This window comes from Adiantum capillus-veneris, chromosome 12, assembly GCF_014529385.1.
Source record: "Adiantum capillus-veneris isolate H3 chromosome 12, ASM1452938v2, whole genome shotgun sequence".
Lineage (NCBI taxonomy): Eukaryota > Viridiplantae > Streptophyta > Polypodiopsida > Polypodiales > Pteridaceae > Adiantum > Adiantum capillus-veneris.
Genome location: NC_140942.1, coordinates 53,162,456 through 53,306,634, shown reverse-complemented (window position 1 = coordinate 53,306,634; position 144,179 = coordinate 53,162,456).

Below are 144,179 nucleotides of genomic sequence, written 5' to 3'. Positions count from 1 at the left end.
CAACCATGCATGCACGTTGCGTACATGGTTATGTATATTCTCGTGAGGAGGCGTCGTTAGTACAAACTGGTCCAAGGCCAAGAAGCTCTAGGCCATTTTCTAAGCATGCAAACATGGGCTTCTCTCCAAATCAATCATGCATTTGGACAAATTCTCACAATAATTCCCACATTGTGACTTACCTCAACATCATGAGCTTCTATGAGGGAGGCACTACATACCTAGCTAGGTATGCGGTGCCTCTCGAGCAGAAGCTCATGATGTTATGCATCGTATTAAAAACACTGAATAAGACTCCATTTTCCTACATTAGAAAATTTCTAAATCTTCTTGTGCTAGATGTTGACATGGGTTGAGTCAAGATCAAGTGGCTAGTGAAGGGTTATTGAGAAATAAGAGAAGGGTTATTTCAATTTTGATGAAAAGAGAGGGTTTCTCTCAGTTCTTCAGGAGATTCATTTCCAGAAAGTGGTCTCTTGGAATGCAATGCCATTGATATTGCAATTGTTGGCATGCTTGGTGATCCCAAGGAGACACTGCACGCCAAGAAATAGGAGTTAACATTTTCTCCCTTTCAAACCTATGGACAAAGGAACTGCACTTCCATACTCGCCCTTGCTTACAAAAACCATAACAATCCTGAGACAATTCCACAAGCTTTGATTCTGGTTCTCAATGTTAAGATGAATAAAACAGCTGACCAACTTGATATTGCTAAGGAGACTCGCAGACGGTTGGGTATGGGCACCGCATGTACCCTTCATTGTTCTTATTAGGATAGACTGAGGAGGAAAGTATCACCTCTCTTCCCATAGATTAGCTCATTGAAAAGGCAGATGGAGTTGCAAGAGTTTTTCCAAAGCACAAGTATCAAATAGTCAATGCACTCTAAGACATGACTACATTGAATACATACATAAATCTCTTCTATCCAGCAGAGCCCTCTTTCACAAGAAGTTTTAAACAGATTCTCACAATAATTCCCACATTATGACTTACCTCAACATCATGAGCTTCTGCGAGGGAGGCACGGCATACCTAGCTAGGTAAGGTTGGGGGTAGGGGACCGCCAGCCCGGTGGGAGGGCCGGTGGTCCCTTGCCCCCAATCGTACCTAGCTAGGTATGCGGTGCCTCCCGAGCAGAAGCTCATAATGTTATGCATTGTATGAAAAACACTGAAAAAGGCTCCCTTTTCCTACATGAGAAAATTCCCAAATCGTCTTGTGTTTACTTCCACTCTCACAACTCTCTCCTCTCTTTGGCCAAAGTAGATTGTGTCATTGCATCTCTCTCAAGTGAACTATATGGATTTCTAACAATTTTCACAAGTGACATATCGATGAAGGTGACACTTCAGTGGAGTACCTTGTCATTTGCCCGCTTAAGAAGGTTGGTTTATGATTCATTGAGCTCAATTTCAAGCTCATCTTTAGTACCTACAAGAGTGTAGATCCATGTACATCATAATTTGGGTAATCCCTCATATCCAAGATCCCTGTCCATAGCTTTCTATCCCTCAGGATCCAAAGAGCTTCTTTTCATTGGTAGAAGATATTTCCATGCCTTTTGGCCCACATCCCTCATGGAAAGGTTAATTTCTTCCCGGTCATGGAAACAACCTTAACCCATACCTCTTCATCTCTCTTCACAAAAGCTTTTGCATTAGCAATCACATGTGTCACAATTTGAGACACTTGCACAATCACTTCCATTCTATCATAAAGACACAAAGCAACCATGATGCGTAACACGTTAAGCCCTACCTTGATAAACATTAAACAACTCAACTTCTTGTGGTTGATGCCCATTTGACAAGCTAGGGTAGCTTCTAGCATCTCGATCCCTCTTGCTCCGGTCTCTACGTTCATCATCATCATCATTGTCAGCATATCCATCCCTGCAATCATCATCCCTTTGGTTGCAATTATTCGAAAAACTGTGGAGAAGAAGCTCGTGAAAAACTGTGTGTATGACTTGACAAAAGTCCTCTCGCCACACCTCATGATTAATTGACACCCCCTCTGTCAGGTGGGATCAATCGTCCCTATTAATTGGGGACGGCAAGATTGGTTTTGCACCATCCGATGGTGGATTAATCCCCAAGTGATCACAATTAAAGTGAACCCCAAGTAAACTCAATGTGAGCCTCAAGTGACAACCAAGTGATCCCCCTGTAAACCCCAATCTAAATGTGATCTCCTTGTGAACCTACCTATTCCAAAGTGATCAATGTGTGACCCCAACCATCCCAAAATGACCTCCAAGTGAACACCATGTGAACCCCACCTCGTCATTTTTGCTATATCATTTTATGTTTTGACCTCCATTTCAAGTGACGTGTGATAGCTTAATGGGAGAGCCATAGTCTCTGGTGTGGTAGGTGGTGGGTTCAAGTCACGCGGGCTCACCGCAATTAGAACCCTTTTATTTTTGAAAATAAACGGACGGTCCACATCTTCCCAAGATCGTGGACCGTCAATCCCACCTGACAAGGGGGGTGTCAAATAGTCATGAGGCTCATCGCATGCGATGAAAACAATCCTAGGGTTAAAGGGCCAATTAAAAACCGGGTCCTAGGGGGTACCCCTGGCTCCCTAACTTTAAGCAAGTAAAGATTCAACTTTGGGACACAACAAGCCCATTGGTGAGGCGGTTAGTTGCATGCAACTTGAAATTGTGGCCGTCAAATCCTTATTCAAGCCGTGTTGGTTGCAATGTCCCAATTTACTCCGTTGGTGTGGCCTCCCATTCACGGTCACTTTTGTTACACATAGATTTTTGACTGTTGTCCCGTGTCACTGTTGAAGCTCTATTCGCGGAGTGATTTTTAGGGGAGGTGGGCGGTGTCGCACTCTTTGGATCATGACCATCTGGTCCAAAAATGGTGCATTGTGTTGGCGACAATTTGCCACCCACCCTAGGTGGCCCACTACCAAGTGTTTTACCCTATTGGAAAGTAAAGAAAAGATAGAAGTAAGCCCATCTCCCCCCAAAACTTCCAAAATTTTGGGGGGAGATGGGTCATTCAATGTATTTTCGGCTTGCATATAGTCATAGAGGGCTTCCACACGAGAGGGGGTCAGCTGTAATCAATTAGCTCCCTGTTGTTGTAAGCTGCAGTTGGAATTACCCCCTCTCTTTAAAAAGTTGATGCAAGCACACGCGAGCTGTTTTAAGAGAGAGAGAGAGAGAGAGAGAGAGAGAGAGAGAAGAGAGTTTTTCACTATGACAAAAAAGAAGGAAAACAAGTGATAAAATCACAAGGCCTGCCAGGCACGATAAAAATTTCTTTTTGACATCCAATTTTTCAAGCCCCCTTTCATATGCTTTGTGTAATGCAATCAACTTACATAATTGGCCATATATAACGTTAACTTAAAGATATAAATACAAGAAATGACAAGCAATTTTGAGATTGTTTTGATAGGCAAAATAGCCCTTGACAAAAAAAGTAGGCGTCAATTTTAGGCCTTGATCTGAGGGTAGATCCCACTTTAAAATCACTACATCTCTAAGCTTAAAAAAAAAAACGTAAGCGTGCACATAGAATTGAATTAAAAGAGCACCCTTAAGCTCTACACCCTAAGCTTTAGATCCCTATGCTCTACACCCCACTTTAAAAACTCTAAATTTTTAAGCTCTAGAGCCCTTTTTACAAATTTAAAACTGTAGATCCTTAAGTTGTAAATCCCACTTTAAAAGCTTTAAAGTTCTAAATCCTAAGACTTTCGCGTCTCGGGGTGACCCTTCCCCTACTTGTGGATCCATGTAACATTTTCACTTTCCTTAATTCAAAGTTTTACCTTCTAATAAAAAAACAAGTGACAAAATCACTAGGCCTGCCCATTAGAAGAATGCAATGAAATTGAAAGGTTGAAAATTAATTAGTACATGTCAAAAATGGGATTTCATTAAATAAGAGAGTTACAATAGTTCTCTATGTACACCATGGGGTGGGTAGGGATGGAAGATCATCTGTTCCTCCCGCCCGCGCCCCCCCCCCCGAGGGGGGGTTGGTGGGGGATGACAAGGGGGTTGAGGACTGTTGTAGGTGGTGTTTATTTCGGGGGGAGTATGTATATTGAGGAGTGATCAGACCAGAAGCAAAATCTTGTCCCGCTCACGAAGTTTGTTCTTGAGTTCTTCACCCAAATATGGTCAAGGGTTGAATTGTAGATAGTTGTGGTTTCTTGAATTGTTTGGATATAGTTGTTTTCGTGGAGAAAGGTATGTAGTTTTTTGTGTTGGCTATTGCCATGGTCAATGTGGACGTTGAAGTATCCTATGATAATGCTCATAATGTTTCTATCAATGGTCTCCATGAGGTTTCTCAATTGTGAAAGCAGTGATTGTATTGATGCCTTAGGTGATTTGTAGACATTCACTATATGGATTATGTTGTTGATGGGTAGGGAGAAGAATGCTTGTATTATCTCAATGCCTGGTGATGAAAAGAAAGATTCATTGTGCACCTTGATGGAAGTTTTGTGATACATTGATAAACCATATCCATTGTGATGATGTATGTGTTGAAAGTTTGGTTCAAGGAAGTTTCTTTCATTTTTTTGTTTTGTTTCTTGCAAGCATAGAATTGTTGATGAGGTGAAGTTGAGATCATTTTTTATGTAGTTGATGTTTTTTTGGATGGAGACGACATTCAATGATTGAATTATGTAATGGGTATCTTCTATTAGACTCAATTGTACAGTTGAGTTCTCCCATCTTGCAGTCGTTAGGAGACGGTCAAGCTCCTTGAGCACTGCAAGGTCGGTTCGAATGTGTGTATTCAATATCGGGCTCAAAATGTGCAGGTTGGCAGGGTCCTTGATACGCGACAATGCGGTGTAGACCAAACCGTGGGCTCGTATGCTAGTAGGGTTGAAAGCCAGGGAAGTCATGGTTAGACCTTGTGATCTATGGATTGTGCGTGCATTGGCAGGTTGAATTGGTAGCTGCTTCCTAGAGACTATGTTGAGCTGATTTCTTCCTACTTGGAACTCTTTTGTTGTCTCGAATATGGGTGTCCAATGTGGCTCAAAGTGATGTTTGTTTCCAATTTTTCTATCAAAGAAATCTATCCATGCAACATGGGAATGTTCGATGGTCTCTATCGCTTTGAGTATTCCATCAACTCCATTCACAAGGCCATCGGAGATGTCGATATTCCCAGAGCACATTTCAACTATCATCCCTGGCTTTAGTTCGAGAACCCCAACAAGTCCTACAGTTAGTTGTGAGTTGTTTGGAATGAGAAGGTTCCTTGAGGTGGACTTGTGTGGTTTGTCACGTGCCGTAATGACATATGCACTTGTACGACGTAGCATGCCAAAAACCTTTTGGTTGTGATGGTCCTTTAATGTGTTGGTGAAGAAAAGATGGGGAGTCTCCACGATGTGGAAGCCCTTGTTTATGTGTGTAGAGTTGATCAGGCACAAGTCTTGCTCAGTTTGTTTCGCAACCCTCACTCGGTTCAAGATCTCTATGAATGTTGTGTCCGATTGGCGCATGGGTATTTGAAGCTCACAACACCTTATGTGAGAATTCCAAAATGAAGGGGCTAGAATATCAAGTGTGTTTTTAGGGTCGTTAAATATCCAACGATCACGCACAGGGCTTGCTTGGCAAAGGTCTCCGCAAAAAATTACATCTAGCCCTCCAAATGGTTGAGTGTGATTATGCTTGAGTGCTCGAAGCCGTGTATCTATTACATGAAGCAATCTATTGCCGATCAAGGAAGCCTCATAAAAAACAAACAGTTTGAGATTTATGTACATTTAGGATAGATTGCTCAAGGTCTCATTTGAGAGAGCAATGTTGTCATTGAGCATCAATGGAAGCCGCAAGGCTGAGTGAATGGTGGTGCCGCCAAAATTATAAGCTGCTTTGCCTGTGTAAGCCATCAGGAGTGTTGTCGAGAGGTTAATGTCGCTTGCAATCAATGTGTTGTAGTGTCGCACTGTAATGGAATTTGCCTATTCAATTTGAGAGTAGCGGAATTTAATGAGAGTACTTTCAAGAAATGATTTTGTGAGCATAGCGGGTAGACATAATTGAAGATAGCAACATAATTATAGCAATTAGTTAACTTGGCATGGACAATACTTTTGCAAGAGAGAGAATTTAGAGAACATGACAACAGTTGAGGACCGGATTTATGTGGAGCCGGTCCCCCCTCCAATAGGCATTTGTATTATGATTTCTCCCATAAAGAGAGACTTGTTACAATACAGTCTTTGTGTTCCTTGTGACCTAGGTGAAGCAATGAAGATGGAAAGCTTCATGCATCACCATCATAGTATAACCTAAACTTGAAGAAAGCTTTAACTATACCAAGCCTCAGTCCCAAGACCTCAAACACCTTCGAAGGTGGAGAGAGCTAGCAGGGAATGAGGGTAGGGAAGAGGAAGAAGAAACATTTCATACGAGAAAGAGCTAGTTCCTCACTTATCATAACTCTTGTGCTAGCATAGATAATAGCATAGTAATGAAGAATAAATAGATGGCAAGCTCAAGCATTGAAGCATGGCTCTTGGATGGATTTGCACTCCATAGCCAAGAGTGTTGGTGTAGGCTCTCAACCTCTACTTGCTTGGAGAAGGAGAGGGAGCTCTTGCACTTTGCATAGTACACAATGAGAGTGTTTGTGAGTGTGTGTGGGTGAGTATACCCCCTAAGAATCCCCCTAGCTTGCTTGGGTCGACCCCCCCTTGTAGCTCATGCTTGAAGCTCATTAGACCCCTCCAGGCCTAGCCAATCACAAGCAGGAGCCATTACAAGCAACATGGGTAGCCTTGGGACAAGTGTCCCCCTTTCCCCTTTGAGAGAGAGGACTTGATAAATGCAAAATCAATTAATTAAATATACTAAATTATCATTGGACCCCTTGGGTGGCCAACCAATAGGCTTCAGGCACACCATGAGGGCAACATGGGAAGGAACTTGACAAGTGTCCTTGCTGCCTCTTCAAGCTGGGGCTTCCCTTGTGTGTGTGTGTGTGTGTTCTCTCTCATCCCCCCCCCCCCCCCCTTGTAGGCTCGCCCCCCTCCTTGTAGTGATATTTTTGACATTGGATGAGCAAGCCCCTTAGTCATTAAGCATGACTAAGCACTTGAAGTAGTGGGTGTTCCCACAAGCATCTCAGGCAAGCTTCTCAAGGCACCTCAAGCACCTTAATCATGCACCAAGTCAAGCACCTCAAGCATGGAGCCAGTCAAGCACCTCAAGCATCTTAATCAAGCACCTCAAGCATGACAAGCACCTCAAGCAGGACAAGCACCTCAAGCACGACAAGCACCTCGAGCTTGGGCCGGGTTCCCACCTCAAGCTCAGCCCTAGCTTACCTAAGGTCAAAGGACTTTTACACACATTATTGGAGGTCTTCAATGAAGCTAACCCTAAGGTCTTATGCTCCATTGGTTAGCCTTGCTCTTGATAGACCATCTCCCATTTGGGCCCCTTTACTATTGGCCCCGTGTTGAGATAGATCTATAAGCACATATCTATATCTTAACACTTGTTCCCATTTATTCTCCCACATGAAGTGATCAATTTAATATGAGAAAATCATTTGGGTTGGTTAGATATTAGATTTTATGACATTACCTCTCTCTTGAAATCGTAGTCGTCCTCGACTATGAGGTAGAAGAGATAAAGCCTTAGTCATTAGTCAATCGTACTTAGCGGGTAGAGGATCCCTTTTTTACCCTACGACATCTTTCCAAGATGGATGACTGATCCATTTGGTGCTTGGGAGACATAGCTGCCGCAAGCATGTCTGCTCTTTAGTCCATTTCATTCTCCCAAAGTAGAGTGACAAATTCTACTTGGTGTTTGAGAGACGTCGTCATCACAAACATGATTCTAAGCATGCATACTAGTTAAATTTGTGCACAATTAAAAAGAGGATTAGTCTTATAAGACAAAAACATGAGTCATTTAAAAGAGAGTTGTACATTTGCTTACTCTAATGTAGCATTGTAAGCATTGACAAGGTTCATACTATCCTTAAGTTGTACTCCTTGCATCCATTTAGCATCTTCAAAAGGATAATTTTTGAACGTAATAAGATACCGTCGGATTATCTTACCATGTTTTAGTACCTTGTCTTCATGCCGAAGGACAGCTTCGGGTTGTAGCACCTTTTCTTGGTCTTCAACTTCGGGAGGGTCTTCAATAATTGGTTCAGTTGGTGGCTCTCCTTTATGGGGCTTAAGTAGGCTTAAATGAAAGGCATTGTGTATAAGCCAATGGTTGGGCAACTTGAGTTGATAAGACGTCTCATTGATGGGCTTCAAGATTTGGAAAGGACCATAGTATCTTTTTGCTAGTTTAGCATAATACTTTTGATGGCCCGTAGGATTTTTGCCCGTTGTTTGCCTTAATCGAGCCTTAGGAAACTTGAGTAAGACCCAATCATTTTCTTTGAACATTAAGGCTCTTCTGTGCTTATTAGCAGCAGCTTTTTGCCTTTGTTGAGAGATGGCTATAGCCTCCCTAATCTTTTGAAAATATTCTTGTAGGTCACGGCTATACTCATCGGCGGTGAAGATCTTCCCATGTACTTTGAGTAGCAAGGGACTTTTAGGTCTTCCCTCTATGATCTCGAAAGGTGCTTTCCCCGTAGAAGTATGTACAATATTATTGTAGGCATACTCTACTAGAGGTAAATACTTTTCCCATTGCGAGCGTTGATCTACTTCGGTAACATAAGTCTTGAGTAGATCGAGTATCGTAAGATTGGCTATCTCACTTTGGCCATCCGTTTGTGGGTGATAGACCGAAGCGAAATTCAATCTTGTTCCTAGATTTTCAAAGAGACCTTTCCAGAAATTACTGGTCATTCTAGGATCTCTATCTGACACGATGGATGTGGGTAATCCATGGTGCTTGAAAATCTGAGATATGAAGAGAGTTGCCATTTGATGTGCCTTAATAGTCTTTTTGATAGGAATAAAATGTGCTTGCTTGCTAAACCTGTCGACTATTGTCCATATTCCTGTATTCCCATGGATAGACTTGGGTAATCCAAAGATGAAATCCATGGATATACTCTCCCATGGTGAATTTGGAATGGGCAATGGCTGGAGTAATCCAGGTTGCTTCCCTCTATCATACTTGGTCTTTTGGCATACTACACATTTTGAAACATACTCTTGTATGTCCACTTTCATGGTAGGCCAATAGAAATACGTCTCTACTCCTCAGAGAGTAGGTTGAATACCTCTATGCCCTGCATATGGAGGAGCATGGGATTCATACATAACCTTCTCATGAAGGGAATGGGTAACACATAGCCTATTTCCATGGAGAAGATAACCATCCTGCAAGGTGAATGGTTCCTCTTTCTTCCCCAAAGCAAGGGCTGACATTATGTCTCTAAAGTCAGGGTCAGTAGCATACTCATCTATCATAGAGGATAGATCATTGTGAGTAGCTATAGACACCGCATTAACTTTTGGTCGTCGTGAAAGTGCATCGGCAACTTGATTGTGCTTACCAGCTATGTGAGCAATATGGAAATTAAATTGCGAAAGAAAATTTGCCCACCTCATTTGTTTGTCGGAAAGTTTGGTTTGCGTCATGAAATACTTGAGACTTTGGTGGTCGGTTCGTAGGATAAATGGAGTCCCCAATAGGTAGTGCTTCCATGTATCTAGGGCATGTAGAATAGCTAAAAGCTCTTTCTCATAAATGCCCAAGACTCGTTCATCACTATTGAGCCTTCGGCTCTCATATGCTATGGCATGCCCTTCTTGAAGCAAAACCGCTCCAAGGCAATCACCACAAGCATCACATTGGACATCAAATGGTTTTGAGAGATCCAGAAGCATGAGGACTGGTTGGGAAGTAAGCTTCTCTTTGAGTTTTTCAAAAGTATTTTGCTCCTTAGCAGTCCATACAAACCTAACGTTCTTCTTTGTTAAGTCGTGTAGTGGTCCTGCTACTTGAGAGAATTTTGCTATGAAGCGTCTATAGTATGTACACATACCAATAAAGCTTCTTAGCTCATGTAGATTCCTTGGGTTAGGCCATGATTTTATTACCTCTAACTTTGATGGATCCATACGAATACCATCGTGAGAGATAATATGACCTAGATATTGAATCTCTTGAAGGAAGAATTCACTTTTCTTTTGGTTGAGAAAAAGTTTGTTTTCCCTCAAGGCTTGAAAAATCACTTGGAGATGTTGCTTATGTTCCTCCAAAGATTTGGAGTAGATGATGATATCATCAAAGAACACTCCAGTGAATTCACGATATGGTCTAAAAATTTTCTCCATGAGACGATTGAAAGTAGCTGGTGCATTAGTCAAGCCAAAAGACATGACTAGATATTCATAAAGACCAAATGTTGTGCGAAACGCGGTCTTTAGGATATCTTCATCCACTATCCTTATTTGATGATAGCCACTCTTAAGGTCAATCCTACTGAAGTAGGTAGAGCCTTGTAGCTTATCAAACAGATCTTCTACCCGAGGCACGGGAAATCTGTTTTTGATAGTGATATGGTTTAGTGCTCGATAGTCCACACACATACGGTATGTACCATCTTTCTTTTGCACTAAAAGGACTGGAGGAAAAAAGGGAGAGGAACTAGGCCTTACCATCCCTTTGTCTACCAATTCCTGTACTTGCCTCATAATCTCCTCTTGTTGAGCTTGTGAGACTCGATAAGGAGGTTTGTTAGGCGGTGAGCTTCATGGAAGGAGCTCAATACGATGGTCATCATCCCCTCGTTTTAGAGGTAGGTCCATAGGGATATCATCGATGAACACATCTTGGAATCCTTTTAGAAAAGTAGACAAGTCTAACTCTTCTTGATTCCTATCATTTTCATTTGATGAAACATTATTAGCTTTTAGAGACTCTTTGACATAAATCATGTACGCAGAAACTGAGCTCTTCATTGATTTATCAAAAGAAAGAGGATTTACAAGTGGAATAGTGCGACCACGCTCACTAGCATCTATATACATGTTCTTTCCCCTGTAGGTGAAGTAAATTCTCCTTTCAGGGAACTTCATGTTGGCAGCCATGCGATCAAACCATGGTGCCCCTAGGATAACATCCTGATGTTGGAGAGGGGAGATGAAGAAGTCTTCTTTGTCGACATAGCTTTGGACATGAAGCCTCAACTTCCCAATCAAGGGAGTAACGGAGGCTTGTTGTCCCTTGAAAGATGCATCAGCTGTTACTATATCTCCCATCGCAAAAGCTTGAATGCCCAACTTGGTGGCCAACTCTATTGATATGAAGTTGAGAGTAGAGCTAGGGTCAAACAAGATGAAGGCATCATGCTCTCTTACCTTTCCCCAAGCATAGGAGAGTGATGATCCTTTGCAATGAGCATCCTCTTTTGGAGCTTCGATAGTGGAAGCCCTAGGAGTCTCATTGCGAGTATTCTTCTTGGGGCAAGAACGATAGCCATGTCCTTGCTCCCCACACTTGAAACATTTATGGTCCTTGCGAAAAGATTCAAGCTCTTCAGGAGAGAGTTTGTTTTTACCTTTGTAAACTCCCTTCTCCTTGGACCGATTGTTGTTGTCGTTATTGTTGTTGTTGGAAGTGCCTTGGGAATTATTTTGTGCATTGGATTTCCCCTTTGCATCATTTTTATCTTCATTTTCCATGGGCTTGACATTACGTCTAGCCCCTTGATGGAAATTGATGCGTGAAGCAACCATGGTGTGATGGATTACTTCGGTAATATTACCAGGCCGTTGACAGTTGATGTATTCGGCCATCTCTTCAGGTAATCCCGCACAGAATTGCTGTCTTTGCTCGGCAAAGTCTATCTTTTGAAAGACAGTAGCTTTGAGATGTAAATCCCAAAACTTGTCTATATACTTGTTGATAGACTCATGAGAGAGAAGCTTCAAGCCGTGCCATTCGGTAAGAACTTTATCTTTAGTATCGCTTGGAAGAAATTTCTTCATGATGGAAACTCGTAGAGTTTTCCATGTCTTTGGGGCTTCTCCATTGCCACGAAGGCTAGCCCACCATTGACGAGCTGATTTTTGGAAGTGCATAGCTACATGGTGTAGCTTGGAGGACTCTGTGAAGCCCTCGTCCCCAAAGTCCGCATCAATTGCTGGATGAAGGCCAACACTTTGTCGGTAGCACCAAAGGTGTCATCGTAGGTGAGAAAAGAGATACTCTTTCCTCCCTCCTTGAACTTCTTTAGCTTTTGTGACCTTCGCCATGCAGGAAATGATTTGTGATGTCCTCCCCTCTTGTATTCTCTAGGAGAATAGCCATAACTTTCATCGGAAGAGGAGGAAGGTGAAGAAGAAGGAGAAGAGGGTGACCTCTTCCTAGCCCTTTTCTTCCTTTGTTTCCTCTCTTGCCTTTCAGAGTGATGAGGAGAAGGACTATAGGTTGCTCTTTTCCTCTTGGGAGGAGTAGGCGATCGTCTAGACCGCCGTCTTCGTGGAGCCACCTCTTCAGAAGAACTTAGACTTTCATTGCTTTCTTTCTCTTTGGATTCCTCCTCTCGAATGGGAGAGAGTCTTCTTTTGGGGGTCTCTTCAAGAGGCCTCCTAAGCTCTCTCTCCTCTGGGAGAGGAAGGGAAATTCCATAAGCACGAAGTTGTTGAGTAACTTCGGCTTGCAAAGCAGGGTTGCCCATAGCTTGCTGCAACCTAGCGACGAGATAATTCACAAACATGGGAGCATCATCATTAGCACCTTCATGTGAAAAATCAAAGCTATCAATGTTCATTCTACTCTCTTGATTATTGTCAGCCATGTTAACAAAATTTATGTTTATACTTAGTGTATGCTTTGGCACTTCAAAACCTTAGTTGCCACTCCTCTTAGCCTTTGAAAATCGGCTCTTAAGTATCTACACCCACGGCTCAAAGTGGTTAATTATAGAGAGTAGAGGAGTAGGTCTAACATAGCAGAGTTGCCAAGGGCTAGCTCCTTTCGGACTTCTTAATAATGGTAAAGCCGTAGGCAAGTCTAAAAGGACTCCATTATTAAGTCCAAAGCTCCCGAGGTGTGCACCATCCTCCACATAGTGGGCTTAACAAAACCGATATTAGATCCCAGTTCCACTTACTCTATTATAATTAACAACATCAACCATTTATAGGCTACTTAAGGCCCTCTCTTCTTAAGCAAGAAAAGAGAAACTAAATGCTCTGATACCAATGTAATGGAATTTGCCTATTCAATTTGAGAGTAGCGGAATTTAATGAGAGTACTTTCAAGAAATGATTTTGTGAGCATAGCGGGTAGACATAATTGAAGATAGCAACATAATTATAGCAATTAGTTAACTTGGCATGGACAATACTTTTGCAAGAGAGAGAATTTAGAGAACATGACAACAGTTGAGGACAGGATTTATGTGGAGCCGGTCCCCCCTCCAATAGGCATTTGTATTATGATTTCTCCCATAAAGAGAGACTTGTTACAATACAGTCTTTGTGTTCCTTGTGACCTAGGTGAAGCAATGAAGATGGAAACCCTCATGCATCACCATCATAGCATAACCTAAACTTGAAGAAAGATTTAACTATACCAAGCCTCAGTCCCAAGACCTCAAACACCTTCGAAGGTGGAGAGAGCTAGCAGGGAATGAGGGTAGGGAAGAGGAAGAAGAAACATTTCATACGAGAAAGAGCTAGTTCCTCACTTATCATAACTCTTGTGCTAGCATACATAATAGCATAGTAATGAAGAATAAATAGATGGCAAGCTCAAGCATTGAAGCATGGCTCTTGGATGGATTTGCACTCCATAGCCAAGAGTGTTGGTGTAGGCTCTCAACCTCTACTTGCTTGGAGAAGGAGAGGGAGCTCTTGCACTTTGCATAGTACACAATGAGAGTGTTTGTGAGTGTGTGTGGGTGAGTATACCCCCTAAGCACCCCCCTAGCTTGCTTGGGTCGACCCCCCTTGTAGCTCATGCTTGAAGCTCATTGGACCCCTCCAGGCCTAGCCAATCACAAGCAGGAGCCATTACAAGCAACATGGGTAGCCTTAGGACAAGTGTCCCCCTTTCCCCTTTGAGAGAGAGGACTTGATAAATGCAAAATCAATTAATTAAATATCCTAAATTATCATTGGACCCCTTGGGTGGCCAACCAATAGGCTTCAGACACACCATGAGGGCAACATGGGAAGGAACTTGACAAGTGTCCTTGCTGCTTCTTCAAGCTGGGGCTTCCCTTGTGTGTGTGTGTGTTCTCTCTCATCCCCCCCCCCCCCCCTTGTAGGCTCGCCCCCCTCCTTGTAGTGATATTTTTGACATTAGATGAGCAAGCCCCTTAGTCATTAAGCATGACTAAGCACTTGAAGTAGGGGGTGTTCCCACAAGCATCTCAGGCAAGCTTCTCAAGGCACCTCAAGCACCTTAATCATGCACCAAGTCAAGCACCTCAAGCATGGAGCCTGTCAAGCACCTCAAGCTTCTTAATCAAGCACCTCAAGCATGACAAGCACCTCAAGCAGGACAAGCACCTCAAGCACGACAAGCACCTCGAGCTTGGGCCGGGTTCCCACCTCAAGCTCAGCCCTAGCTTACCTAAGGTCAAAGGACTTTTACACACATTATTGGAGGTCTTCAATGAAGCTAAACCTAAGGTATTATGATCCATTGGTTAGCCTTGCTCTTGATAGAACATCTCCCATTTGGACCCCTTTACTATTGGCCCCATGTTGAGATAGATCTATAAGCACATATCTATATCTTAACACTTGTTCCCATATATTCTCCCACATTATCAATTTAATATGAGAAAATCATTTGGGTTGGTTAGATATTAGATTTTATGACACGCACTAAACCTTGGACAATGGCACGTATTGTGAAAGTCTTCCTAGTGCCAGCACCACCTGTAAGGAAAAGGTGGATAGGGATGTTTGAGTGCACCCTTTTCTTTGTCATGATATCATCATAAAGTTGTCTTTGTTCTGTGTTTAAGCTCATTACAAGTGTATGGTACTCTTCATTTGGGATTCCAAGAAGTTTTAATGGTGTTGCAAAACTTGTATTGTGAGGTCTAGTTTTTGGCAAGTCAAGGTCGAGTTCATAATTGAATGTCTCTTGATGATGATTGCTTGTGGAAGAATTAGATGATGAGTCTTTCTTGCTGGGTGCCAAGATCTCAACTTTCATGAAATTTTTCCTATTTTCAACAATTGTATCAATGTTGCTCTCGAATGTCTCGCTCCATGTTGTGACACTTCTGTCAAATTCAGACTCGCTGCTTGTGAAAGGGAGAAAGAGCAAGCAAACCTCATGATAATGTCTCTCAGCGTCGAGCTCTCTATTGAAGTTCGCATACCTTATGACTCGGGTCTTTTTTCGCTTGCGTTGCACACCATCTGAATTGGTAAACTGGCTTGCAAATTCGGCCAAGCATAGATGTGATAGATGGTGTGGTCTTTTGGTGTATTTAGTGACAACATCATCGAAGAAAATGTGTGTGTCATCAGGATGAAGCATCTCCAAAGCACCTTGTCTCTTTAGTAACAGTGTCCTTTGAGGCTGGAAATCTACGTTGATAAAAACAAACTGTCTGCTAGCACTATGCAATGGTAAGGAGAGTGCTATATATGTAGCTTGTTGTGCTGAAATTTCCTGGCTGTTGACAAGGGTACTCCCAATTTTCTTAAGTCGTTCCAAGGTGGGAAAATTGTTTTCCTTGCAGTTATCGAGAACAGTTTTAATCGCCCTACTTGTTGTTGAGTCGTGCTTTGTCATGTAGGATGTGCAATATGCTGCAGCTCCATGACAAAGGGTTGGTTCTGTAAGAGTGAAAGAGATTGTCTCAAGATATGAGTCCTCATCCATACATAAAAAGTTCAACCATTTGTCAAAGTTCAATAGCGGTTCTCGATCAAGACTTGCAAGCAATTCATCAAGTTTCTTTTTGTTTGCAAGAAGTGTTTTCTTCCTTGAATGACTTGTTTCTATTGGGTGCAATATTATTGTTTTCCTGGCAGGAGGACAAGGAAATCCAAACCGACAAGCTTTTTTATGACTTTTACATGTCTTTCGGTGTGAATGAGTTTGAACATTCTTGAGCTCGTCGCTCAACTCATCCTTGTCAGTGGAGATAAACGTATCCACGAAGCTAATTACAACACGATCCTCAGACACACCAAACAATGGTGCATTTTTAGTCCAAAGCAACCCGTGGTCATGCTGGCTTCCTCTATTCTGGAATTCAGTCACGAAGAAGAAGTCGGCAATCTCGCCAAGTATTTTGGGATTGCGTTTGAGCTCTTTCTTCAGTGATTTGAACCTATGAACATAGTAGCGAGCAGTGGTGATGGGATCAGAACGAACCAAGGCTCGAATGAAAGCGCTATTTCTTTGGAAATCACATGCGCGTATTTGTGGGTTAAGAAGTGCAAGACATTTATGCAAAGGCTCCCACCTCTGCTCTGCACATGATATGGTGATGAAGAATGTCGGTTGACCTATTTGTCTAATCATTGCGAAGACATTCCGCTTGAGCTTGGCTTTGTAATTGCATGATGTGCGAAGAGTCTCAAAATCACGATAGTCAAGTTGAGATTGTAGAACTTGGTCAATATTAGTATTGCTTTGGACGTCACCTGCACATAATTGTTTTCCTTGTAGTTTGCCTTTTCGTAGACGTACCCATATAGAGCCCAAAACCTTGGCAATGATGATTTTCATGACTTTGAAGAAAAGATTCTCAATGTCCAAAGAAAATCGTATATCTTTGTGTTTAAGTTCCCATTGTGCAACCTTTTGGTACTTAGTCTTAGCAAGTTGGGCATAGATTCTTTTTTGTCCAAAGAAAAGAGATGGGAATGATAGCTCTTCACATGCATCATCATCAAATAAGCTGAGAGGACTAAAACCTTCAGATGGTGCAACACTATGTGCATGCACATTGTGATCAACCACTTGTTGGGAAGAGTAGATCCCATGCACAAGTGTATCAGTTTGCTCACTGATTGATTCCCCAATTTCGTTTGGCTCCAGCAACTCAACATCAGGAACTATTTGGATAGTGGATGCCCAAGATTCATCTATAGAAGTATTATGTTCAACATACAAAGGAGTGTGAATCAACAAAGCCAAGGCTCTAAGCACATAAAATGGACGGACTGCTCCACTAACATATGCATGATGAAACTCAAGCTTTCGTTTCACTTGGATCAAAATTGTTGCATTTTGATCTGCAAAACGAGGAAGTATCCTTTGAACCCTGGACAAGTCGGCCATAACATTTATTACACTCCCACGCAGGCCATATTGTCCCTCATAGTTCAACTCTCTTATTTGTGCAAAGGGTATACGTAGTGACACAAGACGTCTCTCAATAGGGTTCAACATCATAACCTCATCAATTGTTTCATTGAGCTTAAAAGAAGCATTCATCTGGAAAGAAGAATTTCTTTTAGACCGTAGTTGCATCTTACAAGCTCTACACACTTTCACACCCACATCCAAAGCTGTTGTATCTTCTCCCAATATGTTTTTCATCGAGTCAACTTCAACCAAAGATAAACGACGAAGGCTATGTCCAAAGACTAGAGTACCACAACACAAACAAGGAAAAGAAGGTGTGTCAAGTATTTACTCTAAGTATTTATGTTTTTTGGGTCGACCACTAGACGAGATGCCCGCATCAGTGCGGACAGATTTCCACAAAGAATAAATCTTGGTTTGGAGTTGTTTTAAAGTAAAAGGACAAGCTATTTCTTTTTGAAATTTTGTTGCTATTTCAGGAGCACTACATTGTGGGAGAGAATGAACATAATCTTCTAAACTTGATACAAGTTCTTTTGACCACACACAACGCTTCCTCTTAGACAGAACTTTACTTTGAGGGAAAAAGAATGTATCAGAATCAAAACGAAACAAGAGCAAACATCCTATTTCTTTCAGTGATGTTCCTACTGCATTATGAACCACAGATTTCTCATAGCTGAAAGAATTAAACTCATGAACAACACAGTGCTCTCTTAGCACACGGCAAGCAAAGGAGATTAAAAGATTGGAGATAACATGCGATTTATTGCTCTCAAGAAATGAATGCAAAAGAAATTGAAGTGAATTGTTGTCCACAAATCGAGGAATATTGTCATGCTCCCACAACGACATCCAAAAATCTACGACGTTTTTGTTGTTACTCTCAAAATCTTGCATGATCAAATGAATTTTAGATTCAAGCAACATACTAGAGGTCCAATCAAGCTGAAATATAAACAACAATGCACACAACACATCTTGATTAAGAGGATATTTCTTTAAGTAGAGAGGATCAATTTTTACATTCTTGCCGTTGACATGAAAACTTGAATCGGCAGCAAAAATTACAACTCCTTCTTGGAGAGGCATAGTCGACCACTTGCAATATTTAGATATGTCAAATCTACCACAATAAGGATTATGCCTCTGGTTTGAAGCTAGTCACGTAACCTTGCTTGTTGATGGAAAATGTGCCAATCTTCTTAACATTAAGAAGTGTACATTTTAGATCGACAAGATTAGTGTCATAAAGCTGAGAGAAACTGCTAGGCAATCGCAAGACTTCATCAACCACTTTACCATGCAGCACAACAGCTATTGCTTTACCATCTCGGTCCACCATTGGCGCGTGAACAATAGGGGCTCGAAGAACCTTCACCACTTTGCTGCATGCGAAACAGTAGGGATTGGATGTTTGACGGCTACTTGAGTGCTTTTACAACCGCTACAACTAAACTCGAATCCAAGGCTATTCACATTCACCACCTCTTGAGTTCCAAACACCTGAGCCAAAAAACAGAGTTAAAAAGAGTTAATGAGTTGAGTGATTTAGAGAAAGTGATGAATCACCTTAGCACCAAATCCTAAAAGTGAGAGCTGCTTAGCATGAATGTCTTTGAAACTTGATACCAGACTCTCAGGCAAGGGACATAAAATTGTGTAGTCCACAATCGAAAGGGTATTAGAGAACTGCTTGTAGACATTAATGTTGTGAGCTACACATGCATAGAAACCATGCTCTTGGACTTCATTGACAATGTTGTGGTAATCGCATCTCCTAGATGGAACAAAAACAAGCTGCAACAAAGGAGTTTAGACACTGCATGAAAATGCAACTAGCTTAATGCAAAGATACTCACACTAGCTCTATCGGTGAAGTCAGGACCGTCACCAATAGTCAACAAAGAAGAACTTGTACCATCACTCTTTGCAATGTTTTCAACTTGCACCACAGTGAAAGCGATGGTTGGCACGATGTCCAGCAAAGAAGAATCTCTATCCACCAAATCCCTGATTTTGTGCTCAGGAAACAAGGCTAAGACGCAATTAAATGGTTCACCCTTAACAATGGAGGTGGTAGCATCGGCATACAAAGAGAAAGGAGATGTACCCCCATCGTTAGCATTTCTCTTTCTCGGAACAGCTCCCTCAATGCGCACAAAATCACCCACTTCAAATGCCTCCACAAACTGTGAGATATATCTTTCACTAATGACGAAGGTGATAGTATGATTAGCTAGCCTATCGACTAAATTAGCTTTTAAGAACCTGTTACAGGCAGCTTTCTGAACTTTATAAGTTCCATACTTAACAAGGATTTTACCCTCAAATGCAAACCGGAACAAAATGGAGTCGGAAAGTTTGGACACTAGTAAAAGTGGAAGGGGCTTCACAAGAGCAAGTTGCGAATTAAAAATTTCAAAAAAAGGCTCATCTTTATCAACGCTTTGGGTTCCACCTTTCCCACAAACTAATACTTCTTTCAAATCCCTGACATCTCTGTTTGGAACTGGGCAAGAACCATCATTTGAACGACCTACATGATAGGCAATGTCAACCTCAAAACATAAAAAAACCCATTGCAAACAGAAATTTACCTCTGATAATGGAGAGAGCCTTTTTGATCGATCTAGAAGGAGAATGCTTTTTTAGCTTGGAAGTTGGGGTAAGAAACTTGGATGGCAATGCACTAACTGGAACCCCAACAACGAGGGAAGGCTTGGAATCAAGAAATGACAGAGGGGAACATCTCTCCTCTTCTTTCTTATTTGTTTCAGAAATATCAGGAAGGTCCTCACAAAATAACGGGTAAGTTTCTGCATCTGAAGTGAACAAAGAGTAAGATTCAATAGATTCAAGATCAAGTAAGCAAGATAAAATGAGCAAGGTGCGAACCATTCATGGAAGAATCCATTGGAAGGTTATTGGAAGATGTTTAGAAGCTGTAACAAGGGATTAATATGCACCAACGACCTTACAAGGATTGCAATGGCTATTTAGCAGAGATTTACCAGAAAAGCTAATGCCCAACTAAAGAGGAAGAGCTGTGGGGGTAACTGAGCGCCAAATAGTACTAAGCAAAGTGGTGGCAGGAAAAACGAGAACCAGCTGTGAGGAAGATAGAGACTTCTACCTCTTTATAAACTCAAGAGGTAAGTGAAGTAAAAGTTATTTTACACCCACTTTTAGGTACTAAATCTGGAATTTTAATAAACGGAGATGAAAAACGGAATAATTTATTTTCACAAACAAAAATCTTTAATGGGTTTCAAGGATATATATGCATAAATTTATATCCATATAATTTTAAATGTGAAATAATATACATAACATTCTTAGGAGTCCCTTATTGAATGCCTTTGATTTCCACAATGATGGAGTTTCACTCTCTGCATAACTTTATATCAATAAAATATTAAATGTAATATAAAATTTGTAATATTAACAATAATGTGCTTTCACTTTCTTCCCTACTTGGTTACCTTCATTTTCTTTTATATTCATTTATATGGGATTAGAAAAGTTTTTTTTAAAAGCATACCATCTTTTCAAACTAATTTTCAAAGAAAAATTTAACGAGCTGCTATTTAGATTTATAAAGTAATTTTCTTTAAAAGAAAACAAAACAAAACTTACAAAAATTACTCATGCCCAGAAAATTAAGACTCCCAATCCCAAGGCTTGCTCAGGCAGTGTGTAAACACACTATGACAAAGGCTTTGGAAATATCCAAAGTTATGTACACCCATCATAGCAGAGCCATATATATTTCTTGATAAACGTGACCCACGATCATCATTCAACTGCTGCACCGTCACTCATTTTTCGAAACCATCTAATTAACTATATCAATTTTTATACCAAATGAACCATCAAAATATTGAGAGAGGCAAAATACTTCAAAACGGGTATAACATCTAATGGCAGACAAAAAGAAACAAATCAGCATCAATAAAGATAGTTAAAAGAGAATACATTCTCTTGCCAAGAGTAAAGGCTACCAGGGCATCTCTCCCTCTCTCTCTCTCTCTCTCTCTCTCTCTCTCTCTCTCTCTCTCTCTCTCTCCAGCCGAGGCAAGCACATGTGGCAAGAGAAGCCACGAGGTACAACGCTTAAACAGCAACTGCTAATACTGTAATAGAACATAGGACACCTGCATAAGATCGAGAAAAACATTTTGAGACACTTCGGTAGCATCAACCATGCACCAAGCACTTGCATTGAATTTAAAATCCAAAATAATCTTTCCTTTCTGTTACTGAAAGCATGCAGAATAAAAAACAGTCCCATTGCTACTTGCATCTGCACCTCTATGGCACATCCACAATCACCAGACAGGTCCAAAGACTCCATACCTGATCGGGCTCGGAAAAGGTCGAGCATCTCTTGCCTCTGAAGGAATTAAGCCCGCAGGCTGCTAATGGGAATCCTCGCGATCTACTCAACAGGCACTCTCTCTCGCACCCTCTCACTCTGTGTGCGATGTACACAACAGCAGAGCTCTCACTCTCTCTCTCTCTCTCTCTCTCTCTCTCCCCCCCCCCCCCCCAACCACGACACACAGACTTCTCTGCGCGTTCTGCAGTAAAGGAGACTCAAATTATCTACGCATAACAACTTCGCATTCACGAAAGCCAACGACACAGTCATGCACAGGCGAAATTTTTCTGCGCATAATGCAGTCAAGGCATCAAAACAGCCGGCACACAGCGTGCCGAATCTCGCTGATCATGCAGCCCGACGCACAACAACAAAATAAATCTCTCTCTCTCTCTCTCTCTCTCTCTCCCCCCCCCCTGCGACACGCTTGCCCTTTTTCTCCTCCAAACGCAGTCTGCGATTATTACTTCCCCAACTCCTCTAAACAGTCTACGATCTTTACTTCCCCAGCCAATCCCTCTGCCAAAATGCAATAAATGGGAAAGCGACCTCTCTACAGGCGCGACGGGAAGGTGTAGAATGCGCAGCCATAGCGAGACAGGCCGCACAGGGCGATGGCTGCGACTTGAGGTGCAAGTTCCATGGCAGCGCAGATGAGAGCTGCTTCGACCCCATGGAAACTCAGAGCTCCGCTCAAGTGCAGGCAAGGCGGGAAGGTGTAGAGCACACAGGAAGGGGGGGATGAGTGAATCCGGTGTGTCTCTAACTGTGGCGGAGAGGGGGAGATGTAGCCAAGACCTAGCCACTAAAAGAGAGCCGCCCCGCCGCTGCCTCGGCTCTCGCAACACAATGAGCGCTCAATCATATAATGGTTCTAACCCTAGCTCACCCACTCAAAATCTCTAGCATCCAATAGGAACACAATACCCTTTCCATTTTATTTTCTAATTTATTTTTAAAACCCTTCCTTTTTCATTAGCAAAAAGGAAAACGACCACTAAGGCCTCCCCCCTTTGGGGCAGGCCAAAAAACTCTAGGTCCTCATTGGATCATCGGAGACCGTACTTTAAAAGTTCTAAACTTAACTTTAAAATCTTTAAAAATAAAAATAAAAAATCTTTAAAGGTTAAAGCCCCAAATGATAAATTCCTTCCATAAAGTTTTAACTAACAAAAAATTGACAACTTTAGTCTATTACCTCAAGTTTCAAGGGGTGAACCAAATTCTCAAAATGAAAAGGTGGGCAACACAAATTTCAAAATGAAAAGGTGACTCTTGGGATTTGTGGAGTCTCTAAGGCTTTATCGTTTAACATGTAAGGCTCTCAACGTTTCATGCTTCCAAAGGCATTGGACAACCCAAAATCTTTTCCTCTATATATGAGAGTTCATTTCATATTTCAAAACTAAAGACATGCCCATCATTAGATTTACACAATTCATTTCAATGAGTACCCACTATATTATTTCAACCAATCAACATTTTTGACATATCAAAAAATGCTTAAAAATACAACTCAACCTTTTTCTTATTTTAGTCAGCAAAAAGAGAAGTGATCTCTATAGCCTTTGCCCTTTGGGCAGGCCAAAAAAAAGGCCAAGCTTGTGGAAGGAAAAGAAAAGGCCACGCTTTTGGAAGGAAAAGTAAAGTCATAAAGGTGAAGAATAATTAAAAAAGACCTTCATTCATTTCCTTTCATGTTTTGGAGGAGAGGGAAGTGAAAGCTCCACATGGGGAAGAGTGTCCACGTCATAGAGTTGAAAAATCTAAAAGAGGTTCACAGTTTTCCATGTACTTTTAGAAAATCCCAATGAGGATATTTAACTTTTACCAGAGAGGAGTGAGCCAACTGTACCTCAAAGAGGTGTAGTTGCTCTTCCCCTTCCCCCCCCCCCCCTTTTCCGAATAACAACTACTTTTTTTTTCACGTGTGGCCATGAAATGGTTTGTTAAAATCTTTGATCTTACAAATTACCCCCTCTCTTGTTGCGGGGTACCATAGTTGTATCTTGGTGAGTCTTGTTGGACCTCTTGGCAGAGCCAAAGCCAATATGTTTTCCTACTTTTGGAATATTTAAGAGAGGTATTAAGTAGAGGGCCACACCCACTCTTGCATCACCTTATTTAAAGTTTGATACGGGGCAATGATATAGGGGTCACACACATTCTTCTACGATTTGATGTATGCGACTACAACTATTCACCTTGTTTGGATGTCAAAAATCATTGTCAACCTTTCAAGTGACGACCAAACCCATGGGAATGCCATTGTTTGACGAGCATTTCTTAGTGAGCCCATTTTGCCTTGAGGCAAGTTTTTTTTTAAAAAACTACTTGCATACTTCATGGAGAGAGAGAGAGAGAGAGAGAGAGAGAGAGAGAGGAGAGAGAGGACTACTTGTGCAGTCAAAACACAATTACAATCCAAGGGTCTTGTCATGCTCCCCACACTAGTACCTATTTCTCTCTATTCACCACACCTCTTCTCTTCAGTGCCAAGAAGGTATTGGGATGTTGTATCCTCCTCTGGGAGCTCCATGAGTACTTATAGCTAGTATCCTCTCGGTTGGTAATAAAGTTCTTTCATTTTTGAGCCCATTTATCAAGAGTCCTGCCTAGCAACGTCCTGCAACAACATGACTTTATATATCTCATGCCCTCCCACAAATCAAATACCTAAGGTCCCAAACACCACAAAGGCATCTATGTCTATAATTGTCTATAGCCGATTGTGTTTGATTCACGCCATCTTGTTCTCCAAGGTGTGAGTTTTGTCTTGAGCATTATGAAAATTTTGCATTGTGCATGTTTCTAACTTATTCTTGCATGTAATTCAGCCATCACTTTATCTCATCCCAAAGGAAAACTACAAACACATAGCCAATCGGAGGTGGCATGTGCCAAGAATTAATTGGAGATTCATCACGTCACCACAAATGGACCTTTTATATTAAACATCGCATGTGGTTGTACTGTGAGCAAAGAATTTTAAGCACAAGAGATGGATTGTAGTCTAATAACAAAAAACAGTCGGCATTGTGAGTGATTTTGCTCAGCACTTTAGGACCGTATATAACTCTCTCAGCACACGGTATTTAGCCTATCGTTTTTCTTGGCCGCTGGTTTTCAAAAAAACTTTTGTTCTCATAGTCAATCTTTACACGAGAGCAAATAAAAAGCACAAGTTTCTTTTGGTCAAAACATGCATTCTGTAGACAAGCTCCCTCATACACAAGCACATAACTCATAAAGATAGTATTGTGCAAAAGTTGAACATATTGAACACCTCAACTTAAGTAACAAACACTGAAGAATACAAATGAGTGGAAGCTAGTAAGGAGGAGGGGGTTGTGAAGGGAAGAATATTTGTTGAGAAGACTCATGGAGAGGTATCTTAAGAGATATAAAGTGCAACATAGATGGGCTCACATGTACTTGCACTTGATGATGAACTCCTTGTAGTTAAAACATGCATTCTGTAGACAAGATCTCTCATACACAACCACAAGCATAACTCATACACCATAAAGACAATATTGTGCAAAATTTAAAAATATTGAGCACCTCAAATTAAGTAAAAAACATTGTACAATACAAATGAGTGGAAGATACGAAGGAGGGGGTTGTGAAGGGAAGAATCTTTATTGAGAAAACTCATGGAGAGGTATCTCCATAAGTTACATAGTGCAGTGTAGATGGGCTCACATGTACTTGCACCTTGTGATGCTTGCATGTTTTATCTTTCCTATGATCTCTCCATAATTTGGCGTGCATATGTCCTCTTTCCAAGATCTTGGGGCATATCCTCTATTCCCTTCAACCAATATGAGAAGCAATCCTTGTTACTCGAGGCTAAGAAAATGCATGTGCAATTGATGACAATCACACATCATTTTTGTGATCGCAAACATGTCAAGCACAAGGTTTCCCGCCAAGGTAAACATGTCAAGCAACCACCTATCTACACAAGTTAAATGCCAACAATAAGAACCTCATGCATTTGGTCATTATAACGTACACTATGATACATATTGTGGAAAGGATGGTTGCCATTGTGCATGTCCTCTAATGGAACGTCTATCACTCCCTCAAGGGGGTGCACTATTGAGAAGCCCCCTATCTAACATGCGTTCAAGGGTATTCAAAAAACCCCTTTTTTAACATGTTTGAATGAGTAAAATGACCCCTTATTTTAGGAATTTTTGTTGAAACAAAATGATAAATCCCCTTTTGTTAATGTATCACTGCTAAATTGACTAAATTTTTGCATTAAAATATCGAGCTCACATGATACATTAATATGATTACATAGTGCACTCCCCCAAGATCACTCCTTTGTGCCTATACAAATCACTGTAACTCTTTGCATGTGGCCACCACAAGGTGTATAATAATCTAGACTATACCATCCATCATCAGATGCCATGTCTCCACCTTGCTTGTCATATCATGGGTGCCCTGCTCTAGGATTCAAGACCATAGTTGAAGATGGAGACAAACAACACCAACAAACACTGTAACTCTTTGCATGTGGCCACCACAAGGTGTATAATAATCTAGACTATACCATCCATCATCAGATGCCATGTCTCCACCTTGCTTGTCATATCATGGGTGCCCTCCCCTAGGATTCAAGACCATAGTTGAAGATGGAGACAAACAACACCAACAAACACAGGAGTCAACACTAGAAATACTTCAAAGGTACCAAAGACATCAAATTTATATCCCATCTTTGGAAATGACAAAGCCAAGTAAAAGTCCTTGCTTATAGCAAGTTCACACATAAATGAAATTAAAGATAACCCTGGAGTCTAAGATGATCTAGATGATCAACCACTATTCCAAACACACTGAAATCACCCTAAAAGACTCTCATAAATGTTTCAAAAATACATTATTCTTCAAACTAATTTTGTGTTGTTAAGACCTTGGATCCACACCTCTCATATCTATGTAATGCCATGTAAACATCTTTACCCTGCTGCACAAGTTTTCTTTGAACTCACCTTTTGAGTTGACACTAGTTTTGACATTTTTGGGATCCTTAGCTGCTTCCAAGCTTAAATTCTCCATAGCATACTCTTCATAAGATTTTTAAGCCATTGATCATTGCCTGCATTCCTTCCTCATTGACTAACATTTTTTCTAACAAGTCCTTGTGCATTGCTTCATCTAATTTTGCATTTGTTTTAGTTGAATCCTTTTTATCATTGCCAAATTTGCACAAGTTTCTATATTTCCCACATCTACCTCAAATACAGGTACCACATTTGGATTCCTTTTCAAAAATTATTCCTCCTCGTCCTCCAATAATTGAGAAAACATGTTGATAGTTTCTAGCAAAACTAGTTTCAAATTCTTAAGCACACTTATTCTTGACACCAAGCCCAAAGTTACCTTTTACTTTATTTTTCTTAACACAATACGATCTGATCCCCCAATGATCACCACTCCTATTTTTCCTTGACAATCCTCAACCACGGTCTTCTAAGGAATAAAAGAGTACGTGTGCGCAGATGCGTGTGTGCATGGTGCGTTGTGGGAGAGGGAAGAGGAGAGAAGAGTGCGTCATGGTGTGTGGGTGGAGTAGAACTCCTTATTGTTTTAGATATAATAAGAATAAGAAAATGGGTCAATGGGCGGACGACTGGCTGCCTGATCATGGGTAAGTAGCCATCGGCCGTGGGTAGAAGCGTAACACCTTTACTTCAACATACTCCCACTTAAAGGCGATGCACTGATGAGTGGGTTCTACTAGCTAAACTACTAGTATGCATAGAAAAATAGGTGAGAGACTCTCTCAATCTACACCCACTGGCTCATTCCCCGCTCATTCTCTTGATCTACATGTAGCTTTATCGGCTCTAGTGATAGGTGAGAGTGTGTATCCACGTGAAAACCTGCATGTAAATCCCACAGAGAACTTTGTATGATCTGCATATCCACAATGCATCATGCTAGTGTTATTCACTATACGACTAACAATTCTTGCTGCAAATGCTCCCATTGTAGCTGCTACGTTGGGACTAAACACTAGTAGGCTGTACATGAGATGCTTCAAAAGTTGACAAACTCTATGCAAACGTGGTTGTCCTAACCTCCCCTGTGCTATCTGCATGCACTACATCATCAAGACTTATCATCACGAATGGATGTGCGATCACGACACTGGGATGGCTATGTCCCTCTCATCCATAGGGAAAACTATGTGTTCTGGCATCAAATCATTAGCCTCTAGTATGAGCATATCAAAGAAATCCATGTTTGTCATATCTACTTGTGTCTCTAGGATCTCCCTCTATTTGCATAGACTCTGATAACACTTGTTGTGTCTCACTAGAGAATTGTCATTCTACCTCTGTCTCTACAAAATCTACTAGCATGACTTGCACCACTAAAAGCTCTATCTCATGAGCATACCGGAGCTCACTTGCGAAGGAGATACATCTTGTCTCTTGCTCAAGGCATGCCAATAACAAAACCGAGACCATGCCATCTTGTACCTTAGATATATGCATAGGATATACCAAGCCACTCCACAATCCCCTAGCAAGCACTAATGATTTGCAATGCATCTAGAAAGACTACTCTCTAAAAAATGTCTAGCACCTAGAGTCTGCTAAGTGTCTCACTAAGATCAAGCTATGTCTTAGCTGAGGAGAATATCGCACATGTCATAGCGTATAGGATGCACCACTAAGTAATGACAAGCAAACATCTTGTGCTTCTGCAATATCAAATGCCGAACCATTGGCCTAGTGTATACAACCAAATCTCGTAGTAGAGAAAGTGTTGAACCACTCATGATGTGGTGTGATGTGAAAAACTGCATCCTTATCTAGAAACTAATGGGGAGAAGTGACACGTCTCAAAGACATGTCGGTAGCAGGAACGCTAAAGGTAAATGTGACATCACTGTCACTAGAATATGAAGCCATTGCTCTAGCATGTGTCAAAACCACATCAACATCACAATACAACTTTGTTTTTGTCTCATATGTCTGAATTAGTGGCACCTAATGTGCCATTAATCACCACAATGCTAGCATTGCATATATCGGCAACAATGAGACCGCCGTTGAGGTAGAAAATCTTGAGTACAGTGGCCTCTATCACCACCCTCAAGCTCCTCTCACTGGGCAACACAGACCAATACAAAGGGGCACCACCTAGTCAATATGGCGGACTAGGATGCATAACATGAGTAAGCATTAACAAACCAAGCCTTCACAAACACACACATCAATTCATAGATAGCATACATGTTTTCCAAAGTAATCTTTTCCTCAATGCCCCTCTCTTGCCGCACACACACAATCTCCAATCTTACGAGCGCTCTTCTCCACTAAGATTGAGATCAATTAACACAAAACAAATCACAAGAAATCAATGATACAAGAGACAACGCGCAATAGAGAAGACACGCTTCAGTTGAGAGGGAGAAGATGCACACAAAGTACTGTAATGGGATGGTGTAGGTTAGGCGGGTTATGATAGCCTTGTGAAGTGCTCTAGCCATCTTCTCCGAGAGGTGAAAAGGATGGGTATTTATAAAAAATTGGAGAGGGTTGGGGCTGCTCTTAACCATGGTTAGGTTAGCATTTTCCATTATTCAAAATATGTACAATTTCAGCTTCTACACTCTTCCTCTTGACCAAAATGACTAAGAGAGAAGGTGAGAGTGGGGAGAAGGTGAGGTAAACATTGGAGCTGATCAAAAGTTGAAATTATCCACTTCTATATTGCACATATTGAAGGGGATAGGGTTGGAGTGATTTTAGTTCTTGAAGGTAACTCATAGAGTAGAGTTTACATCTCCTCTTACCATGCCGTCGGTGTAGGTGAGAGTAGCAGACTGCTTTGAACCGTGATTTGTTGAGTTGAATATCCATCATTTTTCTATAATCTCCTCCAAGTCTCCACTTGAGCTCATTATTATTTTTGAGTACGAGAATAGATGATGGTAAATGGTAGGTAGTGTAGGAGAATAGATGATGGTAAATGTTAGGTAGTGTAGGAGGAGTAGCTAGTAAGATACATAGCGGGAGAGAGCCATGGAGAAGGGGATGGTGCATGTATGTGGGAGAGTAGACTAAGGATGGAGAATTCCAATATATGGTGACAATGAGGGCCAAAAGTGGGTGGATCCACAGAAAAACAACTGTACCTGAAATCATTGTTTTGGCCATAACTTTCACCCGTAACTGCATTTGGTGCATTCTTTATATGTACAAAGATGGCCAAGAATTCCCCACATGACTTGATGGAGTCCTTGAATCAAAAATGTGATGGCAAGGCTCCAAAAGAGGCGTTGATAAAGTGGGTGTCTTCATACATAGGTGGAGAGTGTACGGTGAGAAAGAGCCAAACTAAAAAGTCTTTCCTTTCGATCCCAATGATTTCAGCCTCATCCCCCACTTGTGAGTAGGGGGAATTAAGTGCCAAGGAGGTGATTCAAGAGCGTCAAATCTCCTATGATGTACATGCATCCTCTTTTCAATCGTCCCTGAAGTGTAGTGTGAAAATAGGGAGTCTGTGGGTCCAGGTCACATGGCATTGTTTGAAGATTTTTCATGTGTAACTAAAAAGGTGGAAAAAGGATAAAACCATGAATAAAGATGAGTGATTGACTTGGGGAATTATCAAAAAAGTATTATTTAGGTAAATATTTATGTAAATAAAGTATAAAAGTGAATGAAACGTGATGCATACTAGGTTTTCACATGCATAAGAGTATTTTTTTTCTTTTCTACAAGAGTGTGAGAATGAAAGGATGAAGATAAAGAGGTAGGTTAAGATAAAATATAAAGTAAAAGTTGAAAGAAAAAAGAAAAATTAAAATATGATCGGGTGAAACGTGAAAATGACAAGAGCAATTATTTTATATACAAGTTGGGGTAAAATATGCAATTGTGGACTATATAAATTGTGTAATTATATACAAATGGTATTATGGTTTTCAAAGGAGTTTTTAAATTTTTTTCTCTCATCATTAGCCCTCCCCCAAGATTAGGACACATTTATACACCTAAGCAATAGTTGCCTCCTTCTTTGTGTCCATACCACCATGAATTGCTGACATCATGCCCTAAAAAGTAGATGGAGCATTCTCTAATCCAAAGGGCCTTACCTATTGAAGTATATAATCTTGTGGGGGCTTAATTGTTGTTATCTCCTCTTCATGATGAGGATATATGCACTAAAAAAATTGCTTGAGCCTCCATCCATTGACAGGATACTTGTGTACCTTCCCATTGGGATCTTGTAGCCGAAAGCTTCCGTACTTGAATTTCTTGAAGATGACATAATGACCCTCCCATCATTGAAGGACTTTGTGTTGTGAGAAGGATCCAAACGGTTATCATACCTCAAGACCAACATACCTTCCTTTTGGTCTTTATCCTTGACTTTGCTATTGAACTCCTCCCTCTTCTTGATGGTTTGAGACATGTAGTAATCTACGACTGCATATTTGTCAAGCTCAAGTCGTTGAAGATCTAGTATCCTTTGCTCCAACCTCTCCTTTGGTAATTCAATACTTCTAGCCAACACCTCCCTAACTCCACTTCAATGGGCAAAAGTGCCTCATGTCCATATACCAAATGAAAAGGGATGAACTGAGTAGACACTTTAAAAGACATCCTATAAGCCCACAATGCTACTGTAAGGTGCTTGTCCCAATCCTGCGGCCTATCCTTTACATGCTTGGCAATGATCTTGCATAGAACACCATTCATTTTTTCAAAAAGACCATTACATTGTGGGTAGTAGTGTGTAGAATGGATATGCCTAATGTTCAATGTATTCAACAGAGTATCAAGCACATCTGCCCTAAAACTTGGGCCTCTATTGGAAAATATTTCAAGAGGTGTCCCAAACCTGCTACAAATGTAGTCAAGCACAAAATTTCTCACTTCTGCTACAATAAGTCGAGATACACTAGCTGCCTTTGCCCATCTTGTTGGAGTGTGCTAGATGGAGTTGTATACCTTTCTTGAAGACCACCTTCTTCTCTTCATTAAAGATGATCATTCCTCCAGCTGCTTTGTTCAATCGTCTTTGATAGGCTCCATCAAAGAATAGAGTGTGGGCATCTGAAAGTTCACTTTGGGGCAAAGGGTTGAGCCCTCTTGCGGCTTAGAAGTTGTCTTCTTCTCTCAAACCTTGTAGGTGAGCACATATTCTAAACTAGCCCTTGTGCTATTGTCTACAATAAATGTGTACTCATACTCTTGAAGCTCTAAAAACCACTTTGAAATCTTGGATGAGATGTGCATGTATTTTATGGCATATGGTAGATTGTGCTCTAGAGTGAGAATGATAAAAAAGATAAGCTCTAAATTTTCTTATGGCCAATACTAGAGAGAAAACAAGTTTCTTGATGTCGGCGTAGTCGTTTTGTCCTTGAGACATAGCTTTGCTGATGAAGTAGATTGACTGCATGTAAGTTGTCATTGGGTACTTTTGCATCAACACTGCCCACTGCCCCGATTGCATCTAAACCCACACTTGGGCATAGGTAGTAGGTGCTTTGAGGATCAAGAGGCATGATGGTAGGTAGGGATCCCAAGACTTCCTTCACCTCATTGAAGAACTCCATATGTTCTTGGTTGCCAAGAGAATACCTCTTGATTTGCTAGTTGTTGCAAAGGAGAGATGATTTGAGACAAGAGGTGAATGAAGCGTGACATATAACTTACCTTTTGTACAAAATCAATCACTTGCCATGCATTAATAGGTGGTGATAAACTTAAAATGGCTTTAACATGTGAAGGGTCCACCTTAATTCCTTCTTTTGAGATTACATGTCCTAAAAGGACAACTTCCTTTTTTGCTACATGACACTTGTTTGGATTTGGTTGCCACCGATATTGGTAGAGCCTTTGAAGTCCTTCCTCAACATTTTGGCAATAAGAGGTTCTATCACTATAACTACAAAAATCATCCAAGAATACCCTAATGGACTTGCCAAAGAAAGGTTGGAAAACAAAGCTTGTAAACCTGGTGAAGGTGCTCGGACCGTTTGTCAAACCAAATGGAATGACACAGAAGGCAAAACAACCCCATGGAGTTATAAAGGTGGTTTTGTGCTGATCCTCCTCTACAATTTGAATTTGATAGTAGCCAGAATAATCATCACAAATTATGTATCGTTCATGTCCTGCCACTTCATTCAAAATATCATCTTGAAAGGGAAGAGGGAAATGATCCCTTCTAGTTGTTGTAGTTAGAGGCTTATAATCAACACATATTCTCAATTTGCCATTCTTTTTGGGAGTTACAACAACTGGAGAGACCCATTCTGCATTTGTGATAGGATAAATAAAGCCAGCTTCTAGAAGCTTGTTTATCTCCACAAAAAGTGCTTCTTGTTGCATCACCCCAAGCCTCCTTTGCTTTTGTGCTACAGGCTTGGCATCATGTTTTAGGTCAATATGGTGTTGTATCACATTCAGTCCCTTGATCATTGAGTAGTCCGTGATGAAAACATGTGGGTACATTTTGAACATGTTGATATAATCCTCCTCCTCTTCTTTGGCGAGGTCCTTGGATAGCATTTTCTTTAGTCGGGGTCCTCTAACAAAAATTATTCTTCCTTTGTCACGTTGGCCTCCTTTGATGTTGTAGACTCTTTCATATGTGGTTGGAGGACAATTCCCATTACTTCAATTGATGACTCCTCACTCGTGTAAGACTCTTCTTCATCATAAAAGATCTCATCACTGGCTGGATCCTCATATGTACTTGTCTCATAGCAAATGTTAGATTGTTTACCAAGATTCATGTCATAAACAATCTTTTACCCTTTTGGAGGACAAGTTTATCGCTACCCCACTTTTGATTAGCTTTCACCTCCATTAACCAGTGATGTTAGGTCATTGAGTTTTTAGGTATTCCATCACATTATAGGGTTCAAGATCCTTACCAAGAGGAAAGTCATCCATGGTGATGACTCTACAAGGTCTCCTTGACTTCTTCTTCTTACTTCTACTCTTTGCTTTATCCTCTTTGACCTTCTTCTTTCCTTTCTTTGGCTCCACAGAGTTGTCACTTGCCATCTCTTCGTCCTTTCCTTGAGCTTTTGTTCTCTTTATTGCCGGCATGACATTGAATTCCTTTGGCTCTTCAAGCTTGATTATGTTGACCTCTCACTCTTCCACTCTCTTTGGCACTGGTAGAATTGTAGCTATGGGTTGAGGAGGTGCAGGGGCTCTTCTAAGTATGATTGGAGGTTGTTGAGAGGCATCAAATTGGACTGTTTATGGAGGTCATTGAGGAGGGTACATGTCTCTAGGAATCCTTCTTGGATATGGACAATGGTCCATACCATGACCCGTTTCATTACAATTCTAGCACCTTAGCTCTTGAGTATTCCTCCTTGGTGGTCGTAAGTCGTCCCTAGCTTGTCCTTCCCTTGTTGGTGCCTGCACTATGTTTAGAGTAAGAGTTTCAAATTGTTGAATGAGGTTGTGTAGAAGATCCTCTTGAGAGTCACCACTTGTGGATGCCACTCTAGCTTGTAGATCATCTACAAATCACGTGTGTCGTGCTTTGGAGAAGAAGAGACTGAGAGAGTCTCCTTTTCCTGATTCTGTCACATCTGTGCCTGCACTTGAGAAAAGAGTCACAACATCTTTTTCATGTGTCGGTCGTTCATTGCTTGTCTTGCTTTGTTCTCGCGATCATCTACACATTTAGGGCTCACTCCCTCTTCTCTATCTTTTACACATTTTGACTTGTGCTCATGGTAGGCTAGCTTTTTGAACTTAAGCGTGGATATTTTTTTGTCCTTCAAAAGTTCATGGAAACTTTTTATCTACCTTCTCTTTTAAGTTTGGAAACATACCTCCCACAAAATTGTCCTTCTTGAGAAAGTTTGGGGCTTCACCTTGGCCTTGAAAAGATGTAGCCTACTTCTCCTAAATTTAGATTTATAGAGAGCGTAGTCACCTAATGAGACTTGGCAATGTTGAAGAAGTTGCTTCCATAAGCTCTCTGGAGTGTCTCCTTAACCATATTTTCTTATGAAAGTAGCACAAAGGTCAGGGCCAATGTTGCTTTAAATGGAGATGCAAGAGCATCGTGGTGTTGATTTCTCGAATTTACAGTCATTCTCAGCAGATATGCCTTTGCTAGATGATGCTGACATGGTGATGGAGCGTTGCCTTTGAGCACCAAGGGAAAATCCCTTAGCTTCACCTCTTCTTGATCATGAGCACCATGAGATAAGCCATCTCCAAGATATCCATAAAATCACGAGCATTTTCATCATGACTTCCATAGAAAATGGAAAAGAAAACTACCATTGTGATAGTGAGAGCTTGTGATAGGGAAAGCACAATAAAGCTTTACATTTGAGAGCGATCAAAATAGCACAAAAATGTAGACGTCAAGTGTGCACGTCTGTCACACGTGTTAATGCAAGGGACTTGTCGATACACTATGTGCAAGCCACAAATGGCTCGAAGCACACAACTAAACTAATCTAGCAAGATCAAGAGAGCAAGGGTGTGTCACTCACGCCCTACGCTCACCTTCGTGGAGGATTCCTTGCCGCGAAGAAGAAGGAGCCGCCACTGTGCTGCGCTCAACCGCTTCACTGCCGCCGTGCCGTCATCGCAATGCTCGATCACACACACACACACACACACACTCTCTCTCTCTCTCACACACACACAAAAGGAGATGAAGAAGAAGAAGATGGAGATGGAGCAAGATCACTCTTCAATTGCACAAATGAGAGAATGAGTGATTTTTAGGTTTAGGTGACTTTTATATGAGTCCGACGCATTCACACTTGGGCGCCCATACTTAGCCAACTAACCCTTGAATGTTCCTGTTAGAGTGCGCCTCTCATCAACGATCACTCTTACCCTTTTCCTATTGAACCGACAAGCCCTGTCCCTGACTCTACCAAACAAATAATACAGCGTCTGTTGTAGGCGACAGGAATGTGCGTGAGGGTTAACATGCCCCCCTTCCTGATGTAGATTCCGTCCTCGGAAGCTATTGAGTTGAAGCTCGTTCGTCGAGGTGGAAGATAATTTGAGATGAATGTCCTTAGCCTTCTTCAGTCAACTGCAAATCAAACAACATTGGCACAGTAATTGCATTCTCATATACAATTAAAAAGCATATGCAGTTGTAAACAGAAAAATTGATTGGTAACAAAAATCATTAAATTGTAATATAATCAAACGCATAAGTTGTAAAGGTAAAAAACTAAACAAGTTCGGGATCGCTAATTTAACGGTCGAAAGGCACTAAAGATCGACTATTAATACCATGGGTAAGCTTCTCAAATTTCTCTGGTCAATTAAGTTGTTTGATCGTGAGAGCGAAGTATTTCATGTCCGAAGGTTGACTAGAGGCTATACTTAGAAGACCTCGTAGTTAAGCTACGATAAAAGGAACTCTCATGAAATCATTGCCTGACTTATTTACTTTTCTTTGACCCCCCAAAGTCTTTTCACAGTGATTCAATTTTGATGTGCGTGCTTATTTTGTATGCCTTGGGTTTTTTGCTTTTCAAGGAAAAGCGCCCACACTGGGAACCTCTAGGGCTCTAGTACCGTAGGCGATACATGTGAGTGAAGTACCAAATCAAGCTGAGATTTCTCTTCCAGCTTAAAATTTTTGTTTGTTCGTTTTCAACATTTTAATTTTGTAACTTTGGGGGGTCATGTAACATTGTTACCCTCCCCAGGCTCATCACACTAATAAACTCCCTTTATAATACTTAAGCTAAAGGTCAATAGGGACTAAGCCCACTAGAAAGCCCTAGTACATTACACACAATGCTGCCTAAATCAGACTAAGAACCTAAGTAACCATAGATTATTAGGAAGACATTCCCCATGGTATTAAGAGAAGATCTCTAACGCCTAGCTTGGTCAAACTAGCTTAGTCAGACTGCTTGCCTTTTAAACCTAGACAAGTGATTATGACAAAAAACTACATTGAATTTAATGTTTGGTACTAAGCAAATGCGCTGAATATTATGCTACCAATCACAATTAAAGCAAACAAATATAGGTGCAAGAAAGATAAGGGACAATGCTAATGGACAAAAAACACCTGTTTGTGTTGATGATCGTGCTTGGTTTGAAGAGTGAACGAGAGAAAGATTCCATGAAGGTCCAAATCCTAACCATAGAAACACATTCCTGTACACACGAGGAAACACAAAGAATACCTCTAGGAGGCACATCAGTGGGAAGAAAGAACTTTGCTAATCACTAAACTCTAAAACAGAAACACTCCTATCGTACTAATCTTACCTACCATCCATCACTTGAGTGATAAGGATGAAAGGTGTTTGATGACATAGGTTTCTGTTTCAGTGTACCGGATATGAATGTGTAGGTCTGGTCAATGTTTTGACTTTTATTGTGTATACTCGTTTGCTAATTGCTCTTGCTCTTTACTTTTTTTCTTTTTTGTGAGTATAAGACTTTATATATACATTCCCTAAGATTGGTGATTGAGAGGTCAGGGAAGAAGGGTAAGAGGGAAATAATTCAATAGGCTGACGTGAATGAAGACTTCCCTCCTTCGTTTGGTAGGTCATACTGTTTGAAATGTGCTCGTCACCCTTTGAAACCAATTGTTCTAGTTGGTAATAGGTGAGGATTTTTGCCAGTAGATTTCTATTACCTTAGGTGCCTCATCGAGTTGCAAGGGTGGTAAGGTACTCTCCCAGGATCGAACTTGAAGTGGTTCATCAGGTGATTCTTGAACATTGGGAGGTACGGATTCCTTTGTAGCTTCATGGAGGTCCACTATTGTAGGTGGAGGCTGTGGAGAAGCTTTTACCTCTATGGATGCATTACATGAGGAGCTAGAAGCTTCATGGGACTCCCCCCTTCCTGGGCTAGGTGGAACAAATCGTTCTTTCTTCGGTACCCAAACTAGCTCTGGAGCGGGTGTGTAGCATTATATGATTTTTTTCTTTCCACAATTGTCAATTAGTTTTGGGGCTATAGATTGGACGCACATGGGTCATGTGACAGGGAAGAACACAATCTACGTTTTGGCACCCAGATTTGATAATTTCGTAGATAGTAGCCTTGGGCTTCCAATAGTTTTTTAGGAATCCAACGCAACGTTTCTTTACATTTCTTGGGGCGAGTGGGACGTTTCTTACAAGGCCTCTATTTTTTAGCACTAGCTATGGTCGCTAAAGAAGATTTAGGGACCCACTTATATGTTTTCTTTGTTATATGAGGATGAGTCTTGTCAGAAGCTATATGCATTGCTTGTAGCATATTTAAGGGTACGGGCATTTCATCCCCCTCTGGTGTTACCCAGGTCGTCCTCCTGCTTCCCCAAGTGTCTATGGTTGCTGCTAGGTGGACCGAATCCACATTGTCCGATTCAGACACATCCATATAAGGAGAATCTTCCCCAACATCAGTGTCCTCTTTACACGTGTAACAATACTGCAATGGGGCCGAGTGAACTGTGGTGTCAAATCTATGGTCAATTATAAACCTGTTTCCTAGAGGATATGCTCGACCAGTTACAAGATCCACTCCAATGACAGAATCTTGGAACTGCAAGTAGACATGGTTTTTAGACCAGTCATGCACCATTTTTTCTTCCCTCATGAAAGGAAGTCCTAAGATCATCTCAGATGCCATAGTGTGCTTGGAGAAATCCATAACAATGAAGGTAACTCTTATTTTATGTCCAAAGACCTTGATCTTGAGATCTTCTAGCATCCCAATAGGTTTAACAATAGACCCATTGGACATCTTCACTACTATGGTTCCCATAGTTTCCCATCAATTTTTAGTCACAATGCTAACCCCAGTGCCACCATCAAGGATTCCCTTCATAGTTAATCCCTTAGTAGTGATTGGTATGGTTGCATTGGATTCATCACCCTCAAAGTATTGTCCCAACTTGTTAACAGGTATTTCTATCACAAGCTTCTCATTTAGGTTGGGTTGTGGATCTAAGTGTTCCTCCTCTATTGGCATCTCCCCAACTCTATCCATCTGTGCAAGTTGTGGTAGCCCAACTTTAGTTCTCCATTGAGGAAGGCTCAAAGAGCTGAGACTAGCTCAGGATCTTTATATTGTTTGGACATGATGGCGGTTCTAACTTTTGAAGACATGAAATCTGTAACATCTAATGGCCTAGTAACTTGTGTGTAGCGGAAAATAGCATGAACATAGTGAGCATTTAATTAGAATAGATTCCTTATGAGATTAACAAGAGTGCTTGGGTGGAGAGAGAGCAACAAAAATCATAACACCTAGTTAGATAGCATGAAGAATACTTCAAAAGAGAGAGAAATTAAGCAATTGACAATAGTTGAGGACCGGATTTGTATGGAGCCGGTCCCCCCTCCAAAAGGCTTTGTATTATGGTTTCTCTCATCAAGAAAGACATTTTACAATACAATTTCTTGTGTTCCTTCAATACTAGATAGTGCAATGAAGATGGAAACTTCATGCACTACGCAAAACACTTATCAAACACAAAATCAATTCCCTCACGGTCTCAGACCCAAGACCTCACATACCTTCGAAGATGGTGAGAGCTAGCGGGGTATGAGAGTAGATTGAGAGGAAGAAGGAGTATTCTTACGAGAAAGATGTACATCTCCTCACATAATCACTCATATTATCATAGCTTAGCTACGTTATTAGCATGGTAGAGGAGATGAACATGCATTGAAGCTTGGCTCTTGGTTGGATTTGCATCACAAAGCCAAGAGTTGTTGGTGTAGGCCTTCCTTCTCACAAGCTTGGAGTAGGTGATAAGCTTTCCATTAAAGCTTGAGAAGGAGAGAGAGTCTTCTCTACTTCACAAATGGGATTGTGTGAGTGTGTGTGTGATAATGCCTTGAAAAACTCAGCCCCCTCTCTCTCTTGGTCGAACCCTCTTTCTATTTGCTCTTGCTAGCATCCTATTGGACCTCCCTAGGCTTAGCCAATGGTAATTAAGCAGCATAAGTGATAGCCTTTTGACATGTGTCCCCCTTTCCTCTTTTGTGAGAGATTTAGGTAATTATTTAATTCAACTAAACTCTCATTGGACCCCTTTGCCTCCTGGCCAATAGGAATCAGGCAAACCATTGGGCTGTTGAATGCTCATTGGTCCCCTTGGGAGACTGTCCAATAGTCTTCTAGAGAGCTTAATTCTTATTGGTTCTTTTATTAAGTGTTTTTAAATTAATTAAACTAGATTTACTCTAGCCTAATTCTCATTGGTCCACCTCCAAGGCCATCCAATAGGAATTGGGTACACCTTATGGGCATCTGGGCTAGGGAGCTAACATGTGTCCCTCATTCCCTTTGTGTAAAGGGAGCTTGTGTGTGTGTGTGCGAGTTTCTCTCTCATCCCCTACTTGCAAGGTTCGGCCCCTCCTATGTAGGGATGGATGAAGACTTTTGGGGCACACACAAAGCATCCAATTTCCGTAATGTTTGACCTTTGGACTCAACCTTTGAATTTTGGAACCTTAGCATTCTGGAAGTCTTAATGGGCTGAAACTTAGGGTCTTTTAAGCCCATTGGTACACATAGCTCTTTTGCAGATGCCCCCCCCCCCCTTGGATCCCTATTTTCCTTCCTTTGGATCTCTACTATGGCCGGTCTGCTAACTTAACCAATATTCTAGCTTTTTCTCCCCTGGCACTTCCCCATATTAAATGATCAGTTTAACATGAGAAAATCATTTAGGAGAATTAGATATTGATTATTATGACAAAATCCATCAATTTGGCAATGTTTAACGGCACCTTTTGGGCTTCAGCCCCTTGACGTGGGGAAGATGGGATCTCCATTTCTTCGATAGGGTCAGGTAGTCCCTCTGTAAACATTCTTTCCATCAAGAAGTGAGTACGTCCACTTTGCCATGACTTTAAATCACTTTCTTCTTGGATGACACTAGGTATGGCTAAGGGGCTATGGACTTGGTGAGGTTGTTGTTGCATAGGGAACACTGTTTCTGTAATCTAGATCTGCGTAGGTACTGGTTCTAGATCCCTTTGGGTATCTTCTACCAAACTCCTTAATTGCTTGACTCGCTCAATCTCCTATGTAGGGTTTGGATAAGTTCCTATCTTCTTCTTGGATCCTGGCCATTGTGGCTCATGGAGATCTTCCTTGTTGGTTTCTATCTTAGTGGTCGTTTTGATCTCCATGGTTTCACCTGAGCTTTAGAATCCTCTTAGCATCGTTCATATATACGGGGTCGTCACCAATCCCTATGTTGGTCTTTGAACTGGGGTTTGACTTCGCTGTTTTTTACGATCTCTTCCTTCGTGTTTTCTTATTTTTTTGAGGTTGGGCAGTTGATGCCATGTCTCTTTCCTCAAGAATATAATTTTATTTTTGGAGCATTGATCGTGTGAGTACATTTACTGGTACCACCAATGTACTTTGTGATGGCTCCTCGGTAACCTCAATCAAGTTTAATGGCGTGATCTTTGGTGCATTTGAATTATTTATACATTAGGCAATCAAATGATCTATGCCATTGATAGCCGTTTTTCGGCTTTCCATAATTGCCATAGTAAGCTACCTCACCCTATCAAATCACTCAAAATTTTTGGTTATCCCTACCATTTCACTGTACATAGGCGTGTGTGAGTTAGGGACTTTCTCCATATTTTCTTAAAAACCCTCAATTAGCTAGTCACTGGGCTAGTTGAGCCAAAAATTTTAAAAAAAAATATAAAAAAAAGTATATTATGGCCCATTTGTGTGTAAATATTTTATTGTATATAGGGCCTAAATAAAAGGATTTTTCATAATTATTTTGGTATTTATTTAAATATTTATACTTAGGTGTGTGTTATTTATGCTATGTACATTGACTCACCATTACCATATTTTTTCTTACCATTTTGCATACTCTTTATTCCATATAAAAATAATTTCATGCAAGCTTATCTTATTTTTGGTGTAACTCCATCCCAACAAAAATCCAAAAAAAAACTAGTTCTATTTATGTGTATATTTTTTCACTATTGTGATTTTTTCCTTCCTACATCTATTCCCTATTACTCTCATAAATTAGACCACCAAAATTATTCATCTTTTTATGATAGACTTATAATGAGAGAGATTTATTTTGGCCCCTTTATAATTTTTCCACCTATATTATTTATATTTGACATGTACATATTTTTTAGACCCCTCAATATTTGATTTTCTTAGTTGTACTATTCATTTATATCATGATCTCAACAATATCTTCAATTATAGATCTACCAAATAAGGTCAAGGGTATATGGAATGCATGCATGCACCATAGGGAGCTCACTCTTGGAGGTATTCAAAAGAATCATCCAAAGAAGGACCTCACAAGGATCTTGTGCAGTGGAAAAAATAGTTGGTTTTGCTGAATTTTTAAAGATCACACGCTCCCCAAATTTGATATGGTGATACAAACAAGAGTTGTAGCATGTGAGTTGAACTTTCACCTCAAATTTTTTCATATTTTTTTGAGCTACGAGCTCTGAGCTATGATTTTATTGGTGGACCCCAGTTTGCCCATGCTATGCAGCCACACTTCCTCTTCCACTTTATCATTTTCCTCTTTCACACACACTCCTCCCTCTCCTTCCCACTCCCAAACCTGCAACTCCCATGTCTTAATTCATCCTCTTCACCATTTCCACATCTCTCACACCTCCATAGCCTTCGTCCTCCATTTCTACACCCTATGTGTCCCCCTTTCTCTCTACATATATGTCCATATTATCATACTCTCTTCAATTTTGGAAAGAACTTCAAAAATCAGCAAAAATCCAAGGATAACCTCTGTAAATGAAGTTTTTTTCCAAGGTTTGAAGATAACATAGCTTCATCGACATGCGCTACTTCGCCATGCTGACCGCTTCTTCTTCCGGTGTTGTAAAGAGGTGAATGTCAACTTCTCCAAAGCTTCAACCTCTCTTTACAAGCTCATCCCTTCTCTAACTTTTCTCATCATATATCTCACCATTTGGTGAATGATTTTGTAAATATTTTTTAGTGATAGATTACTAACTACTAACCACTAACCTTATTGTAAAATGCACCCTCTACTAGAGTAGGCACTCCCAAATTATTCACTCAATCCTCTTTCCTTTCATCCTCAATAATTCTCTTTCCTTGAGCTCACATCCATGTGACTCAAAGGACAAGAGAGACCCACCCTCATAAAAAAAATAAAAAAATACATAATCTTTTATTCCTTCAAATAAACTTGATTAGGCTTAATCCTAATCGGGGCTTCTAAAACCTATAAATAGAGCCCTTCTCTCCCTTGTAAAACATCACATGATCACATTACACCACACCATTCTCAACACATAACACACCACTCTTCAAGCCTAGTTGTGTAGAGTGTGTGCATCGTGAGTGCTCTATTCCATCATTACACATAGGTGCATGGAGAAGCTTGAAGTTAGTTATGCCATCTAGAGGAGTGGAGTGTATGCCATACTCTTCACCACACTTGTAGCCTACTCTTGTGCATAAATAAGATTTATAGTTTTGGGTGCAATTGTATGCTGCAACTACGACTCTTCTCTCCAAATTGACTTGATAAGTTGGCTAATCAGGTGGTTGAAGGTATATTGTCCTTGAAGTTTGTTGTGCCATTTCATGCTTGGTGGTTTGAGGGCTTGTTGAATTGTTTGTCTAAAAGGTCAATTGTAAGAGGGTGCTCGGTGAGAGGGCTCCCGTGACCCTAAGACAATTTGTGTATTGGCAACAAGGTCAAGTTTTGTGTTGTCTCTCTATTTCTCATCGAGCTTTGTGTGCATCTAGTTTTTAAGACTAAGACTGAGTTTCTCAAGTTGATTTGTGCTCTTTACCTCTCTCTGGCGTGGTGAATGTTTGTGTTTGGTGTGTGTAGATATCTTTTATTCCCCTCTCTTTGTGCTTTTGAGTACAAGGAGATATCATGTGCGTCCTAGTTCGCGTCTACAACTAGGTGGTGCCCCTTTTCTTGTTTGGTTTCTGGCTGTGGGTTGTTGTTGTCTCTGATTGTGCTTGCCCCAGCCCCAATTGAGCAGCACGGGAGCCTCGAAGGGGGTTTAGAGGCCGCTCTTCTTGTTGCTCGCCCCGGACCGCCTCAAATTGGTGCCCCCACTGAGGACTGACTTTGTGCTTATTGTTGTTGTATTGCATGAATGCTTGAATTTTAGCATAATCAAGTAGATTATATGAATCATGAAAACTTGTATGAATGAGTTTAATTTCAATGCAACAAAAATTGATCTAGAGTATGGTTTGGATTAGCATAACATAAGAAAGGAAAAAAATTCACATAAGAATCTAGAATTCATGTTGCTTTAAAGACCTTTCAAAACTTTGTCTAGTTAGTTGCTGTCATGAGAGAAAATGATTGTTTGGAACTAATCTTTGTGTGGTTTTAGCATTGAGAGACTATGACACGCTATACCTTTGATGATATCCCAATCTTCTTCGGAAATCTAGAAGAAGATGTTGATGATTTTCTTGCTGATTTTAGAATGGTTTGTCATATCCTTGGTAAAAGGGATGACATTAAAAAAGGGGATTTTCTATTGCTATGCCTTAGAGGCAACGCTGAGCAATGGTTTTGGAGTATGTCTTCTCAGATTGAAGATGGGTATACCCAAATTTCCAAAGCTTTGAAGACCAGATTCTCTAAATTTCCAACAACAGAGACAGCATGGGCTTCATTAGGGAGACTTCAACAACATGGTGAAGACTACTATGCTTATGAGGATATTTTTTCTCGTCAATGGAGAAGATGTGGATTTAGTTCTATATTTCTAGATTATGTAAAAATGGAGCAATTTATTTCGGGTTTGTCTCCTTTCCTAAAGACTAAGGTTACTTGTAGTGGACCCTCTACCTTTGAAGAAGTGGTCACTATTGCCCGAAGGAAGTTTCACAAGTACTTCTACATCCAAAATGGTTTCCATCATGCTGGAAGAACCAACCATCATGAAAGTGTTTCTATCAAGGAGTCATCTCCTTTGCCATACTTGTCTCCTTCTACTCCGACAAATGTTGAAGAAGTTACTTACATGCCAACTGATTATTCAAGTGCTAAAGTGTGTGGCCAAGATTCAAATGTGGAATCTCTTTCTTCTACCTTTATCACAAGCATGAAAAAATCGACACAAGATATCTCAAATGGCATTGATGATTCAATAATGGATACATCCAACCTTTTGGTGGAGGATCAATTTCTAGTCCGAGCAGACGAAGCTTTTGTGCAACATGACTCTATGGAGAATGAAGACCTTGAAGGTAACCTTGATCTTATGGAATGTTCTGAGAGTGTATCTTGTCTAAAAGAAGAGAGTGAAGAAGAAGATGAGATCATAGGTGGGGAGATCATAGACCACATTGATTATAAAGAGATGATTGTGTACATGGAATGCCAACTCCAAAACAAAGTAGAAGAGTGTGAGTTGAATCCATGTGAGGATAATTTTCAAAAAGTGTTTGAGGATGTTGAAAAGCATTGGTATGACCCATATATGTTAAGCATAGAGGAACCTATCATGCAAGAAGCCAAAATTTTCACAAAATCAAACAGTAATCCATCAACCTTTGAGGTGGTACAATGTGAGGAGTTACAACCTTGCCAAAGGGGGGCCTTAGAAGGGGATGAAGAACATGGCAGAGTAGTAAAAAATAAAATCATAAAAGGAAACTATCAGAATGGTATCATTCTCTCCAATGGTGTTTTAGTGGGTGGCTCTTCATTCATGGGACAATCTCTTAGCAAGAAAATCCAAGTTTTTGAAGCCCCAATCATCTTCACATTGGGTTTCACCTCTTCAAAGTCAACTTCTCCTCTCTTCACATATACCTTTCATCGGGGGCACCATACCTTCTTAAGTGGAAGAGGACATGAATACTTGGTGATGAACGGATGTTTCCAAACCTTCTTCATTTGGTTCTTTGGTGTATGGAGGTCGTACATTGTGATGCTTTTGGTCTTCATCATAGATGAAAAACTTGTTGACTGCTACATGTGGATATTTCATGAATCAGTACCAAAATCTATTCTCTTCCTATGTGTTGGAAGCAATAGAAACCTTCGTCTATTATCTACTTATGTGGTAAACCATTTGCAATATCTTCCAATAGCAGTTGGAAGCATGGATCAAGCTTTCCTAAATCATGAAGATCATAGAAATTTTGACTTGATGAGCCTACCCAGGTTGAATGAAATTTATGAGCTACAGTTCAGGAATTTTCTCATACAAGCTCTTGAAGATCGTAGCAGATACATCAACTTTACACAGGAGAAAGAGCAACCAATCTTTTATATCACATTCATAGTGATAGATGCAATGATGGACAATTTGGGAAAGCTATTTCAAGATCTTTGATCCTGGGGGGTGCTTATGGAAACTTTCTCAATGGAGGAGGTTTACTCCGTCACTTCATTACATCCTGCTATTGGCTCTGATGACCTTTCATATCACACAAGGTTTTTTAATCATACAACAAAGGTTCTTCAAATATGAGAGCAGACAAAGACAGACGTTACACAATCTACATGTTTGTATGGTCGGATAAATGGTACATGAATGCACCATTATCTAAGGGGGGCTAATGATAGCTTTTTTTTTCGGCTTTCCATAATTTCCATAGTAAGCTACCTCACCCTATCAAATCACTCAAACATTTTGTTATCCCTACCATTTCACTGTACATAGGTGTGTGTGAGTTAGGGGACTTTTCCCATATCTTCTTAAAAAACCCTTAATTAGCTAGTCACTGGGCTAGTTGAGCCAAAAAAATAATAAAAAAATAAAAAATATAAGTATATTATGGCCCATTTGTGTGTAAATATTTCATTGTATATAGGGCCTAAATATAAGGATTTTTCATAATTATTTTGGTATTTATTTAAATATTAATAATTAAGCGTGTGTTATTTATGCTATGTACATTGACTCACCATTACCATATTTTTCTTACCATTTTGCATACTTTTTATTCCATATAAAAATAATTTCATGCAAGCTTCTCTTATTTTTGGTGTAACTCCATCCCAACAAAAATCCAAAAAAACTAGTTCTATTTATGTGTATATTTTTTCACTATTGTGATTTTTTCCTTCCTACATCTATTCTCTATTACTCTCATAAATTAGACCACAAAAAATATTCATCTTTTTATGGTAGACTTATAATGAGAGAGATTTATTTTAACCCCTTTATATTTTTTCCACCTATATTATTTATATTTGACATGTACATATTTTTTTAGACCCCTCAATATTTGATTTTCTTAGTTGTACTATTCACTTATATCATGATCTCAATAATATCTTCAATTATAGACCTACCAAATAAGGTCAAGGGTATGTGGCATGCATGCATGCACCATGGGGAGCTCACTCTTGGAGGTATTCAAAAGAATCATCCAAAGAAGGACCTCACAAGACCTTGTGTAGTGGAAAAAACAGTCGTTTTGTTGAATATTAAAGATCACATGCTCCCCGAATTTGAAAAGGTGATACAAACAAAAGTTGTAGCTCGTGAGCTGAACTTACACCTCAAATTTTTTCATATTTTTTTGAGCTACGATCTGTGAGCTATGATTTTATTGGTGGACCCCAGTTTGCCCATGCTATGCAGCCACACTCCCTCTTCCACTTTATCATTTTCCTCTTTCACACACACACTCCTCCCTCTCTTTCCCACTACTAAACCTGAAACTCCCATGTCCTAATTCACCCTCTTCACCATTGCCACATCTTTCACACCTCCATAGCCTTCATCCTCCATTTCTACACCCTATGTGTCCCCCTTTCTCTCTAAATATATGTCCATATTACCATACTCTCTTCAGCTTTGTAAAGAACTTCAAAAAATCAGCAAAAATCCAAGGATAACCTCCGCAAATGAAGTTTTTTTCCAAGGTTTGAAGATAACATAGCTTCATCGACACGCGCTACTTCGCCATGCTGATCGCTTCTTCTTCCGGTGTTGTAAAGAGGTGAATGTCAACTTCTCCAAAGCTTCAACCTCTCTTTACAAGCTCATCCCTTCTCTAACTTTTCTCATCATATATCTCACCATTTGGTGAATGATTTTGTAAATATTTTTTAGTGATAGATTACTAACTACTAACCACTAACCTTATTGTAAAATGCACCCTCTACTAGAGTAGGCACTCCCAAATTATTCACTCAATCCTCTCTCCTTTCATTCTCAATAATTCTCTTTCCTTGAGCACACATCCATGTGACTCAAAGGACAAGAGAGACCCACCCTCATAAAAAAAATAAAAAAATGCAAAATCTTTTATTCCTTCAAATAAACTTGATTAGGCCTAATCCTAATCGGGGCTTCTAAAACCTATAAATAGAGCCCTTCACTCCCTTGTAAAACATCACATGATCACACTACACCACACCATTCTCAACACATGACACACCACTCTTCAAGCCTAGTTGTGTAGAGTGTGTGCATCGTGAGTGCTCTATTCCATCATTACACATAGGTGCATGGAGAAGCTTGAAGTTAGTTATGCCATCTAGAGGAGTGGAGTGTATGCCATACTCTTCACCACACTTGTAGCCTACTCTTGTGCATAAATAAGATTTATAGTTTTGGGTGCAATTGTATGCTGCAACTACGACTCTTCTCTCCAAATTGACTTGATAAGTTGGCTAATCAGGTGGTTGAAGATATATTGTCTTTGAAGTTTGTTGTGCCATTTCATGCTTGGTGGTTTGAGGGCTTGTTGAATTGTTTGCCTAAAAGGTCAATTGTAAGAGGGTGCTCGGTGAGAGGGCTCCCGTGACCCTAAGACAATTTGTGTATTGGCAACAAGGTCAAGTTTTGTGTTGTCTCTCTATTTCTCATCGAGCTTTGTGTGCATCTAGTCTTTAAGGCTAAGACTGAGTTGCTCAAGTTGATTTGTGCTCTTTACCTCTCTCTGGCGTGGTGAATGTTTGTGTTTGGTGTGTGTGGCTATCTTGCATTCCCCTCTCTTTGTGCGTTTGAGTACAAGGAGATATCACGTGCGTCCTAGTTCGCAGCTACAACTAGGTGGTGCCCCTTTTCTTGTTTGGTTTCTGGCTGTGGGTTGTTGTTGTCTTTGATTGTGCTTGCCCCAGCCCCAATTGAGCAGCACGGGAGCCTCGAAGGGTGTTTAGAGGCCGCTCTTCTTGTTGCCCGCCCCGGACCGCCTCACCACATTGATTACACATGAGTATCGGCTTAGTAGACGTGCTTGCTTGATTGGTTTGCATTAGTGTGGAGTTCTTTTGTAGCCTAATAGGACACTGAGCCACACAATGTGGACCTCCACACTCATACCATTGAAGAGGTAGTCTCTTAGCAGTGTAATTGATATTTTGGCCTTTTGCACCAAGAGCAGCTACTTGATAGACAGGTTTGACTTGTCCCCAATAGTCCTCCATGTAGTATTGTGGACTCTCTTCAAGCACATCCATCCCATAGACAATATTAGGGTCTATATTTTCCTCACAGCCTTCCAAAAAAGCAATTGATGACTCACAACCCACTTGATTCACATAAGTGATTCTCGGATGTGGTGGTTGCGGTCCTAGCACTAGAGGTGGTAAGGGTGTTGTTTGAACAACATTTTTGGCCCTAGGGACCATGTGTTGTGACGTTTGTTCAAGAGGTGGGGCCGACATCAATGGAGGCACTTGAGGTGTGTGTCCCGACTAAGGTTGGTCTATTAGCCATCGTGCACTTAAATACTATGCAATCCTTAGCTTGATGACCATACCTCTCACATGCATTGCAGTTACCATTGAATTTTATTCTCAAAGTAGGGCATTCACTGCTACTATGCAGTCCATAGCATAGTGAGCACCATTGTTGCTCCCTTCTTGGATACATATGATTGTTTTGCGGAGCAAAATTGTCTCTAAGCCTCTCTTGAATGGCCTTGATGAGATGTGCTAAAGTCATTTCAGATATCTTTGGCTCCTCAGCAATAGGCTTTAGGGTCATTGGCTGATGCCCAGATGCTTGCGAGCTAATAGATTTAGACTCAACAGACACTCTTTCTCCTTGAATCATTAAATTATCCTCCGACTGGATCGCATTGGTGGTGACTGCTTCCCAAGTGAGGATACCTCTAATGACTAGACCATTGTAGATATCCTCATGTCGTTATCCCTTAATGAATCTATCAAGCAATTGATGATTATTGAAGCGCTCATTTGGATTACAACGAGAATTCAAATGCTTCAAGTGACTAATAAAGTCTCTCACCGACTCTCCTTCCTCTCGTTGGGCTTTCTGGAGCTGAGAGGCTACACCCCAAAGCACTCCCTCTCGTATGTATTCTTTTAAGAACAGTCTCCTCAGAGTATGGTAATTTGTTTTTTCTTACACCCTTAGGGTTCTATACCAATCCCCAGCCTTTCCACTTAAGGTTAGGCTTAAAGCATTACTCTTATGCAGGTCATTGTGAGAATTGCATATTTGTTCAAACACTTTGATATGCTTTCTCACATCCCCGTCTCCACTAAATTTTTATGTGAACTTGGATATTTGTACCACCTTACTTCTAGGTTCTCTATCAGGCGTGTTACGCATATTCTCAGCAATAGATCGACCGATAGCTTGAGCAAATGTTGCCAAGTCACCTAAGTGAGCAGGCACCGTGGGTGAAGGTGCTCTAGAGACTACATGTGGAGTAGGTATTGGCATTGGGCTTGGCGCATAGGAAACCCTTGGGTTCCACGTTTGGTACGGTGTTGTGCCATGTGGCGGCCCAAAGTTCATATATGTGGCCCTAGACATAGCCGATGTCGGATGTGACATGCTAATGCTAGCTAGTATGGTCCGATGGAAATAAGAGCTTGGGTGTTGTGGTTGTGGAGCATAGGTAGTTGAAACAATGGGAGGGATAGGGACTACATGAGTACGAGGACCTATAGGTATATACGATTGGTATACACTTGTACGTACTGTTGTGCAGGCATTGAGCTACCATGTAGTGATGCTTTACTAACAATGAGGTCCATGGCGTGTTTCTTGGAATGCCCATCATTGGGGTAGGCATGGTAGCTGTGGCGTCATCAAGGGAAAGATGAGCTAGACTTGGAAAAGTAAAGCTATCATTGGTGGGCTCATATTACACTGAGACCCCTGGCGAAACAACATATGGGGCATCCATCAGACTTACGGAGGGAGTCTCCATTTGGGATAAGGTTGGTTGTTTAGCCTTCCCTGTATCCAAGAATCTCATGAGACCCGTTGAAGGCATGTGGATCCCCTTGTTCTGTCTCTCTAGATCAATAACCCTATGGATGACCTCACAAACTCTTTGTTGTTGATCCTCCACACTAGTAGCACCCGTTGTGTATTGTAGGACTTCTAAACAACCCACGTGATAGGTGTGACCTGTGTATAGATCGGTTAGAGTTTCCGTTTGTAGTTCGTACTCCCAGTTCTCATTTAAGAACGCTCCATCTAGGCTTGAGGTGCTAGGGGTGTCCTTTGAGCTAGATGCAATGTTTCTCTCTATGGGTTGTCCCTTAGTGGTTTCTAAGTCAGGCGCACTTGATTGCTCTCCTAGCAAGGATATTGATATAGGATTTTTCGCTTTTAACTCTCTTCGTTGCTCCGCCTTGCATAAGCTCTCAATTTTCTTTTCGCTAGCTGCGATGATATACGACTCAACTTCTTGTACTTCGGCAAGGCTTCTATCATCAGGTAATATAACCTCGGAGAAGAATAGCTCTAAAGAGTTAGGGTGTGTAGTGAATGGAGCATTCACGTGCACACTCTCCAAGAGCATGGGGTCTACGTTGGTCATGAATGGCAAATTTACTTCCCCACCCCCCTCATTTACATCATTAACTCCATGTTTGGAGCTAGTGGCTCTACTAAAGGTTTCCTTCAAGCGGCTAAGCAATGCTCGACCTGGAGCGTGGACACATGGCATGCATGTCTTGGCTTGAGCTATCAGGATTAGGCATTGGGAAACCCTCCTGATGTCGTAGTCAGAGGAAGAGTCACTAGCCGCTATGTTTGGGTCTTGGTTTGTACTACCTTGGGTCCCCGCCGAGGGCCCGGAACCTAAGATAGGTGGATATTGAGAACTCGTGTAAGTCAAAACGCTCTCTAGTTTTTCGGCCTCTAACACACAACCAGAGCACAGATGCATGTGCCTTTGGCACCCTACAAGCGTCGGGAATAACTTCGAAGGTTAATCGCTTACTTTTTTAGGCGTCCGTTTTCACTCGTTTTTTTATGTTTTGTAATGATCGGTTTTTGGATTAGGACGTGTGATAGCTTGAAACAGGCGCATCACTCAGGGGGTCATGGTGTGCTTTACAACACAACGTTCGGTTATCTGAAGCTCCATTGGTCCTCAAAAAGGTTAATTGCGTGAGGCTAAATACGTAATTTTAAAGGGGGACTGAGGCTTGAGCTTGAGCGTGGGCTTGGGCTTGGGTCTGGGGGGGGATATTCCCGATCTGGATCCTACCTTTTTTTTTTTTTTTTTGAGATAAGGTTGCCACGACTGCACTATGTGCGCGAGCACACACACACACCTAACCTACCTACTTACAACTAATACAACTACTGTTACACACTAACACACTACTATAGCAACTCATTAGCTAACAGAACTACTTACTGTACTTTACACAGAACTAACATTATGGATCTACTACCTTAATCCTAACACCTTATCACAGAGAAAACACAGTACCTTTCAACACCTTATTAACAAAAAAATCACAGTACCTTTAACAAAACAATACACAGCAACAAAACAAACTCCTTCTCAACACACACACGTTCCTTCTCTACCTTTCCTACAATTCAAAATGCACCACAAAATAGCATAGAGTGCTACTCAAGCTTAATGCAAGGCATTTCCCCGGAAGCGGTGCCAAAAATGTGCACGCCTGTCGCACATGTCAATGCAAGGGACTTGCCGATACACTATTTGCAAGCCACAAATGGTTCCAAGCACACAACTACACTAATCTAGCAAGCTCAAATGAGCAAGGGTATGTCACTCACCGCCCTACGCTTGCCTTCGTGGAGGATTCCTCGCGGCGAAGAAGGAGCCACCGCTGCGCCGCGCTCAATCGCTTCACCGCCGCCGTGCCGTCCTCACAATGCTCGATCACACACTCACACACACACACACACACACTCTCTCTCTCTCACGTATACACACACACACACAAGGAGATGAATAAGAAGAATATGGAGATGGAGCAAGAGCACTCTTCAATTGCACAAACGAGAGAATGAGTGATTTTTAGGTTTAGGTGACTTTTATATGAGCCTGACCCATTCACACTTGGGTGCCCATACTTAGCCAACTAACCCTTGAATGTTCCTGTTAGAGTGCACCTCTCATCGGCGATTACTCTTACCCTTTTCCTATTGGAGCGACAAGCCCGGTCCCTGACTCTACCAAATAAATTATACGGCGTCTGTCGTAGGTGATAGGAATGTGCGCGAGGGTTAACATTAAGACTCAAGTCATATCTTATGATGGGAAAAATAAAAGGGTTCACAGAGGCATTGATTGCAGCCAATCTCTAAGGCCCAAGTAAGTTAGGGTGAGGGTTAACATTAAGACTCAAGTCATACCTTATGATGGGAAAACTAAAAGGGTTCACAGAGGCATTGATTGCAGCCAATCTCTAAGGCCCAAGTAAGTTCCTAATTGTGTGCTCGAACCTTATCTTTGTGCTTACAATGATGTGGACAACTTGCCTTGTGATGATAATTAGTGGTCCACTAATCTTTTGATGACTAGTGTGTGTGTGAGAGAAAGATCAAGATGGAAGAATACTATTGTCCCATTGATACTATTTCATTAACACACACCAAAGGTAACTTGTAAGTAGCTCCTTAGTGGGGGCACCAATCTAATGAGGCGGAAAATCTTGAGTGCAATGGCCTCTATCACCACCCTCAAGCTTCTCTCACTAGGCAAAAAAGACCAATATAAAGGGGCACCACCTAGTCAATATGGCAAACTAGGACGCATTACATGAGTAAGCATTAGCAAACCAAGCCTTCACAAACACACACATCAACGCATGTTTCCCCAAAAGCAATCTTTTCCTCAATGCCCCTCTCTTGCTGCACACACACAATCTCCAATCTTAGGAGCGTTCTTCTCCACTAAGATTGAGATCAATTACCACAAAACAAATCACAAGAAATCAATGAGACAATATCAAACACAATAGAAAAGAAACCCTTCAATTGAGAGGGAGAAGATGCACGAAAAGTAGTGTAATGGGGTGGTGTAAGTTAGGTGGGTTATGGAAGCCTTGTGAAGTGCTCTAGCCATCTTCTCCGAAGGTGGAAAGGAGGGGTATTTATAAAAATTTCAAGAGGGTTGGGGCTGCTCTTAACCATGGTTGGGTTAGCATTTTCCATTATTCAAAATATGTACAATTTCAGCTTTTACACTCTTCCTCTTAACCAAAATGACTAAGAGAGAAGGTGAGAGCAGGGAGAAGATCAGGTAAACATTGGAGGTGATCAAGAGCTACAATTATCCACTTTTTTATTGCACATATTGAAGGGTATAGGGTTGGAGTGATTTTAGTCCTTGGAGGTAACTCATAGAATAGAGTTTGCATCTCCTTTTACCATGCCGTCGGTGTAGGTGTGAGAGTAGCATGTTGTATGTTTGTGACGGAGGGGATGGCTGCTTTGAACCATGATTTGTTGAGTTGAAAATACACCATTTCTCTATAACCTCCTCCAAGTCTCCACTTGAGCTCATTATTATTTTTGAGTACGAGAATAGATTATGGTAATTGGTAGGTAGGGTAGGAGGAGTAGCTAGTAAGATACATAGAGGGAGAGAGCCATGGAGAACGGATGGTGAAATTGTTTGGGAGAGTTGCTACTGAGGTGAAGAGTGACTGAGAATGGATAATTTTCAATATATGGTGACAAACAGGGGCAAAAATGGGTGGCTCCAAAGAAAAATAGCTTTATCTGAAATCATTGTTTTCGCCATAACTTTCACTCCATAACTGCATTTGGTGCACTCTTTATATGTAAAAAGATGGCCAAGCATGACCACATGACTTGAGGGATTCTTTGAACCAAAAATGTGGTGGCAAGGCTCCAAAAGAGGCGTTGAGAAAGTGGGTGTCTTTCATACATAGGTGGAGAGTGTAGGGTGAGAAAGAGCCAAACTAAAAAGTCTTTCCTTTGGGTCCCAATGATTTCAGCCTCATCCCCCACTTGTTAGTAGGGGGAATTAAGTGCCAAGGAGGTGATGCAAGAGAATCAAATCTCCTATGCTGTGCATGCATCCTCTTTTCAATCCTCCCTGGAGTGTAGTGTGGGGTCCACTCACATGGCATTGTTTGTAAAATTTTCATGTGTAACTAAAAAGGTGGAAAAAGGATAAAACCATGGATAAAGATGAATGATTGACTTGGTGAATTATTAAAAAATATTATTTAGGTAAATATTTATGTAAATAGAGTATGAAAGTGAATGATATGTGAGGCATACTAGGTTTTCACATGCATAAGAGTGTTTTTCCTTTTCTACAAGAGTGTGAGAATGACAGGATGAAGATAAAGAGGTAGTTTAAGATAAAAGATAAAGTAAAAGTTGAAATAAAAAAGTAAAATAGAAATATGAGCGGTAAAAGTGAAATGTGAAAATGACAAGATCAATTAGTTTATATACAAGTTGGGGTAAAATATGCAATTGTGGACTATATAAACTGTGTAAATATATACAAATGGTATTATGGTTTTCAAGGGAGGTTTCAAAAATTTTCCACTCACCGTCTCTCATGAGTCATCATCACTGTCAACTCCAAATTGTCACACAAGTATGTTATATAGAAGCCAAGAAACCAAACTATGGCAAGAAATCCTAGGAGAAAACAACAAGATTTTCCCCTTTAAACTGAGCAAAGACTCAAGTAAAATCTCAACCATAATCCATGCCAAACTCAGAACAAAGCGAGAGATCACTCCACTACTACACAATCATGGAAACGATGATCAATTGCATTAGAACCAATGTCCACATATGCATAAATTGGCTCTACAATCTGCAAGCATAAAGAGTGTCACTAAACCAAGTGAGCCTGCTGATCTAGGACGAATAGCTCAATCGAGTGTAAAGAGCATAACTATATATGCAAGTAGTGAGTAAATATGCTCAAAATGCATTTCACAAGAAAACTACCTACAAAGATCTAACAACAGTCCAAAAACATATAGAACCTATAATGCTTGTGACTGCCTATAATCTGTAGCCACACAAGCATATACAACTCTCACTCCTGCGAGAGTGGGTACAAGAACACTAGATCCGTGTCCAAACCAACAAAATATGTTAGAGTGGGAGTCAGACTCAACTAGTAAACCATCAAAGAGTAAACTATAGATATGCAAAACAACCTAGAACCTTGCACACACTACCTCATCAGTCGGAAAATCAGATACATGGAACAACCAACCACCTATGGTCATAAACGCCATCCAAAAATCGTGCTCCATCATGGGAAATCCACCCCAAAATGGTCCATCGGAGTCGTATGTGTCCAGACACCATGGAGCCAATCCGCTTAGGATTTAGGGAAAAACACCCAATGCAATCTTCCACCATCAGATAGAAATGTGTCAATGACGTAGCCATCAAATCCCCGATTCAATCCCAAGCCAATGTCAAGCCTCCAAGAAGAATGATGAAAGCTACAAAAAACTCGAGGTGGATTCGGTATTCATGCCAAAGGAGAGCCGATGTGCTCTCTCTCTCTCTCTCTCTCTCTCTCTCTCTCTCTCTCTCTCTCTCTCTCTCTCTCTCTCTCTCTCTCTCTCTCTCTCTCTCTCTCTCTCTCTATGCCAAAGACCCTAAAGGGTGTCAAGCTGATGCCGAGGACGCTTGGGATTATTTGTTGGTGCTCACACACAACACGTTTGTGTGTGTATGCATGCATGGACACACCCTCTTGCAGATTTTCCTCTCTCTTTCTCTCTCTCTCTCTCTCTCTCTCTCTCTCTCTCTCTCTCTCTCTCTCTCTATTTGTCAACGGTCGAAAACCACGTGTGTGTATGCGTGCATGCGCACACACACACACACACACACACAATCTTGCTTCCTCCTTGGTTTCTTCTCTCTTCTACCTATCTGCACTCAGTAGTGCTACAAAAACCCTCTCAAAGAAAACAATGCCTTGGTTTACTTTTTAACGTTATGCTTAATTCAATTTTGCGCATGACAGGATTAAGCAAGCATTTGTTTTTGGTTTGATGTGTAGAATAACTATATAAGTTTTGGAATTAAAAAATTTATAATCATTTACCCTACTTCCATTGGGTTCTTATACTTTAGCTTACAACTTCTCAAGTTAGGTTAAGTATCTAGTAGTGGAAATGGCACCCAAGAGAACTTGCTATGGTGGATCACGCGATCACAAAGCCGGAACCAGTGATAGCAAAGGAAAAGGAAAGGCCCCAATGAATGAGGATGTTCCACTTATCCCAAAAGTGATATTATTGCTCAAAAACAGGTAGGAAACTTCTGTCTTGTTCAATTCATCATGAGTAATTAGGAAGGAGAAAACTACCTAAACATTGGGCCATTCCTAATTCAACATCGCATCAATTGAACTTGTTAAATTCCTTTAATTTGTATTAATATGGAATGATTGTTTGAGGATATACTGTTTGAAGTAGGAAAGAAATGTTTGCCTAGTAGGAAAACTCTCAAACCTTCTTCATTCAAAAATCCTATACCAATATAGTCAAAACTCCCTTTGATATCCAAGGAGGAGGGCTTAGCGGAGCAAACGTTAAAGCAATGCATATGGGTGCACATATCTTGTGGGTTTGTGCCCTGAATGCAATATATTACTTGCGGGTTTGTGCCCACGTTACAAGTTAGTCACTGCGGGTTTGTGCCCAGATTGCATGACAATTTAGTTGTATGGGCAACTAAAGACATTGGGAGCAATAAACTCTTGCCAAGAGGAGTGAACTCTTGGGGTTTGGATATTTTAATAAAGAAGGATTGTATGTTGTTTTTGTTCTAGAAAAGATTGTCTTGGTGCCAATTTGAGAATGTTTGAAGGGATATTTTAACAAACTTGTGATGGGAAACCTTAAAAGTAATTTTGTGTATAAACAATCATGTATGAGTAATTAGAAAACAGGCTAAAAAGTGTGAGTGTGGGGTGGAAAGTGGGGGCTAGCTTAGAGTGCCAATCAAGGATGGGTGGCCTTGATTAGTCAAGAAACTCTCCACTCCCTCTCTTAGGAGAAGCAAAACTAGAGACTCATTGTGCCAAGAGTCGAGAAGTCCCAACTGTACATGCCTTTCAAAATTATGGGAAAAAAGGAATTTGGGGTTTCTCTCTTTTGGAAGGTGAGAATTAGGAACGTTAAATTATTGTGTTAGTTCATGCTTTCCCTGTGAGACAGGGCTAGGAAACCTTTTCAATGGCTCGGACTCAAGTTACTTTGTGACGAGAGTCTATCCATTAGAAATCTTGTCTATCTGACTATGATTTTCTCAATCGATCAGAGCCTAGCGACTTTTCAGGTGCCCTCCTTTTGCCAAATGGATATGGTAACGGGGAGGGGACCTCATGTGGTATCAGAGCCTAGGTTAGGAAACTGGAAAATAAATCATTATTGTTTGAATTTTTTTAAAAATGAATTGGAGATTTAAGTTCAAGAACTTATTAGCATCAATGTTTCTAGAAGATGTCGGCACTGAGTATCATAAGGTCAAGAACTTTGAGATAATGTATTTTAAGGCTTGTTGCTCTATAAATTTTGCTTTTTGATGCAACATGATGAAGATTTTGATGAAGGCTTTCTCTCCTCCATCAACAAGAATCCAAAGGGGATGGGAACTTTCATGGGGCTACGAAGGTGACATCTTTTACATCAATGTGAGGAAGCTCGGATGCCTCTCCTCTGATCTAAAGAATCTTCGGTGGGGGGGAAGAGCTACGAGTTATACAACTTTACTACTTTCTTGGTACTACTAGGGATGACTATATTGTTATCTCTGAACATGGCCTTGACATGATTTTAAATGAATGGGTAACAAGTTTTTAGCAATGATTATGATAAAGGGTTTTGATAGGAGGTAGGATCTAAACTTTCTCACTGAAAAGACAAGAGAAAGCATCATAGATTCTGCTTCTGTGTAATTCTTCTCAGCAAAGTAGACAGGCCGCATCCTAGTGCTATGAGGATCTTGCTGCAACAATAGTGCACCCAATGTCTCCTTACCCACACTTGAGCTAACAAAGAATGTAAACTCCCAACGTGGCGGCATGAGCATCGGTAGTTTCCACAAAACATTTTTATACAAGAAAAGTACTCTTCAAGCTCATCAAACCACGCAAACTCTGCATGTTGTGTCAACTTTTGGAGGGGGTGAAGTAACTCTAATGCCAAGTGAATGAAGCGTGACATGTACTTCACCTTTTGAATAAATGAAATTACCTCCTTAAGACTCTTTGGTGATGGTAGCTCAATGAGAGATTTTGCCTTTGCTGGATCCACCTCAATGCCTTTGGAAGAAACATTGTGAGCAAGCAAGATCGCTTCATCCTCACCTATGTGGCACTTGTCGGGATTGAGTTGACCTCCCATATCATATAGCTTCTTCAAGCCTTCTTCTACCTTCTGTAGATGCAATGATTTAGAGCTATAGATGCAAAAATCATCTATGAATACTCTAATAGACTTCCCAAAGAATGCTTGAAACACCATGTTCATGAATCATTGAAACATTGCTGGAGCATTTGTCAAACCAAATGGCATGACTCTAAAAGCATAACAACCCCAAGGGGTGATGAAGGTTTTTTTTAATTTATCCTCCAATGCAATACCTATTTGAAAGTAACCAGAGTAGCCATCACATACCGTGTACTTTTCTTTACCTGCTACCTCATTAAGAATCTCATCTTGAAATGGGAGGGGAAAGTGATCCCTTTTTGTTGCCTCGTTGAGTGGACGATAATCGACACATACCCTCCACTTGCCATTCTTTTTTGGAGTGACCACAACTGGAGAGACCCACTCAGAATTCTCTATGGGGTAGATGAACCCTGCTGCTAGAAGCTTCCTCATCTCTTTGAGTAGTGCTTGCTCCTTGATGACTCCTAACCTTTGTAGCTTTTGTGCTTTAGGTTTGGCCTTTGGCTTTAGCTCGATCTTGTGTTGAATGGAATCCACTCCACGTACATCTGTGTAATCTTTAGCAAAAATCCTTGAAAACTTTCTTAGCACACTTTTGAACTCCTCTCTTTCCTCCCAGGTAAGAGTCTTTGACAACATACCATCTATCATTTCTTCATCATGCACACTTCGGTTCTCCTGGGGGCCTACCTCTTCTAAACCTTGGCAATATGTCTCTTTGTTATTTGGCCTAAAACTTACATCCATGAATTCAATGGATGACTCCTCCTCCGTAGTGCTACCACTGCTTTCTTCTTCTAAGGTGTCATCGGTCCAATCATCCCTGCTTTCAATTTGAGAAGATTCCTCATGGAGCTCCTCTTGACGTTGCTCCTTTATGTCAAAGACAACCTTCTTGTGATTGTCATTCTTGCAAATCAACTTTCTACTTTCCCAATCCTACAAAGCTCACATTCTCATTCGTAATGGTCTACCTAGGATAAATGGATAGCCATTTCCCTTTGTAGACATAACATAGAAATCAATAGCCTTCTTAATGCCAAAAGCTTCCATAGAAACATTCTTACAAACTCCCAAACAACTAGCCTTGCTATTAGTTTTCATTTTCACTTTGATTTCACGTGTCTCATGAATGTGCATGCCTAGTCTCTGCATAAGGTCCTCTGTCATGATGCAAATTTGTGCGCCCCCATCCACTAGACCCTTCCTAAATAGTTTTCCTTTGATATAGAAATTTAGCACATGTGTAATATCCTCATTCATTTGGGCATGTGCAATTTTAACAACAGGAACATTTTCTTTTGTCCTTCTGCTAGTGCTAATTGCCTTTGTTAACTCCCTCCTAACTTGTGGGCACAATGCAAGAAATTGAGGCCATGATATGCTTGGACCCTTACCTCTCATGTCCTCCATAAGGTTGTAGGGAGCCATACCATGTCCAAGAGGGAAGTCTTGAAGGTTGATGCGGCACTGGGTCCTCTTGGCTTCCTTGGTTTCCTTTGCTTTCTTTCCTTGTCCATGGTCACTTTGTGATGTTACTCCTTCCTTTTTCTTACCTTTTCCCCACCCATGTTTGATGCCATTTGCTTCAATGTCACCCTCTTTGGATTGTGTGACTTCTACAACATTGACATTTGGGTCAGGCAAAGGTGGTATTCCCTCTACTTTCCACTAATGAGGTCGAGCAACATTTGGTCTTTGCAAAAGCACCGGTTGTTGACTAGTGCCTTCACCTACATTCATCACTGGGTAATTCAAGTTAGGTCTCCCTAGCTCCCCCCGGGTCCAAGGACATTTATACATCCCATGTCCTGACTCTCTGCAATTCCGACATTGCAAGACTCTCCTAGGTAGTGTCTCTCTCTCTTGTGACTTCTTTGCTTGTCCCTTTGGACCTACAGTTTGTGCAAGGTGAATTGAAAGGTTGCACAAAGATTCATTTAACTTCTCGATGACTTCAATCGTTACCTCAAGAAGCTCCCTAGACATTGATGTTTGTAACTTACCTTTGGGTCTAAGACCCTCTATTGGAACCTCTCCTCGTAGGCACTTGAGTCTCCTATACTTCTTGAAAGCTCTAGTTTCAGCTGCATCATAGGTGGTAGGTGCACCCGCCTATGAACGTCTCCTTCTTTCAAACCTCTACACCGTGGTTTAGCAACATTTTGTACCCATAAAACCCAAAGACGTATAAACTCTTTCTTATAGAAGTAGTAGTCATCTAAGTCTTTTTGTTTATGAGAGACAATGTCTTGCCATAGTTTTTGAGTGTTTTGTGGATCAAAGAAGTATCCCTTGAAACGAGTCACAACTTCCATATAATTTCCCTTAACTTCCTCAGGCAAAGAGTCAAACCAAGTGCTATCTTTCCTAAGGACTACCTCAAACATTTCTACACGTTCTTGATCAGTTACTATCCTCTTGATACGGCAAGACATTTTGAAATTTTCTAAGAATAATTTTGCATCCTCCCCAGGCTCTCCAAAGAACAAGGGGTAGCCACTCATTTGCCTAGTTGTATCCATGTTCCTAAAAATAAGAAGACAAGGCTGATTTCACTCAAAAAATTATTTTTCTTTTCATTTTGTAAAATCAAATTTCAAAGTAGAACAGAAATGTAAACATCAGAGCTTAGATCGTAGCAAATCAATGGAAAAATGAACGGATTGACTGAGGCATTGATAGCTACTACTTGCCTAGGTCCAAACATACAACGAAAAACACGTTGAAATTGTAACTTTGTGCCAACTATTACATGCATGTCTTGTCTAGCCAAAGGAATGAATGTACGATACAAGTCCTCTTGATTCATTAACCTAGCTATAACAAGATATAAACATGCACATCAAAAGAGAAATCATAGTTTACAATTGGGAGTATAATAAGATTTGGGGATTGTAGAATATCTCCTAATGCCTTAGCACCAAAGAGGAATACAATACGTTGTTGAAAAAATATTTTCCTATCAATGTGAACATTTATCCTAATCCCCTGCACCCAATGAAACTAATGAAATTGAATTGCATGAGAAGGATTAGGAGGTGGTGGATTGTTCATATAAAAACAACTAGTTGTTGGAGACTTACCCTTGTGTATGATAACACAATCGCTCGTCCTCAGTGGGGGCACCACAATTGAGGCGGTCCGGGGTGGGCAACAAGAAGCGTGGCCTCTAGAAACCCTTCACGGCTCCCGTGCTGCTCAATGAAGCTAGGACACAACACAAACACAACCAAGAAAAACTCTCTAGCCAAACCCAACTTGAAAAGGGAACCACCTAGATATGGATGCGAACTAGGAGGCAAGAGAGTGTCGTCCACACCTAAGGGAGACACGCAAAGCACACACAAACAAGCAACACTTTTCTATAGAAGGAGGAGAGAAGGAGACATTGAGAGAATGGAGAGTAAGGTTGCTCAAACAATTTTCTTGCAATTCCAGAGGTGAAAGTACACCTTGCTACATTGTTAAAGAGCTTGAATGGAGAATACACCATCACGTGCTCAACACTTTGCCAACACACACATCATCTTAGGTTGCGGGAGACCTCTCACCATTCAAACCTCTTACAATGAACTAGTATTAGGCAATGAAATGCACCCAAAACACTTAATCTCACAAGCTCAAATGAGAAATTTGCGGCATACATATCACTTCAAATCTTTGACTGGCATCACACAACCGGATGGAATATGAATTGGAGAAAAAATCACGCCTTTGGAACACCAAGACCTCAAATTAATTGATGGCTATAAGAATAGGTACAATGGTGGCTTGATATGTGAAACTCTCACACTCTCTCACTTGAAAAATAAAGCATCAACTCTATAGTGTACTAAAGTGTGAATATCACACTATAGTGTCTACAACCAAGTCTTTCCTCGCGCCTCTAGTGCTAGAATGCTATCTATGTCTCTTTAAAATGAAGGGAAGGGGTCTATTTATAGGTTGGAGATCAGTTATTTGGATTATGGCTAATCTAAATTACAAGCTAACAAATTGAGCTTAGCAATTTTTCATTTTCAAAATGGAGTGGGCCTATCTTATCTCCTTGAGTCACATGCATGTGGGCTCAAGAGAGAGAGTATTATTGATGATGGTAAGTGAAAAAGGAGAGGAAAGAAAGGGAGAGAAAGAGAGTTCTACCACCACTTATCCCTACTTACTTGAGATGAGGTGCTTTTGTCATTAGGGTTAGTGTTAGTAGGTTAGTGATTATGATTACAATGAGGTGCACACAAGGTACATGACAATGGTAAAACACCTGAAGAAGGTATTGAAAATTAGGGGGATAGATGGAATCAGAAAGGAAGTTCACCTAGTGACAACGATGGATGAAGCGTCAATGTGAGAGACTCGCAGCTAATGGTGACGTTGCGTCGATTTGAAGACTTCAAGATCCTCTTGCTGAAATCCTTCATTTGTAGAGATAAATCATATCCAATTTGCTTTTTTTTTTTTAAATTTTCATGATGGTGAAATGGAATTGTGAATATGAGAGTAGGTGTGGGGATATATGAGAGTATATGTGTATATCATGGAAGCTATGGTGAAGAGAGGGAATGAGGATGGTGAAGAAGGTGAGAAGAGTCATGGAATGTGCAGGTTTGAGTGTGGGAAGGAGAGGGATGAGTGTGTATGAGTGAGTAAGTGTGTGGAAGGGTGAGAGAAATAGGAAGACTTTTGGGTGCCTGAGGTGGCAGTTTTGAAGTTGGCTATAAAATTCATGTAAAATCGCTCTTGACTTTAAAAATTCTGAAAACCTTATGAAAAATACTTCAGCTCATGAGCTACATTTTTGCTTTTGGACATATACTCAGATTTGGATAAGAAGAGGGCGCCAAAACTCGAGCAAAAAGCTGTCCCTGTAGAACCTCATAAGGCTTGAAGTGGGCCACTATTTGATTCTTTTTCCTTTGTAGCTTCCAAGTGAGCCCCCTCATATATCAACCATGACCTAGTTTTGCTAAGGAGCTTACACACATGTATGGTATAGGATAAGTATTAAACATGATATATACTTGTGGGACAAGAAAATAGGTTAGCTAGTCATGGAACCTATGAAAAATGGACACATGGAATACATAGTGGCAACTAAAAATATATATGTAAAACAATAAAAGGAGGAAAATCATGAGGGAAGGGACCCTCAATTATTCTCTTTTTTGAGTAATTTAAGGAATTTATTTGAAGATGAAACCTATGTACTTGAGAATATTTATCTGGGAGGGATGGAAAAAAATATGACGGAGCCGATAAGGTGATTGGTGAATTTTTACGGTAAAGTCACACAGTTTTTTCAAGGCTTGTTTGAGTAGAGCTCAAGGGATAGAATGATAGTAAAAACATGTATAAGGAATGACACGCAATGGATACTAACATACTTAGGCTTGATAACGCACACCTAGGAATATATATTTACATAAATATAATTTTTTTGAAAAAACCCTTTATACGTAGGTCCTTTATTTGATAGAAAATATTTACATGTAAAGAGGACCGTAATATTATAAATTCTTTTGTTTTTTTTTTGGTCTCCTAGCCCAATGACTCGCTCAATGATTTAATTAAAAAATGTGATAAAACTCTAATTGTACACACACTTATTCACAATATGAAAGCGAGCCTAGTCATGTGCTAGGGTGTTTTTGTGGGGCGAAGTGGCTTCTTAAAATATTTTATGAGAGCCAAAAAAACAACTATCAATATTTGCAAAAAAGGGTGGCAGCACAAATGTCATTCATTGCTTGTAAGCACATGTATTATATATATGTGTACACTTTGGGGCTACAACCCAAGGAACACTTGGTAATCCATCAACCTACATTGAGCCTAATGGGTGTTTCCTTCATACTTAGTCAACCCCATATTGCCCCCCCTCCCCCCAAACTCTTTAGCCTAAAATTTTGAACCTTGAGCTTGGTATCACACCCCCATTTTGTGAACCCTTTAGCCTTAAGTTTTTGAAGCCGTGACTGTCACCGTATTTCCCCCCTATTTCATGAACACTTAAGCCTCAAGTTTTTGAACCCTAAACCCTGTATTGTCCCCCTTTTCTGTGAATCATTAAGACTCAAGTTTAGAACATACAATGCATGCTTAGAGAGGTTTATCTATTGAACGGTGTAGCAGGTTTTTTAATCATGCTCTTTTTGGCTTATGACACTTATTGTGTTGATGGTACGCTTGTCCATTTACGTATTGTAAGGATCATTTGTGTCTTTGCCAAATTGTTTTGGTGCAATTGTTTAGAACATACATGATTGCTTTGCAAAATTGTACTACTTGGAATTTCAAGTGCTAGAAGAGATAAAAAATCTTGAAGAAACTAAAACAATTACAAACAAAAAATAATAATTCAAATAAATGCACTCAAAAGATAGCCAAGGGGATTCGTGCCATGCAACTTACACACCTATTGAGAGGGACCGTCATGCATACATGAAGTACCCAAAACACATACAAACCATCAAGTCGAGGACAACATATCCAACTAGAGTGAGAAATCATAAGCACGTATATGACATGTACATAATTGGTGTAAAATGGCTTCTACAATTTTTATTGTGGTTCCCTTATAGATTCTATATACAAATCCAAGTGTCACTACTCGATCCGGCTACATACCGTTGGTATGCAACAGTGGAGATACTGTTAATGAGTTATCCAACACATAAATTCATGATTGATGAGTTCCTCTTGTAGGTACCTTCAAACATTTCAGACTCAAGCAACCTTTTCTCATCCTTCTTGGTTTTTAAGAACTTGTTGTGAATTCAGAATCTAATTGACAAATTGAATAGGTTTACTGACATTGATATAGATATGGCTTTGAGAGAAGCCCAATTAGTACGGGCCAATTACTTTCCCATGGGTCTTGATGTGTGTTTCACTAGCTCTCTAGTGCTTGCATTAAACAAGGAGATTTGATGTCATCGAGACTGCCATGACCTCACAAATGAGTACTTGTTTGATTGTGGCACCTTGCGAAGAACTCCCTAGAGTGGTTGACGTTTTCATAGATGCATGCTTTGTACTCAACACATATTGTATTTGTATACTTCTAGAGATCTTTGGAGGTTTGAAGATGACAAAAACTTGAAGTTGTGGATGTGCCACTCTTTCTTTGGATACTTTGGAGTTTTTGTAGTGCTAAATCTCATGTGTAGCATAGATTGATGAGTTGTTTATTATCACCATCTTCAATTAAATCCCAAGTCTTAGAGGAGGTATAGGGAGATTTTGATGAGCGCAACCTACCCCGGTACTAGTAGAGAAAGCACCATTTAAGTAAAAATGGCTGATCAAAGAAGAGTGAAACCCTTTGGGAGTGTCAAAGGAGAGAGAGTACAAATGGTTGGTTTAAGCTTCGTATCGAGATGTGTTGTGGAGGAATCTGGCAGTCATTATCCCATTTCCTTGTTGGGTAAAAACGCTACGCCTCTCCCCACAATTGATGACCACTTATCCATGGTTGGGTAGTCAATCGTCTACCCCGTGACCTATTTCCTTATTCTTCTTATACCTAAAATAATAATGAGACTTGCTTCATCCACATAGCACATTGCACTCTTCTCTCCTCTTCCCTCTCCCACACCCCATCACAGGTCCACATCGCACTTGCACTCTTTAACGTGATATCGAAGCCACGATGGAAATTGTGGTGGTGCCCCCCCCCCCTCTGGCAAGCTCTCAACATCGGCGATCTAGCTTGGTGATCGACGGTGGTATATCCGGCACATAGGAAGCGAAGCGATTGCATATGGAGGAGATCCGGGAAGGTGTCAAAGCTCAAAGCATCTCAAACATGTGCAACCCCTCTTGGGCTTGGAGGATTTGGTAGTCTGCAAAAATTGGGATGAGCAGGAGAGACAAAATTGAGAATTGCAGGCAAAATTGACTTGCACTAGTGATTCAACAATCTACAGAAATTGGGGTAGCCTGCATAGGTTGCACAGCCAGCCTAGCAAGACAAGCAAAGCCGGAAAATAAACTACGAAGGAGTTCAATCAAGAGAAAATAAAAGAGCTTAGGCTTTTTGTGCCTATGTGTGTGCACACACACACAAAACTCATGTAGCAGGGGACTCTGTAATGAGAAATTGGGAAGTCATTGCAAAGAAAATCAATAGCATTAGAGAGCACCAAGCATTAGGAAGCGCAATAGAGGAATTGAAAGCAAGGGAAATTGGAGCTTGAGATGAAACTCAAGCAAAGTTAATGGGCAGCAAGTGAAGAAGGTATAGACCTTAGCTTGGAGAAGCAGGAGATTCGACATGGAAAATTGTGGCAGGACCAAGGTCAAACTATAGTCCTAAACATGCGTTATAACCCATACACTAATCACATGATTAATCACTGATATCTACTTGCAAGAAAAAATCATCCTTTTAGTCGAACAAAATTCTTGAATATGATTAGCTAATTCATGCAATCATCTAGGTTACATTGATGAAGAATTGTGCATGCAGTCAACACAATTGATTATGTAATTGAGCAGTGAGACCTTCATTACTCTGTATAGAGAAATTTCCATAAAATAGGTATAACAATTTTTTATTTTCAATTGAGGATAGGTAAATAAGAGTATATGTTAAGGCGGTTACGCCGCTAGTGGAAGCTAAATAGCGAGAACTCAACCAACAACAGAATTTGTCAGACGAGGACGGAGCTTGACCCGCAGGCGCATGGAAACAACTAGGTGGGTGTCAAATCACCTACTCGACCTTCTAATGACAATCACTACTAAGGAAATCAAATCTAAGTTCTAAAATACGCAAGTGATTGAAATCCGTACTACGAATGAATGCTATACGAAATAGGATCAAGAATCATTGAATCGATCTCAAACTCAAGGGGAAGTCTATACACTAGGTAAGAACAACACCCTAAAGACTTGAACTGCAAAATCAACCTATAACCACTCCGTGCGGTAAACGCGTATGAAGACAATCCGAAAAATACAGGTGATCGAAACTTGACCCCGATGGTACTAATGTGTAGCTCTACTCATTGTGGTTCTATAGATATGCTGCACGCTCCATTCCGACACACGAGTTGGAAGAAAAATCACACTGAAGCTCGTAGGAACTTACCACACATCGAAGCCGATAGCGCGCACTCTTGGTATCTGTGCATATCTCTCGCCGTTGCTAACACAATGGCGGTGTCGCTTCTCCAATGACGGCTCCGTAGCTTGCGTAGCAAGTAGATAAGACTCTCACTCTCTCTCTCTCTCTCTCTCTCTCTCTCTCTCTCTCTCTCTCTCTCTCTCTCTCTCTCTCTCTCTCTCAGACACAGTCACGGCGCTCCAAAAAACTCACTTTGATTAATGATCCCCTTAGGTTACAAAAACTTTGGCTTATATACCTCAGCCTTGGAGGTGAGAACATCTCTAACTAATTACATCATCAAGTGAAATTACTTCGGGATTACAAGCTGGAAACTCAATTGAGTCCCGTTACTTAATGAATGGCTCAAATCAAAATTAATGTCGGAAAGACATTTATTACAATCAGTGGTTACAAAATGATGAGTGTGAGCAAAAATGTGGGTGTGATCCTCTACTGGCTCAACACTCCCCCCCTCCGCGTTCGTGTCGTCCCTGACATGACTTTTTATGCTTGGTCAATAAAGTCCTGTCGTCTTGAGCATGTGCAAATGTGATTCGTATCGTAGGTTGCCGATGGTCAAGGTTGGGCCGAATATTTTTCTTTCGTGGGTGAAAAAGCCGGTGTAGAAAGCTTCTTCGAATGTTTGCATGTGGAAGCTAGGCAAAAACATAATCCTTTGGTATAGGAGGTGTAACACTTTTGGAGAAGGCTGCAATGAAAGATCGTACAGCATATCAGTCACTGTGTCGGCCGTCGATAGTAGACTCGAGGTCGTGGATTTATCTGGCGCGAACACTTCAATGCAAGCTAAGAGAGCCCTACAGATTTTCTTGAGCATCTGACATGAAAGGTCAGGAGAGCCAGTAAAGAGCTTGATGGTGCCCGTTAGGGTTTTCACCATGTAGGCTTTACCTATTCTCTCTCCTGCCTTTGGTCCTGGCATCCTAGGATAATTAAGCCAATTTGGCTTCTTTTCTGCAATCCTGCCATGCTCTTTCCAGTTTCTGACTCTTGGCACCGGGCAGAAGGTTGCATCCTCCCGAATTTCCTTTGGTGCCTCCACCAAGTAGATGAGGTAGGCTGGGTATTTGTTCAGCCAACCTTTCCTCCATCTAAGTTGTGAATCTACTATCCTCTTTGATTGTTCCTCCTTTGTGATGTCGCCTTCGTAAAGAGCGACATACTGCTTCTCCTCCATTCTTTTTTTCGTCTTTAGCACTTCAAATTTCATCAAAGGGAAAGGCAGGCTGGGTTGCATCCACTGTTCATGGAGCACTTTTGTGTCTAGTCCCTGAAGTCTAATGGAGATTAGGAGTCTCCTCTCCCATTCCATTTCCGCCTTTGCACTCTCCTCTGCTGACTTTTCTATTTGGTCATGGAGCCTTTGTTCTTCTTCTTCAGAGATTCTTGAAGTCGAGGCCACCTCTTGAGCTGGGGCTGGATCTTCAATTGTGGTTGTCTCTCCAGTTTCTGGTAGCTCTATGGCTGCTCCACCTGATTCTTCTTGTGGTGTCTCTGTCTCTCTTCTTTGTTGCTCTTATAGATCTTGGAGCTGTTTGCGGAGGGCCTCATTCTCTGTCCGTAGTGTTTGATTTTCTAATGTGAGCCTCTCCTATGCGGCCAATGATCCCTCCGCAATGTGCAACCTTTGCACTTGCTCTAATCTCAGCTCTCTTTGTAAGCTTCGGACCTGGTCTTCCAAAGCTGGTATGATAGCTCCCTCTTGTTCGGTTCCTGCTCTGCTAGCTCTAGGGGTAGTCCTGAGTCTAGTGATTGTTCTTTCTTGGAGCTCGACTCTCTCCCTTAGCTCAATGAGCTCATCCTTGGCCGCCTCCAACTTATCCTCTATCCGCTCCCTTGCTTCCTGTGCACTTGTTACTTCTCTTGAAGCCTCGGCTAGCTGGAGTATCAAGCCGTCTCTCTCGTTTTCCGCGTCATAGAGTGATGCTTTATGAATTTCAGATTCACTCATAGCATTCCCTAATTTTCTCTGCAACTCCGCTTCCCTTTGTTTGGCTGTCTCAATCTCTACTTCCTTTGCCTTGGACCTTTTTTTTATCTTGCTGAGCAGTTCATGCACCATGTGCATGTCTTTTTTATCATCATCTGTCAACTCTAAATCTCTTTCCGCCACCACCTCCACTGGCTTTGGCTCTTCTAGTACATTCGGTTCGTCCAGTTTCTCTTCACTTTCTTTTTTACTCTTTGTTTTGTCCTCCGCTCCTCTCCGTTCATCTTGTTTTTGTAGGGTGATCCCATAAACAGCCTCAAGGGCCTCTTCTTCGGTGTATCCTATCTCTACCAGATCCTCATAATCATTTCTCTTTTGCTGAACTGGATCTATCTTCTTTTCTTTGGCCTCGGCCTCTGGCTTTTCCAAATCATCTGTGTCCACCTCTACTGTGGTCTCCTCCACAATTTTTTCCGTCTTCTTAAGGCTTGGTACATCAGTCATAGAGGGATATCTGTCCTCAGCTTCCTTGGCTTTCCCTTTGTCGGCTTGCCTATCTTTCTCTTGAGGATTAGTAGACTCATCTACTTTCCTTTTCCCCTTGTCGTCTTTTTTCAGCTCAGCTTTTAATTGTTGTACCTCCTCTTCAGTGTATGGCTCGACAGGTTGCTGCTCCAGAATAGCCTCTGACTCCTCATAAGCTTTAATATATTGATTGTATTGATCAATATGTGGCCTGGCTGAGCTAGTTCTGACTTTAGTGGGGTCTGGCACCCACTTTTCTTCAAAGTCACCCTTTAGAGCTCTTTCCGCTCTAAACTGCTCCACTAGTCTTTCCATTCTTGCCGCTTTCTGACTTTTGGTTTTCTTGGGAGAAACCTTCTTCTTTACTTTCTTCTTAAGCGGCTCGTCCACATCCTCTACAGGTTCTGAAACTACTTCTAGTTTCCGGCGTGCTCTTGTGGATGCCCTCTTGGATACTTCGGGCTGTTCTTCCTCCTCGTCGGCTTCTCTAAGCCACTCATTCTGGGAGGGAACCTTTGGCCACTGATCTCTAGCTCCAATAGCTTCATAAGCTATTCTTGTCAGAATTTCCGCTCCTCCTATGTACTTTGGCTTCTCGTTGTGCATGGCAATTACTTGCTCGTGGATGTGTTGAGCGTAATTCACCTCTTTTGGCATATTGCTCTTTAATGCCCATGTGATGGTGGTCGCAATGGCATGGGGTGGTGTCGTATACTTTTGTGTTCTTTTACTGCAAACATGAAGAAATTGGTTGTACAGTCGGCAAAGGGTTGCCGCTCTTGGGTCCGCCATATCTCCATAGGTTGCATTTTGCTTCTTGGGCCCATAGACCTCTATGGCCTCCCTTCTTTCCCTGACCGAGCTCCCTTTGTTGTGCAGCTTCAATGCGTCTGCAATGAGCTGTGGAGTGATCTGTACTTCTACTTTCTCTCCATCCATGGCTGTCAATGTGGCTTTTCCATCCTTCTGAATGGATGTTGCCAACTCGTACACTCTTCTTGTATCCACACCTGATGGTCTCGAGGTGAAGAAACTGTGCAAGTCTGCCCTTTCCAGGTACCTGCTAATGTCTTCTGACCTGCTATAATCTACCAATTCCTGTGGGGTCATCAGTACATCCACCGCTTGCCCTTGAGGATCTCTGAAAGTCCCCTGGTAGATCTTTATTCCCTCTTTCTCCAATACTGCTTCCTCCACCCAAGTTTTGGTTGGCTTGAGGGTTTCTGCTGGAATGTCAAAGGGTTTCGCTTCTGCAAGAGCATCTTTGATTGTCGGTCTTTTTCTCTTCGTTGCCGATGACTTGGCAGAATCCATGGATCCTGTAACTCCAATTTCAGAAGTTAGCGTCTTTTTAGTACTGAAAGCCGAAGTGAATCTTTTAACTATTCAAATGACATGAGCTATTCAGGGCCTAAGGATGCAAGGTAGGTGAAAAAATATGCAAAATGGGTTCAAAATCATGTTGGAGACATCATACGCGTATGATGTCGTTTGTGTCAAAATGACTTCATATTGGTTGTGCTTGTAGCTGATAGTGTATACATGAGTATCATATGCTTGGATTTGAGTTTGGATCCCATTTGGTCAAGTTTTGGCCAGTTTAGTCCAGTTCCGGCTCTTGGCAAAATTTTGAAAGGGATTTGGATTTTATGATCCAAATTGGATAAAACTTGGTGGTTCACTTTCAAATGGCATGTAGATCACTTCTGTTTGGTGGTTGAAGCCCTGAGGTGCCAATATCACATAGTGAAACATCATACGCGTATGATGTCTTTGAGTGTATTTTTGGATCAAATTTCTCTATAAGCTTGGATTTGGCTTTAGATAGGCTTATTCAGAGGATTTATGAAGTTTGGATAGATTTTGGGCTAAAAATGGCTCTGGAGACATCATACGCGTATGATGTCTTTTTCATCAATTTTGCATGGGATTGGTTCTGTGGACTCCCCATGTACTAGTGAAGGACTGTTTCTACTCAAATCTTGGTTTGGACTTGAGTATGTTGGATTTGGGCCAAAAATAGGCTTTAGGTGAAGGATTTTCCCTCAATTGGGCTAATGGGGTGATCCTCTTGACCAAATGGTTCCAAATTTCATATGTAGTATGTATTAGATATATATAATGGATGTATGATGACAAATGAGCAGTTTTGGCTCTGTAAGTGCAAATAGACATCATACGCGTATGATGTCTTTGTGTCAAAATGGTGCTTTTTGGTTCCAGATAGCTTGTAGATGTGTTAATCAACAATCCTACAAAGTTTCAATGAGTTTGGAGTTATTTTGACAAAATTAGGACCAAAAATCAATTTTATGGCCTACTTTGCGTCTTTTTGGTTTTCCTTGGGTTTTCTAACTCCAATTCTCATGATACTTGGTTCATAGGATGTGATTAACATGTGGAATGAGGCTATGCACTCAAATGTTGAAATGGATGTGAAATTCATGCTGTGAGACATCATACGCGTATGATGTCTTTTCTTGAAATGTTGGTCTTTTTGTGCAAAGAATGCTTTGTGCTAGTGCCCTAAGCCCTGCTAACTAGTTTTCAACTTAAAAAGTCATTAGTTTAGCTAAAAAGCCCCCTTATAGGCATTTCAGTCTCCGAAGTCATCTTTTTGCCTTGGAGTTGAATTTCTTCACGTTTTCTTCTCGAGAGTTGCATTTCCAGCTCATTGGATATGTTGTGAAGCCATCTATTTGGTTGAACTTGACTTTGGCTCCCCGTTCTCCATCTTTCTCCTTTTGGTTGCCCGAAAGCGTCTTTTTCACCATCAGTAAGTGAATCAGCTTTCCTTTGGGTTTTGCTTGCAAACATAAGTCATCCATGTATATTTGAAGCTGCTTGTGAAGTTTCATTTCATTCGGTCGTCAATTTCAGCCGTTATGCCAAAATGACGCTTTGTGTGTCTGTCGTCGAATCGGTTGTTTTGACCCACTTTTGGTGGTCCAAACCTGGAGATACTCCATGGTTGCATTGCCCTCGATATTGTTAAGCTTCTTGAGAAGTTTTGTGTCGTTTCGATAACTTTTTCCTGTTTGCCTCTTGCAGGCTCTGTTGACCTAGGGTTTTTCCAATCGTTCTTTCTCGAGATTTGAGTGTTAGAAACCCATCTTCTATACTAGGGTAACCCACCTATAAGTTCTTGCAAGGTTTGGTTAGGCGGTTGTGCCACTACCTAGCATTCTACCGCATTCCCCGTCTGCTCTTGTTTCTTGGTTTTGGTCAGTTTTCGCGACAAAAGTTAATGATAAGCATCAAAAGCTTATGGAAACAAGTCTACCTCTCATGTCTGGTGTCCTCTGAGCTCTCGTAGAAGTTGTAGAAGGTCGTAGAAGGTTGGATGCTCCTGTGTGCTCTTTGCTCTCTCCAAGAAGGTAATAGTGGAAATGAGCTTGAAAGTGATGTGAAAAATACTTAACTTCGGACTTCCCGGATCACTTGTTACCAAATTTGACATGTGCTCCTATCTCGTCGTGAAATGCACTTGAGGATTTGAAATTTCTCAATTTGGACTCCGTTTGACCTGTTTCTGAGAAATCTGTCCACTTTGCCAAAATTCTGTCATTTCGGGTTTCCGCAACTTTTCCCGAATTGTACTCAATTTTTACCATGGGTTGCCCTTGTCATTAGGATCATCACCATCTATTCTTTTCTTTTTTCTGATCTCGTTTCACCTGCTTTTTTATTTTTCTTTTACTTTTATCAAGAAAATCATAAAAAATAAAGAAAAATAGCAAATTGAAGCCAAAAAATTCCAAACATACACAATAAATAGCTGGTAACCATGTGTATATGAATATACACTTATTTGTGATTTCTGGACTTGGATTACCACTTTTTTCCACTTTTTAGCTCCAAAAACACTCTTATTTAGTGAAATTTACACATCTAGAGACCCAAATTCATCATTTGATCTCTTCTTGTTGCAAAACAAGGTATATAAGGGCATAAATATTATCAATATCCGCAATCAAACATAAAAATTGCGAAATCATGTAAGACACTGCCCTTGTAATATAATTTTTGTTTTTCTTTGTTTTTGTCGCTTGTAGCTGCTTTGTAGCTCTTGTATACCTGTATACCTCTCCCCCTCCTAGTCTGAGTCCTCCTGGACGACTATGAAGTGTCTGTGGGCGAAGCATTGTAGTTGTTTTGGTCATAAGTTCCCAATGCAATTGTAGAGCGATGATACAACAATCTTTCCAATAAAGCTGCTCTTTGTTTGATTGAAGGATTGGTGGTCGGGTTTTGGGTTGGTTTTGGCACTTCGGTAGTAGAATCGGTAGATGGATTCTTCTTTACCTTGTTGTTCTTTTTCACAATCCAAATCTGCTTCCGCTTTGCTTGTGCTTGCCACAAACTCTTTGCGACCCAAACCTGCTTTGTTCTTTGTGTTGATTTCCTCGCCTTGAAATACCTAGGAGTTTCCGTGGATTGTACTGAAGGGAGTTCCAATTTACAAATCCTTGGGATCCAAATTTTCTTGCTATAGCTTTGTGCTGTCATGAACTTCTTTGGAATCCAGATCTGTTTCACTGTCCTTGATTGTCTGGGACCACTCTGTTGTCTGGTATTGAAGACTCTGTTTTCCACCTTTGTGTTTTCTGGCACAACCTTTTTTGGTCTCCATACCAGCTTTGACTCCGTTTTTTCCCAAGGTTGAGTTGTTATATTGTTGTTTGTCTTCCTTATCCAATGTTGAGAGTTCCTCGTCGAAGAGCAATCCAGTTGTATAGAAATTTTTGGTTGCCATTGCTTCTTCTTTTTCTCTGGTTGTTGTTTACCTTTGTTCTTGGATTCTTCCTTTGGAGTTGTCTCTGCTCCTTTGGTGAACTTAACTGATTGACTTTCATCTTCGTATTTGATAAGCACTGATTTAGAACTCTAGTCAATCATTGCATTGTATTGCTTCTGCCATGGTTGTCCTAGCAATAATGGATGTTGTGTAGCTTGGTCTTCAACCACGTAAAACATATGAGGATACACATACTGGTTAATCTGTATATGTAAAACTGTGCATCCGACAGTTTTGATTGAATTCTCAGAGTAACTCTTTAACTCTTGCTTGGCAATTTGTAATTTAGTGTCATTTGTCAATTGTCTATACAAACTGAGTGAAAGTAGGTTAGTTTGAGCTCCTGAATCCAATAGTGCTCTGGCTTTGATTTGGTTGGTTCCTACTTTGCATTCAATGATGGGTTCTTCTTTGTCATTATCCATTTCTGTTATACTGACTGCGTTTATTCGTATTGCTCCTTCATTGCGCTGTTTCTGACGTAGTAGTCTTCTTTTCTCCATTCTTTCCTTCGCCTCGGCTTGCGCTTCCTCCACAATCTTTTTCTTTTTCTGGACACGCAGCTTTTCTTGATGTATTTTGAGAAGCATGTCTTGGGTTAGCGGCAAAAGATACTTTTTCACTCTGCATCCACTAATCCAATTGGGCATTTCTTCTCCGTCTAATGTAGCAAGCTTGACGGCTCCACTTGGTGATAGATCTTTAATCACCAGAGGTCCCATCCCTCGCTTTTTAAGCTTCTTAGCATGCTGTTTCAGAGTGTAAACTAGGACATAGTCCCCAACCTTAAACTCTTTAGTCCGCACATGCTTATCAAAAAATTCCTTTTTCGCCTTTTTTGAGCGTAGATAGAAGCTACTGCTTTTAGGCGAAGCTCGTCTAGCTTTTCCAGGTCATCTATTCTATCAGAAAGCTCGTGCCCTGTCCACTCTAGATCCTTAGCCACCCTTAAGGTTGAAATCAAGAATTCTATTGGTAAGATAGCATTTAGCCCAAAAACCATGTTATATGGGGTCGTTCCTATTGATGTTTTATATGCTACCCTATATGCCCATAATGTTGAATGCAACTTCTGGTCCCAGTCAGTTCTCGACTCAGATACAATCTTCGTAAGGACCGTGCATATGGTTTTGTTTGTTGCTTCAGCTTGTCCGTTTGCTTGTGGATGATACGGGGCTGATTTCCTATGGATTACCATGAATTCATCTAGAAGGATCTCTATCACTTCATTTATAAAATGTGTGCCTCGATCACTCACAATTTCTATTGGCAATCCATATCGTACAAAGACGTATTCATATAGAAATTGTGCCGTGGTCCTGGCATCTGCTTTTTGAGTTGCCTTTGCTTCGACCCACTTTGTTAGATAGTCTGTAGCCACAACGATGTATTGTGCATGAGTCTTATATGCAGGAGGTGAAATGGGTCCGACATAATCAATCCCCCATTTTGCAAAAGCTCTTGCCCCCATCATTGGTCTAAGCGGCATATCATCTCTTTTAAGTGGTACTTTGGTCCGCTGACAGTCATCACACCGTTTAACGTATTCCTCAGCGTCCATATGTAATGTTGGCCACCATATTCCTGCGGCTAAGACAAGTTTTGTTGTCTTATCACCTGAGAAATGGCCTCCACCTACTCCTCCATGAGCTTGCTCCAGGATTATCACATACTCAGACTCTGATGCGCAAATCCTAAGCTGGTTGTCTTTACCTCTCTTATAGAGTTGATCTCCTATTAAAGCGTAATCTCTAGCTTCTGTCTCTACAGATTTCTGACGAGCTTTTGACGTTCCTTCTGGAAAAGTTCTATTTGTGAGATATTCAACAATATACTGACTCCATTCCGGAGCGATCATTATCTGATATAATGTCGAATACTCTGCTGGCGGTTTTGATGAACATACAATACATACAGTGACATATTCATGTACGCTTTCTTTCATTCCTGGCCAATAGACTCCCAATTGTAACAAATTCCTATATGTGTTCCTTCTTGAACAATGAAATGCACATTCCTGAACATGTGCTTCGCGCAGATATATATTATATTCCTCAGGATTGATGCATAGTCGTAAAACATGATCATTTCCCAATTGATACAACCTTCCTGCAACCAATTGAAGATTCTTGGATTGCTGAATAGCAATATGTTTCTGGTTGTATTCTCTTCTATCAAACTCTCCTCCATAGGTTAATAAGCTAACGACATTTTGAGACCACTTCGGTATCATTTCTATGTTGAACAAGTACGCGTCTGGCATGTCGTCATCTACTCCTATAGGGTCTTCCCATTCGTCAATCGCGAAAGATGATCAGCTCTAAGATGTGTTTTTCCTTTCTTTACTACTACCGTGAAGTCGAATTCCAGTAAGATAATGAACCATCTCACTATTCTCCCGGTATTGCATGGTTTATTCACTAGGTAGAGCAAGGCTTGGTGATCCGTAAAAAACACAAACTTGTTGGCTAGAAGATAATGCCGAAATTTCTTCACAGCATATATCATTCCTAATCCCTCTCGCTCTGTTGTGGTGTAATTCTTCTCTGCATTGTTGAGCTGTCGACTGGCGTAACAGATAGGAAAATCCATGTTTCCTTCTTCTGGCTGAGCCAGAATGCATCCTATTGCATATGCCGAAGCATCTATATGCACATGGAATATCTTCTCCCAATCTGGTGATTTCAAGACTGGAGCAGTAATGAGTGCCTCTTTCAATTTCTTGAATGATTCCTCACACTCCTCTGTCCATTCAAAGTTCACTATTAGCCTGTAAAGTGGTTGGCCTATTATAGCGTACATGTAAATGAATCGTCTATAATATCCGCAATGTCCCATAAAGCTCTGTACTTGTTTCGCATTGGTTGGTCTAGGCATATCCACTATAACTTTTATCTTCTCTAAATCCGTGGATATTCCGTTTTGTGAGACAATATGTCCCAGAATTCTGCCCTGTCGGACCATAAACACACATTTCTCAGGATTGAGACAAATGCGATATGTCCTACATTTCTCAAATACTTTTCTTAGGTGTTCTAGATGCTCATCTCTCAGAAGAGAATGTACACATAAGTCATCCATGTATATTTCTAGAAACAACCTTAAGTATTCTTTGAAAGCATGCGTCATCAGCCTCTGGAAGGTTGCGGGAGCATTGGTTAGACCAAAAGGCATAACCCAATAAGCATAATTCCCTACTCCGTTGCAAAAGCTATTTTATGTTGATCTTCCGGTGCTATGGCTAGCTGGTTATATCCTGAAAAACCATCAAGAAAGGAGTATGTTGTTTTCCCTGATACACGCTCTAGAACATGATCAGTTATCGACAGGGGATAATTGTCCCTGATTGTTGCAGCATTCACTTTCTTTAAGTTGACACACACTCGGCGTGTTCCGTTCTTCTTGGGTACCACCACAATCGGAGATACCCAATCGGTGTGTTCAATCTCGTATATGAATTCAGCTTCCATTAGCTTATCTATCTCTTCTTTGATTCGCTTAGCAAACATATCATTATATGTGTATGGTCTCTGTCTGCTAGGCTTTGCGTCTTGTTTTAGTGGGATTGTGTGTTGGCATATTGATGGGTCAACTCCCTTTAACTCTTTATAAGACCATGCAAACACATCCCTGTACTCTCTGAGAAGACTCAAAAGTCTCTCTTTCTCGCCTGGAGACAAATCTGTGGAGACAAATCTGTGGCTATGTACACCAGTCTAGGTGTCTCACCTGGAGCTGCTAAATCAACTTTTTTTGCATCCTCCTGTCTGTCATAAGATTCGTTCTCCCTTCTCTCTCGAATAGGTTGGGTTAATACCACCTTCCTATCCTCTATTGTGAATTTCCTGTAGTGAGAGGGAACATCCATGTTTTCCTTGATTGTGGCGTTTTCGTCCTCTCCACTCTCAATTTCTGTCGTCCAAACTTCTTTCAGAGTTTTCTTGAGCTCTCTGTACTTGTTTCTACGTTCTAACTTGGACTCCGTGTGTTCTTTGTTGCGCTTGTTCTTTTCTGATTTTTCTGTTTCAGTTTTCGTTTCATTCCTTTGAACTTGATTTCTTGAGCTTCTTTTGTCTTTTCGTAAGCTCTTTTGATCATTGCCTCTCATTCTTCCGGAAACCTTGTCCTTAACACAATCTTCTGCCTTTACTAGCATTAGGAATTGATTTTTTCCTCTTATTCTAGGCATTGGATTGGTTCTAACCCCCTTTGTTTTTCTCTTTGCTCTATAGCGTTTTTGGCGTTGTTTAGTTTGGTTCGGAAAATCATAAAATCTGACATCCGTTATAGTTTCTTCGTTTCCGCTTGAATTGTCCGTTGACTCGTTGTCTGCTTCATTTCCCCACTCTGGATGATCGGGAATGTCGTGAAACACCTCTTCTTCATCTTCCTTTTCCAGTGTATCGTTCTTTTCAGTTTCTTTTTCGAGTACAGTTCTCAACATGAAGTACGGAACCACGTCGTACCCGTCCTTGTCGCAAAATTTTGTTGTGGGACCATCCGGAATTGCACAAACATCTAGGGTTGCTAGAATGTGTGTCCATTCTAATGGTTCAAGCGTGTCCTCTGGAAAGGGTTCTCCTATATAAGTTTCGTCTTCGATAGCCCTTTCTAAAACATATTCTTCTCGCCTCAGACTTCCACATTTCGAGGCCCACACATCCATAACTCCTTGGGCTTACCTAACCAAGCTGGAAATTCGGATCCCGCCAAAGTAGCTGAATCAAACTCCTCTACCGGTGTTCGGTTCACATCTTTGTAGCTATGGTCTTTCAGGTTCACACGTGTAGTGGTTTCCATATTTCTCAGTATATGTGATCGTAGCCCCAATCCTGGACCATTTTCAACTGTCTCATGAATGGTCTTCCCAGTATGATATCATAGTTATTCTCCTTGCCAAAATCGACAATAGCAAAAGTATGTTCGTATTCAATGCCGCAAGAAGTCACTACGACTTTCTCTAATAACCCCATAGGTTTCTCCATGTGTCCATCTGCTAATTGGAGTTTCAACCTAGTCTTCCTTATTGCTGGTTTCCCCCATTTTTTCCAGATTTCTTTTGTAGCAATGGCTACCCCAGCTCCGCTGTCTAGTATTGCCATCGTGTTCACTCCTTGGAATTCAACTGGTAAGGTTGTATTCCCCTCTTCACCTTCGCAATACTCTCCGACCTTGTTTAAGGGTACAGGCTTAGCGTTCTTTTGTGGTTTGCTCAGCTCTTGTATACCCTCTTGCAGTCTCGATGTTGGGTCTTTTATCCCAAATTTCTCCAAGCATTTTCCTACAGTGGTCCACATATGTGGTCTTAGCCTCAAAAGCTCAGCTAGAGTGATAGTGCATGTCACTGGTGTTGACAAGATCTCTATCAATCCTTGCGAGTCCATGACTTTTTCTGATGAGATTCTTCGTGAGGGAAGTGCTCTAATCTCGGATTTTGCTTCATACTCTCCTAAGTATGAAGGTAAGGTATTCAGTGAATGAGGTTTGCTCTCCATTGTTCTAACAGAGCCCCCATCTCCCCAGTAAGATTGCAGATCCAAGTCCACTTGAGATCCTGCCTCAAATTCCACTATGGGAGGATTCCTGATGTCCTTTTCCCAATTTGTCTGATTAGCTTGGCAACTTAGCTCGTTTGCAAAGTTTGCTCTCTCACTTGTTTCCAAAATTCATTGTAATCCTCATCTCTTCCGTAAGACCTCTGTATGACTGGATGAAAACTCTCTATCTCCTGATCGGTTGTGTTCAATACTATGCGGTCATCCTTGTGTGTATTTTCAGGCTTTTGTGCACTGGGAGTCTTTTCAGCTACCCGTGAAATGATAGTCTCTTGCTGAATTGGGTTTTCCGTTCCACAATTCATTGTTTCTCTTGGTGGTTCTAATAAGGCTTGTGCAGTCTCGATCATTCTCTGGCACATTTCAAGTCTCTGCTTTTCCAATTCCGCGTTTGGGTATGTCATCCACCTCTGTTCTTGTGTTTGGTTGTTCTTTAACCTAGCTTCGTAAGCTCTCATCAGTGCGTCCAATGGTTCGTGTACTTTGTCGACTAGCACTGATCCCCCTGAGCTTAAGCTCGTTGTTTCTTTGATACTCTTTTGTTTCGTTCTTTCCGGGCTCATCTCTCGTTTCCCGTTTTGACTCTCAAGTTTTTCTAATCTATCTTTAGTTCGCTTTAGTTCCTCAGCTAGAATAGCGTCTTCACGTTCTTTTCTCAACTTCATGCGTGCTTTTCTAGCTTTCCATGTGTTTCTCTGACTCCGCGGTCCTTGACTAACCACTTCAGTCGCTAACTTTCCATTCTCAGGTTCTCTAGTGGTTTTCTTAGCTTGAGCTCTAGTAACAACTTGCGTTGGTATCAGAGTTTCATTTTCAGACCCACTGCTGGTAGGAATAGTTTCTAGCATATTCAATGTCGTCTTTTGCACTTTGTTTGGATTCTTTGAACAATCCTCAATGAAGTGAGTAACCCCACACTCAGTGCAATAAGCGTTAATTCTAATGATTTCCGTATGTGGACAAACATTCATCAGATGGTCACCTCCACACTTGTAACAGGGTCCTAGTGCTGGTCTTGGTCCCACTTGATTCGTCCTTTGTGGATAGGATGGTCTTTGTCCTGTTAACCCTCCATGAGCTATGAACATCAATGTTCTTGCGTCCAAATTGTATCTCTCTTCATCAGAAGCACTTGTAACTGTTGGTATTCCAACATTCCCAATCATGCCCCATGGTTCTGGTTGTTTGGGTTCTTCTGGTGGGTAATACACAGTTGGAGACATGTGTGCACCAGATTCTTCATAATAGGCTTGAACAGGCACTAAGGCTTGTTCTTCCTGATTCTCTAAGGTTGGTGCATATCTAATGCCCACTGGTCTTGCTCCTGGTAAAGGTGGTTGTTGTCCCAATACCGGTTGCGGTCTTTCTATCCCCATAGGTCCGGTACATTTCCCGTTGGGTATCGAGGTACTGGATGTACCTGAGGTGGTGCTAATTGAGCAGGAGGTGCATACTGACGCTCCCTTACATACCCTTTGTTGTAATAGCACTCCTCTGTTGGATGGTTTGTCCATTTTGTTCAATAGCACACCATTTCAGTGGTTTTGGCAATGGTTTTTGGTATGGTGCCATCCTTTTTAGAGCATCTTCTATCATTTGCTCTACATTTGGCATGGTTGTTGTTTGAACATTCTTTTTAGTGGTAGTCTCGCTCGCTACGGAGGAAGAGCTACTGGATGCAAAATCTGTATCCGCTGACACCTCTCCATAAACCGTACAGTTATCCACTAAGTACAATGCTCTCTCGTTACTTGCTCGAAACTTGTACAAGCTTTCAAGTGCAAGTCCTTCTTGAGAGTGTCGTTTCTCAATCCTTCAATAAAGAGAACAGATAGTCTGTCATCTTGTGGTCGTTCACGTACTGGACATCTCTCAATGTATTGTTTGAAGCGAAGTGAAGCTTCCTTCACTTTTTCGTGTTCTCTCTGTTTAAAAGCATATATTTGTGAGACCGTATTGTGCTTAATCCCTCGTTTTGAGAATTCCTCAGCAAACTCTCTTAGCAAATGGTCAATGTCATGGAATCCCCCTATGTTCAGTGGTTGAAACCATGTCAATGCCGTACCTTCTAGAGTAAGACCAAATCCCTCGTATTGTGTATGGAAATCTGTTATCTGCTCAGCTCTTAAGACTTGCTTAAAGAGTGACACATGTGCATACGGATCTCCTGAACCACCATACTTCTTTGGCATACACTTGGCTACTTGAGATGGTCTCATACGTCTATGGTCTGCTACCAATCTCATTGCTCCTGTGTCCCGGCTAAAGCTTTCTCTAGCATCATGGACTTCATGGGTTACCCTTGTCGGTTCCCCTGCCCTGAATCTACTACTAGGAGGTAAATGTGATGGTTCCGCTTCGAACCTTGGACCTGGAGTGGTATATGTGGGGATTGGAACTGCACTACCTCGATTCGTATCCATTGACTCTCTGGAATGTAATGATCCCATTGGTCCGGGCTTCGAGTACTGAGGTTGACTGAAAGAGTCAGCAGCCTGAGTTCTTTGTCCTCCTGTCGTCATTGGGTTTTGCACTCCATTTGTTGGTGCTGGTCTTTGTGAGCTAGAAGTAACATAATACTGATGTAGTGGTCCCCCAAAGTATGTATATCCTTCTAATTCTTTCTTGCCCATTGTTGAGTATTGCCTCCCATACTTGTCGTAAGCGGCAATTTTCACTTCCGATCCCTCTGTGTAGGTAAAGACATAAAGTCTTTTTTGGTCTGTCAACTCTCCGGTGTAGGGTTCTTCACATCTATAATAGAGATCTTGCTCCCCATTATTATATTTGTATAGCCCCACATAGATGTTATCAGTGTTGATCCTTGTAGTTTCATTCTCTCTTCTTAACCTCGCATCAGGGAAGTTCATTATTGGTGCTTTCTCCTCGAGTTCTTCATCTACTTTGGCTTTGGTGCCCATCAATCCCCACTTGTCCACAATGTTAGGGTTTAGGACTACCAAGTACATGGTACCCTCGTCATCTAGATATCTATCTCCGCTATAGCTCACAGGCACTAAGTCCTTGAACTCACTAGGTCTATCTTCTATCTTTACACAATAGCGGTCCATTCCATCTTTGTAGATCTTGGCACCTTGCTCATTGTCGTACTGATATTTTATGAACAATAGCTTCATTGTGGCGGAAGGGTTTGATGATCCTGCTGCCATATTTTCTCTGTTGTTCAGGTTCAAGTGTTCCAAGTGTTCGGTGAAAATCTCGTAAGATCTCTCCGAAGAAGTATCAGAAACACTTCCTTCAAAGATCGGCTCTAATGGTTGCACCCAACTTTGGTTTACACTTCCCTCGGTTGATATGACACTTGCTTGTTCCCCTTGTTTTGGTTGGTTATTCTGGAGATTCCTGCCCGATCTCAAATTCATCAATTCCCCTAAAGGACTTTAACTTTTCCGTCTCGGCAATTTGTTTTCCCAAGTTTTTGTGGTCAGAATTGATCCAAACTGATTGATACTTGGTCAATTGTTTAATCTTGTCAGTTGGACAACTTCTGTTTCATCAAGTGAGAATTTTGTTGCAGTTATGCTGAAAAAGACATTATACGCGTATGATGTCTTTTTTCACAGATTTGGACTATTTTGGTTATGCTCACTCTCAGTAGCCCCCTTATGCTCTGTCCACTCACAAAATTCAGTTTGAACTCTGTTTGAGCAAGTTATGGCTAATTTAGGCTTTTCTTGGCAATTTTCGCTTTTGACTTGTTTTGGGTCAATTGTGATCCAAATGGGATGAAACTTGAAATATAACCTCTAGACAGCTATTACAATGGATCTGTGTTGGCAAAGTATCAAAATATGTCCAAAATTAGGTCAAAGACATCATACGCGTATGATGTCTTTTTCATCAATTTGGGTCAAGACTTGATATTTATGCTTTCTACAGTGTTTGTAACAATCTTGTCAGGTCAGATATCAAAAATAAGCAGTGGATGTGCTAAAAGACATTATACGCGTATGATGTCTTTTGTCCCAGATTTTGACTATTCTTGGTTTTAAGCCTTCTCCAATGTTTATAATTGAGTTTCAAGTGTTTTTGTCAGGTTTGAATGTAAAAACAAGATCTGAATCCAAAATTTCCTATTCTTTGCGTTTCTTGGACTCCGACTTGTCTTTTTGGGTTTCTTTGAGTGTTAATGCTCTTGTTTTAAGTTGAAATTAGGTATAACCCCCTTTTGAACACTCTGGTAAAGTCAAAATTTCTGTTTTGGTCTCTGTTTGGTCATTTAGACATCATACGCGTATGATGTCTAAAGTTGCAGATTTCCAGTTTTTTGGCACAGAATCCTTCCTAAAGCTTTCTCAAGTGCTCAGCAACTCCCAGATACACAGAAAATTTCTCTGACTTTTGTTTATTGCAAGTTTCACTACTAACTCGACGGTTTAGTGATCTAACATGCAATCAACCATATCAAGCAAATACTCCAATGATTACTAGCTCAGATCAGGATCAAATGAAGTCCTACCTAAGCTATTCCTAATCATAAAATGGGTTTGGTAATTGTGATTTTAAAGAGATCCACTGTCACTCACGGACTAGCAAATTCTTCTTCTATCAACAACTACTCAACACCAACAAAACAACAAACAAATCTAAGCTAAACTAAAAATACTGTCAACACGGAAGACCCAGGAATACCCCACTTCCTAGTATCTCTCGAGATCTTCGGAGTCCACCACTCCTAGATCTTTTCTAACTAAAGTATACAAAGTAGTTTATACGACTCACCTCGTAGGATTAGTCTAAGGTCACCTACTTAGGGCTCTCGTCCCCGGCAGCGGCGCCAAATGTTAAGGCGGTTACGCCGCTAGCGGAAGCTAAATATCGAGAACTCAACCAACAACAGAATTTGTCAGACGAGGACGGAGCTTGACCCGCAGGCGCATGGAAACAACTAGGTGGGTGTCAAATCACCTACTCGACCTTCTAATGACAATCACTACTAAGGAAATCAAATCTAAGTTCTAAAATACGCAAGTGACTGAAATCCGTACTACGAACGAATGCTATACGAAACAGGATCAAGAATCATTGAATCAATCTCAAACTCAAGGGGAAGTCTATACACTAGGTAAGAAAAACACCCTAAAGACTTGAACTGCAAAATCAACCTATAACCACTCCGTGCGGTAAACGCGTATGAAGACAGGCCGAAAAATACAGGTGATCGAAACTTGACCCCGATGGTACTAATGTGTAGCTCTACTCGTTGTGGTTCTATAGATATATTGCACGCTCCATTCCGACACACGAGTTGGAAGAAAAATCACACCGAAGCTCATAGGAACTTACCACACATCGAAGCCGATAGCGCGCACTCTTGGTATCTGTGCATAGCTCTCGCCGTTGCTAACACAATGGCGGTGTCGCTTCTCCAATGGCGGCTCCGTAGCTCGCGTAGCAAGTAGATAAAACTCTCAAACTCTCTCTCTCTCAGACACAGTCACAGCGCTCCAAAAAACTCACTTTGATTAATGATCCCCTTAGGTTACAAAAACTTTGGCTTATATACCTCAGCCTTGGAGGTGAGAACATCTCTAACTAATTACATCAGCAAGTGAAATTACTTCGGGATTACAAGCTGGAAACTCAATTGAGTCCCGTTACTTAATGAATGGCTCAAATCAAAATTAATGTCGGAAAGACATTTATTACAATCAATGGTTACAAAATGATGAGTGTGAGCAAAAATGTGGGTGTGATCCTCTGCTGGCTCAACAGTATATCATTTGATAATAGAGTACCAATTGGAAAGGATTCCAATTGAATAATAATATGGTAGTAATTGGAAAGAACTCCAATTGAATAATAATATGGAAACAATTGGAAAGGGATCCAATTGAGAGAAGAGATTGATAATAACCTTATTAAATGATAGATTTACATTACCCAAATGTGCTTTGTAGTTATTGATCTCTCAAAGATTTGATGCGGTAGTCACCAAGTTGTTTGCCACAGCAGCAGAGCTCCCTTCTCCCAAGAGTGTTCAAGTGTGTAAAGAATGAGTGGGAATGCCCTTTATATAGAGTTTGGAGGTTCCTTATTGCTCAAATCAGCCCCATACCTCCCTTACTCACCCCCTCTTGCTAAATGTGTGTGTAGAGGTGTCACAAGCTCCCACTTAGTCATTAGAGGTGTCCCTCTTTACCCTTTTGGGTGATACACCTCATGTACTTACCCATGCTTATAGTCAACCAAACCATAAAACATGGGTCCATGGGTATGGGTCATTTATGGGCATCCACGGACATACATACACATACATTTTGTGAATGGGTTTTCTGTCATAATAATCAATATCTAATTCTCCTAAATGATTTTCTCATATTAAACTGATCATTTAATGTGGGGAGGTACCAGGGGAGAAAAAGCTAGAATATTGGTTAAGCTAGCAGACCGGCCACAGTAGGGATCCAAAGGAGGGAAAATAGGGATCAAAAAGGGGGGGCCATCTGCAAAAGAGCCATGTGCAACAATGGGCTAAAAGCACCCTAAAGGTTCAGCCCATTAAGACTTCCAAAATGCTAGTGTTCCAAAATTCAAAGGTTGTGTCCAAAGGTCAAACCATAGGGAAAATTTGGATGCTTAGTGTGTGTACAAAAGTCTTCTTCAAAGCCTACAAAGGAGGGGGCGAGCCCATTTAGTAGGGGGATGGAAGAAAGCCACAACACACACACACACACACACACAGGCTCCCTTTTACAACAATGGGATTAGGGACACATGTCAGCTCCCTAGGCCAGATGCCCTCAAGGTGTGCCCAATTCCTATTGAAAAAAAGACCCTTGAAGTGGACCAATGAGAATTAAGCTAGAGTAAATTTGTTTAATTAATTTAAAAATATTAATAAAATAAACCCAATGAGAATTAGTCTCCTAGAAACTATTTGGTCGTCTCCCAAGGGGTCAATGAGCATTCAGGAGCCCAATGGCTTGCCTATTCTATTGGCCAGGAGACAAATGGTCCAATGAGAGTTTAGGTTTAATTATTAATTACCTAAAGCTCTCACAAAAGGGGGAAAGGGGGACACATGTTAGAAGGCTATCCTTATGCTGCTTAACACCCTTGGCTTTGACTTGGGAGGTCCAATGGGCAAAAGCCAGACCAATTTAACAGGAAGGGCTCGCGCAAGAGAGAGGGGGGTGATTTTTTGTTGGCATTGACACACAACACACCACTCACACTTGACCATGTGTGAAGAAAGAATACTCTATCTCCTCCCAAGCTTTAATGGAGAGCTCATCACCTACCTCCAAGCTTGTAGATAGAAGCCTACATCAACACTCTCTTGGCATGTGGATGCAAATCCAACCAAGAAGCCAAGCTTCCAATGCATGCTCATTTCTCTACCAAGTAATTACTAAGCTAAGCTATGAATATATGATGTATTGTGAGGAGATGTACACCTTTCTCGTAAAGATACTCCTTCTTCCTCTCAATCTACTCTCTACCCTGCTAGCTCTCACCATTTCGAAGGTGTGTGAGGTCTTGGGTCTGAGAACGGGGATAATCAAGTTGTGTTTGATTAAGTGTTTTTCTTAGTGCATGAAGATTCCATCTTCATTGCACTAGCTAGTCTGGAAGGAACACAAAGAATTGTATTGTACAATGTCTCTCTTGATGGGAGAACCATAATACAAAGCCTTTTGGAGTGGGGACGGGCTCATGCAATCCGGGTCCTAACTGTTGTCAATGCTTAATTTCTCTCTCTTTTGAAAGTTTTGTTGTGCTATCTAACTAGGTGTTATGCTTTTTGTGGCTCTCTCCACCCAAAGCACTTTGTTATTCTCATTAGGAATCTATTCTAATGAAATGCCCACTATGTTCATGCTAATTTTCCGCTACAAATAAGTTATTAGGCCATTAAATTATACCTAGGTATCAGAGCTCAAAGGTTTCTCCTTTTCTTGCTCAAGAAGGGAGGTCCTCAAGCTAGCTACAAAAATGGTTGATTATTATTAATTGCCTGTGGAGTAAGTAGAATAGGGATTTTCAGCCTTGAAGTGCGCCTGCCTTTGTGCAGTTAAAAGGGGCATCACCGTGAGGAGCTATGGTCTTAATAGTGGAGTCTACGGGGCCTTGCCTACGGCTTAACCACTATTGAGCTATTAGAAGCTTGACAGGAGCCGGTGCTGTTTTGGTGTTGAGAGACCCTCTCTTCTATTCCTTGCAATTAATGGTATTCGAGCCGCGGGTACAGTAGCTTGAGTGCTTTTTCTAAAGGGGGTAAAGAGGAAGTAGCAACTAGGGCCTGAAGTGCCAAAGTACATCTAAAAAAGTTCACACCTAAAAAAGTTGTTAGAATGGCTGACAATAGTAAAGAGAGTGTGAAATTAATGTTGATAACTTTGATTTTGCTCATGAAGCAAGCTACTAATGATGCTTCAATGCTTGTTAACTATCTTGTTTCTAGGCTTCAACAAGCCATGGGCAATCCATCTCTTCCAAAGTGAAGTGCAACGGCAGCTCCGTGCTCACAGGATTCTTCAAGCTAATCACCCATGCGAGGAGAACAACCCTAGTAAGGCATCCTTGTTGAGACTACCAAAGAGGTTTCTCTCTCCGATTCGGGAAGAAGAAGAGAATCCTTATGAAGGTTTTATTATTTCTTTTAACCCCCGTTTGGAAATTGATTCGAAGAAGAGGGCCACCATAGTATGGTGTATTACAGCCGATATGGTGCGTGGCCTTTGGAGTTGACATATCGCCATTTCTTCGATTAGCCCGCACAAAATTGTTGCTTTTGCTCTCCAAAATCCAACATTTTGATAGAAGTGGGGCTTTGAGTTGTAGGTCCCAAACTTGTCTACATATTTGTGGATAGATTCATTGGGAGAGAGCTTTAAGCTTCCCATTCGGTGAGTTACTTTGTCTTTGGCATCGGTGGCAAAAAACTGCTTCATAATGGAGCTCTAAAGATTTCCATGTTCGTGGAGCTTCACGTTGGCTCGTAGGCTAGACCACCATTGTTGCGGGACTTTTGAAAGTGCATAGCTACACTACAAGAGGCTATCATATTAGCGACGCTCACACAGCGACGCTCCAAAAAAAAAAATCCCGACGTCGCTATGAGCGTCGCAAATTTACAAGTAAATTTGCGACGCTCATAGCGACGCCGGCTGGGACTAAAAAAATAACAGCGAAGCGCCCAAAAACTCAGATCTCAGATCTGAGTTTTTCGGCGCCCCTCAAGCAAGGAGCAGGTAACGCTCTCCCTCTCTCTCTCTCTCTCTCTTTCTTCTCCCACACCACACACACACGAGGAGAGGAAGGTGAGCCAGGTATGCTCCTTCCTCTCCTCACTCTCATGTTCCCTTCCCCTCTTTATCTCTCCTCTCTCTCTCTCTCTCTCTCTCTCTCACAACACACACACACACACACACACACATAGTGTTTCTGAGAGAGAGAGTGAGAGAAGAGAGGAGAGAGAGGAGAGAATGAGAGAGGAGAGAGTACAAACATAAACAAAAACGCACACACATATACATAAACAAAGAATGCACACACACATTGAGAGAGGAAAGAGCGACAGAGAACATGCATAAACAAAAAACGCACACATTGAGAGAGGAAAAGAGAGAGAGAAAACATGCATAAAACAAAAAACGCACACACATTGAGAGAGAGGAACTAATTTAACGTCGTAGAAGCTAATTAAAATTAAAAGACCTAAAGATCTAGCCGACGAGGAGTTGAACTCAAGACCTATTATTCAAGAGGGAAATGGCATAACCAATCTATCATACTTGGCATGGGTGATAGAAAGGTTATTCCATTTATCTCTTTTTATTGGACACACCTCCACACACGCGCACACACACAAGAAGAAGAGAGTTATAACGTCGTAGGAAACTATCCTAAAAGACGTTAAAGATTATGTTAGATGTAGACTTACGTTAAATTAGATTTAGTTTATTTAAGTTAAATTAGATTAGATTTGGTTTATTTTTTGTTAGAATTTAAGTTTATTTCGCTAGATTTAGATTTTCGTTATTATTAGGATTAGATTTAGGGTCTCATAGACTGCGATGTCTGCATGAAGCGGGTGAAGAAAGCCCTCAATTGGAATATAGGGTATTGCTGCCTTCACTCATGGTGGGCTCTGTCGATCCAAAAGTACTGGTGAAATGTCTTCAGAAGATAGGGAAGAAGGTGGATCTTCAGGGCGGAAAGAGTCACTACATCCCCGACAATGACCATCTAGACAACCTCTAGTCATTCAACAGCAACTTCAAAGTTAGTAACAAGAGCAAGAACGGTCCAAAGGTCCAATTGCTGTCGTCAGATGTGGATGGAGATGAGGCAGCGTCACCGCCGGAAGTTAACTCTCACATCTTTAGTGATGAGAATGCCAACTCTTGCCGAGTTATGTGAAAAATTATGTGTTAAATCAGTTTTAAGGTTCTTATAATCCCTGTTAGTTTAGTTCTTTGTTTTTAATATAACATAATTTACGTTAGATTTAGATTTATGTTATATTAGATTAGACTTAGGTTTATTTCGGTTTACCCACCCACACACACACACACACACACACACAAGAAGAAGAGAGTTTTAACGTCGTAGGAAACTATGCCAAAAGACGTTAAAGATTAGGTTAGATATAGACTTACGTTAAATTAGATTTAGGTTTATTTTTAGTTAGATTTACGTTTATTTAGATTTATGCTTATTTACGCTAGATCAAGTCCACGCAAGAATTACTTACGGTTTAGGGTTTAGAGTTAGACGAACAGTGAAAAGATCTACTGTGAAAAGATGTTAAGATGCTGTGAAGTGCTACAGCTAGAGAAGAGGCAAAGGGGTTTTGTCCACTACATGCAGTATCATGTAGACGTGGGTCTGTAGATTTCTTGTACCCACAAATATAGGTATTGACCAATAAAGACGAGATTATAACCCGGTGGTTCTGATCTCCGTGCACCTCTAGACCGAGGTGTGCGGGGATTGGACATGACTAGAGAATGTGAGGTAGAGAGAGAGAGAGAGAGAGAGAGAGAGAGAGAGAGAGAGAGAGAGAGAGAGAGAGAGAGAGAGAGAGAGAGAGATAAGACGAAGAATGCCAATAGAATATTAAATTTTTTGTCCAGGTTATAAGATTTTTATCCTCATTATGAGTAGTGACGAGGATGTGGGACCGTCCAACCGAAACACCTATCTCTCAACGAGGGTCTTATGTCCTTGTAATCAATGCAAGCATGCTGTGCGATGGACAAGACGTGTTTCTTTGCAGCACGTTCGCGAATTTGGCGAGTTTGATCCATCTATTATAGATCGAGTTGTTGCCAATTATAACTCGTCGGACTCTGACGCTGGCCAACAAGCAGCAATCTTACAACCCAATAGACGTGTTCGCAGGCGCTTTGGTCAAGCAGCATATGTGAGGCCACAAGATGTAGCCTCTGACAGCTTGGGGGATGATCATGCAGAGCACATTCCCAACGAGGCAATGTTTGAGCCCGAGATTGATGAAATGATCGAGACGATCATGGATTCAGAAAGGCTTATCTATGATGATATGAAAAGTGAAGCCGATACGCCATTGTATAATGGAGCACGTATGTAGATTGTATAATCGACATCCGTAACACAATCTACAAACTTGCAAAGCTGGTGCAATGGATCTCACAAAAGGAGATCAACGTAGACTCCATACCATTCGCCAAACTAAATGCTGCGGAGCTTGTGTGCATGTTTGAGAAACATTTTGCTACTACCATGCTAACCATTCAGGTGCATCTTCTTGTTCACATAGTTGATGAGGTGGAAATAGCTGGCACAGTTCATTCCAGATGGATGTTCTTCTTAGAACATTTCATGAAAACGCTTAAGGGATATGTGCGTCAAAAGGCACGTCCGGAGGGTAGCATGGCAGAAGGTTGGTTGGTATCAGAGTCCCTAGTGTACATTGGAGAGTGGCTAGACGGATTTGATAAAGCCCGGGACACGCTATGGCAAACCATAGATGATGAGCGCATATCTGGGATTGTCATGTGCAATCTCGGTGTTGAGAAGAAGATGACGGAAGATCTAGAGGCTAAAATCAACCGATTTTGCATGCTTCACAATCCAGTGATGCAAAAGTGGATTTCACAATATGAGGATGCAAAGCAAGAGCAACAAAGGGCACGAATCGAGTGGAGACGGGGAAGACGACCACCGATGCACTATCCGACGGGTCTGGAGAGCCTACAAACATTCATGAGCTTAAGATGGTTGCACAACCAATTGAAAAGCGCACAACAATGCGGTGACGAAGTGACTGAGGAAGAGTGGGAGTACTCTCGGGGTTGCGCGACCAAGGTAAGTTTGCAATGTACGACTAGCTAGTGACTTTATTTCTAAACGTTTGAACGGCCACTCATAATCTTTGTTCATTGTAGTATAAGTCATACACAGCAGCATGGTGTAAAGGTCGACATTTTAGGGTGGAACGGATCGACAAAAAGCGTTTTACTCAAGATTGTGGAATCATGGCAAAATTTGAACAGTCTAGTCGACGGCGCTCCTCTGATGCAGATCCTGTGGTGGCGGAACTCACTTACTTCGGCACGCTACAAGAGATTTTGAGGATCGATTACAGAGGATTTTTTGTCGACTTGTTCGACGTGCAATGGTTCAAGATAATCATGGAGGGTCGCAACGCTACTATGCGTAGAGGAGAGTCTGGTTTTCTTGAGGTGGATTCTACTAAGAAATGGACTGACCTAAGAGACACTTTCGTACTACCCGAGCATTGTGAACAAGTAAGTATGTAAATAGTTAACATCCCCCTTTTACAAGTTATGTGCTTGAAAGCTCTCATGTAAGTTATGTGGCTCTGGCAGGTAATATTTCATCCTACAAAGTCTACATCAAACTGGTGGTACGTCATAGAGGTAGCCCCTCATAGTGCAAGGACGTATGAAGGCTACCATGTTCCAATCACAACGGCATCAATGGAGGAGATCAGAGAAGATGCTCAATCAGAAGACGCTGCGGTGGTGCCAGACGAGCATCAAGATGCTACTACTCTATATGGGGTGCATGCAGAGGAGCTACAAAATGAAACAAAGGATATGTGTTTAAACGGAGAGCTCTATATAGATATAGGAAGTTATGTTGAGTTATGCGAGGATGAGAGAGAGATCTCTTAAAGCCACAAATATTGTATTTGAACAATTTTGCTCCGTGTTGTAAAAACTCTGGCTCTCTAAGTACCTTCCATGGTGTATAACGCTCTTTTCTACTCACGCTCACATCTTTTGATTGAAAATTTTGAGTTTTCGACTTGCCTCTTCTATCACTCAATTCATTGCGTCATTGTATTTATATGCGTCATTACGTCATTGTATTTAATGGTCTTTGCGTCATTGTCTACTCTATTCATTCAATATTAAGTTTAAATATTCGTGTGTTTAATGCAGGTATGGATGATGAGGAGTTTCTTTCTTCTTTGTCATCGCAGCAGAGATAGTGGTACGTGGAGCGTCATCGCTCTGGCGCATCATCGCGCGTTCCTACTCCATCCGCATCTCCCTCTCTTTCGGAGCATTCGGCGCGCTCCGAAGCTTCGGTGTCGACGAGACGATCTTCACACTCGTCTAGACACCGGCGCTCTAGTGGTGGCGGTGGCGGTTGTTGTGGGGATTCCGCCGCCGATGCCTCCACACCGCCTCGTGTTCGACGAGGCTCTTTACCCTCCCCTTCTTTGCCCACCCCCACACCAGCCACATCATCGCCATCTACGCCAGGTTTTGCACGGCTGACTGTTCCTAGCAGCTACACACCTCTACCTACTCCGCCAGGAGCCACCCCACTCGACACTCCTCGCTTCGGGGCCCAGACGCCGGTGGAGACACCTGACGTCCGTACCCCCATCGACACGCTGCTAGAGACCCCTACCGGGACACCCAGGTTCACGCGTCACCGGCCAGAGGGCTTGCCTTACTCCGTCGACTTCAGCGGCGGCATCATCATGGATGATGATGACAAGAAGGTGATCTCGCGCATGCGTGGTCTTTGCTCTCAGCTGTTTAGACACTACATACTAAACAAATGGAGTGAAGTACCAAGTGATTTAAAAGCCAGAGTCATCAGCATACTTCATGATGAGTTTTCCGTTCCAACACGGGATCAGCGCTTCAATGAAGACCTGATGAAGATTCGAATGCGCGAATACTGCAAACACAAGCATTCCGAAGTGCAAAAATCAATCAAGCATGGGTGGAACAGGCCAGATTGGCTGGCCAAAGAAGATTGAAAGAATGCGAAGAAAGCAGCGCGCGAGAATCCCGACAAGTGGAAGCAACAAAAGGATGCAGCCAGAGCGCGAGTAGAGGCAGGGAGCTCGCACCACTTGGGGAGCGGTGGATGGACATCATTTGAGGCCGATTTTGTAAGTGTTTTCGCATTGCTCTTTATGTTCGATAGTTTAGGGTTTATGAGTTTTTTAATTCTAACATAATGAAATCTTTGTATGTTTTGACAGTGGTCGATGACAGGATGTGATCCCACACCGTACGAGCGCGAGTACGCAAGCAGGAAGGGCTTAAACGCCCTGATGGACATTCTCAGTTCTCGCGGCGGCATGGTTAGTATTAGGGTTTACTCTTTTCTATTTTTTGTATTGTTTTATAAATGTCGTTATATGTTTATACTTACTGAAAGCTGTCTTATTGTCTTTTTTTGCAGAATCCGACAGATACGCCGCTTGGACGCGATGAGACGTCTGACTAGACGATGTCAGTTTAGCTGTAGCTAGATAGCATTAGTTGATGGTTTCTCTTAGCTTATGTATCATGAGACGGATTTTATACGTCTTTTTGAACCATGTATATTATTACATTTGTCACCGCAGTTCATTTTGCCAATCAATTCTTTATGCCTATGATGTTGTACAATTGTCATTATTACATTTGCCAATCAATTCATTTTGCCTATGATGTGTACAATTGTCAATTTTACGCTTGTCAATTTTGCAAACAATGCGTCTTGTGGGTGACTATTTTGGGTCTATTATCTACCCTTGCACTTTTTTTAAAAAGTGAATCAAGTACAATATGGTTGATGGGTGGCAGGGAATTCAATGCCCTGTCACCAAAAAAAAATTCTCTTGGGCGTCGCTATTTATGGCTCTGGAGCGTCGCTATAGACTTCTGTGTAAACGTCGCTATAACCGTTGCTATGAGCGTCTCTATATAGCGACGCTTAAAGCAACGCCTATAGCATCGCATATAGCGACGCTCTCGTAGCGACGCTACTAGCGACGGCTTTAGCGACGCCGGGAACCCAGTGTATTTCTGTCGCTAACAGCGTCACAAGAGCACACAACCTCTTGTAGTGCTCCCTAGGCGAGATGCCCACAAGGTGTGCCCAATTCCTATTGGAAGACCCTTGAAGTGGACCAATGAGAATTAAGCTAGAGTAAATTTAGTTTAATTAATTTAAAAACATTTAATAAAAGAAACCAATGAGAATTAAGTCTCCTAGAAGACTATTGGGCAGTCTCCCAACGGGTCCAATGAGCATTCAGGAGCCCAATGGCTTGCCTGATTCCTATTGGCCAGGAGACAAATGGGTCCAATGAGAGTTTAGTTTAATTATTTAATTACCTAAAGCTCTCACAAAAAGGGCAAGGGGGACACATGTTAGAAGGCTATCACTTATGCTGCTTAACACCCATTGGCTTGACTTGGGGAGGTCCAATGAGGCAAAAGCCAGACCAATTTAACAGGAAGGGCTCGCGCAAGAGAGAGAGGGGGCTGAGTTTTGCTTGGCATTGACACACACACACTCACACTTGACCATGTGTGAAGAAAGAATACTCTATCTCCTCCCAAGCTTTAATGGAGAGCTCATCACCTACTCCAAGCTTGTGAGATAGAAGCCTACATCAACACTCTCTTGGCATGTGGATGCAAATCCAACCAAGAGCCAAGCTTCAATGCATGCTCATCTTCTCTACCAAGCTAATTACTAAGCTAAGCTATGCTAATATGAGTGATTATGTGAGGAGATGTACATCTTTCTCGTAAGATAATCCTTCTTCCTCTCAATCTACTCTCATACCCTGCTAGCTCTCGCCATCTTCGAAGGTGTGTGAGGTCTTGGGTCTGAGAACGGGGATAATTCAAGTTGTGTTTGATTAAGTGTTTTTCTTAGTGCATGAAGCTTCCATCTTCCTTGCACTAGCTAGTCTTGAAGGAACACAAAGAATTGTATTGTACAATGTCTCTCTTGATGGGAGAAACCATAATACAAAGCCTTTTGGAGGGGGGACCGGCTCCATGCAAATCCGGTCCTCAACCGTTGTCAATAGCTTAATTTCTCTCTCTTTTGAAAGTATTGTTGATGCTATCTAACTAGGTGTTATGCTTTTTGTTGCTCTCTCCACCCAAGCACTCTTGTAATTCTCATTAGGAATCTATTCTAATGAAATGCCCACTATGTTCATGCTAATTTCAGCTACACATAAGTTATTAGGCCATTAAATGTTACATTTCCTAACCTCAGACTTATCTTATTGCAGACATAGTGACTAATTGTCAATCCATGGGACGAAGCTGAATCGACTAGTGCATGGAGGCTACAAGAGGATATCAATCTCTTGGAAAACAACAAACTTGCATCTAACTCAAGATACACTCAAATGACCTAAATCATCAAAAGCTAGTCGCTAATTGGCAAGCAAACCATGATGGTTACAACATAAAATGACATCCAAATACTATGAAACTTTTAGGACAAGTATATAAGACCTAAGCACACATGCTTATGGTCTCAAACCCCAGTTTTAATGAGTTTCAAAAAATGTGATTATTGATAGTAGTGAGATTTTTCTGACCCTGAATGCATCTAATGCTTAGCAGTGAAGCCCCAATACCCCGCCTAAACTTACTTTGTGATTTCCTAGCTTAAATTCCTACTTATGATCAAATTAGGCCACAGGTCAGCGACGTCAAATGCTACGATTTATCATGATATGTTTACGTCAATGCTTAGAGCTCTTATCTCTAGTTGCAACACAGTAGATGACACTACAATGTGACAACCAAAAAGGGAGGTAGAAGCAGGAGAAGGAGAGAGGAGAGCATCGTAAGCTCACATTGTGTATTTGTTATCCAAAAACTTAATAATAACTTTACAAAATTGGATTTTATACCTTAGACAAGGTTTCTTAGGTCAAAAACTAATCATTTGGGAGCTCTAATCAAGGATTAATTGATACAATTTGGAAGCTTATAGCTCCGGCTCATAGATTACAATATCCACTCGTTCAATAGGAGTTACAATCTTTCCAATTTATCAAAAGAATAAGTGTTTTTATAATGAAGCCCCCGAAAAATGTTACATGAGTTAGCTTGCTGCTAATATTCCCCCCCTCCTCGATTGTGTCATCCCTTGACACAATTTCACGGACTGAAGTAGTCTTCAAGCTGAAGACTGTCGAGGCGGTCTTTAAGTGCTTGAAGCGCTTTTTGATATCGGATGCGCTATTCTTTCTTAGGACTTGCATAAACTGAATAGTAATTTTATTATTTAGTTCTATGGCTGAATATCTGATGAACCTTGCAATTAAATTGTTGATCACTGGTCCAAAAATCTTTCTACACCATGTGAAGAACCCGGTGTAAAAATCTTCTTTCGAATGCCAACATATTGCTCGATGGCAAGAACACGCATCTAGATAGAATCCGTAAATGACTTCTTCTGAAGGTTTCCCACTTAAATCATAGCATAGGACTTGGTTATCTTCTAAAAAGGACATCCATGGGGCTCTTGATTGTTCAGGCTCATGAAAGACTTGGATACATGTGAGTAGCATTCTGCAAATTTTAAAAAGCATTGCACACGAGAGGTCAGGGAGGCTCTTGAAGAAGTTCATGGTGCCCATTAGGTTTTTCACCATGTATTATTTAGTTGCCTTTCCTTGCTCTGGTGCTGGCAGTTTTCGGTAGTTAAGCCAAGTCGGCCTTTTAGTTTTTAGTGCTATATGTGCTTGCCATGTCCTTACCCTTGGTACATGATATAATGTTGGGTCCTTCTGAATGGATGCAGGTGCCCTTGTAAACAATATGAGATACCTTGAGTTTTTGTTGGGCCAATTTTTCCTCCATGTGGGGTGGAGAGCATATGACCCCTATTCTTGCATATCCTTGTAGAGTCTTTCTTTTACTTGCAATAGCTCCACCTTTATCAAAGGATATGGCAGCGACTGTTGATGCCACTGAGAATTGATTTGATTGGGAGTGAGCTGAGTTACATTGACAGAGTGAAGGACTCTCAACTCCAAATCCATAGCCGCTTTCCATTCAACATCCACTTCTTGAACAATCTTCTTCAGCTTTAGAGAGCTGGACCATTGGCACTTGTTCCTCATCTATGATTGGTACCTGGAATTGAAAACTTAATTTTTTCCCTTCAATTGGTTGTGTTTCTATTTCTACAAAGGAGACTGCTGGTATCTCTAGGTTTGGTTGTTCAGATGTACTTGCCTGCTCCTGAGTTTCCAGATTCCCTTCTCTCAGCAATTGATTGGCTTTCTTTAATTCTTCTATCTCTTAGCAACTTCTCTTCCCATGGCATGCACATTAGGGTGAGGTCTCTTATTTGTTCTTGTTCCAGCTTCAACTCAAGTTCCAATTCAGATTTTATTTTCTTAAGTTTTGTAAACTTCATCAATCCCCTTCAGTGAAGCTACTGTTGGGTTTTCTCTTATTTTCTTTAAAAACGCCTCTTGGTCGTTGATTCTCTGCTCTGAGTATTGCAAAGAATCATTTGCTACATTCAGCTATACCTGAAGCTTTTGCATTGATTGAGTAGTGCACATAAGTTCATTTGTCACTTCAGTCAGCTGTTGATCCTTGCTTTTACAGGCATCTAATAACTTTGTGAGGAGTTCCCCTAACTCTTCCATCTCTTTTTCTTGCTTTTCCTTGACGTTTTGGTGTTTTTTTAATTTGTTCTTGAGCTTTTTGATTTGGCCTTGAAGATTTTCAATGATTTTCATTCTTTCTTCAAGCTCACCTTGGACCACATCAATCACCTGTTCGAGTTCTCAAGCTTTAGCACTACGGCTAAGAGCTGTTGTTTACATTTTCTCAGTCATTAGCTGCATCTGCTTTGCATATTTGTTGACTTGAGTGATAACATCATTCGTTGTTTCTCACTCTTCGGATTCTGCTTGAGGCTCTTTGGAAGGTCCAACCTCATCTTTGGTTATTTCTTTTTATTGTTCTTGATTGGTTCCTTCTCTTTCTTTAACCCATCTCATTTTATTTCCTTGCCTTCATCTGATTGGTTAGTGTTTGAAGAACTTGGACTAGGAAAAGGCTGACCCCCTTGTTCGGTATTGGGTGAGGATGGTCTTAAAGATATCTCCTCCCGATCCTACTGTGTTTCAGTTGGTTTCCCAACTTTTTCGTGTTGTGGTTGTCGAGCAGTTGACTCTTCTCTGGCTTTCTTTTGAGCTTCAACTAATGCCTCTTGCAGCTTTAGTGCTTCAACTTCCGCATACATCCTTTCTAACATGCCTTTTGGATCTTCTTGGATCTTCTTCTCAGGTTTTTTGGTTCTAGGACCCTTGACTTCCCTTGGACTCCATAGATCTGAAGTCTGTCCAACAGCTTGTTGACTTCATTCATAAGATTCCTTTTCTCTTTCAAACCTTGCCTTCTTTTATGAAGGTTCTTCTTGATGGGTGGCCACTGCCTTTCTTTTCATCTCTTCCCTTCTTTCTGTTTTTTCTTCATTATCCGAACTTTCTTCACTTCTATGGACTTCAAGTGAGCTTTGCGCTAACTCTTCATCTAATTTATAAATCCCTTTCCTTTGATCTTGTGGCTCGTGGAGAGGGCTGAGATTTCTCTATGATTATCCATGTGTTCTGATATGGGGCTCATGGAAAGTTATCGGCCATCCCAATGGCATGGTATGCAATTTGGGTCAAGACATCTGGACCTCCTAAATATGTGACTTTTCCTTCCTTCTTTGTGCTCTTGAGTGTTGTAAGCACATACTGAGCATGATCTATTAATTGTGTACTTGATGAATTCAATACTTGGATGGAGATGGTTGCAACAACATGATTTGGGGTAGTCTATCTTGGTGAATTCTTGGCGAGGAAGTGGAAGTGCTGGTGGTATAGGCGGGCGGGATCCTCTACTTGCTTTAGCATAAGGTTGGAGAAGGTGGCAACAATTGTACTCTTTGTGAATGTCCTAGTTGTTTTCCTATCTTTGGCTCTCATTGTCATACCTTCAGTGGGCAACTTTAGTGCTTCAGCCACTATGTCTTTGTTGATGCCTACCTTGTCCTTGCTGATCTGTATCTGGGCAGATCCATCCTCTTTAATCATCGACAGTAGTTTGTAAACCCTTTGGAAATCTATTCCACATGGTTCTTGATCATAAAATTCTCAAAATCCCAACCTTCTGTTGGCTTCTTTCATAGCTGGCTTAGCTGCTACATCATAGACTTCTTTCAATAGCATTTGCAACTCCACATGTCTTCCATCTTCACTTTTGAATCTACCGATGAAGACTGTGGTGTTGTGCTCCTCCAGATGTTCTTTTGACAGATAGGTTACTTTCGCCGTTTTCAAAGAATTGTGCTCCGATTGATACGATGGCAGCTCTTGCAACTTTTCTTTTTGTGTCTCTCTCTTCTTTGGTTTCTTAGCAGCTTGCATTACGCCTATTAGAAAAATACAATTTCAAAGTTAGAAAATTCCACAAATTTCGCTCTGACATGCCCTGTATTAAATTGTTGATAAATGATGTCCGTTTTACTTCAAACCAATTTTGGAGCATACATAGATGCATAAAAACATGTATAGATCAAAATCATTCAATCAAGGCAAAAATTGCAATAAAAGTAAATAAGCGCGATTATTTATAGCAGGGGATTTTTTCCATCTTTTTTCACTTTTGACTTCATAAGCTTGAAGAACATGTGATTTAGATACTCTGAGTTAGGTGTGAGCTCATTTGAATGTATAGGATGGAAATGGTGCCAGATTTAGTCTTCAGAATGTGAAATTGTAGATATAAAGAGATTTTGAGTTTTTTAGATCTCAATGTGATCGAACTTGATTGGTGGGCTTGTGACATCACCTACTTTGGTTGCATGAGGTCAAAGATGAAATTTGGGCTCATTTGGGCAAAAATGTAAATAATCATGATTATTTACATTTTTGCCCAAATTGAGCCTTTTTTCTTTCAAATTGATTGTAGATATGCTATAGACCCTCTGTATGAGATATGGAGGTTTTGGATTAAAAAATCAGACAAACAACTCAAAATCTGGACTGAAGAGCTTTTAGTGCGTTTTTTGACAAAATTTGAGAATTACTGGACATTTTGGGTTCATTTTTAAAATGTGACATGAGGTAGATGTGTACTAGTGATAGGTGAAGCATCATGATGATTTTCAAGCCAATTTTGCAAAAAGTAACTAATCACGATTATTTATAGTAGTTGAATTTTATGCTTGAAATGACAATTCTATGACCTAAACATCTTTATTACATCTAAAACAAATCCTAAAATAAGTTGGTAAGATTTGGTGATGTCAGCATCCCTTTGTGCTCTTGTCGACTCTAAAATCACCAATTTTTGTTACCACTTGGTGGGTAAAGATGTTCGGTCACTGTTGAAGCCATGGACTTGTCTGCTACATCGTCTTGATGCTGCTCATCATTAATTTGGGCTCATTCAAAAGAATCACATTGACTCCATATGTCAAAATTGACGCTTTGTAGTCTACGAGGGGTTTCTTGCTGTTAGAGGACTTTCCTTGACTGTTTTCTTGAAATCATACAGGTACATTGTGTATAGACCTTGTCTATATGCTGCCCATATGGAGTCAAAATTCAATTCTGGCATGTGGAAAAAACCTAGATTATTTACTTGGGGACCCCCTCGACCCCTGCGAAATGGTCATCTAATGATATGGAAGTGTTATACTATCTAGTGGCATGCTACAGTTCAAGTCTTGTCCAATTCGGTTGAGCTGATAGGCCGCTATGGTCGTTTTTGTGTTCTACGAGTCTGTATACGGTTGGGATTCTAGGGTTTTCTCGGGACCTATACCTGCTACCCGATTGCATATAAATGTTCTTTGATGAGTTTAAAACTTACTCCTCATGTCTCATGTGAAATGGCGCTGAAAATGGGTGACCGTGGACTCCAAAAATCGCGCACGAAGAAGGTCGAGAGCTCTCTTCTCTAAGGATGACTAGTAGACATGAGATGATTTTGGGCTACCTAAGATATCTATACTCAGACTTCCCAAACTAATTTTGCCCAGATTCCCTTGTTAGTCCTAATAGGCCATGAAATCTCATTAGACTCAAAAATTTCCTCAATCGAATTCTGTTAGCTCATTTTGATAAAAATTGCAAAAATAGCTGGCCTGACAACCTAATTTAGGCCTTGCGCTTCCGTTTGTCGTTTTGAGCAAAAAAAATTATGCCTATTTGTCTTGTCCTCCTTATCATCATCAGCGTATTTTTAGTTTCTCCATTTGAGCTCATTTGCTATTTATTATTAATGTTTGACATGTTTATTGACAAAATCAAAGAAAATAATAGAATGCAAAAGAAAAAAAGAAATTGAAAGATCAAAAATTAAGAAAATCCAATTAAAAACACTATTTTATTACTTTTTGGTGGATTTCTTCATTTTTAAGCTCCAATATCAAGAAAAATGAATGAAAATAAACAAAAAGGACTAATGTTTTATGTCATTTCTGATAGTATATACACTATTTACACTTATCGGGGAGATTTTATTAGTTCAAATTCCCATGTTGATGACTTTTAAGGGCATTATTAGGTAATTTTGCAAAAAACCACATGTTAACATCCAACTTTTTTTTCCCCCTCTTCAAACATTGCCCTTAATTAATGAAGTTTCCTTTCACCCCTCCTAGATGGAGTACTCTGGGACGACTGTGTGCATGGGTTGAACAATTGTGTCTATGCATAACTGTGGTTGGCTCTACCATAATTTCAGGGTTAATGCAATTCAAATCATTATGCGGTGCAAGAGTTGGGTCTTGAGTAGTTAACTCAAGGGTTTCCGTGGTCGAGGTATCTTATTGATCTTTTTTAAATAGCAGATTTTGTAATTTATGTGCTCTTTGTCTGATTGTACCGTTTGGATATTTTGGCACACTGATTTCTTGAGCTGTTGGTAACAATGATGATGGCTGCTGAGATTTAAATCTCCATTGGTATTTCAGTTTTCGGTTGATGAAATGTTGTGGTGGAGTTTTTTGAGATTTATATTTCCACTGATTCATCGGCTTTACTGTTTGTGGAGAAGATAAAGGCTCCTATGGTTTCCAAACCCATCAAGTGCTAGTTTCTCTTTTGAAAGATATTTTTCTCTGAGTTGCTAAATGTGAAACTTCCTTTAGTATGGTAGATAAGTTTTTGGGCACCCAAATTTGAGACGGAATGTCCTTGATTTGTGCTTTTGGTACCCAAATCTTCCTAACTCCTTGCATGTTGCTTGTAGCATTTTCTTGTCTAGAATTTGACATAGATTGATTATTCCCGGTTTCTTTGTGGGAAACCTCTTCTCCATTCCTCTTTGCTCAGTGAAATTAGAACTAAGAGTTTTCCTCCTTTAAGTGATAGGTTGAGTTGGTTGGTGTCCCAATCTAGTAGTACCTTGTATGTCTGCATCCATGAGACTCCAAGAATCATCATTTCATTCATACGTTCATTTGGTATGCATATAAATTGATGAGGGCAAGAAAATCCATTTACTATCACATTCAAGTTAACCACTCCCAATGCTGGTGTTGGTTTTTGTTGCATCCTTTGATAGCAGATATTCCCGATGCTAAAGACTGATTTGTAGCTTTCTTGTAAGTGGAATAACTGACTACATCCATTCGAGCACTGGTATCTACTAATGCATTTGTGCTATGATTTTTCAATTGTAATGTGATGCTAAGGTCAATTCCATCCAACCATTCATCATCCATTGATACTACATCATTTTGTGATTCCCATTGTCTTTTATCTAGCTCCAAAGTGTTGATGGGAATATGTGTTTGTTGATTTTTGAAGGCAGCTTTCCTCATGAGTACTCGAAGTCAAGCTTCCTCTTGAGCTTTGTCAAAAACCTGCTGTTGTTTAATCTTTCTTCGCTTGGATGCATGCATTTTTTCTAGCAGATCATTGGTTAGTGACAAATGGTACTTCTTAAAGCGGCATTCACTAATCCAGTTAGCCATTGGTTCATAGCCATTGGTTCAACATCTATAGTGGATAACTTAACTGCTCCACTTGGAGATACATCTTCAATGACAAGCGGTCCATTTCCCTTTTTCTTGAATTTGGGAATGTGTTGCTTAAGGATATAAACTAAAACTAGGTCTCTTTTTTTGAAGATTTTTGTGACTAGATGTGAATTTTAAAAAACAAATTTCTTCCATTTTTGTGCATAGATGTGAGCTACAACTGTTAGCCTTTGTTCATCAAGCTTTCCTAAATATTCAAGCCTCTCTGACAATTCATCTCCGGTCCACTCAAGATCTTTAGCTACCCTTAGTGTTGGCAATAGAAATTCAATTGGTAGTATGGCATAAAGACCATAAACAAAATTAAAGGATGTAGTATTTAAAGATGCCTTGAATGAAACTCTATAAGCCCATAGACCATCAGGTAGATTCATTTCCCAATTAGTTCATCCTGAAGTAGCCACTTTATTCAATACCAAGCTAAGAATTTTATTCGTGTGCTTAGTTGTCCCATTTTCTTGTGGATGATATGGAGCAAATTTGTTATGGATGACCATAAATTCATTCAATAGACACTCAATTACCTCACTGAGGAAATGAGTTCCCCTATCACTGACAATTTCTATTGGAAGTCCATATCTTGTGAACACATTCTCATACAAGAATGCGGCTGTGGTTCTAGCATCATTCTTCCTGGTTGCCTTAGCCTTTGACCACTTGGTCAAATAGTTGTAGCTACAATGATATATTGAGCTTGAGTTCTATAAGCAGGTGGTTGTATTGGTCCGCCAAAATCTATGCCCCATTTTTGCAAAAGCTATAGCCCCCATCATTGGTCTTAAAGGCATGCTACCTACCCATGTTGGCATTTTTGCTGGTTGGCATGCATCACATCTTCGAGCATATTCTTTGGCATCTGCAAAAAGTGTTGGCCACCATATGCCTGCCATTAAAATTTCTTTAGTGGTGGTTTCACTAGAAAAGTGATCTCCAGCTAATCCAGCATGTGCTTGTTCTAGAGTGGGTATATGTTCATCTTCATTTGCACAGAGACGCAAATGTTGATCGTTTCCTCTCTGACACAATTGGTTTCCAATAAGAGGATAGTCTCTTGCTTCAGTTTTAATAGCTCTTTGGCGACGTTTACTCATATCCTCCAAAATGTTCTGCTTGATAAGAAAGTAACTATATAGTTACTCCACTTAGGAACGAGTGAGATTTGAAATAATGTCACATGAGGTATGGGTGCTTGTTTTTGGCATTGAAGACAATTTTTCACAAATGAGTGAACAACACTCCTCATGGTTGGCCAAAATATTCCAAGTCTCAGGATCCGTTGCATAGTTTGGTCTTCCACAAAGTGAAGTCCTACTATGGTAATGTGTGCATGATTTAGGTATTGGGTTTTCTCCTCAAGATTAATACACAAAAGCAATATTCAATCTCAATTTCTTTTGTATAGCCTTCCAGGTAATAATTGTGATACATAGCCAATTGTCTAATTAATCCTGATGTAATAGGAAGTGATATTTGAGAATCAGCTTGAGGTATAGTCATCAATGAAACCATATTTTCTAGCCAATGGGGTGTCATTTCCATGGAGAACAGATATTCATCTGGTAGATCATCATCTATCCCTTTTGGTGGTTCTCCTGAAATAAACCTTAATAATGATCTGCTTTTTGGTGTGTGGTGCCCTTTTTTACAACTATAGTGAAATCAAATTCCAAAAGAATGATGAACCATCTCACTATTCTCCCTATGTTGCATAGCTTGTTGACCAAATGCAATAAATCTTGGTGGTCCACAAAGAACACAAATTTCTTGGCTAGTAGGTAATGTCTATAATTTTTTACAGCATAGATCATTCCTAATCCTTCTCTTTTGGTGGTTGTATAGTTTTTCTCTTCCACATTCAACTGTCTACTAGCATAGGAAATGAGAAAATCAAATTTTCCGTCTCCTGGTTGAGCTAATATACACCCAATGGGAAAATTGGAAGCATTAACATGTACATGGAATATCTTATTCCAATCTGGTGCTTTCAATATTGGGATGTAGTGAGAGCTTGTTTAAGCTTCATGAAAAATTCTTCACACTCATCAGTCCTTAGAAAGAGTGTAATCAGGTCATACATGGGTTTTGCGACTATAGCATACATATAAATGAATTGTCTATAATATCCACAATGTCCCATGAATCAATAATGGGGATGTAGTGAGAGCTTCTTTAAGCTTCATGAAGAATTCTTCACATTCATCAGTCCTTACAAAGAGTGTAATCAGGTCATACATGGTTTTGCAACTATAGCATACATATAAATGAATTGTCTATAATATCCACAATGCCCTATGAAAGCTTGAATCCCTTTGACTATTTTTGGCCTAGGCAATTCAGCAATAACATGAACTTTATCCATATTGATTTCTATGCCATTTTTAGACACTATATATCCAAGAATTTTTCCTTGTCTGTCCATAAATGTGCACTTTTCAGGATTTAAGCAAATCCTATGAACTCTACATTTTTCAAAGACAACTCAATGTGTTCAAGGGGACAATTGACATCCAGGCCATTGCCAACCTTCATACAGATGCATTCAAAACTCTTGACTACATGCGCAGCACATAGAAGAATATACCATAGTCTTTGAGGGATCTGGCACAACATGGTTGCCATTGGATTCTCTCAAACATCTCTATGCGACCGAGAAAAAAAATTGTTTTTGCTTGTTGAGGTTTATTAAAGGGCTCACAAAATGGCAGTACAAGGTAGAGGATGAGGATGATCTCATACACTTGGGCATGGGATGCATAGGCACCCAATTCATTTCTTGGGACATGGTTTTGGCCTTACTTGTGCTTGAGGGCATGGGTAATGGAAAATCAAATGAAAAGGCCAGCCAAAGACTGCCTATGACCATTGTGGAGGAATCAAATGAAGTTATCAAAGGGGTTGATCAACAGACTGAACCATCTATGTCACTCGTTCTCTTGTAAGAGCTCAGCTTCACTGAGGAGGAATATCGGATGATAGAGGGAGATGAGGTGTTGGAGGAAGTCCTAGACCTCCAAATTCTCACTTTGCATGCAGTGGTGGTGGATGATCATCACTTCTTGTTCCTTGACGACATTGCCAAAACACTAGGACTCAAAGAAGATGAGTTGCTCCCAGTGCTGGCTATCTATGAGGGCATGAGGGATCCCAATGGAAAGAAAGAGAAAGTCAATTTTCAAATTGACTTTGAAGACCAAGGTCTCCCAACAAGCCTCTCCTTCCTTGCCCAATGAAAATGAATAGAAGTTGGTGCAAACGGTGGCAAGTACACTTGTGGAAATCAAATCATGTGCCTTATGGTACGAAAGTATCTCGGAAATCACTTTCCATCCACACAAACCACATCACTATGGGTGGAGATGATCGCTCTAGCATCGATCTTACAAGGAAAAATCTTGAAGAGATGGATGAAGAGACTGAGGTAAATATTTCTTAACTTGGTCGATTGTCTATTGTCTCTTATAGCAAGTGTTAAAGTAATTTAAAATTCTTTGCAAATGGCATCCATGTTGATAAGTTTGCAATGCGTACATGCAACGTGCCCATGGGTAGGGATAGATTGCTTTGGCACTACCTGAGCCACCTGGAGCCATCAATTCTTTGAATTTCTCACATAAAGTTCTCCAAGAATGGTTCTGCGGAGCTACTCAAGTGCAAAGATTCCCTTACTTTAAATGCTCACAAACGTGTATTGGTGGACCGAGAGGCGGCATTGTATGTCTTTATAGACAAGAACCCTAAGTGAGTCCTCTCATTGTGCCTTAAGCCTAGGTCACAAATGCTCACAAATGTGTATTGGTGGACCGAGAGGCGGCATTGTATGTCTTTATAGACAAGAACCCTAGGTGAGTCCTCTCATTGTGCCTTAAGCCTAGGTCAAGGCTTGACAAACCTAACCCTAAATGCTCACAAATGTGTATTGGTGGACCGAGAGGCGGCATTGTATGTCTTTATAGACAAGAACCCTAGGTGAGTCCTCTCATTGTGCCTTAAGCCTAGGTCAAGGGTTGACAAACCCATAGGAAACTGTAAAATCCCTGTGCGTCAAGTCAGTCGTTTGCCCCATATCCAGAGATGTAATTCGTAGAAAAATTAATCGACCATGATGTAATATCCAAACCAATATAGAATAATTGGTTTTTTATTGATTTATATCAACATTCTGGGTTTTTTTAATTCATATTGTCTAATAAATTTCATTTTTTCGTTGCGTGCACAAAACCTCGACCATGCAAGCACTCGTCAATTAGGGGCACCTCTCAGTGATTTTTTAACAAAATCGAGTGATAGGAAGGGATGTACGGATGCGACGAGACAACCATGGTGCACGATGACGCTTGGCGGGGTCAAATGGCACAAAAAAGCCGTTGTCTGTCACGGCGAGACAACCATGGTGCACGGTAGTGCTTAACAGGATCAGACCGCACAAAAAAAGCAATGTGCATCGTTCGACTCCGCCGTGCGCCATGGTCGTCCCATCATATCTGTAAGTCCTCCCCGTCACCCAGTCTCGTAAAAAAATTACCAAGAGGTGCCCTCGGGCGATGGGTGCTTGCATACTCGAAGAGAGTTTAAATTTAACAACTTGAACAATTCAAATACTTCAAAAACACAATGTACAAAATCAAGTATTACAATTATACGAAATGGTAGAAATTTGACTCTTTCATATTATATAAAAAGATTACAAATCTGATCAAGAGAGAATACATGGGATAAACCAATTCTTATGAAGGCTCCCTTCATTTTTCAAATTGATTGCTAGAGCTAAATCCATGTTTTTCAAAGTAATGCACTCAGCATGTACCATACAAGAAATGTTATCCTGAAACGCTACACCATAATGTCCTCGGTGGTATCATGTAGCACCAGTAAAGCTGTGTGTTGTATGCGTGTAAATGAATCAATGTATTCATCCATTATCTCTCTCATCACCCGAGAGGTCGCTTTGGGTATGATTGGCTTAGTGCTTTTTTGATACTTTCAGATCTCTCGCAAATCAACTATGCCTAGCTTCCATCTCCACTTCTTTTGTGTTGTTGGGCGGTGGTGGTGGAGGATGTGCCTGCTTGGCCCATTGAGGAGGACCATTTTTGTACTTTTTCTTCCTCTCATCTTTGGCATGTTGTTCTTTGGGCGTCACCTTGTCCTTCTTCATCTTTGCACATTGCTTGGCTCTTTGAGGTCAAATTTTTGAAGGCCTTAGCCTTTGCTTGTTCGGCGACCTGAGCTCTATCCACTTCCACCTTCCTCTCTGCCTCTACTTGTGCTTGTAAATTTTCAAAGTGATCTCTCTCGGCCTCGGCTCTCTGTCATTCCTCTTACCCCCTCTGTCTTCTCAGTTCTTCTTGCATTCTTTATGCTTCCTTCTCAGCTACCTGTTCTTTTTTCATCTCTTTCATTTTCTACCTTCTCTTAGCCTCTCGTGCTTCAGAAACCGAGTGGCCTAGTATTACTTTGATAACCCTCTTGTATCGCAGTCCAAACCTTCACGGCATGGTTTTTGGGTCGCCTGAGCACCAAGTGATGTGACAGCAGCAGGTGAGGGCTCCAGCTTTTGCAGCAGACCCCAGTATTCCTCTTTGGTTGCTCTTGTTTCTTGTGTGACTTTATGTAGAGATAAAATTGGTGGGGGATCTAGCAGAGGTGTGCGGTTGGCATGATTTAGTGGTGCGAGATCACCAAAAATATATCACATGGTGGTTTGATGATCTGGATTCAATGGTTGGGGAGGTTGTTGGGCGTTTGGAGCGGGTTGTAGTGTTGGATTATCCACTTGTGGTTGAGTATGTGAATTTGAAGCCTTAAATTCTGCATGAGGTGCAGGCCGCGGATTTTCAGTGGTGTGAGTGGTTATGGTGGTATCGATGTGCGTAGTGGTGTGAATCGTCCATGTGGTCCAATATATAAGTGCGTGTTTTTTTGTGCTCAAGAGGATATTCTAGAATGTACAAACAAGAAATGAACTTCAAGTTATGAGTTTTGATCTATATAGTACTTAAATTTTAAAAAATAATAAACCCAATAATACTAATAAAAATTAAGAAAAGCTCCAAAATAGACGAAACTTGACCCAGGAGACTATTGATTGGGACGTCAACAAATCACTTGGTATTACAATGCATGTTTACATTAGAAGTGGTTAGTGTCAAGAATTTATTAGTTTTCCATGCAATGCTTGCCATTTCGTCGCCTTGTCTCCAACCATCGTTGAAATTGGTCTTTTGCACTCAAAGCATGATCTGATTGTGATCACCTCATGCTAATCACTTTCTCTATTCTTCATTTCAAACTTCTTTGCACTCTAGTCTTCTTCCTCTCTCTCCCCGCTAAAACTTTATAGAACTAATTGAACATCTCGTGTAGAGCATTGCTCGTTTTCCTTCCACCTCCATGCGGTGTATTTTTTAAATACAATGCTTTTTCTTGATAGCGTGAGCACTCCATTCCTTGGCTACTCCACATGCCCAATGAATCGTATGTATCGAGAAAAAATGAACTATGTGCCAAAAGAATGTGCTCCAAAAACAATTAAACTTTAGTTCAAAGACTGATGTTGTTTTACTGCAAAGACAAAGTGTTCAACCCACCATGTAATGTGTTATGTGTGTCTCCCCCTAGGCATCCACCATTTGCCATGTGAAACTATTGACTACAAACTTTAAGGTGGATATCTCAGCACGGGTTAGCTTTGCCTTTTCAAGCAGACAAAAAATATCATCTATAGGCTGCCACACATGAGCATGCTTAATTTTTAGGGCTGCTTTATTACCCCTGTAGGTGGTAATGTCATACACCTTTTTCCATAAATGAAACTCATTAGGACTTTGGGAGTCAGAATAGTCTAAAAGAAAATGCCTAGATTTACTACTACCCATACATATTTTATTAGGATGATCATGTGTACTTTAAGATGCCTTCTTGTCCTTTGCTAACTCCACTACACCCCCATGTAGACCAACACTTGATAGAATAGATTCGATTTCTCTTATTCACTCTTCTTTTTTGTCTGTAGGCTCCATATTCCAGGGAAATAATTAATATGTAGCATAAGCAACTTGTCAAGAATTCGTAGACATGGGTGAAAGGTGCACACATGCACATTTATCAATGGAATCGGTAGAATAGGATCCCAATTTGGATCATCCATGTTTTGATTAGAGGTCACACTCTGGTTACAATTGAGGATACCTTGAAACCATTGTTGTAGTGCTTTACCCACTGTTTGTGTAGTGGGCACACCTTTTGCAAAGTTGAAGGAAGCTTTTCCACCCTTCCTTTGACTTGTTAGCCTTTTCACCCTTGCCCTCAGTTCCCAATGAGAATTTACTATGGTAGAAATAAATGCATGGAAAGAGGGTCATTGCACCTTGCTTGCATCCTAACATACACTTGACAAGTCTCTTGCCAAATGCCACTCAACTTGGAACACACCCAGACTTGAAACTTGCAATTGTTGTCCTTCTTGTTGTTGCCAAATGACATCAACGATTGGAGTGTGATTAAAATACCATGTCAGGGACTCATGTGTCTTGTGAGAGATGAAAAGCTACTAGCCACCAAATATTCTTCTCTGACTGAACACCTAAATAGGTGTTTCCCTTCTTGTTGACATTTAACTCAACATCGACACCCACCAAGGCTTACCCTTTCGAGCCGTTGACATTTGACAATCTGTCACTTGTCAAGATTAATTACAAATATAACTTTGTCATCACACTCGTCCTGTGTCAACCCATAAAATCTAATCATTGACTCCTAGAGCTTTAACAAGTTACCACAGACATTGTTGAACTCATTGTAATAACGGAAGGATTTTCTATCTTCTAATGGCCTGGCATCATCCACATAGTGAAATCCACCCAACAAGCTTTCAACATCATTATTGGTGCACATTTTTGTAACATTGACACTGTAAGGTGTTGACAACAACCTAAATAGACCTTTTGACATGTGACCTAGTGTGACAATTCTTTACAAAGATTTGTAGGCCTTCCAACTTAATCTTGCACTGTCACACATCTCCATCATCTCTTGAGGTAACACAATTCTCTTTAGATCACTGAAATACTTCTACTGCAAAACACTAGCAATGAAAGCATTGGATGGATCATTCAATAGCTCCACCAACTCCTTTGGCTTGATGATATGTTGCAACAAAGTCTGTCCAGTTGTTTAAGCATCGGAATCGATTCCCATCATCATCCAAGTTTTGTATATTGAAATAATATTATAACAACCTGAAGAAAATGTAAGAAATTTGAAGCTTGCATTTGTATCCGTACTGAGTTTGATGGATACGTTTCTTTCAAGCTCCACCACTTGAAGATAGCATAGACATCGTGTGTCTCTTGTGCTTACAAATGTGGTAGCCCAATGGAATATGTGTGAGATTATCGATTCACCGGTGCATATTACGTGCAATGTGTTGTAGCTGAATGTAATTGTCTAGCCAATGCTCTTGCTCCATTTTTTGATGCTCTACTTTTTTATTAAGCTTCGTCATCTCATCATTCAGTTGCTTCGTCTTCTCATTGTCTTCCTCATTGACTTGCTGAATGTCTTTCACGTACTTCTCTTGCAATGACAAATAGGCAGCAAGGAGATGTTTTCTTGCCTCCCTTTCATTGACAAAAGATACATACAATCTCTAGAAGTAGCCAAACAATTTGTCCCTCCCATCTCCAATATAAGCAGTAGCTCAGTGACGTTACAAAAGGGTGGTGATGCATTTGTCATTGGATTGCAAGAGTAATATATGGCTATCAATCCATAAGTTGAGTGACTTGCACCCAATGTTCCATAGCTAATCCGCAGCATTGGGATTACATATGCCAAGTCGCATAGTAGCGTACTCCTGCTCCAAATCAACGCTTAACTGATATCATTTTGTCTTATTAGTAATTTCTTGCAGTGGTAGGGGATTGGATGAAATTTGTGTTATCTAATCAAGTAAACTAGAAAGAGAATATGTCTAACTGTGATTGCTACAAGCAAGTGAAGCTAGCTAGCTATGGAGGGGAAAAGTGAAGAGTACTCAGAGATAAGAGAAAAGGATTATGTTGTGGAGGGAAGAAAGAGAGGGAGTGCAACTCAATCTCCTTTGAATTCAAATTTTTGATCATGAGTGTAGAGAGAGAAATGTTGATGCACATAGAGCTAATGGATTTCCATTGCTGTCACCTAGAGCTAGACTGGGAGAAGCATCAAGGGGTTGGGGGGGGGGAGAGAGAGAGAGAGAGAGAGAGAGAGAGAGAGAGAGAGAGAGAGAGGGAGTGGGAGTGGGAGTGGGAGTGGGAGTGGTAGAGAGAAAGATAATAAAGGAAGGGAGAGTGGGAGAGAGAGAAAATATGCAACCTTGGAGGATATGCACTTTCTATCAAAAATAGGCAGCAAAGAATGTCTCCTTAATGATTGGGAGGGAGAAGTGACAAGAGAGAGAGAGAGAGAGAGAGAGAGAGAGAGAGAGAGAGAGAGAATTTAATGAGAGAATGTGAAAAAATTTCTTTGTGGGGGGGCAAAAAGTGTCTCCTTTAATGAGATATAAGTGAGAGAGAGTGTTTTATATTTTAGAGAGAAAGGAGAGGGGTGGGAAAAATAAATTTTAAAATTCATTTACCCACTCTCTTTTGGGTAACTAAATAGACTATTTTCAAATACAAAATATGGAAATGGAAATTTTTAAAATTCCAGCACATGCCTTTTTGCCCTCTCTTTTAGCCTTGGTCAAACTTGGATTAAGCTTTAAGAATTCCCTTAAGATGCCACATAAAGAGGCCCTCCTATACCCCATTCACTTCCTCATGTTTAGCCCTGTTCTTTCTTGAAAGTGACTCTTGCAACAACAATGTGTATAATGCATCAAACTTGACAGCTTGAGTGCTTCCTTGGACCATAAGTCTCCAAATAGAGAAAAAGTTTGGTAATAATTTGGCAATGAATCGAGAACAATATGCACAACAGAACTAGAAAAAATTTCTTTGCCTGCAATAATGAGTTTTTCTTTAATATTCTTGATACAATAAGGTATCAAGGAGTGACAACAGAAATGTATTTGCCTGCAAAAATTAGTTGCTCATTAATATTCTTGATACCCAAAAAGAAAAGTGTTCATGTCATCTTCCTCTTGCATAATCTTTGACTCCAGACCAAGCCTATTTTTTTGAATTTGTTGAGAGAATATGAGGAGTAATAATGCGCTTCACAGATAATTCAACCAATGCATGAGCTTGCACATGTTCAACATCCCAACGAGACTTCTCAACGTAGACAAAACAAATTTAGCAGCAACAAACCTTCCAGAACTTGCAACATCCTCAATAAAGTATGTATCCACACTGAAGGCGCACATAGATCAATGCCTTGCAAAACATTTCAAAAACCCTTTGACACAAGAGTTTGTGTCATCATTTAAGCGCAAATTGGGTAGTTATCCCCATCTAGTTTATCCTCAGTATCAAATATCTTGAAAACATTTGTGTTGTTGTCAGCCATGGTGAGTGACTACACCTGATGTGCAAGTTTCCTCAAAAGAGGAAAACTGAAGAAGGACTAACATGTGCTATATAGAACATCCAAAAGAGGATTGTAAGGGACATGTTCTACAGAAACTTGTGCATACAAAAATTTTACGCAAAAGGACGAAAGTACATGTGCAATACTACTTGTAGTGGAAACGAACGCCAAATGAGCCCAAATGAAAATTTTGAGAAAAACTATCTCTAGGAGTCTTCCTGAAGTATTTGTCATCCTCATGATGCTCAACAAAGCTCACCCAAATCAAAAAAATTGAGCAGGCAAGTGCTAGCGATGCTGGTAACTATGCTCGAGAGGACGCAACCTGCCTTGATACCAATTGTTGGAATTCGGGTTGTAAGAAAGCACACAAAACTTGGAGAAGATGAAGAAGATCAAGGCACACAGTAGAGAGTATATTTCTAAGTGCACAATGTAAAGATAAGTTAGCCCTAGAATAATGGATTTATATACAATGCACGCAAAAAAAAAAACTGCTAGTGAGGGAAAAAATACCTTGGTGTTCCTAAGTGTATTCACACACATCGCTACCACATATATGGTAACATTGGTGCCAAGGGAATCCTCTCCACCTTGCAACCCTCTTATAATGGCTTACTTGAGGCTAGAGCTATACACATAAAACACCAATCAAACCATCAACAAATGAAAGGGCATTGAAATACCTACAATTGCGTGGATTCCATGATGTTTAGCAAACATGAGACGGGAGAATACCATCAAGAATTGGAGCCCAAAACCACCTCTTCTTTAATGGCCACAAAAACAAGAATACAATAGTAGAAGAAAAACCCAATTCCTCTTCTCTTTTCTATGGAAGCACAACTACCTTTAGCATGCACCACATTAAAGTGATATGCAATAGCAATTGAACAAAAATGCTAAGCAATTTGCATTCTTGGCTTGAGCAAGAACTACCTTTAGTATGCACTACACTAAAGCGACACGCAATAGCAATTGAAGGAAAATGCTAAGTGCTTTGCATTCTCCGCTTGAGAAAGCATTAATAAAGGCTATGGCTATTTGCATTAACTAAGCTAGCATGGTTAAAGGCAAGGCTGCTTGTGCTGAAAGTTTGTAGGCTCTCACTTGTTGTACACTTCCTCACACTCTTCTTCTCTACACTTCTTGTTTTTCATTACAAAGAGAAGCTCTCATTTTATAGATTTGCAGAGGGATTAGAGTTTGGATAATCACTTTTAATTACACATAAGCAAAGCTTTCTTTATTAGGTAAGTGATTTAGGTGAAGAGATAGTTAGTAGGGCTAGGGTTTAAGTAATTAAATTAGTGAGAGTTAGCATTCTAGTTAGTATGGATTTATACAATGGACAATATAAAGAAAAATTTACAAATGATGAACTGGATAAGATGAGAAACTAGCCAAATTTGAAAGATTTTCCCTCTTCTTTGCATTGGTGTTGATGAACTGTCACCACCATTTCCCACGTGTCATGTATTGATTCCATTGGAAGGAGTTGGTACCTCACTAGATTTATCTTCCTTTTGTCGCTTCTTGTAGATGAAATTTGTAGTAGAAAGTTAGAGCATTGGTGGTAATGCGTGAGAGATAAGAGGAAGAAAATAGGTGAATGACGTTTGGGAAGTAATGGACTATAGAGATATGCATAGCCAACTTTGTGGAGAATTTTTCTCATGATTGTGGAAGTGGAGTGTGTGTGATTGTGTGTTGAAAAGAGTGTGTATAAAGAGGAAATATGTAAAATAGACAAAAAGGATATATAGGTTATTTTTTATAGATAAATGCATTTTAGGGCTCTAGAGAGGCTCGAACAAGTCCCCTAGAATCATGATAGTTAGTCACACGATTATTTTTTATTGTAAAAGTAACAAGAGAGAGAAAATGTTGACCAAAATTTCAGAAGAGGGATTTAAAATTAAGATTTTACTTTGGTAGCATGTGATGAGTCATATTTTTTTTTATTTTTATGTTGTCCAAAGTTTTTCATGTTTCCAATTTTGTATGTCCCATATGTCCCCATCCTCTTCCACTTTTCATAAAAACCTATAGAGATCAATATTGGTATTTCCTTTTCCATAGCCTTTGAAGACTACCAATTGATTTTTCATCATAGGAAGGCAAATACAAATAGAACTCTTCCTCTTCTTTTGCATTGAAGCCTCTTTGAATTCTGTAAGAAATAGAAATGTGCCTTGAATAAATCCACTTCAAGTTGTTTCCTATGTGAAGATACCCCAAACCATAATTTTCATATAAGAACTCACCCCTAATATTAAATGCACACCTAATGGTAAATATAAAACAAAAAATTAGAGATTCCGTGCAAAAATTTGATAGTGCATTTTGATCACCTATACTAAATAAGGTTTTTACGGCTATATACATATATACACTCAGTTTATTGAAGGCTATATTCAATTTTTTTGTCGTGTTTCCTCCATAGATGGATCGAAAAAATAGCTATCAGTAGAAGAGGGAACTCTAAGGTAGTGTAGGCTTTTAAAGGGGAACTCAGTGTAGGGATCCCCAAGGGGAAGAAGCCCAAGAAATTGGGATTAATTTTGTGGTGTAAAATGAAGAAACATAAATGTAAATGTTTTTAATTTAATTAAAGTACGATGTTTTATGGTTTTACAATGCAAAGTATATTGTAAGTGTATATTCTAGCTAATTCATGTATCATGGTTCCACGTACGTTCAACAAGTGAGGCGGCAAGTTTTGAAGTTGAAGGACCCTCAAAAATTGACTTAGGTTCCATTCAGACTATGCAATCGCTTGGGAAAAAGTTCCCTTTTCCCTAGCAAAACTCGTGAACTTTGAGGTTGGGTAGTGAGTGTATTCACACAGACCCAGAGTCCTCACCTTTCACCATCGTCTTCACATTTGTTTGCGCAAGTGTTTGACAGAGCCCCATACACTCTCACTGGATGAGGGTTGCATTGTTGCTCCTTGGGTGGCACAAGTAGGCCGGAACAAGAATGTTGGCTATGTTCCGTGAGTCAGCATGCCAACTAGGCATGGCCTGATGGTGAACTCCGTTGCTCGACAAAAGGCACTCAATGTGATTGGTTGAACTCTAGAAAAGGTGTGTAGGTCTTGATAGTCTAAACCCTACCTTAGGACTCCCTTCAAGTCAAAATCCTATCCCTTTCCTCTTTGTGTCTCTCTTTCACCCAAGTGTGGTACAATGACTATCTTTTTCCGGACTTCAAAGTTGAAGGAGCCTCCAAAGTCCAAGAGCTCTCTCTCTCTCTCTCTCTCTCTCTCTCTCTCTCTCTCTCTTGTGTGGAACATTGATTATACCAGTTTCCTCACATCTTTAGTTCATTACTCGTCGGATTGGTGAGTATATATACTATATATAATGCAGCTTAAAATTTTCTAGGAAGGAGAGGGCATCCACATGTCACACTCTGGTTCATTACAAAGAAAGCCTTAAAAAACTTTTGGTTTGAAATGCAAAAGTGAAGGGTAAGTGGTAATTACTAATAACTATGATGGTAGAGAATGAAAAAACATAGTTTTGACTTCTGAATTGAGTTCTGTCAACAAGTCAAAAAGCTTAGTACTTCATCTATGTCTATATTATTTATAGCCCTTGACAAGGCCATGGAATGAAACTCGAGCCAATGTTTGGGCAAAGTCAATTTTACAAACATACAAAATTTTCTTTAGGGTAGATTCAAAGAGGAAATTTTCCAAAATAATAGTATTTTTTACAATGCACCTCTAATTTCTTAAATTTTTCAAGCATATTTTTCTATTTTCCCCCTCTTCTCAACCAATTGTTTTGAGTTTTCAGCTCCTCAAGGAGAATCTAAGACACTTTTTTCGAACACTAACTCCAACCTTCAAATTTGAAGGGTGACTACTTCTATTTTTGTAAAGGGTTGCTCTACTTGGCATTTTGAAGGCCATAAAGAATGCTAAGTACTACATGGCTATGTGCATGCTCAAATGGGATCAAGGGTGGAGGTGACGGATCACGACATGCATGCATTTTAGACCATGTGATCGACACACAAATTTACAAATCAATCCACACTTACAATGTAATGCATTGGAGTACCATGATCTTCAGTAAAAGCATGCGGGCGTGGTGGTTAGAGTCAAATGCCTTGAACGAAACAAGCCGAGGGTTTGACGTGCAAGGTGCACCACAATCTTGACTGGTTTGAATTTACTTGATGGCCCGAATTTACTTTTTTGCATTGAATTTACTCAACAATTCGAATATGATGATCCAAATGACCCCCACCATCTATCCCATTTGAATGTGTCCATGCTAGATAGTGCAGAGGATAAAGAATTCTCTTTTCCTTTCTATACAAATGCACACCTAGCCTTGAAATTTATACTCCAGTTTCAAAAAATATAGAACTTTCAAAGATTCCACGCATTGTATAATATTAAGTTAAAATATCGCACTTGGCACCTCCATGTATAATTGTCCTTCTAGCCTCGAGAATGTGCACATTGCACATTGTAGCTTTGTGCAAAGGGACATAGTCGAATGGTCTTGGAGTTGAATTGGCATGTGTGTGTGCGTGTGTGGAGGGTGTGGGTGTGTGTGTGTGTGTGTGTGTGTGTGTGTGTGTGAGAGAGAGAGAGAGAGAGAGAGAGAGAGAGAGAGAGAGTGTCAGAGAGAATTTGAAATTTAAAGAATTGAGGATATTTACACTAAAACTTACAAAATTTTACCGACTTTCTTCAAGGCAATCTTGAAATCTAGCCAAAAATTTGTAATTTTAGCCCCAAAATGGAAGAGCGTAATAGATGTAGAAAAGTTGAATACCCAATATATCCACGATCACTCTTTCTCCCACCTCAAGAATATGCTATGCCAAGAAAGGATGGGCACACCTATTATAAATCTGTTACAACCTCCCATGGACACAAATGTGTGTGTGTGTATGTGTGTGTGTGTGCATGCGTGCGTATGTGTGTGTGTGTGTGTGTGTGTGTGTGTGTGTGTGTGTGTGTGTGTGTGTGTGTGTGTGTGTGTGTGTGTGAGAGAGAGAGAGAGAGAGAGATGAGCCTTGGAGTCATCCATGTGTCATTTAAAGTGTGACTCTACTTTTCTTATTGAAGTCCATAAAGAAAATCTAGCCCTCAAGTTTGATGGGTGACTCTACTTTGATATTCATCTTAAAGAGCTTAAAGAAATCTGAGCACTCGACGCTTCTACCCAACATTGCAGATGCTTCTACCCAACTTGAGAGAGAGAGAGAGAGAGTGTTAGCACCAAGCTAACTCGGATACCATTTTTTGGAGCTCTCATTGTAAAAACATTCATTATTTTGATGAATCGGGAATATTGTAACTCTTATTTTCTGGATAAACTTTGTAATTGATGAGCCGGGGCTACAAGCTTCCAGATTGTATCAACCTCTCTTTAGTTAGAGCTCATAGATTATTAGTTTTGACCACCAAAAACTTTGGCTAAGGTATAAAAGCCAATTTTTGTAAGTTACTATCAAGTTTTTGGATAATTAAATACACAGCGTGAGCTAACGGCGCTTACTTCTCTCCTTCTCGCGCTTCCTACTCCCTCCCCGATTGTTACATTGCAATCGTGTCTGTTGTGTTGCAACCACAGGTAAGAGCTCTACGCATTGATGTAAGCATTTCATGGTATTTTGTAGCTTTTGGTATCGCCGACCCGCGCCCTAATCTCATCATAAGTAGGAATTTACACTTCAAAATAAAAAACTAAGCATAGGCGGGGTATTGGGGCATCATTGCTAAGCATTTAGATGCATTCTGGGTCGAAAACAACTAGGTCAAAAATCCATTGTTGTTAATAATCGTGATTTTTGCACTTAACATAAAGTGAGATTTGAGACCATAAGCATGTGTGCTTAGGTCTTATAAACATGTTCTAGAAGTTTCATTACGTTTGGATGTCATTTGATGCTGTAACGGATGTGCTTTGTTTACCAATGAGCGATTGACTTTTGGTGATTTATGTCACTTGAGTGTAGCCTAAGTTAGATGCAAGTTGTTTTTTGTTTTCCAAGAGATTGACAACCTCTTGTAGACTCTATGTACTATTTGAGTCAACTTTGTCCCATGGATTGACAATTTATTTGTGGCTCTTGCTATGTCTGCAATAAGATAGGGGTGAGGTTAGACACCCGTCCCACATTTGGCATCCCTATCGGGGATGGAAGAAACCTAAACTAGGGAAAAACACGAGCGTCTTGTGAAGTTATCCTTTCACTTCCTTTAGGATCTCCTACTTTATTTTTAAGAACCGCATAGCTTAAGATTGTCGTCTTTTGTTGTGTAGAGGTAGCTTGGAAGTAATCGTACTTACTGAGTGCCTTTAGGAATGTAGGATTGTAGAATTAGATTAGAATTTTGAGAATGATTGATGGATGAGACAAGTCTTAAGATCAAAGCTGTGAAAACCATAAAAAACAAGAAAATGAGTGTTTGTGGACACTTTCCACAACCCCATTGCAGTAGAACCTAGGAGGAGGGTAAGTAGAATCCGAGGTGGATTTTAGAACATTGCTCTCTCTTCAAAAGAATCACTTCTGATTTGTTATGTGAAGTTGTAGAATTTCAAGTCTACGGCTAGAAATAGCACCAAAAGACTGTCAACCACTCAATCCGACTGGAGAGCACACTTTAAAAGCTGTATGAATCAATGGGTAAGCTCAAGGACACATTGAGGTAAAAATTTCAAGAGTTTGCAAAAACTCAAATTAATTACTTTTTCTTGACATTTTAGGCCAAATTAAGTTTTGACTTGACTCAGAGGCTTAAAATAGCTCATGAAAAGACTGTCCGGTGAAAAAGTTCAAAAAAGTGTTCATTTTAGGCCTAAAGGTGAATAATCACGATTATTTACTTTCAACCCAAAACTGACCAAGGTTGATACCAGAGACTCTATGCATGTGTACAAACAACTTTTGTAAAGAACCAGAATTTGGATCACCAAAATGACCAAAAACTGGGTAAAAACTAAAGTCTTTACTGAATTTCGGGAACTTGTGTGTAAATTGGGGGAAATTTTGTTCAAACTCAATGAAACTTGATTCATAGGTTTTTATTGATGTGATAGACATGTGTACATGCTCAGTTGATAAAAAAGATGCAAAAATTTACCAAAAGTAAATAATTGTGATTATTTACTACTGTCCCACTTTCCAAATTGTTTGACCAAATTAGCATACCATTACCATGTTATAATAAGCCCACAAACAAAATTTGATAAGATTTGGATCAATAAATTGAAAATTGTGGCCAAATTTGCAAAGTCAGTCTACGGACCCAAATTTGATGACCATTTGAACAAAAATTGTCCAAACTTGATGAAACTTGGCTAGGGAGCTTAAGTTGAGATACTTAGCAGATATGTGTCAAGATTGGGACAAAAACTTGCAAAAAAAAAAGCTGGAGTAAATAATCGTGATTATTTACAACTACTACAAAAATTGATAATCTTGCACATTTAGTATACCACAAGGTCAAGCATATCAAGTAGACCATGCAAATCAATTTTGGTGAAATTTGGATGACAAAAGTGAGACCTAAGCCAGACTCTTAAAAACTGAGTCTGCGGACACGAAATAGTTGATAACTTGAACAAATTTTGTTCAAACTTAGTGAAACTTGTCCAGAGACCTTAATAGGTTGTATACCTGGCAAATCAAGCCAAAAAGTGTAAAAATTTGAGAAAAGTAAATAATCATGATTATTTACTACTGCTACATAGAGACACCATTTTTTACTTTTGAACTTGTATAGTGTTAGACCAACATAATACAAGCCACCATACAATTTTGGGTTCAATCGGATCCAAATACATGTTCACTAAGTTTCCAGGTTGCAGATTAGTCTTTTGGATTTTTACAAAAGTGGAATCTGAAAGTCTCAACTGTTGACTCACTTAGCTTGATTTGAAGTGATACACATAGACTAGTCACAATAGTTAGCAAAAAGTGTACAGTATTTGCAAAAGAATAGCTAACTTGATTAAAATTGATACAGGAATCAGGTAGCAGACAAGAAATTGACAGCTTGATAGAAGTGGCAATCAAGTCAAGTGGAAGAAATTGACAACACGTCAATCCGACGATAATTACTCTATCCACGGCTTCATAAGTCCATTTGAACCTTAGATCTGATCGTATACTAGAAAATCCAGGCATGTTTGGGGAGACCGATAGTAGATTATCCACCGAAGAAAGTGTGAATCAAGGCAATCCCTTGCACACTATCCTTGAAGAAGTCTCAAACACTTTTTCAGATTCAACACCTGAAATATCTTTCAATTTGACTCATTCAGAAATTGGAATGACAATTCACTATAAGCATATACTCTATAAGATTAATCGTCATGGAGCTCAGGTTTACCTGGTTTCTAATGAAGAGTATGCTATTCACAATGATGACCATGGTATTGAGTTCGAAGAGGAAATCAGGGCAAACAAATAAGGGAAAATGTACATGGATAGAAACGAAACTCAGTATTTACAAGTTGAAAACCCTGACGTGATAGACAAATGGGGGTTACAGGTAAATACCATAATTCCAGATATGGCAGCAAAAGAAGAACCACCAACTTTAGAATTTGAGGGATACTATCAAGTTGATTTGAAGCCTTTGAAACGACTTAGTACGGATAATCCTAGTATCGGAATCTATTGTTGGGAGGATAGAAACGTCAAAAGATCTTCTTTGGACTTCTCATGCCAAATCAAGACAGCTAACATCCATGAAGATCATTTATATCTACAAAATCAAGGACAAGGGATCAATAGATCTACGAACCTACATGTTTAGGGATTGTTATAACAATAACTTTGTTATGATGACTCTTGAGGAGGTGGAACAAACCAAATACCAAGGGTACTCCATGAGGGATTGAATATTAGGCCAGGGACCAGAAACTATTCCAAGATATGAACACCGTGAGAGATCTTTTGAGAGTAATGTTAAGAAACCAGAAACCACCTCATCACAAAGAAAATCAGGGGATACTAAGGCCAATCCAAAGCTACATGAGTCGCTATTTCCAATAGATTGGTTTGAAGGACTTGGAACAGGACCAACTGCCAGGAGATTGGGAGTTGAACCAAATAGACATGTCAAACAAGCTGATTTTCAGAAATGGGTCAGAAAATACAGTGGATTTGGGGATCCATATGACCACTTAGCAAGCTTTAAGCAAGTGATAAGAGCAGAACACATATTTGATTTCCATACTCAATTCGAGGGGTTTGGAATTACATTAGAAGGAAAATCATTGACATGGTTCCAAAACATTCCACCAAGGTCAATCATGGACTTGAATACATTAGCTCAAGGATTTGTAGCTACTTGTTCTAAAACGGGGATCAAACACAATACTGTAGCTCAAATCTAAAGCTTCAAAAGAAAACAAGGTGAGTCTGTTAGGGATTATGCAACTTGAATGAAGCAATACATTGCAAGATGCCCAGATCTAGAGATACCTGCAGAAGAAAGACTAGTATCATTGTTTCTAGAGGGACTGCTAAACAAAGAAACTTCATGCTATACTGTATAGCAAGAAGCATACAACCCTAGAAGAGTGTGTGTCAAATGCTATTGACTTAGGAGACAATTGTGATATTTTCAACGAAGAAGATGTTCCTAAGGATAATCAAAGCGAGAAAATAGCATCCACCAAACCAACACAAGTGGGAACGGCTGCTGCAACACCGCTTTCAGCCATAGAAGGCATGCTCAAAAGGATGAATGACATGATGAATAACATGAAAAAGGATTTATGAGGGGACCAGGGCAAGGGATATCTCAACAGAGACAATCAATTAGGCCACAGAAATGGTGTGCAATCAAGGGTAAATGGACCAACCATGAGACAAATGAGTGCTATTACTGAGCAAAGTATGATGGGAATGTTCAATATGTGACTATGAGGCCACAAGGACAACCCATGTACAGGTATCATCCTAATATGGCCCTAGCTCAAAGACCAATGATGGGTATGGAAAGACCTCAGCCTGTGTTGGGTCAACAACCTCCATATCCGGGACATAATCCAGTACCTCTAAAGTACATGCATCCAAAGGGAGTCATAGAGGAACAAGCACTAGTGCCTATTACATCCTATGTTGAGCCTAGTCCATCTACAGTAATGGTAGAAGGAGAGTGGTATAATTCACATCCATCATCAATGGAAGAACCTGTGACTTATACTACACCAGAGTTTGCACCAATGTATTATGTAGCTAATCAAGGTATTAGACCTCCTATGGTAAGACCCATGATTAAGCCAAGAACTGGAAACTGTCATAACTGTGGTGCAGATGATCGTTGGAAAAGTGAATGCCCAGAGCCTGACAAGAACCTTAAGCCAATTGAAGCTTATTGCATACAATGTTGCAAAAAGGGAGGACACTTCCCTAAAGATTGTCCGAAAAATCATTTAAACAAGTGTACAAGAGTAGTGAACGTAGTCCAAGTGATACCTAGTAGCTCATTCGAGAGTGAACCGATTGTTCCAATCAAGGTGATCACCGGAGCCTAGGCTAAGAAAAAGAAACATAACTCCTCTAATGATTTGGAAAATACAAAAATTTCTTCTCAAGAGACCAAAAGAAGCAAAAACAAAAGGTATGAGGTGAGGAAGCAAAAACAATGGGTGAAAATCAAGGAGAAAGCAAAGAAACTATTCCACGAAAAGGTGAAAGAAACTGGAAGCGAAATCAAAGAAACCACCATGAAATTTGGAGGATCAATTTTGGTAGACAAAATTTTTTGAGCCTATTAATGCAGCTTTGGAAGATTACCAAGCGGGACTTAAAGCACGCCAAAACATGGAAAACAAATGAAAAAACTATCCTTCTCCAGACATGGAAGCAGCTAAGCTTGAAGCTTATCAAAATTTGGTAAGAATCATGCAAGAGATGCTGGAAAAACAAAAATCCAAGCTCGAGAGTAGGGCAAAAACCTAAGGAGCTTGTGGTGGGAATCAGTAAAGAAAAATCCAAAGTGGTGGTAGAACCCCACCTTGAAACAAAAGAGCCAGAACTTATAGTGCCGAACAGCGAAGATGCCTATTAGACGCAATTCCATTCGTAGAAGAAGATTGGCCAGGAAATATATGGGAAAAATTTAGAGAGATTAATCATGGGAGCCTAACTTTGAAGTCAGCTCCTATAGAGGAATTTTGGTTAGACAACCTACCTCCTGATATGGACATGGATATACAATCCTTGTATGGGGATTGCGGATTTGAAGCTTTAAGAATTTTTAAACCATTAACTTTGAAAACATTACCCTCTTACTTGGGAGATAATGAAGATGAATCCATAGTGTGTAAAACTACTCAGGTAAAGAGAGCAAAACAGACCCTAGAAGTAGACAACATCCATTCAATCATGTCTACACCCATCCAATGCACTCTTACTTTAGGAGAACTGTTGAAAATCAAGCCATATTTATGGAATGATCTATAGAAAACTCTAGAGAAGGTAGGGATAATAGGGTTAATCGCAAATGTTTTTGGAAAAGTTGAAACATGAAATGGATAACAAAGATATTAGATATGTTCCAATGAACAAAGTCGGAGAATGCTACGAAGGGGAAGAAGGAAACACAACCCTTCCAATGAGATATAATGATATAGAATGTTAACTGAGCCGATGTCAATTAACAGGAGCTACTAAAGATCAAAGCCTTATGAATGCACATCGAGCATGAATATGAAGAAGCAGTGAAGATTGGAGTTACACACTTTTCACATTTTTCCAAAAAGGCCATGTATTGTAATTTCTTAATTTATTTAGCCATTGTGATAATTGTAACATGTTACGGGCTCAGTAAGAGTTCCAAGATGTAGAGCATAGGTCACTTAGTGTACCTAGGTTGCGTTTACAATAAGTGTGGAGCCTCAAAGGTCTTGGACGCCGGACATTACACATTTTAGACCTTGGCTAAAGTATAAAAGCCAACTTTATAAAGTTTTAATCACGTTTTGGATAATGAAATACTGTCAACGTGAGCTAACGTCGCTCACTCCTCTCTTTCTTGCGCTTCCTACTCCCTCCCCGGTTGTCACATTGCAGTCACGTTTGTTGCATTATAGCCATAGGTAAGAGCTCTACGCATTGACGTAAACATATCACAGTAATTTGAAGTTTTTGGTGTCGCCGACCCGTGGCCTAATTTCATCATAACTAGGAATTTACACTTTCAAATAAAAAACTAAGCATAGGCGGGGTATTGGGGCATCATTGCTAAGCATTTAGATGCATTCTGGGTTGAAAACGATGTGAGAGGGATGGAAACACACACAATGCCTCTATAATGACCCGACACACACTCTTGGGATGATACACACACACACACACACATTATGGGGCACCACTCGGCGCAAACGGCCGTCGACCCATGGAACGCAACCACGCCCGAGCCGGCCCAGTCCGAGCCGGGCCCCCGTGAAGGCAACTTGACCCGAGCCGGTCCCATCCGAGCCGGGCCCTCCTGAGCCGGTGCCATCCGCGCCAGGACCCCTTGAAGAAACACCCCGACCCGAGCCGGTCCCGTCCGAGCCGGGCCCTTGAAGAAAAAACGTCCCCTCCCCGACGCGCCCAGATCCTGAGGCGTCACACTTTTACACAACCCACCTGACCGAGACAGGGAACACACCTATGGAGTGAGAGGAGAGAGACTACCCATTTACCCACTCCACACAGAGAGATACACACACACACACACACACACCCAAAAAACTCAGCTCAAAAGAGGAGAATTTTTTATTTTTAGATACAATTGAGCTTGGGCCAGCACCAATGGGGCAGATAGCTCACACAATATGGGTAAAATATGCCAAATACAATCACAAATTGAAGGAGAAGCTTCGCTCATAGGAAAAACTTAAACAACCAAAACACCAAAAAAATAGTGAGGAATTTGGCAAAATGGATAGTGTCATCGTGTCCGGAATGGCCCAAAACCCCAATCTACAATGTCGAAGTGCTCAAAACCGACCTCGGATGAGCAGTTTACGGCCAAAACAGGCTCCAAAAAAGCAAAAACACAGTTGCAGTTGTTTCTCCTCTTCTCTCCACGTTTTTTTTTGTCTTCTCTCAGGTTTTTCAGTTCCCACACTTAGATTTATTAGTTGGGCACCCTTGGCCTTTTAGTTGACCTCAAACGGACCCCGAACAAGCCAAAAACTGACCTCGTAGTGCATAGTTGTCACCCTGCTGCATCTATCCGCACACCTAGCACTCAACTTTTTCCAATAATGCATCCCTCCACCACGTGAAGTGGCACCAAAATATGGTCATCATGATGACCTTTTTGCATAATTAGCACAAGAAAACACCCACGTTGTGTCCGTACTTATCAACGTGTAAGTATTGACCCCATTCGCCCTCCTGACGCCACTAGATGCTATCTGACGCATCTGCTTACCTCATGTTGTCAACCCGTGGATAGCTTCCTCGAGAAGTTTTACGCGCTACCAACTCCTCATTATTATAGAAGAAACACACTGATACCGGTGATAGTGAAAATCGATGCACTATGTACATGCTGCCCTACCTATACACATGTGGGCATCACGTAACCACCTGGCTTTGGAAAATAGGCAATCCTTTATTTTATGCACCATGCATGTGTATGTACATATGCGCAATTCCTTGCTCCAAAAAACTCCTGACATAATTTGCCCATCCCCTAGCCTGCTAGATCATTCATGATCAGCAGCAGCAAAAAGAGATATGAGACTCGCTGCGTCACAGGTCTCCTCATCCCTCTCATACAGTATTTGTTCTGTAGACACCTCATCTTGCTCCACCATCATTAATAGCATGATACAATTTAAGACGCAATCCATTTACCCTTGACTTATGTAGGATTCCATCCAGGTTAGCCAGCTGCTATGTACCATTCGGAAAACACTCCACTACCTTGAAAGGGCCTTCCCACTTAACTTGAAACTTCTTTTGGAAGGTGTTGTCGAGCTTACTATTGTAGTGCAAAATCAAGTCATGCTTCTTGATACCCTTACTTTTGACCTTTTCATTTATCTTTGCCAAAGCCTTATCCTGCATCTGCCCATAATGTTCCAATGCACTCATCCTATCCAGCTAAACCTCCTCTAATTGTAAGAGCCTCTCTTTGAATGCATCACTAGGTGGCCCAAGCAACTTCTCTAGCATCTTGACTGCAGGCAACTCTACCTCCACAGGAAATAGTGCTTCCTTTCCATATACCAAATGAAATGGACTAAACCCCGTACCTGTCTTCACCGAAGTACGGTAAGCCCATAATGCACTAGGCAATTCCAAATCCCAATTCTTTCCTTGGTGCTCCGTCACTTTCTAAATAATTTGTACCAACTCACCCTTGAACCTTTCATTTAAGCCATTACACTGCTGGTAATAAGGAGTGGCGTGCTGGTGCCTAATCTTCATCTTCACGCATAAAAAATCTAGCAGTTTAGCTCTAAAGCCTGGCCCCTTATCTGAAAGTAGCTCTAGTAGCACCCCAAACTTGCAACATATTTCATCATACACAAATTTTGCCACATCCTTTGCAGTGATTTGTTTTACTGCTATAGCCTCTGCCCATCTAGAGAGATAGTCCACTGCAGTCAAAATATAGCTTTTGCCCCTGCTTGTGATAGGTAACGGGCCTATTGCATCAATCCCCCACTTTTCAAACACACCAAATGCCATAATGGTTTTTCATAGCTCTGGCTTCAACACTCTCTTCCCAAATGCTTGACACCTATTGCAAGACCTACACCAATGGTGAACATCCTTATGCAAACTAGGCCATGCATACCCCTCTTGCAAGATCTTATGCAAGGTGATCTTTAGAGCAAAATGACCGCCACATGCGCCTTCATGATTCTCTTCTAGCACTCTATAAAGCTCCTCCCGCCAAGGTACACGTCTCAACACGAGATCAGTCCCTTTCATGTATAAGACATCACCAATCAATTTGTACTTGGAAGCTCTACGCACAAAGCCATACTTCTTAGACTTCTGAATGTCCTTTGGAATGATTCCTGTTAGCAAAAACTCCTCCTCTTGAGCCAAACTTTCCTGGCCATGATAAAGAGGTAAATTGGTCCTCAACACAAATAACTCTCCAATCATGCTATGGCTGCTTCATGTGCCTCTCCATTTATAGCACGTTCAATGTGTCTGATACTCCATGCTTCAAACCTTTTTAACACGCCTTTAATTCTGAAACACATTTCCTTCAATGAGGTGTTCTTGCTCTTCCACACACCCAACACTTGCTTCACCACTAACAAGGCATCATCTTTTATGCTCAACTTTCTAGTCCCAAGCTTCAAACAAATGTGTAATCCGGCTTCCAATGTAGCATATTCAACCTCATTGTTACTATGCGCATCCAACTTGAACCCTCTCTTGCATACTAGCTTCCCCTCTGGATCATAAAGTGCTATACCCCCTGAAGCGGCATCATGGCTCTTTCTGTATGAGCCATCAAAGAACAAAACATGTGCATTGCTGATTTGTGGCACTTCTTCAACTACCTTTCTCACCACCTCTTCCTTAACAAGAAGGGGATTCTCCTTGTAAGTCAACAAATCAGCTAGGGTAGCTCTTGTGCTGTCTTCCACTAGAAAAGAGAACTCAAACTCTTGTAGCTCAATTACCCATTTCTTGACCACATTTGACATGTTAGTGCCATTAATTAACTGTGGAAAAAAGTCGTAACTTGTCAAGAAAACAAAAGGTCGTGGTAGCAAGTAATGACGAAATCGTCGACAAGAAAATATTACACTGGCCATCACTAGCTCTACTTCCGAGAACTTTCTCTCTGCTACCAACTTCACTCGGCTTGCACAATACACTGGCCTCATATAATGGCTGCCCTTCCCCTTTTGCAATAGCATGGCTCCAATGGCATCATCCCCTCTTAATGGATTTACATAGAAAACTTTCTCCCAATCAGCATGGCTGACAACCCCCCTAACACCTCTTTCACCTCTTGAAACACCTCTTCACACTTGTCATCCCATTGCAATGGGTCGTGCTTTGCCACTTGTTGTAATGGATAAGGAAGCTGTGAAGACAATGGAATAAACCGTGCCATATGCTTCACTTTGTGTATAAAGGTTGTCAATTTCTTTGTACTCGTAGGTGATGGAAGAAGAATAATAGACTTAACCTTATCTAGATCAACCTCAATGCCATTTTTTGACACCATATGGCCCAATAACTTCACCCTTGGCTGTGCTAGATGACATTTCTTGGGATTTAGTTGTCCTCCACATTCATCATATCGAGCCAGTACCATCTGCAGCTTCTCATGGTGCTCAGCCCTACTACTGTAGACACAGAAGTCATCCATAAAAGCTTTAATACAACTACCAATGAATGGTTCCAACACCCAATTTGCTCTCTCTTGATAGAAAGATGGTCCATTTGACAACCCAAATGGCAATATCGTGTAGCAATAGCAGCCCCATGGAGTAATAAAAGTTGTCTTTGTGTAGTCTTTAAGAGCAATCTTCAATTGAAAATAGCCTGAAAAACCATCACACACACTATACCTCTCATAACCTGCCACCACTGAATCCAAGATCTGATCGATGAAAGGAAGAGGATATGGGTTCTTCTTAGTGGCTGCATTTAAGGGTTTAAAATCTACACAAATCCTCCACTTTCCATCCTTCTTTGGGCTGACTACTACTGGACTCACCCATTCTGTGGTTTCCACTGGGACTATCCCTGCCTTCAATAACTTGTCCACCTCTTCTCGCAAGGCTTCCATTTTATCTTGACCCATCCTTCTTAGCCTTTGTCGCACTGGCTTAGCACCTTCTTTCAGCTCTATATGCATGTCTTCACCCTTGAACTCTCTGATCTCTTCATATGAAGTAATGAACAAATCAGGAAAACTAGCCAGCATGTGCAAATATATCTCCTTCTCCATAGCTGAGAGGTCTCCACTGATCATTTGTGTCATCAATTCTTGCTTCTTTGACATTTCAACCTTGGTTTACATCATCCCTTCAATTACTTCATAAGGCCCTTCACTTTCATCTTCAACCTCATTTGCAAATGCGACTAAACCAGACTCCTGGATTTCTTTTTCCATCAAAAGGAATGCAACATCAACATCCTCATCTGTTGGTAGTACTATTATTGTCCTCATCAGTCACTGGGGAATAGTCTTCATCACTAGACTCATCCTCATCTTCATAAAGCTCCTCCAATCGTTTCCTTGTGTCCATATTGTATAGCTTCTTGGTACCTGTCTTTCCATAGAGGCTAATAGTACCACGTCTCCAATCTTGAACAGCTCCCACTGCACGTAACCATGGTCTACCCAGTATAATAGGATATGCTCCCAACCCCGCTAGCATCACATGAAAATCAACCACTGTCTTTGCATCATATGCCTCCACTTCTAAGCTCTTTACAACACCCAAATATTTTACTTTTTGATGGTTTGCCAATCTAATCCGGAAGCTTGACACCCCAGTCACTATAAGACCCATCTTCTCAACGCATAAGTGTGTTATGACACATATTTGGGCTCCGCCATCCACATAACCTTGTCCTAAATGTTTTCTTTTGTGCCACACATCCACTATTGGGCAAATGTCTGGTAGCTCATCCATCGCCAACACCTTCACTGAACCTCTCTCTGGCTCTTTCTCCATTGGATTAACCATCCTCTTCCACTGTCTCTTTAGCTTAGGCACGATCTCTATAAGCTGCCCAAAAGTAACATCTAATTTCCTGCTTGTTAGATCCTCCTTCAAGTCATAGCTTAATTGCCAATCCCCTAGTGGAAAATCTGAAACATGAAACTTGCGACGAGCCCTTCTTTTCCTCATGTCCTTGACATCCTCACCTTCATTACTATTTCCCTTCTTCTTACTAGGACCTCGGGCACTTCTACCTTCCTTACCCTCTGTGGTCCTCTTCCCAATAGGCATCACTAATGTATCCTCTAGCTTTGATGCCTTCTCCAAGGTGACTACACTGATCACTTTTGTCTTTCCCTTTTCCTCCTGGGTTAATCCACTGGTTTCTTCTTCTCCCTTGATTTCGATGCCATAATCATTTGACCTAGTTAGCACCTGTCTTGGCAATGGATACATGTCTCCACCCATCCTTGGTGGCTTATCACATTGCGGACTGATGTGACCCAACTCTCCACAATTATAACATGTGGGTGTCTGCCTCCAGAACCTACCATTACTTTGTCCTACACCATTTCTAGGTCTTTCTTCACCTCCTGGCTGATTTGCAAACCTCACTCGACCTCGATTATTTCCCACTTGACCTAGCATGTTTAGGCTGAGATTCTTCATTAAATCTACCACTTGCCTCATGTCTTGCCTTAGCCCATCATCTTGCACTACTGTAGTGACCACTGCTGGCATAACCTGAGGAGTAACAGAAACCACTGGTTCATGATGAACCCCTGGCATGCGACCTTGTAAAGAGTCCATAGGCTGAAATCCAGATCTCATGGGCAAACACTCTACTCCTAACTGGCTCATTTTTCTCAACTTCCACTCTTTGTTCCTTGCTACCTCTAGTGCATCTTCATATGTCCTAGGCTTCTTTAGCTCCACTCTCCAACGTATATTCTCCCAAAGACCAGCCAAGAACCTGTCCTTCTTCATCATGTCAGGTGGGGGTACTTGTGGTTCTAAGGCCTTGCACATCCGCTCCCATGCCAATGAGAACTTACGTATGTACGCATCTACTAGCTCACCTTCCTTTTGCACCAAACCTTGTACTTCTTGCCACACTTTGTCAGGATCTTCTATCTTCACAAACTCCACTTCCAATCCATGCCTTAGATTGTCCCAACTCAATCTTACAGGTGGATCAGCCACACGCAAATCCTCTTCAAATGCTTTTGACCAAACTCGTACATCACTCTTCAAACAGATTTGGAGAAGACGTAACATCTGTGCAGGGTCATGAATCTGGTTGCTAATGCAGGCAACCTCCATCTTTTCCAAAAAGTCTTCCACATCTTCATTGCTTCTTCCATGAAACTCCGGATAAGAGAAAGCCATGGCTACTCAAGCTACGATGCTTTGAGAACCCCTTCGAAAACACGTGCCCGAACCCAAAACTTTTGACTGACTCAATCCCCAGAAACTTCAATGGAGCTCAAATTTAGATAAGGACAAACACATGCACATCAAATGAGTTTTCATAGTTAATGATCGGAATTACAACAGGCAAAGGACATTCCAGTATCTCTCTTATTCTTCTTGGCCCAAACATAAAGACTATGCGCTGCTGGAAAAAAAAATTCATGGACACATGAACATTTATCTGGATTCTATGAGTTAAATGAAAAGGAGTGAATTGAGGGCCATTTTGATCATCCATTAACGTCAACCATGCAGCTCCCAAGAAAGCACACCTGTCTTATCCTCTGATTTTATCAAAATTTCAGCAGCATAACAGCATAAATGGCTCAAAAGATCAAAAAACCAGCCATCACAACTTGAAAAAAATTTGGCAGAGCTTCCCCATAAGTAGAGCAGTAAGAACCCAAAATATAGACTGTATATGTATGCATAAACTTCCAACAATAGAACCCGAGCATCAAGTAGAAATCACTAGTACATGGCCTATGGCGAGGTCATGAAAAAGTGTGCTCCAGCTACCTGTATCACCAAAAGGATCTCACATTTGAGAATCCACCAGCTCAATAAAACCTTACGCTATCGACCCTCTCACGAAGGCTTATGCAAATCTCGTATAGTCAAGTCTCAGAAATGACTATCTTCCATACCAAGTCTCATAAATGGCTGGGAATGCCAAATAAAGCCAAGTATGGCTCCACAAAGGCGTACAATGGTAGTATCCACAAGTAACGTACAGTACAATAGACAATGTGCTCAAACAGGCGCCAAATGATGCATACCCACGGCAACTGCAAGTGACTCCCACTTGCCAGTGTATTACTCTACTCCATCTACCTGTAATTGTGTAAATCACATGTACCTGTACCTGTCCCTGTAACCGGTAACCTGTAGTCTGCAACCTGTAATCCCGAATCTCGAAGCCTGAAGCTCGAAGCAGAAGGTACTCGAAGAAGATCCTCCATGGGGGCACCAAAAGAATGTGAGGGGGATGGAAACACACACAATGCCTCTATAATGACCCGACACACACTCTTGGGATGATACACACACACACACACACACACACACTATGGGGCACCACAAGGCTTACACAACCCACCTGACCGAGACAGGGAACACACCCATGGAGTGAGAGGAGAGAGACTACCCATTTACCCACTCTACACAGAGATACACACACACACACACACACCCAAAAAAATCAGCTCAAAAGAGGATATTTTTTTATGTTTAGATACAATTGAGCTTGGGCCAACACCAATGGGGAAAATAGCTCACACAATATGGGTAAAATATGCCAGATACAATCACAAATTAAAGGAGAAGCTTCGCTCATAGGAGAAACTTACACAGCCAAAACACCAAAAAAATAATGAGAACTTTGGCAAAATGGACAGTGCCATCGCATCTGAAACGGCTCAAAACCCAAGTCTACAATGTCAAAGTGCTCAAATCCGACCTCGGATGAGCAGTTTACGACCAAAACAGACTCCAAAAACAGCAAAAACACAGCTGCGATTGTTTCTTCTCTTCTCTCCACATTTTTTCTAGTCTTCTCTCAGGTTTTTCAGTTCCCACACTTAGATTTAATAGTTGGGCACCCTTGGTCTTTTAGTTGACCTCAAACGAACCCCGAACAGGCCAAAAACCGACCTCGCAGTGCATAGTTGTCACCCTGCTGCATCCATCCGCACACCTGGCACTCAACTTTTTCCAATAATGCATCCCGTCACCATGTGAAGTGGCCCCAAAATATGGTCATCATGATGAACTTTTTGCATAATTAGCTCAAGAAAACACCCACGTTGTGTCCGTACTTATCAACGTGCAAGTATTGACCCCATTCTCCCTCCTGACGCATTTGCTTACCTCATGTTGTCGACCCATGGATAGCTTCCTCGAGAAGTTTTACGTGCTACCAACTCCTCATTATTATAGAAAAAACACACTAATACCGGTGATAGTGAAAATCGATGCACTATGTACATGCTGCCCTAGCTATACACATGTGGGCCCCACGTAACCACCTGGCTTTTGAAAATAGGCAATCCTTTATTTTATGCACCATGCATGTGTATGTACATATGCGCAATTCCTTGCTCCAAAAAACTCCTGACAACGACTAGGTCAAAACTCCACTGTTGTTAATAATCGTGATTTTGGATCTTGACCTAAAATGGGGTTTGAGAGCATAAGCATGTGTGCTTAGGTCTTATAAACATGTCCTAAAAGTTTGGTTATGTTTGCATGTCATTTGATGTTGTAACGGATGTGATTTGTTTGGCAATGAGCGATTGGCTTTTGGTGATTTCAGTCACTTGAGGGTAGCTTGAGTTAGATGCGAGTTGTTCATTGTTTTCCGAGAGATTGACAACCTCTTGTAGCCTCTATGCACTAGTCGAGTCAGCTTCATCCCATGGATTGACAATTTAATCGTGGTTCTCGCTAATACTGCAATAAGATAGGATGGTGAGGTTAGACATGCGTCCCACATTTGGTGCCATTGCCGGGGATCAAAGAGACCTAAACTAGAAAAAATACGAGCGTCTTGTGTAGTTGTCCATTAACTTCCTTTAGGTTCACCTAAAGTCAAAAACTTTCTTTTAGACACCGCATAGCTTAAGATTGTCGTCTTTTGTTGTGTAGAGGTAGCTTGGAAGTAATCATATTTGTTGAGTGCCTTTAAGATTGTAGGATTGTAGATTTAGGTTAGGATTTGGAGAGTGATTGAAAGGCGAAACAAGTCTTAAGATCAATGCTCAAGAAACCATAAAAAACAAGAAAACAAGTGTTTGTGGACACTTTCCACAACCCAATTGCAGTAGAACCTAGGAGTAGGGTAAGTAGGATCCGAGGTGGATTTCAAAACATTGCTCTCTCTAAAAGAATCAAGTGTGAGTTGTTATCGAAAGTTGCAAAATTTCAGGCCTACGGCTAGAAATAGCACGAAAAGACTCCAAACCACTCAATCCGTCTGGAGAGTAAGCTTACAAGTTGTATGAACCAGTGGGTAAGCTCAAGGACACTTTGAGATAAAATTTTCAAGAGTTGGCCAAAACTCAGATTATTTACTTTTTCTTGACATTTTAGGCCAAATTAAGTTTTGACTTGATTCATAAGCTCAAAATAGATCATGAAAAGACTGTCCAGTGAAGAAGTTTTAAAAAGTGTTAGTTTTGGGCCTAAAGTTAATAATCGTGATTGATTATTAACTTTCAACTCAGATTTGACCAAGGTTCATACCATTGACTCATTGCATGTGTATAAACAACTTTTGTAAAGGATAGAATTTGGATCACCAAATTGACCAAAAACTGGGTAAAAACTAAAGTTTGTACTAACTTTTTGAAACTTGAGTCTAAATTGGAAAAAAAAATTGTCCAAACTTAATGAAACTTGATTCATAGGCTTATATTGATGTGATAAACATGTATATATGCTCAGTTGACCAAAAATATGCAAAAAGTTACCAGAAGTAAATAATCGCGATTATTTATATCTGTCCCATTTCTCAACTTTTATGACCCGACCAAGTCAGCATACCACTAGTTTTACCATGTTGTAATAAGCCCACAAACCAAATTTGGTAAGATTTGGATCATTGGATTGAAAATTGTGACCAAATTTGCAAAGTTATTCTATGGACAGAAAATTGATGACCATTTGACCAAAAATAGTCCAAACTTGATGAAACTTGGCTAGAGATCTTAAGTTGAGGTGCTTAACAGATGTATGTCAAGATTGAAACAAAAACTTGCAAAAAAATAGCCAGAGTAAATATTCGCGATTATTTACATCTACTCAAAAAATTGACAATCTTGCATATTTGGGCATGCCACAAGGTCAAGCATAGCAAGTAGACCTCAGAAATCAATTTTGGTGAAATTTGGATCACATAAGTGAGACTTAAGCCAGATTCTTGAAATCAGAGTCTGCGGACAGAAAACTATTGATAACTTGAACAAATCTTGTTCAAATTAAGTTTTAACTTGACTCAAAGGCTCAAAATAGATCATAAAAAGACTGTCCACTGAAAAAGTTGAAAAAATTGTCCATTTTAGGTCAAAAGTAAATAATCGTGATTATGTACTTTTGGCTAAAAATTGATCAAGGTTGATACCAGAGACTCTATGCATGATTACAAACATCTTTTGTGAAGGCTCATAGAGTTTGGATTACAAAACAGGCCAAAAACTTGACAAAAACTGAAATTTATACTGATTGTCGAGAAATTGTGTCTGACTTGATGAATCTTGTTCAAATTAAGTTTTAACTTGACTCAGAGGCTCAAAATAGATCATGAAAAGACTATCAAGTGAGAAAGTTGAAAAAATTGTTCATTTTAGGTCAAAAGTAAATAATCATGATTATTTACTTTTGGCTCAAAACTGATCAAGGTTGATACCAGAGACTCTATGCATGATTACAAACATCTTTTGTGAAGGTTCATAGAATTTGGATCACAAAACAGCCCAAAAACTTGACAAAAATTGAAATCTGTACTAATTGTCGAGAAATTGTGTGTGACTTGGTAAATCTTGTTCAAATTAAGTGAAACTTGACTTATAGGCTTATATTGATGTGTTAAACAAGTGTACATGCTCAGTTGACCAAAATTATGCAAAAATTTACCAAAAGTAAATAATCATGATTATTTTCTTTTGAGAGGAAAATATTTATTTATTTATTTATTAAAAAAACTTGTAGTAGTAAATAATCGCGATTGTTTACATTTGCTCCAGAATTGAAAAAATTTTCACAACTGAATATACCACAGGGTCAAGCACATCAAGTAGACTCCACAAATCAAATTTGGTGAAATTTGGATCACAAAATTGAGACTTAAGCCAAATTCTTGAAATCAGAGTCTGCGGACACTAAACAGTTGATAACTTGGATAACTTTTGATCAAACTCAACCAAACTTGTCCAAAGACCACAACATGGTAATTACTTGGCAAAACAAGCCTAAAAAGTGTAGAAACTAAGAAAAATAAATAATCGGGATTATTTACTTTTGAGCCCCAGAAACAAGATTTTGGACTTTTAAGCTTGTATAGTGCAAGAACAACATAATACAAGGCCACTGGTCAATTTTTGGTTTCATCGGATCCAAATTGGTACCTGTTAACTCAGTTTCAAGTTGCAGATTAGTCCTTTAGGTCCTTGCAAGGATAGAATTTGGAAATCTCATTTGCTGACTCACTCAGCTCAGATTGAAGAACCAAGTTGCAACCAAAGAATTGGGATCTTGACAAGAGTTGAATTCAAGTCAAGTGGAAAAAACGGATAACAATCTAATCTGCAGGTTAGGTTATTCAAGGCCTAGATTTTTATCATTTCAAAGGCTGGAATCAATTCTAGCACTTTCGAGCTAGAGTTAATCAACTCTTGTGAGTCTAAGAGAAGTCAACCAAAATCTGCTAGGAGAGTTTTTACAGAACCAGTCAACATGGACTCAAATCAAGCCGAGAGTTCAAGTACAGTAGAGCAAGCCAGTAGCAGTGGTAACACGTACACAAGTGCAACCGACCAGATTTTACAACTATATGGCTACAATGGAGACAAATTCATGTACACAGCTTCAGAAGGCCATATATATCTAATGAGCAGTAAAAGCAGCACAGAAGCCAAGATCTTATTGATCAGAGTAAAGCCAAATTCAAAGAACTCCCACATGTTCATTGACTTTAGTGGAGCCAGGTATTGCAAGCTCAAATATGAGGTGCAAATAGAAGTTCAAAAAGTCAACCCAAGTGTTTATCCAAAGACCTGCGCAAGCCAACAAAACATACAGTTAGTGCATATGCAATCAGGGTCATTGTACATGGACTAAAGTGGTCAGATCTATAATCGAGAACCAGAAATGAAAGTTCCAACAGATCAACCAATTGAAGCCAGTCTAATTGGAGAACCGAACCAAAGACAATACAAAGGTCAAGATGGAGCATTCTACAACTTGATGCTTAGTGTTTTAAAAGAAGATGCCGAAAACTTGGCCAACATAGAAGCAGAAACTTCTCAACTAGAGCTTGACATGACAGAACCAATTAAAATACCACTAGTCATGGCGTATTGCTCAGATTGTGGATGAAAAGGTGGACATTTTTCTGAAGATTGTCCAAGAAATCCAAACAACAAGGACACATCAACCGCCAAGCAAAGTACATAGCAAATTGGCAATGTGAATCTCGATGTAAGTGCATCTAACTTGTCACTTTTAATGCAATTAAATGATTCTGCATTACCATTAGAAGCACAATTCAAAACACTGCAAATTCAAAATGAGCATAAAGATGCACATGCACCTGAAAAGCTTAAAACTGATCCTTTGAACAACAATTTCTTGCATGAATTTAGTCAAGGTGTCAAGATATCACCGAAGGTTGAAAAGACTAGTAAATTTGCAAATGATTTGCATCCACTGTCACAAGTGTGCAATCATTCACGAGTCTAAGGGACACATCAAACAGAATGATGTTAGCTTTGTATGGTACACATAATTCATATGCACACTATGTAGACCAAAAAGGGAAACTTTACAAAAAGGATCAACCACTGTTTGAACGGCCCACATACCAACTCATAGAAGTGCGTCCAATGATAGATAAAAAAGGATGTTTCATTTCAGAGAAAAGAATCTATTATAGCCCATCCTCTCTAGAGCTGAAGGATATTACCCAAGTAAACCCAAAAATCTGTTCTGAGCCTCCATTGGAAATCAAGCTTCGATGTTGTGACCAAACAAACATATACTTTGATCAAAATAGTTGTAGATATAGACGAGAGTCTAGCATCTATGATGCATTGGGTCCTGAAACCACAGAAGCTCATATCATAGGAGACCTATGGGATAGACAATATCAGGAGCCAAACAATTTTGAGCTCTCACAATAAAGCAAGCTATAGTGATCACCCTAGGAAGGGGGGAGCTGCAAACTCAGCGCTAGTACCAGAAAATAATACACCAGTTAGAAGCCCAAGAACTTCTAGCCAGCAGACCTCTTCAAAGCAAAAACCATTGGAAGACCATATGGTTGTTGGAAGTTTTCCATTGACCCAGAAACCATCAAAATCTACAAAAAAATCTTCTGTGAAGATCATCGGGGACAAAAGTTTCAGTTGATCTCCATAAGTCAAAGTCAAAAGCCAAGAAATCCCATAGTGCTCAAACAGTTTCATGAGACCAAGCTCGCATATGCATATCAAGATGCTCATGGTAACGAATATCAGCAAGATCCTAGCCTTGTACAAACCCATGTGGATGGTATGACTGAAGTCAAAGACTATATGAAGATGACACAAACCCTCAAGTTGCCAGAACAGGTGATAGAAAAATCAAGATCAACGAAATTTAAAGTCCAGAAAGATACACAAAGGTCACCACGAAAAATTCTGCCAGAAAGTACAGTGGATCTTCTAAGATCAAAAGTTACTCAAATGCAGGCACACAATGCTGAACAATTGCAAGAAAAATGTGTCGTATTACAATAAAACGAGCCAACATCAATTGAAGTGGGTGATCAAAGCAAAGAAGATGCCAGATAAAGCTCAACCAAAGGACACTGCCGCAACAAAAGCAATCAATAAAGAAAGAAATCGTGAGGAAATCAAGTGAAACATTGTTGGTGAGAATGAAGAAAAGCTGTCAAAAGAAGTAAAGCTAGATTTTCAGGTAGATAAGAACCTCACGTCCTTTCGCACTTGGAAAAGATGTGGTCAACCACAACTAGAAGATGCTCCTGAATTTGTGAGCATATCAGGAAACAAACGAGTAGAATGCTGGGGAATCATCTCCACTACCATTGAAGTAGGTTCACAGATCATCATAGCTCAATTCTATGTGATCATAGCAAAAGATATGCCAAATGACATCATAATGGGAATGCTAATGGCCCAGAAGATGTTAGAGATACAAGATGTAAATAGGATGCAGTCTTCAGAGACAACAAAGAATGAAGACCAAGACTGGTCACCCGCGGACGACAATACAAAGTCCTCAAGCACAGTTAAAATGGAGACTGATGCCAAAGCAAATCTTATTGAAGATGATTCATCTCCATCATTTAGAACTTCAAAAGAGCTTAAAGCAAATCAGGCAATAGCAAGTGCAGATCAAACAGAACAAAAAGCAATCACGGAAGCTATTGAGCAGAGAATGCCATCAAAGTCAAAAGTAAAGACGAACGGGGTTGCAAACAACCAGGAAGCAGCAAGAAGTACAAAGCTCAATCATTCATTGCCAACAAAATCGATTGTTGTAAGTCAGATTGCAACAAAAAGTCTCAAGCTACCCTCCATAGAGACACAGTTAGATCAAGATGAGACCATGGCAAAAGCTAAACAAAGATCTTCAATAGAACCAAAAATTCCAGATTTAGAGTTGCAGAAGTCACAAGGATCGAAGAAAAATCTTGCAAACAGAGATAAAGCTAAAGTGGACCTTCCACCGATTAGCACAAAAGGTGTGATAGCATATGCCTCTACATCAAAGAACCCTAATGGATTAGATTCTTCAAGCGAGTCAAGCTTTCCAAATTTCAAGTCAATTGTTGACCCAACTAGAACCTCTAAGGAGACACCCAAAAAAGCAAAGATATATCAACCAAAGTACTCAAGAAAGCAAAAGAAAGTCAAGCAAGTGTTTGTTTCAAGCAGTTTAGTGAAATTCAATGATCTGGTTTGGCTTAAAGATGAGAAATAAACACAGAAATATAAACACATGGGATGGATATCATCACACTAGAGCTTAAAAGAATAGGAGTACTATGGAGGTAACAGACAAATATGGGTGCCAAAACCGCAGGTTAGGGCATATGAAGTAACTTCGAGTCCCTCCCAAGAAAGAAGGCCCACAAGGTATCAACCTCGACAATATCCTAGAATACCTAAGAAGCAGGTATACAATAGAGCAACATCAGAATAAGACGGATCTCAAAGAATGTTCCTCTTAGACAAAGATTTTACAGAAGGTATACAAATATTTGGCTACCAATCAACCACAACACAATTGCAGCTACACCA